The sequence below is a fragment of the Lissotriton helveticus genome, chromosome 3_1 (assembly GCF_964261635.1).
Source record: "Lissotriton helveticus chromosome 3_1, aLisHel1.1, whole genome shotgun sequence".
Lineage (NCBI taxonomy): Eukaryota > Metazoa > Chordata > Amphibia > Caudata > Salamandridae > Lissotriton > Lissotriton helveticus.
The window spans coordinates 525,556,220-525,700,398 of NC_136061.1; positions in this window are offsets into that span (position 1 = coordinate 525,556,220).

Below are 144,179 nucleotides of genomic sequence, written 5' to 3' on the forward strand. Positions count from 1 at the left end.
AAAAATATGCAAAAAATATGCCTTGGGAGGTTGGGGAAGCTCTTTCCCACCTCCCAGGGCAAAGAAAAATATAATAGGAAATCCCTCTGCTGTTTACAGCAGAGAGATGTTTTGCAAGTGTGATCATGACAGAATGGTTCCGTCATGAGCACACTTGCACTTGTGCTCAAGATGGAACCATTCCATCATCAGCACAGAAGAGATTAAGCAATGTAAAACGTGAATTTCTTTCTTCTGCCTTATATTATAAAAAATAAAACAACTAAGTTGTATTGAACTTTTTCTAATATCTGTTTGCAACAAATAACCAACTTTTGAGGTGTTAAATAAAGTGAACTTGAGGTTTTATTTTTATAATTCATATTCATAAACAAGTTCACACTTTTATTTGAAAGAGCTATGCACCAAGGTTTTAAGTGGTTTGTGGGAAAGGTAATGGTGTACATATGGGATAACATACCTCCTCATGTGTATAAAACGATATTGCAAGTCACCTTGGAGTTCCATAACCTTATAATGGAAATCAGCCTTCGCCCTTGTTCCTCTATATGGTTATGGAACTCCTTAGTGACTTGCAATATCCTTATAACGTATGGCAAGTGGAACTTCACCCCTTATATTTTAAGCTCTCTACCTCCTAGAGACTCATTTAAGCTACCCTTCAATATGGCTTTTGTGTTTACCAAAGAGCCCATGCCTACTGATGTGAACGTGCATATCATGCATTACAATACAACCACTTCTGAGGCAGTGAAATAATACAAAAAACAGCTGACAGCACAATGTTAAGAGAGAAATAATCCTCTTGACTGTTCCAGTATGTGATTGACGCCTTCTCAGAGGAATGGTTGTTGAAGGTTGACGTGAATAATGCTCTAAGTATATTGCAAGCAATAAGTATGGTTTAATGAGGATAGTTCTGATGCAGACTTGGTAGCAGAGTGCCAGTCAGCAGGAGGGGCAGACTAGTTGTTCACTAAGCCCCGCCCTCGCCGCTACTTAAGCCTCGCTTTCCACTCGCGCTGGTTAGAAAGTAGTAGCGTTATTGTGTTTCCTGAGGCGGAAGCCGGGAAATAGCACTGTTGGTCGTTTTTAAAATTTTTAACCTGCCTATTTGCACAATATTGGAACTGTAACTTGTAACCTGCCCCCACCTGCCTCCTTACCGCGTTAGAACCCCGGTCCCCGCAGTCGATTAGGCACTGCCGGAGGATGTACTCTGGGGAAGCGGACATTTTGGGAAGGAACTGGAGGGGCGGACTAGTTGTTCGCTAAGCCCCGCCCTCGCCGCTACTTAAGCCTCGCTTTCCACTCGCGCTGGTTAGAAAGTAGTAGCTTTATTGTGTTTCCTGAGGCGGAAGCCGGGAAATAGCACTGTTGGTCGTTTTTAAAAATTTTAACCTGCCTATTTGCACAATATTGGAACTGTAACTTGTAACCTGCCCCCACCTGCCTCCTTACCGAGTTAGAACCCCGGTCCCCGCAGTCGATTAGGCACTGCCGGAGGACGTACTCTGGGGAAGCGGACATTTTGGGAAGGAACTGGAGGGGCGGACTAGTTGTTCGCTAAGCCCTGCCCTCGCCGCTACTTAAGCCTCGCTTTCCACTCGCGCTGGTTAGAAAGTAGTAGCTTTATTGTGTTTCCTGAGGCGGAAGCCGGGAAATAGCACTGTTGGTCGTTTTTAAAAATTTTAACCTGCCTATTTGCACAATATTGAAACTGTAACTTGTAACCTGCCCCCACCTGCCTCCTTACCGTGTTAGAACCCCAGTCCCCACAGTCGATTAGGCACTGCCGGAGGATGTACTCTGGGGAAGCGGACATTTTGGGAAGGAACTGGAGGGGCGGACTAGTTGTTCGCTAAACCCCGCCCTCACCTATGTATAAATGACTACACCAACTCGGCTGCGCAGCGGCCGAGCGCAGCGGGCGTGCCGGCAGCGCGCCGAAGGCACGCCAAAGGCAAGCCCATCTGCGCCCGTCCGCGCCAGACCGCTGCCAAACGTCAGTCCTTATGCCAATTGTGCCCAAGGTAAGGACCCTACCTCTGAGGCTGCTATGAGGATTAGCTATTCTAAGCAGGAGCTATTAAATATAGCTATCACGCATGTTAACCAGATCCACCCAAACACCGCTACCTATCTATGCAAACAAAAGTCATCACCCTGGCCCTTTCTCATGTAGGGATTGTACATTTCAAAGTTTTCAAGAGAACATGAGCATTCCTCTCCAAAATGACCCAACAATGAAACACTGCTCAGCAGATCACAACTGGAAAGCTTTTTTTGCTAATGTACGCTCACTCCCCAAACATGCCCCCCATATATGGGATTTTCTCTCTTCGTCAAACCCTGACCTGGGGTTTCTCACAGAAACCTGGTTAAAGATAACCTCGGCCCCAGCCATTGCAACAGCCTTACCTGAGGGATATCGGATCCTAAAACTAGATAGACCGAGGAAGACTGGAGGCGGGACCGCCATAGTCTATAAGGATCCCATAAAAGTTACAGTACTAGAGGAACACATGGACAATAACCTGGAGATGATCATATTCAGAATAGAACTCCACGCGCAGCTTAGCTGGAAAGGTGCCCTAGTCTATCGCCCACCTGGCCCCTGTACCAACTCAATTTTACATCTCTCAGAGCTTATTGCTCCGCATGTCATCTCCACCGATAAATTCATTCTCTTAGGAGATTTTAATATACATAGTGAGGATCTACAAGACCTTGAGACCTTACATTTTCTAAGAGATATCTCCCCTCTCGGACTGACCAAGATAAATAATGGACCCACCCACTGCGCAGGTCATACTCTCAACCAGGTGCTCTCCAATTCTACGGATATAATATATAGACAAACACTACCCTTAACCTGGTCTGATCACCACATGGTCACTTTTGATCTAGTGGGACCTACTGTGAATGCCCATAACAAAAACCCAAGCACTCGCCGCTTCCGACAATGGAATAAACTTTCGCCTAAATCTTTCTTTGAAGCATTTCACGCCCCCCCACTGGCCCCCAACAGCACTGTTGAGGAAGACCTCAACCTACTCCAAAATGCTATCAACTTCACTTTAAATGCCATAATACCTATAAAAAAAGTATCCACACTGGCACGCCACCCCCAAGCCCCTTGGTATTCTGAAGAATAAAAAATAGAGAAAAGCAAATGCAAGGTTGCGGAGCGAAGTTGGCGCCGCTCCAAAACACAATCAGATAAGGACATCTTTAAAGAGATGCTGAGGAAATATCATAAAAACCTAAGAAACACCAGGAAAAAGCACATAGCGTCACAACTAGAGCAGGCTGACAATACGCCCAAAACACTCTTTTAGATCCTCAATTCTCTAGGTAACCCCAAAGCCTGCAGTCCCAAAGACGAGCCCTCCCAATCTCTCTGTGATAACATCGCCAATCATCTAACTCAGAAGATTGAAGATATCTACTCTAAATTCCTTTCCCACAGTTCACGTGAGCCAGACACAGTGATCCCACACACCAGGTCTTGCCCTCCTATCCAGCCACTCCTAAAAACATTTCCCCTTCTCACTTTTGGAGAAACAGAAGCTCTTCTTAAATCAGCCAAGTCAGGATCCCCCAAAGACCTAGTTCCGGCGAAAATGGTAAATACTCTTGCCACAGAACTGGTAAGACCCCTTGAAGTCATCTTCAATAAATCAATTGCAGAGGGTACACTCCCCAAAGAATGGAAAGACGCACAGGTCATGCCCATCAGGAAAAAACCCAAACTCCTACCGGATGTGATCACAAATTACTGGCCTATATCCTTACTTCCAGCATACAGCAAATTGCTGGAAAAACACATAAACAAACATCTTTCATCCTATGTTGGGACCTAGAATTGCCTAGATTACTCCCAGTCGGGCTTCCGGCCCCGTCATAGCACGGAATCCACCCTGGTCAATGTCATTGACGATATCAGAATGCAGGCGGACAGAGGTCGAGCGGTAATTCTGATACTGCTCGACCTATCCGCCGCTTTTGATACCATCTCTCACCATATTTTACTTGAACGACTGTACAACATAGGCATTCGGGACAAGGCCTTGGAGTGGCTAACAGACTTCCTCAAGGATCGGACGCAAACAGTAAACTTGGGCACGTTTAAAGCCAAGACCACAGCTGTTACCAAGGGAGTCCCACAGGGTTCCTGTCTCAGCCCTACCCTTTTCAATATTTATATTGCCCCCCTGGCATCTCTGCTTAGGAAGATCGGGTTTGTCCCGGTCTCCTACGCAGACAATACACAACTCCTCCTGGCCTATGATATTGATGCGCCCAACACCCAAGAAATCTTCTCCGAGGGCATGCTCAAGATCAAGGCCTGGATGACTCAGAATTTTCTCCAGCTTAACACAAGCAAAACGGAGATCATGCTATTTACTGAGACAAGTACCAACTGGTCCCTGAGCTGGTGGCCGCAGGAACTGGGAATAGCGCCAACCCCCAAAGCAGTGGTAAAGAACTTAGGGATATTAGTAGATAACAAGCTAAACATGGATGAGCACATAACATCAACTAAACACACTTGCTTCCACGCCCTAAGTCTTCTGCGGAAAGTCTTCCATTTTCGTCCCCTTTCCAATCGTAAAACTTTGATACAGGCTTTAGTACTCAGTCGACTAGACTTTAGCAATGCCCTCCTCATTTCTGCCAAAGATTCCGCGTTACAGTCCCTGCAGGTGGTCCAAAATACAGCAGCCCGCCTGGTAACCAACTCCCCTCGCCGTTCCCCTTCCACTCCCCTCCTGCATAAACTTCATTGGCTCCCCATTCACAAGCGAATTATTTTTAAAATATGATGCATTGTTTTCAAAGGCCTCCACCAACTTGGCCCAACATACTTAGCCAACAAACTGATCACCTATGCCCCTGCACGAAGGCTATGGTCGGAAGGTAAAGGCCTGCTGGTAATCCCCCGCTTTAAGAAAACAAAGTGGGGTGGGAAAGCCTTCTCCCACATAAAGCCAAAAATCTGGAATCAGCTCCCTGAGACACTTCGACTCAATCACAACTACCTTAGCTTTAGAAAGAATCTGAAGACCTTCCTGTTCTAAAAAACACAAATTTACTCTTCCACTTTCACCAGCGCGGAGATACCCCAGTGGGGTGATTCATGTGCTTTACAAGATATCAAAAATAAAAAAAGGAGCGTCCCGTGCAGGTAAGTGAGAGCGGGATGGGGGGTCGACAAATGACAACGAGGGAAAATTAAATTTAAAAAAAGGAAAACCCCTTCCCTTACCCTTGCCGCATAGCCGACTCACGGATGCGGTGATGGCAAGTTAAATGGTTTGCTTTTTTAAAATTTTTTATTTTCCCTCATCGTCTCCTGACTCCCTCCCACCCTGCTCCCCTGCCCCACCACACTTACCTGAACCGGCCGCTCAAGATACGCAGGCTGATTTTGTGGTAAGATAAATATGAGAGTTCAAGCAGTGTCAGTTTGAGAAGGAAGGTATTTCACATCTTGTTTCAGTTTGGGGGTGAAACATTTAGAACTGACTTCAGATTAGCATTAGCTGTCAATTTTAGATGGTCAGTCTGATTAATATATATTTGTCAAGGTCCAATTTTTACTGTTGTTAGATAAGTTTTGGGAATTATGACATTGTTGATTTCTGTGATTTCTATGTATAATTTGCATATGGGTGGGTAAACCATCAGAATTTTTTCATCATAACCCTATATGGTGCCACATACAGGTTGAATAGTGTGGGGGCCAGAATGGATCCTTGTGGTACTCATTAGGAGACTGAAAGTATTTCTGAGTAATAGTGTCCTATTTTCTGTTTCTTAGATATGAAGCAAACATTCAAAGCACAGTTCCAAGAAACCCAGGCAACATTTGACAGTATTGATCAGTCTCAGAGGCTCAATGTTTTTTAAGGTGTATGTCAGGTCTAGCAGGATTACCAGGCATGTTTCTCCATTTTCAAACGGGCAGTGAAGGTTGTTTAAGATTTTTATTATGGACGTTTCAGTGCTACAGCCTTTGCAAACTCCTGAACGTCTTGTTGCAGGTTTGCTTTTTGTATGAATAAGAGTTAGTTTGCTACACAATTACCAATTACTTTGAGAGTTTGGGTCTGCTCCCATTTCGTTATAAGAGAGATATTTCCCAATTACAGAGATCTAGGAAATGTCTTTCTATTAGTGAGGAATCAATAATGGGACACCATATTTTTCATAAAACATAAGGAATCATGTTGGTGAGTATTGACATTATGGGGTCGATGTCATTTGGAAAGGCTCCGAAAGGCATTTGATTCGTCCAAATCCGATTCGGAACCCGCCTCTCCGACCAACTCAGACACTTTTCCCAACAACCGACTATGATGGTTGGAAAGTGTTCGAACTGTCGGACTCGGTTCCGAAAGGCTTTGGATATAACCAAGTTGGTCGGGAACAAATCCTAGCGGTCTACGGACCGCGTTTCCAGCAGAGCAATTAGGATGTCAGATTCGGATAGACTTTCTGATTCGGTCGTGCTGACACAGATTAGCTTTTGGAATCTGACTTTGGGGACCCATAGCAGGCCCCTCTTCACCCGGGGCCCTCCTAATCGGGCCCATGGGTCCCCCCTTTCCATACATGCACCGTGTGGCAGGCATCAGGGGTGCCTCCTACGGGGTGGAAGGTTTTCTCCAACCTCCCCTTTTTTCATTGGGAGTCTGTGTTCTTGTTTGCAACACAAGCTCCCATTGAAATCAATGCCAGTCCGACGGAACAATGTCCAGAAGACTCTTAATCGTTTGATCGCACTCGCGGAACCCGATTTGGTTGGAAACGATTCCAAAACTGATTTGGTCAGAAGAGTTTCCAGACAACATCGTTATCAGCCCTTATATGGTGAATGTCATAGAATGTGGGTTTTAGTGCTATGAATTTGTTTTGTAATTGAGTTTTTGTTTTTTAAGAAAATGTAGCCTGAGTGGTCTAATCAAGTATTTTGGTTCAGCGTCTCCGGGATCTAATTTTAGATTTTCCAAGATGAGTGTTCACTATAATTTCCTAAGTGGAATGTAAAATGGAGGATTTGGTATTTTTTTAACAACTTTGTAAAGATATCTCACTTTATTCAGAGAGATGTGGATTTTCTATAATTGGACTGAAGCATTTTATCCTGTCTGTAGTTTTCCTAGATTTTTTTATTTTTATGACAATTCTTAGTTTTTACGTTTTCCTCCAGCTTTTTCATCAGTTCAACATTTTCATTGTTTGCTTGGTGCCTGATGACTCCCGAATTAAGCGTTTGATTAGGGAAATGCTGCAGGAGATGGGTGGTGGTCCCCGGCCAAAGAGCTCTCTTTCTCATTCCTCTGACTCTGAGGAGGACTGGTTGGGGAGTTATGAACATAAGTGCAAATACATCGATAAGGATCTGTTGCTGGACTGGCTGAAGCATGTCAAGTCAAATATGGGGTTTTCTTGCGACAATACTACTTGTACTTCTGGGGGTTCCTTGCTTTGCCAGTTTTCAGAGCACTGCAGCGGTTGATATCCCTGCTCATCTCGACAATCATGAGGTACTTAAATGGGAGTGGATGGACCCAGATCGCATCATTCTTCCCAGGATCAAGGTAAAGCTATACCGTCTACAAGTATGGCCAAGGATTTGCATGACTCAATTCCTGTTGATTCTTTTGTGGTGACTCTGGTGGGTCATACTCCCCTGGCGGAGGATGCAGTGGTCAGGGATCCCATGGACAAGAAGGTGGATTCTTCCCTTCAGAAGCTTTATTCTGGTTCCCACCTGGCTCTGCGGGGCGCCATCTAAGGGACATATGTGGCTCAGTCACCTATTCCTGATATTAAAGCTTTTTATGGTTCTATGGATGACTATTCTGACTGTTCCGGACTTTTGGAACATATTAACATAACATAACATAACAGGTGTATATGTAAAGCGAATGATTACCCGTATGTGTCCTGGCGCTGAATAATAAATGTTTATTGTTACCCAACTCAATGGTACTCATTTTATCGACCTCAGATGGATGAAAGGCTGGTTCTCAAAGACTGGAAAACTGATTCTGCCCAGAAGTCCTTGGCCCTTAGGTTGCCCTTTCAGGGTACCATGATGTTAGGTGAAGAGCTGGAAGGCAAACTGCATAGGCTTTTTAAGGAACAGAAGCATTCGTCTTCCTTTAAGCATTCCTCTTCTGTGGTGACACCTGATAAGCCCTGGTCCTTCTTCAATCCCCCCTTGAGACATCAGTTTTCTCATGGTCATGGGACGTTGTCTTATGGTCGGGGCCGGGACAAGAAAGCTAAGTCTTCACCTGCGAAGCGTCGTTCCTGACTATCTGGAGGCCGACGCCGGATTGCTGGTAGGAGGTCATCTTCGGCATTTTCTCCTAGCCTAAATGCATTCCTTTTCAGATTTGTGGGTCCTGGACATTGTGAGACTGGGGTATCTCATTGAATTCTTGGAGACTACTCTGGATTCTGGTGTCCAGCGACTCCCTGACCTTCTTGTCTGACCAACAGGTTGGACCATTTTCTGGGGATCCAGGCTCTGTTGGACATGGGGCTATTGAGGAGGTTCCTCTTCTGGAGGGTGGATTTACTCTCTGATTTTCCTGGTGCTCAAGGTGATAGGGGGGTTCTGTCTGATCCTGGATTTGTAGGCGCTCAACAAGTTTGTGTTGCGTCTGCCTTTCAAAATGGAGATCCTCCAACGAGTGATTCCACTGGTTCTTTCGGGTCGTTTCATGTGCTCCCTGGATCTCCAGGACGCATATTATAATGTCCCTGTTTGCCCTTTTAATCGCAGGTTCCAGCGGTTTTGTCTGCTGGGGAGTCATTATAAGTTTCAGGTCCTACCCTTCGGCTTGAGTTCGGCCCAAGGGTATTCACCAAGGTTGTGGCACCCTTGGTGGCTTGGTTCCATCTTAACCGCATGCGCGCTGGCGGGTTTTCCCGCTGCGCGCTGAGATTTTGAAAATCGCGCGTTACGTGACAAAGTCAGCTCGTCATGCGCGTAGCGCAGGTAACGCCCATGACAAGCTGGCTTTGTCATGTGCGTCGAAGGGGTTAAGGGGGTCCTGATTTATCCGTACCTGAACGATTGGCTGCTCCATGCTCCCTCCTGGGATCTGTTGTTGAGGGATCAGCAGTTGGTGTGTTTGGAGTTGAGGGCCTATGTGTTCCTGCTAAATCTCCCCAAGTGTCAGTTGGTCCTGTCTCAGGACTTGCAATTCATAGGGGCTCATTCTGAATTGGTTTTTTCTCCCTGTGTCTCGGTCAGTGAAGTTGTGTTCCCTGGCTCGTCTATTTCTGGAGGGGTGTCCTTCCCAGTTCGTCTCCGGTTGTGGCTTCTGGGTCTTATGGCTGCCACGATGTTCACAGTGCCTTGGGCTTGGTTTCATCTGCTGCCTCTTTGGTCACACCTGTTGTCTCATTGGGATCCTTTGTCCCGTAATTTGTCCCCCCAGGTTCCGATCCCTCTGTTTGTCCTCCCTGCCTTGCGCTGGTGGACGGTGTCGGACAATCTTGCCAGGGGTTTGCCTCTGCAGCCCTCTGCCCCGGTTGTCCTTACGATGGTTGTCATGGGTTCTCATTATCAGTTGTTGGATCGCAATATGGTGGTTCATTCGGACAACATGGTGACGGTGGACTACCTCAATCATCAAGTGGTCTGTGGTCCCCGTCCCTAGATGTCGTGATGGTCCTGTTGTTTTGTTGGGCAGATGGGCATCTCTTGTCTCTATCAGCTGTTCATATCCGGGCGTAGACAATGGGGTGGCGGATGCCCTCAGTCGGTATTTCCATGTCTCACAGGAATTGTCTCTGACTCCAGTGGCCTTTTTTCTGGTGTGCTTGAGGTTAGTCTTCCTTTGCTCGACCTCTTTGCTTCCCGGCGCAATGCTCTGCTTCCCCGCTTCTGTTCCCGGGTCCATCAGGTGGGGACTTGGGTGTGGAGGCATTAACTCTTCCGGGGCCTTCTCGCCTGCTGTATGCCTTTCCTCTACTTGCCTTGATCCCCAAATTTCTGTCTCGTCTGTTGTTGAAGGATCAGGAGGTGGATGTGGTGGTGCCGTTTTGACCCCGATGATCGTGGTTTCCCACTCTTCGGTTGTTGGCTGTTCAGGGTCCTTGGTTCTTCCCGTTTCCACTGTCTCCCCTGCTGTCCTCTCCGATGTTGTCCCTTCAGCGGCTTTGTGTGTCGGTCTGGAAGTTGAGAGGCAATGTTAGCAGAGTAGGGTCTCCGCGAGCATTTAGCGGTAGCCATTCAGCAGTCCAGGAAGCCTTCTACGCTGAAGTCCTACGATCATCTTTAGGATAATTTTCAGCATTAGTGTCTGTCTCTGGAGTTGTCTCCTCTGGTTTGTCCCCTGCATGAGGTCATTCAATTTCTCTGGGAAGGATTTGAGAAGGGTTTGGCTCTCTCCATTTTGCGTGCTCAGTGGGCTGCTGTCCAAGCTTTCCGTTCTCCTTGGAGGAATTTGTCTAATGTGCATGATTTGGTTGCTCGGTTTCTTCCCAGTTTTTCCTTATCCCATCCGGGGGTGAGGCCTTCTTTTCCTCTTGGTGACCTCCTCTTGGTGTTGCGCGCTTTTGGAGCTTCCCCCTTTGAGCCTTGTTGGACGTGGATCTGAATTTTGTGGCCTTCAACGTTGTCTTTATGGAGGCCATTACTACAGCCAGACGCCTTGGGGAGCTGGAGGCCTTGATGGCTCGGGGGCCTTTTTGTCCTTTTCTGAAGATGGGGTGGTCCTACGGTTGGATTCTTCCTTTATTCCAAAGGTTCCTTTACAGTTCCACTGCTCATAGGAGCTGGTACTACCTGCTCTGGGCTCAGGGCAGTTGGCAGTGGATGATCTTCCTTGGGATTTGCTTTGCGTTTGCAGAGTGTTGCAGATCTATTTGAACCGCACCAGTCCTTTTCGGAAATCTGACTCTTGCTTTGTGTCTTTTGGTGTTTCCTCTCATGGGTGCCGGGCTTCTTCTCTGTCCATTGGCCACTGGTTGAAGCAGGTTATCATGTTGACCTACTCCCTTTCAGGCTCTCCTCCTCCGGCTGGGGTCAGGTGTGTTCTACTAGGGGAGGGCAGCCTCTTGGGCTGAGGTCTGAGGTGTGTCCCTGACTGAGATCTGTCGAGCTGCTACCGGGCTACGAAATATACCTTTGTGAGGCATTATCATATTCATAAAGTTCTGGGTGATGATGCCAATTTTGGTTTGGGGGTTCTTCAGGTGGTATGTTCCTGAATTCCTCCTTTCTCTACTATTTTCAATGCATTTACTGTGTTTGCTAAAGTTTCTGGGTCCTGGTGGTTTGTTGTGTGATGATGGACGGTTGCTGCTTGGGTATTCTTACTTGTTATTAATGAAGGGGACAAGGACATGAGGGACTTGGGTGTAATGTCCTATTACTTACCGGTAATCTTCATTACTCCTGGTCCCGTTGTTCTCGTCCCCTTCATTACATCCCTCCCTCCCTCCTGGACTTGCCGGCTCTCATCTGTGGTGGATTGGTGGTTCAGGAGGAATGCTGGGATAGGGTACGTTTATGTACTTCCAGTGGGAGGGGAGGGGTAGCACCAGCATTCCTTCATTCTTTTTTTCTGTCAGTGAGATAGGATTATCTCACTGAATATTAATCAATGGGATGAGGAGAACGGGAGCAGTAGTAATTAAGATTACGGGTAAGTAATAGGACATACTTCATTGTTTTCATAAAGGAGTGCTGCCCTACTATCACTCTAAATGTCATTACGCTTCCCTTTGCATCTTGTGCTAGTAAAATATTTACATTTTCATTTTGAAAATGTTAACAGGAGAGGGCTTCATGACTCAAAGGAGGACATGGTAGGACTATTGGAGGGGAAGTGAGAGTTCGTTGAAGAGGGTCACAAAGACGCATAAAGAGACTTGCCAGAGAGTAGAGATGAGTAAACCATTGAACGCTCAAGCCAGACTCAAGCCAGATGCCTGGTTTTGACTCAGCTCAGCATCGTCTTTGACAAGCATTACATTTAAAGCAATAACCACTGATTTAAAATAAGAAATACCCATCTTTATGCACAATGTGAGAAAAGCCCGGGATCAATTCCGGTTTCCCCCATGCCCTATTTGTGTGATCCAGAGCCAACGTTTCATTTCATCTTGCCTCCATTTTTTTATTCAGTGACTTTACGATGAGTACAGTACAAAAATCTCTTCTGTATTGACTTAATAGACTATTATTTTGCTACACATATAATAGGAATAGGAATCTAGGCTACATATAGAGTGTACATGACAACTGGCTTGTTGTTCTAAGGATTGGGGCAATTGGTTGGGGGTGACAACCTTTTTCAGGGTCATGTTTAAAAACTCAGTTAAATGCTCCTTAATGCAGTGATATAGTCATGTAGTAAGGCGAAATGTGTCTACCCAATGTTAACAATACACTTATTTAAAATGTGATTAGCCTTTATTTTAGTTTTATATGATGTGTATTCCATGATTTACGTGCACCACATATTTATTGCATGGTTTGTGCACTGGTTTTTATAGTTAAGCCATACTACTGGCTTGGGTCTCCCTTTTAATTAGTTGGGTCACATACCTGTACCAGAGAGAGGAGGTTAGAAAGACAATGGGATGGAGAACACAAAGTGACACACATCGAGAAGCTGAGACCCAGAGAGGGACAGAGTCAGAAAGACGGGTGTGTGATCTTTGAAAGAGTGAGAGAACGTCTTGGAGTAAGGGGTGGGTAGAGAAGCAAGGAATGGAGAAGCTGTAATGGCCACTCATATTGTGAAGTTGGGTTGGGGAGCGGGGGAACACAAACTAAAAGAAACAATTATAAATATAGAAAATTTCACTTACCTTGCTCTGACGGCCGCCATCTTGCACACTGTGCAGGCTCCCAGATCCCAATCCCAGTGCTGCTCACATGCAGGGAATACTATTTCCATCATGTGAACAGTGATGGGATTGGTCTGAGCACCTTGGATCGGTGCTCAGGCTTAGATTGGGAGCCTCTGTTGGTTTCTCCACCAAGATGTACTACACAGCTAGGTGGAGAAAGGGTAAGTGTGTATCACGGCTTGGCCCGCCCCAGAGTGCTGGCCAAACTGTCATGTGCACTTGGCAGTGCCCATGACTCCCCCCCCTCCCTGGTGCTGCAACTGCAGCATTAGTGTGGGTGGCCACGCCCCTCCCTCTGCAGAAGTTGCAGCCAGCACGACTGCTGTCTTTCAGCAGGGGGTTGATGCTCCTCCGCCATAACAGACGAACCGGCCCTGCGGGGAGGTGGCATCTCACTTTCAAAAATCCATTTACATGCACCCTCAACCATCCTAATTATTGCTGGTCTGCTTACTCTGCATCTGCTCCAGCGCAGATATTCTGTGAAGAAGGAAATCGTCTGAGTTCTGTGCCTCTGCAGCATACTATGGCGTACTAATAGAATTTCAAACGGCTGAAGCACAGATTTAACAGCACACATTTGTATGCGCCAGGCGCAATACATTCCATAATGCAGCCCCAGCGTGGTAGCCAATGGAAGGATCATTAACATTTTTTAGTTGGTTCTTAGTGCAAGCATCTTTCTCTACTGTTTCCAGATTGCATTTGTGGTGATAATAGTATGTGACAAGAATATTTGTGCACAATTAGATTGAGATAAAACAACAGCACACAAGCACATTACAATAACACAGCACCAAATTAGCACAACAGCAATACAACATAATAACACATCAACAGAACAAAGCAATGCACACAAAACACAAACAAAACACAAAGATTCAACAGAATAGAACACAAGATGAGCACAGAACACAATTCATCCTGACAAATCCCCAGAATACCTACAACATACCACATTACAACAGTACAACAATGCAATGGCAAATAAACACAATACAGTAATAAAATAAGAACACTATACCTTAACACTTTACCAACACAGCCATGTATATATACATATGAATTGTGATATAATATGCAGCTTCACAAGTTTGTTTTAAATTGCAGCAATTTTGATAACCACAAGGACGATGAAGTTTATAAGAAGTAAAATATTGTGGATTAAAAAGTGCCTTGTGCTTCAGCAGGAATGCTCCTTAAGCTGTGCAGGGAGGAACATAAAGAACACATGTATCAACCAATTTAGCGTTCACGAATCGACCCGTTTGTGAACACAAAAAAGACATTTTACATATATCAAACCATATTTTCTAATTTAATAACCTGTAAACCGAATCGCAAATTGGTTAACTATTCTCTATTTGGAAGGGGTGTGTTAAGGCATCCCTCCCAAACAGCGAATTGCAGAAGTATGTATGAATGTTTTGTGACCGTGAATACTGTTGCAAAACATTTGCAATTTACCACTAACTTCAAGTTGGTGGTAAACCATTCGTAAATAGGAAGGGGTCCCCAAGGGACAAATTCCCATTAAGGAAAACAGTCTGTATTTAAACAAAAAGATTTTTTTATTGAAAAGCAATCACAGATATGGTGGTCTGCTGACCCCAGCAGGCCACCATGCTCATGGTTTTACCGATTCATAGGGGGTCGCAAATTGCGAACTACCTCATTAATATTAATGAGGAACGTCGATTGGCAAGCCCCCATTGATCCCTTAACTAAAACTCTTGGAGTTTCATACATTTGGAATCGCAATTACCTAATTGTGATTTGCTGAAAATTGCAATTAGGTAATCGCTCTTCCAAATGTTGATACATGTAGCCTTTAATCACTTACCATTTTTGTGAGCGCTACTGCAATCTATCTGCTTTCCACACTGTTGGAGATCCTACAACAGCACTTCTGACACCAGGCTGACCAGGGGCTATTTTTTTTTTACCATAGTGCCACTAAGATGACCGTCTGGAAACATAGATTACTGTAACCTGATATCCTCCCCATGTTTGATTGAATATATAGTTGCAGGGATGAGTGAAATTAATCTTTGCCATACTGAAGAAAATGTGGTAAACTTCTCACTTCATAACATGCCAAAATAATTTTGCACAGCAGATCTAATTGAAAAAATGCGCCCAATTCCAATGTGATGATCTGGAATGTTAAGATCTCAGTTTCGCAATCCAGTCTTTAAGAGGTGAAGAGTAGGTTTCAATGAGAAATCCTAGGATTATCTCTGGAAGCTATGGCTGAATCAACAGGATTCTGTCTGAGAAAAATGAAAGTAAGGAATGCAAGCAACACTGAATTAACATTAAATTCAAGACAACAAAAGTAAAATGTTCCTACCAATTTGGATAACATACCGCCAAGAAAGTAAGTAAAATGACACCACAATGCTAGGAATTGCCGAAGGGACAATGATCTTGGAATTTTTAAGTAAAGTTAGAAAGTTGAAATAAACAATGGGTCGGTTACACATAATGATTGCCTTTCGGGGGCAGCTGACTGTCTTAGGCACCTTTTCAGACCAACACAAATGGGACCCTGATTAGTTTAGATAAGGTCTAGGGTTTCACCACTAGTATGGGGCCTGATTATGAGCACCCTGGGTGAATAGGTGGTATTCAATACAGCTAATAAAATTCTAAATCCATGTTTTTGAAATTTGAGGTGTAAAACGTAGCACCTATTACAAGTAATTTACATTCAAATGGAAAATAACATATCGTGCTAAATACTGTGATTTTACTCCCCGAAAAAAATCTGGCAGTTTTGACTTGCTGACATTTGACATAGGGTGTGAATTGTATTGCGCCCCATAATCATGCAGTTAAATAAACATCACACCACTTATAATTGCGATACCTGTACACACAGGTGTTTTCACCAAGAACTCAATTTACCATACCCCTAGTCTCTTAGAAAGAAGGCAGAATTCTCTTGAAGGGGAGGCAGGAAGCTACACCAATGAAGTGTCTGGATATTCTGATTCAGGTACCTAATGCCACCCTGATAAATTGTAGTGCCAAAAATTCTGAAAAGAACCAAGTTCAACACTGTAGCACTGAGGGTCAATTTACCATCGGGCCCACATGGCAAGCTTCTCATGCTGACACTTTGTGCATCCTGGTATTTTTTTCTGAAACTCAATATCCTCCAAAATGATTATACAGGAAATGGCAGCTACCGAGTGTTTCTTAAGAACATGTGCCTGATTCACAGAGGTAAACACTTTTGTGTAATTTTGCTATATTTTGGTTATTCACAATACAAATACATATCCACACAAAAAAGGCCTATTTATATTGTGCAGAATCTCCACTGCAGTAAAATTACTATTAGTAAAATTAAACTTGCAATTTGTGAATACCATAAAAATAGTACACTTGCACAAAAGTGTCTCTTTGTTTAGACATAGTCACTTTATTTAGCTTGAAATCATCTAGCAGGGAAAAATGTGTTATATTTCATTTAGGTACCCTAATATAGGCTCAGGTAACATCATAACCCATCACCTATATTTTCCCTAAATTATGCACATAATGAATGTATGACGTTACAATGCATACATTTACAACCCATTCCTATACACCGCAGTTTTTACATCACAACATCCTTTACATCGCATACATTTACATCACATAACACAACACATGTGTTCAAACTACATTTACAACGCATTCCATTACATCACATTATACCTTTACAACGCATACCATTACAATGCATACCATTACATTGCATTTAAGGTAAGTGTTGGATCATTTAGGGGTAACAATTACTATTCTAACTCCAGGTGGTGCAACAGTAGGGTAAGTGTTGGATAGTGTAGGGGAAAAAATCACTATTCTAACTCCAGGTGGTGCAATAGTAGGGTAAGTGTTGGATAGTGTAGGGGTACTATGCATTGTAATGTTATGCGTTGTAATGACATGCAGTGTAGTGCCTGTGTTGTAGTGACATGCATTGTAGTGACATGCAATGTAATGGATGCGTTGTAGTGACATGTGTTGTAAAGGACATTGCAATGTAAAGACTGCGTTGTAAATGTAGTGCGATGTAATGACTGTGTTGTAGAGGTTGTTTCCCCACATAACACTGCACACAGAACATACGATTTTCTCTGTTAAAAGCCTCATACACTATGCATGAGGGTTCTTGGAAGCACAGCAGTACTACCGTCTCCTGTATAATATATATGTGCAAAGTTCATTCCCGTCGTCATCCGAACTCCGTCAAAGTTATACAGCGATGTAGAACTCCCGGGAAGACCTTTGGGTATGTGTACATAACAACTTGCTAAGACAGGCAGAGGAGACCAGGACTTCCCAGCCGACACACCGACCGAAGGAGCTGAGGTTCCTGCATGCAGATACTCCAGCTCGCAGTGGTCTAACATCCCTTGTGAGATTCTTGGCTTAACACCGACACACATGCTAGGTACACTTAGGTACATCTAGTTAGGGAGGCATCGTAGGAGTACGCACCTTTTATCATAATGTATTTTACATACTTGTATGTATTCATGATTATTGCAAGATGGTAGAACTCTATAATCCTTTTACTTGCATAGTGCTTCTAATCATTTACATCTGTCACTGTCTAGTAGTTGTTGCAGCTCATCTACTTTACACTAGAATTACGACTGTTCAATAAATACTCATTGAAAAACATCTAGACCATTTATTCTGTGTATCTCTCTGAGGCTAAGTGAGCACGAGTGACTGAGCGAAAAGTAGTGCACTGCTTTCACTGTCCTGAGGGATCAGGGTTGTCATGTTCGAAGGTTGCCAAGAACTAATCTCTCCTTGGTAAGAGGAGATTCTAGTGGGGCTGTGAGCTAGCTCATAAAAAAAGGCCAACATACCCGGTGGGGGTGTTTAGAATCAGTCTGACACCAATCCTACAGTGTACGTCTTCCGAACGTGCAGATACTGTATATGTTTTATATGACCTACACAACAGCTCGGGAGATGCATCTGGACAGGTCACGACAATGCCAGGTACCTTCTTGATAAAGTCAGTCGGAAGATTTGTTTTTTGCAGGAAAAAACTCGAAGTGGATCATGTCAGGGAATCTATACCCTGGTCACTTCTAAAGCTTTCAGACTGCTTACAGTGCATCAGGGCAAAGATAACAGTGGGAGACAGGCTCAAGCATTCTCAATTGCCAGTTATAATTGGTCAGCTGGTTCTTTCTCAAAGATGTCCTTCTTTGTCCTTTCTCTCTATAGGTTGCCAGCTGCTCTGACACTTGAAAGCACTTCCAAAGCTTGGGTAAAGTGAAACCAGGGTTCAAGGACCTATGAGCTGTATGCTTCACAGTCTCTCTTTTTCTTTGCTTTGGGGCCCCAGAAGGCACCCAGATAGCATTGATATTTTTTTCGATGTTGTTGTCTACATTTTCCACTACTATGTTTGAGGTGTGTTTATATAGTCTGTAGACCATGAATATTGTTTTTAATTTTAATTATTTTTGCCAGTATTCCTGCTGCCGTGCTAGGCGTCCAAAGGGCTCTTGCTGACACCCAGAGGAAAATATTGATTTTTCACAATGTTCTCAAAAAGGACTGCATAATGATCTGGAGTGTTTGAGTTTTGTGATGTGTGCAGGTCATAGACATTTTTCCCAGAATGTTCGGTCATTTATCAATTGTCTTTGTTGTTCCCCTTTGGGCTCCCGTTGTCCCCAGATATTATGGCTGTTTTTCTCATGTATTTGTTTAAAGTTTCTATTTTGTGGGTCAAGTAGTAGTTAGAAGGTCCTGGATATTATTTAAATTGTATTTGATTTTTGCTGGTATCACTGCTTTGACAACAGGTTTGGACATAGATGATTGTGTGGACACTAATTTCACCACAAAATAAAATTTAAGGCAGAAATGACAGCTGATCGAATTAATGGTTTTAATTTATTGTTGGTTAACATTGTCAATTAGCTACCAAAGAAATTGCAGCCAGGTAAACAAAATAAACGTTACTACAGAATTATTAACAAGTTGAACAAATAATGTAATATTGGGGTCATTACGATGGTGAATAGAAAAGCCCTCTGACCGCCGTGCTTCTGGAAAAACCTGCCTGCATGTTCTGCGGCAATTCTGGCAGTCACATTATGATGAAATGGCAGTAAAGTCCAATTGCAGCAGGGGATTTGACAAAACATGGTCCGCCACGGTCGGGAATCCAGAAAATCCGACCGTGGCGGATAGAATAGCTATTTCCTGGATCAAAAAGGGTGATTCACCAGCAGTATGATCGCACTGCAAATTATGATGATTTCACTGAACTGTTGTAATGAGTGTGACAATAACATCCCCAGAGCTACCTCCCTGGTGCTGCGCACGTCCAAAAGCAGACGCGGCCGCACCCATTTCTTCGAACGTTCAGCACTGGCGCTGAACGTTCGAAGCAGGAAACGGGTTAATGCTTCTGCCCTAACAGCAAAGCAAACTGACACGGTCATAGTTGATCAATGCAAACTTACACTCAAGGGAAGTATTTGTTGATGATCTGTTGATGCAGGTCAAGACCTTCCTCCTCGCCACTATCATTGTCACTGGGCATGTTTGGATTTGCAGCAGGAGCCTCCTGATGCTCATCATCATCCTGAATGAGGGGGATCTCTTTGCAAAATGCCAGGTTGTGGAGCATGCAGCAGGCGGCTATGATCTGACACACCTTCTGGGGAGAGTAGAGTAGTGCACCACCACTCTTGTCCAGACATCTAAATCTTGCCTTCAGAAGTCCAAAAGCTCGCTCCACTACACAACATGTCCTTCCATGGGCATCATTGAAGCAGAATTCCCCTGGCGTCCTTGAATTCCTCAGTGGGCTCAGCAGCCAAGGCCATTTGGGATACGCTGAGTCACCTAGTTGTAAGAAACACACACCAACAATGTTATTGAACTATTTGAGGAGGAAGAGGTCATCAGCATGTCACACATACACCACAATTATTGACACAGCTCACTCACCAAAAAGCCGGGTCCTCTCTGGGTGAAGATTTGCCATCAATTGTGGGATGATGCTGTTGCGCATTTTGTAGGAGTCATGTGCAGACCCTGGAAATTTGGCACACGCGTGGAATATTATCAGATCGGCTTGGCATACCACTTGCACATTTACTGAATGGTAATGTTTCCTATTACGGTAGATGTGCTTCCGTGCCTGTGGTGGAACAAGGTGAATCTGTGTGCCGTCAATGGCTCCACCAACATTTGGGATGTGACCAAGGTCATAAAAGTCCTCCTTTACAACTGCCAATTCATGTTTTCTTGGAAAGTAGAAGTAACTGTCCTTTTATGTTAACAATGCAGACAGGACATCAAGCAACACCATGCTGAACATGGGTTGAGACATCCCTCCTTCAATGGCCACCGTGTACTGAAACAAACCTGTGGCAAAGTAATGCAGGGCGGCCATCACCTTCATTGTTGTTGTCAAAGATGTTGGATAGGTTCTGTGAGGCCTCAAATGGGGCTCCAACTGAGTTCATACCTCTTGAAAGGTAAGGAGATTGAGACGGAATTTCTTTATGATGTCTGTTTCACCTATTTTCAACAGGTTTGGTATAGGCCAATACACTGGTGGTCTTCTCCTTCGTAATCTGGCAAGGGACACATGTGTGAAAAGAGTCAAAGATGAAATGTGGGTAACAGCATACAGAATGACTCACACAACCACAACATTGACAGAACTGTTGAATCTGTTTAATGAACAAGTGATATGCAGAGACACTTTAATCCCCTGTAGTCAATTAGGTACCCAGGGTGTACATACTAACTACTGTCAAATAAAAATTGGCCTACATATCAGGCATATGGGACACTGCTAAATCATGTATACCTAGCCCTGTGGGTAGATGATGCTGCACATGTGACAAACATTATAAATGCAGAGTTATATGTAGCTGCTGTCACTGCACAAAGTCCACCTTGAGTACCACAAAACACAACATAATACCAAAATGCTGGCAGTGAGTGTAAGCTGGACAAGATTTGTTAATACACAGCTCTGTCTACAGACATATGAGCAAATTACGTGAGCAGACCATCAATACTGTGGGAGGAGTTTGAATTACACACATTTGGATATGTCCAACAATGAAACACAAATCCACAGAAAAGGTGTACACATGCCCACATGGATGAAAATGAACTGTGATGATGGACCGACGAAAGCCTTTTGCCCCATGTGTACTTCCATTACATGTATGGGAATACTAAAGTAAAATGTCACACTCTCCAATCCCTTTACAAGGTGCACTTCATTTGTTAAAATTGTGTTGGGATTAGTGATGCACTTTTAAATTCAAGAATGCAAATGCACAATGTGTTTTCATGCACGGTGGCTGTCTGCCACTGCGGGCACAGTCATTGGCCCCAATTGAATAATGCAGGGTAGCTGTAGTGACATTCTGACCCCCGCTGTGTGACACCGCCTATGCAAATAACATGTCAGTCAATGGGAACTGCCTTTGCGGTAGTGACTTACAGTTTTTGAACAGTATGTGTGCTCTGCCAGTGGGGCCACAGACATTGGCCTCAATTGAATAATGCAGGGTAGAAGTAGTGACATTCTGCCCCCGTGGTGTGACACCACCTATGCGAATAAAATGTCAGTCACTGGGAACTGCCTTTACGGTAGTGCCCTCCAGATTTTTTAGGTCACGGTAGCCGTGCTCCGACAGTGCGGACACAGTCATTGGCCACAATTGAATGATGCGGGCGGACCAATTGCATTAGCTGAATAACCTTGAAACAACTCTAGGGGCCTATATATGTGTGTGAATTGGCCATACTTCTCATTTGCCTACAGATACTGCTGCCTGTCTTTCCTCCCCACCAACTGCCGCTGTGTTTCATCTCTGGAACCAGTCATGGCTCGTACTGAGAACATCAAGGCCTGCCCTTTCAACACATAGGTGCTGGAGGGCCTGGTAGACAAGGTCCTTGGCCTGTGCTGGCGGCTGTATGGTGCTCTAGAGGTACTGGTAAGTGAATGGGTAACTTCTTTCTTCAGTGATTAGAATGCTCATCCTATGTAACTGGACACTAGTATGTTTCCTCAGAGTGCAAGTCAATGTTAATGACTTTAGATTTTGACATCTGCATGGCCCATACATGGTGTTCAAGATGTTGCACTTGAGTATGTGGGGAGGATGACAGCATAGTCACTAATGCAGCACCCTTGGACACTTGCATCACACATATTGGTCTCTGAATGGGTAATATAAATGTGTCAGACTCTGCCTAGAAGAATGACATCACGGTGGGTGGGAGCAGAGGACGGCCGGGGGCAATCTGAACCCCACCCACTCATTAAAATACCCGCACAGCGTGAATATTCGTGCAGCGCGGAAGGGGTTAAAACACCTAAGGCATGTCCTGTGAATGCACAATGTATCAAGGCCACATTAAGCATGGGCGTAAAATCCGCTCCGCTCGCGGATTTTTCGGATTTTCGGCAAATCCGCAATCCGCGAACGCTCGCGAATTTGTCGAAAATCCGTGAATCCGCTCGCGGCGGATTTTTTGCTTGGTTGCGGCGCGCGGCGTGGTGCACGGCGTTCACTTTCCGTCATATTAGCGTTTGCCGAGTTGTTTTTCTTTGCGAGTGACGCGCCATTTTAGATCTTGCTGCGTGTTCCCGCGGGAGTTTGTCGCCCGCGAATACGTACTCGCGGCTTGCCACCTTGCACAGCACACCTCGCGAGAGTTCGCAATTGCGAACACGTAGTTGCGGCGGAAAGGAACAATCTCGCACTTGCGAAATAGAGATTTTGCAATTTCGCACAAGAAAATCACCAGCAAACAGGATAAACCTTCAGAAAATTATGATTTTTATCAGAATCACTCCTCAGGTTGACATTTGCATGGCCTTTTTTTTTTGCAAGGAGTCCATTTTGGGGGGGGGGAGGAAGGAAGTGCCCCACAGTCTCCAACTTCCTGTTCCTGTCCAGCAGGCTCCTCCCAGTGCTTTGTCCATCTCCTGGTCACTTTCATTTGGATCTGGAGCTGGAAGGATTACTTTTTGTGGGTGCTGCTGGATATTTGGATTTGAGGCCTTTTTGACTGTCTTTGGATCACTTTTGGATTAGAAATCAACTTTCACAAGTAAGTTTGTTTGGGGCATTACAGTTGCTGCAAGTAAAATTTTGGAACTTTTTCAGAACATTAAATAAATTATATTGTGGGTAGCCACAGTATCCAGTAGGACCAGGGTTGGTTAGGGGTGCATGATACAACTGTTTTGTTGAATTTAAACACCATTTAGGCCATGGATGGGCTGGGATTGTGCTGATTTTTGTCTTTTTTTTGGGACTGCTGGTGGGGCCCTTTGCCCAGGGGTGGTGAGTGTTGCATGGGCCTAGTCTTTCTGTGGGGTGTCTTCTTAAATGTAAACATAATTGAGGCCATGGATGGGCTGGGATTGTGCTTATTTTATTGTTTTTTGTCTTTTTTGGGGGGCTGCTGGTGTGGCCTTTTGCCCAGGGGTGGTGGTGCATGGACTGAGTGTGCCTGTGGTGTGGTCTCACTCTCTTTAATGTAAACATCATGGATGGCATTGGATTGTGGTGATTTCTGGCTGTTTTTCTGTTTTTTGGGGGTGTACTGTTGATGTGGACTGGTCATGTGGGTGGTGGTGGTGGCCATCTTGAGTGCTGGCTGGTACAGGCAACATGTGCCTGGGGTGTAAGGGGCCATTTTGAGGAGAGGCAGTGTCTGAGGCCTGCACTTATTTTGCCTACTTTTCATCCATTATGCCCAGGGGTAGTGAGTGTTGCATGGGCCTAGTGTTTCTGAGGGGTGTCTTCTTGAATTTAAACACCATTGAGGCCATGGATGGGCTGGGATTGTGCTGATTTTATTGTTTTTTGTCGTTATTTTGGGCCTGCTGGTGGGGCCCTTTGCCCAGGGGTGGTGAGTGTTGCATGGGCCTAGTCTTTCTGTGGGGTGTCTTCTTGAATTTAAACATAATTGAGGCCATGGATGGGCTGGGATTGTGCTTATTTTATTGTTTTTTGTCGTTTTTGGGGGGCTGCTGGTGTGGCCTTTTGCCCAGGGGTGGTGGGTGGTGCATGGACTGAGTGTGCCTGTGGTGTGGTCTCACTCTCTTTAATGTAAACATCATGGATGGCGTTGGATTGTGGTGATTTCTGGCTGTTTTTCTGTTTTTTGGGGGTGTACTGTTGATGTGGACTGGCCATGTGGGTGGTGGTGGTGGCCATCTTGAGTGCTGGCTGGTACAGGCAACATGTGCCTGGGGTGTAAGGGGCCATTTTGAGGAGAGGCAGTGTCTGAGGCCTGCACTTATTTTGCCTACTTTTCATCCATTATGCCCAGGGGTAGTGAGTGTTGCATACTTGCATGTCCGTAGTCTTTCTGTGGGGTGTCTTCAATGTAAACATCAAGGATGGCATGGGATTGTGCTCATTTTTCTGTGTTTTGTCGAATTTTTGGGGTGTATAACTGAACTGATGTTCCTCTGTCTTCCATTGCTTTTAGGTGCACAAGAAGACTCAAGAGAACCACCAGTGCCAGGAAGAAGTCCTGCAGCGGTGTGTGCAGCATAACGTCACGCGACGTCACGTCTGGACACAGAACCCTCTGCAACTCGTGCAACTGCTGCCTGCTGACCTGCTCTGAAGAGGATGGCCCCAAAAAAAGTAACCCGTAGCTCCTCTAGCAAGAAAGGTGCCAGTAAGGAGCAGAAGAAGCAAGTTACCAAGGAGACTGGTGTGCCGCCCGCCCCTTTTTTTGGGAGTAAAAAAAAAAGTATGCCTGCAGCAGCAGCAGCGGGATCTGCTGGGGACCAAGCTGGCAGCAGCACTCCCGCTCCATTGGGCTCAGTGCCACCACCACCACCACGCCAACTTAAGTCCAAGCCCTTGAGTGCTGCAGAGGCAGCCAGTATAGTTGTTAAATCACCATCGACCAGTGATGTTGGCTCATCGCAAGAAAGCAGCAGCAATGTCCCTCAATCAACACAGGTTGTTGTAGCTCATCTGACGAGTGTTGAACAACCACAGCCGCAACAACAATCACATGTGCAAGTACAAGCCCAAGTACATGTGGAAGGAGAGGCAGCGCAAGGAGATGCGCAAGCAGAGGTGCATGGAGGGTCACAAGTGCCCACAATAGTTGTTCCTCCCGAAGTAGGGGCACATCAGGAAATCGACAATCAAGGCGAGGTATCATTTGAGGAAGCCACTCCTCCTGCTGATCCTTCATTGTCTTCCACAACCCTAGCAAGGAAGAGATCAAGGGTGGTGTCTACATCCTCTTCAAGCACACCTCCTTCTGATGATACGGATCAAACTTGGGAACCAGCACCACAGCCGTCTGAGAGTGAGGCACACCATGATCCAACAAAGGTACTTAAGCGTAAAAGGAAGCTCGTCCAAAGTCTCAGACTTATGGAGTGTGATGAGGCTCAACAAGAAGTGGCGGATACTGCTGCTGATGAAGACTCTGCCAACGACGACCCAGTCATCATAAAGGTCACTGCAGCCCCAGCGGGCATGCAGCAAACAGACATTTTGACCCTAGCCCGAAGAGCTGCTGCGCGTGATGATGATGATGATGATGTTGTCGATGAGGAGGCAGTGGAAACACCACAATCATTGGAGTTAAGTAGTACACCAACTCGTCCCGCTTCCATATTTCTTTCTGGCAAGAAGAGACCTGCGTCAACCTCGACCTTAATTAGTGGCGGTGAAAGTGGAAAACGTACAAAAGTTGGGCAATCCAGATCCTCCACTTCATCTGGCATTAGCTTCATGACCACCACCACCAGTATCGCCGCCTCCTCCAGGTCCCACAGACACTTCAAGTCCCCAGTTTGGGACTTCTTTACTGTTTGTCCCAAAAATCCAAAGTTTGCCATTTGTACCCTTTGTAAGCTTGCAGTTAGTCGTGGTAAGTCAGGTACCAACTATGGTACCGGCGGCCAGAGTGGTCATCTTGAGAGAAAGCACGCTGTCCAATGGTTTGCGCACCTAGCTGCGATCAAGAAAGGCCAAAATCAAGGAAACGTTGATGTTTCATCTGATGTTGACGAGCAGGAAGAAGACGTGTCAAACACTTCCCTTACACCCAGTACCCCTGTCAGCAGCACACCCAATGTGAGGCACACTAAGAGTGTTGGAGCGAGTGAGACACCAACGCACAAAAGTTCACCAGCGAGCAAAATTGGGTCAACGAAGTCATTATCAGCCCGTAAATGCTTGGTCCAGGCCAACATTAGAACAATGCTTACTTCAGACGTGCCATATGAACGCAACCACCCACTGACGCGTCTGAATAACACTAAGCTGGCTAAAATGCTAGCTGTGGACCTTCTACCTTTTTCTTTTGTAGAAGCGGTAGGTTTTCTTGAATTAGTTGCAACGCTCTGCCCTAAATGGAAGGTTCCGAGCCGGTTCTATTTTGCCCGAGTTGCGGTTCCAGCACTACATGAAGATGTGCTGCAGGCGATTGGGGCAGCTTTGCAGAAGAGTGCTGTTCACACAATACATCTGACAACAGACATGTGGACCAGTGGCCCAGGCGATGATTACATGTGCATCACTGCACACTGGGTCTCTTTTTCAGGTGTTATAGCAAAGCTAAACGCAGGTGTTGACCCGGACCAAGTTTTCAAAGCTGCTCGGAAACATGCAACACTAGCCATGTTTGGCTTGGAGAAAAGTCACACAGCAGAAAACCTTTTGGAAGAGTTTAACAAAAAGGTCTTGACAATGCTATCCCCCCTAAAACGCAAGATTGGTTATGTTTCCACGGATAATGGCGCCAATGTAGTTAAGGCCATGTCGAAGGGTGACCATGTTAGAGTGCCGTGTTTGGCGCACTGTATCAACCTGGTAGTTCAAAAATTCTTGAGTGATAAAGAGAGTCCAGCGTTCGAGGTAATGGCCACCTGCCGCAAAATGTGCAACCATTTCAGCCATTCTTTTAAGGCCCGGAAGCATCTGCGGAGACTGCTACTTGAACGTGGAATGCCAGTGAAAGCACTCATCCAGGAGGTGGCAACACGTTGGAACTCAACCTTCTACATGCTTGAGCGTCTGTATGAGCAGTATACGGTACTCGATTACTATTTCTTGACAGAGGCTACATCTCAGAAGGAGGACCTGCGGATGAGTAAGGTGCAATGGGCCATAGTTAAAAGCCTGACAGACATGCTTCGTCCTTTTGAGTTCTTCACGCGTGCAGTCAGCCAGGAGGACTGTAATTTGGGAAAAGCTATCCCATTGTTGTGCATACTGGAGCACCAACTGATGGCGGTTTCTTCTGAGTTTCAAAAAGATGAAAAAAAAAAAACCCATTTCATTTTGTCTGAGAAATTATTACATCGCCTACGTGGTGATGAACGTCTTAAAAACATCAACTCAGATCAGCATTACATTTGTGCTACTATTCTGGATCCACGCTACAAAAAGGCGCTGGCAGACAACGCATTCTTTCCTTTCGCTGATGCAGATGTTCAAAAGTACAAACATTGGTTAGCCTGGTCAGCCAAGAGGTTTGAAAAAGAACGGCAGGTTATTGAAGGAGAAGCCAGTACATCAGCATCAGCATCAGCAGGCCATCCGCAGTCACAAGAATCCACTTCTGCACCTGTGGCTGGGGCACAAGTGACCTCTCAGCCGTTAAAGACACCGGCAACTGGATCATCTGCACCACACACAATGACAACACTAACAGTGGCTGGGGAGGAGGATTGGCTAAGTTTGATGGGGTATGGTTCTCGAAAAAATGTCACAGCCAGCACAGCAAAAAGTAAGCAAAGTGGAGGAACAGTTGATGACCTTGAGTCGATGGTGCAGGACTATCTGAATGACTCAACAGTGGTCTTTCTTAATGAGGAGCCATTGCAGTATTGGCATGGCAAAAAACAATTGTGGCCACAGCTCTACAACCTGGCTATAAACTATTTGTCTTGCCCACTCGCAAGTGTGTCTTCTGAACGTGTTTTCAGTGCTGCTGGTGGCATTGTAACTCCCAAACGGAGCCGCCTCTCGCCCAAAAATGTGGAGCGGCTGACAATGATCAAGATGAATCAGCACCTCATACCACCAGATTACAAAGTACGAGAAAGCACGCCGCATGAAGACGAGGAGGACAGCAACGTAGATGAGGGGATTTTTTCTCTGTTCGGTGCCACTGACCTCATCCAGCCTGAATTCGCAGAGTATGATGACGAAATCTTGTTCTTATTCCCTGACACCGAGCCCTGAAAATGAGACAATCAATCAAGAACTTTCTTTTTCGTCCTTATTCACTTTTACTCCGGTGTGCTTTGTGTCTCTCTTTCTTTGTTTTGCACAGTTAATTTAATTCAAACTTTAATCACCTAATCCCAAAAACAAGACCATCATCAGAACTGTCTTCACTTGTTTGCTTATTGATTTGAAGGTGCCGCAGTCTACATTCCTCAGGTTCACAAGTTCTGAAGAACATGCTCCTCTATCCTCCTCCTCCAGACTGCGATTTCCCTCCAAGCAGAGTGCTGGATTACGCACAATGAAGAAAGACTCAGCACTTGTGGGGGTGTTGTACTTCTTTGCGGGTGAGTTGACGGTTTTGGGCCCATTGCTGTGAAGCTCTAATAATGGACAAAAGTGTTTTGGACCAAATATGAGGTGGAAATTTCTTGCCGTTTTTGCTGACTTGCTTGCCTTTGAGGTGCTCTTTGGCGGGGTTCCGGGGGTTTGTGTGTAATTTTTGGTGTCTGTCGAAGCACTGCTGCGACAGTCTAATCTTGATTGCATTTGCTTTTCAGGAAATCCGTGGTGGAAAACAGGAGTTATGATGATTGATGATGATGACGACCTAGCTGCACAGCGCCGCGTTTGGACCGAAGGCCGAGAGACATTGTAAGTATGAGATTTAGCTTTTCCGCTGTTTGGGGGTGTTGTGTCGGGGGTTTTTTTGCGGGTGGGTTGGCGGGTCTTGCCTGGGGCATTCCTGGGAAGGTCTAATGCCGGATAGAAGTGTTTTGGACAAAATCCTTAAGGAAAAGCCTTTTTTTTGCCATTTCCTCAGACATCTTGCTCAATGTAGCGTTTTGGGGGGCTTCCTGCTGTTCGTGGGTGGGTTGCGGCCGGGGTCTCTGTCGAAGCACTGCTGCGACAGTCTAATCTTGATTGCATTTGCTTTTCAGGAAATCCGTGGTGGAAAACAGGAGTTATGATGATTGATGATGACCTAGCTGCACAGCGCGTTACTTTGGACCGAAGGCCGAGAGATATTGTAAGTATGAGATTTAGCTTTTTCGCTGTTTGGGGGTGTTGCCGCGTGTTTTTTTGCGGGTGGGTTGGCGGGTCTTGGCTGGGGCATTCCTGGGAAGGTCTAATACCGGCTAGAAGTTTGTTGGACAAAATCCATAAGGAAACACCAGTTTTGGCACTTTTTGTAAGTTAGGGTTCGTTAGGGTTAGCCCTAGCAGCAGGATTGCATGTGTTTAGGGGGGTTCTATTGCAACGCGGTTCTGTTGTTGTAGAGCACTGTTGGAGCGATGCTGGCTATGGATACTTTTGCTTGCAGGCAAGTGGTTTGAATACAATCCACGGTCTGTATTTGGGTCTACTGTTACTTTCAAAGTACGTTTTGTAACCATTTTTCTGCTAGGCATCGTTTTTGGAGATATGATTGGGTTCTTCTACATTTTTGCGACTGGCTTTAGTAAGGGTCTTGGTGGGAGCATTGCTGGGAAGGTCAAATTTTGTTCTAAAACACAGTAGTACACCCACCTTGAGGGGAAAGATCCGCTATAATATTTTGGCCATACTTATTGATCCTTAAAAAGGTGACTCAGACAGAGCACGCAATTTCAAAAATATTGTACTGTCTATTAGGGAAATCAAAGTGTCACTTTTTGAACCACACAGCGTACATACCTTTTATTTATTTATCAGTGGTATTGTAATAGCACTTCCTGTTTTCCGTTCAATAATTACAGGCCGGGTTTCAGTCAACATCCGCCAGGCAGGCAGTGGACAGGGTGTCTCTTCTGTCAGTGGTCACCACCACATTGATGGACGAAGCGTCAGCTGGAATGGAGGAGTGCCGCCAATAAGAGGAATTGTTTGCTGCATGCAACTTACTTACCAATTTCAACAGGACAACTCCAACAACATACGCAATACAGATACAGTATCCATTGTTGTCTTTTATTCTATGAGTGTGACTGCATGTGCTTACCTTTAGTTTGTAACCAAAGATTGTCTGTAAACTCTGTATCTTCAATTATTGTTTGTCCATGCTCTGCTTTTTTTTTCTTCTCTCAACAAAACCTACCCAAAAAGAAACCCCCATTCCCATCCATTTTACAAACCCTAACCCTCTTCCCCCGGGCTGTGTTGTTTTGCTTGATGTCTGACTAAAATGACATCAATAATTCCACACACTTGCTGGGGAGGATAAGGTGATAGCAGCAACAGGCTGGTGAAGGAATACGAGGATATCTTCTAGACTTACTCAGCTTCAGTACTATATCTTCTAGTAGTAGTAGCCAATGTCAAATAAATTCAACGCAAGTACTAGTTATACTTGCAATACTTTACCATTTGTTAGGCTACATTATGGCACTGTTCTAGTGTACTGTCACCTGCTATTTTCTCGATCGTACCGTAACCGTTGTAATGCTACAGTAAGGAGTACAAACAAGGTTTCGTTTTCTTTTTTTCCATAGGCATGCAACTGCCACTGTGTCACACCACTAGTAACACCGCAATGAGGAAATGTCACCCGCCCAGGAATGACAACGTTAATCCCCATTTCACCTGGAGCCAGCCCTGGGCCTAGCCCTAATTTCTAACACAAATTACAGGTAAGATAAGCGTTTGGTGGGAGGTAGTATAATGGAGTATTATTTCGGAGTAGACAAGAGATTGACGGTTGTACTACTAAAGTCCTACGACTGTTCAGGAAAACAAAGTTACTGTTACACCCCCGCCCCCCACCCACCAGACTGAAAAGCAGTAAAAAACAGGTATGGTCAGATAAAGTTGAAAAATATATTTATTTATCCCTAACAAAATAATCTCCCTCACCCACCCTAACCCCAACGATTGTCTCTGAAACGTCCCAAAACGATCCCAACTCCCAAATCCCACCCCCCAAAAGTCTATAAAAAAAGGGCAAGGGACACTCCACTACTGGAGGGTGCTGGTGCTGGTGCATGATGCGGCATGGGCATCATACTCCTTGCGGAGGGTGGCAAGCTCGGAGCGGAGGCCCTTAACCAAGGTCTTATACCTCAGGACCTCCTGCTCCAGGTTGGACATGCGGACTCGTAGGCGGCGTTGGCGTTCCTTGCAGCTCCTGTGGGGGGCAGCTGGTATTTCGGTTGCTTGGCGGTGGCGGTCGGCTTTCTTAGCCCGGCTCGGTCCCGCTGGCTTAGTCACGGAGGAGGATGCAGTGGTCACAGTCGAAGATGTTGCCCCGCTCGACTGCGTGTCCTCCTCCTCCTCCAGGGCCACCAGCCGCCGATACTCGGCGACTGTGGCCTCCAGCCTCCGTTGCCGGGCCAATCTAGCCTGCTCCCTCCTTGTTGTTGATTTGGAAGGAGCAACTATATGAAGAAAGAAAGACATAGTCTGTAACCAATGCTCCTTATTAATAACACAAAGTGATTGAGCCGAAAGTTGGGTCACAGAGTACAAGTAGCAAATTGAAAGCACAGTACATAACTATTGAGGACAGTATCTATGTAACCTCCCACTTCTGCATCCTTGCTCTAACAGTAGTGGTAGTTTAATGAACTAATCCTACGACCACTATGGACTTCCATTACAGTCGACTATGACAGTACACCAGTCTTATTCTTCTTCTTCTCTCTTGTTTAGGGAAATGGGTACGTTATCTTATGCAAGCCGGCAGAATGACATGGACACAGCACAGTGAAGTTGCACCCGAGAAAAAAAGTTGCACACCATGATGATGGAGACAGACTTGCGTTACTGTACCGGTCCAGTACATGCAGGTGGTGAAGCTATTACTTTTCTATTACGGGTGGCACTGAGAATACTCTGTTACAAGGGCTACTGCTTAATTAATTTACCTTTCACCCTACAGTGCAAATGAGTACTAGAAAAGGAAACTGAAGAAGCTAACTAATTTGATTATCTATCACTTCACATGGGACGTATTTAATGACAGATGAGATGACTTTAGGTGCTTTGCTTAATATTGAGTGAACAGTGATACACCCACACATGAATGACGTACTACAAGTAAACTAAAGTTATTAAGAGAGGTACGGAGTGTCCACCGTAATAACCAGATATATGCTGTGAATGCAAACGCAATACAAAGTACTGCTACTATTCATGGTAGTATTGGACACATTTACAATTTCTTTTCCTTGCCTTCCCTGCACTGGGACGGACGTGCGGGTGCGGTGGTACATGCTCTTCAAGGTAACACTTACTTCACCTGGCGACCATCTACTCTCTCTAGATACACATGTGCTATGTAAGAGTCAGAGAATACCATGCTCCAGGCATCCATTCAGTCAAAGTATACGCACACATACAGTTTCTGTTTCACCCACCCAGGCTGCTGTCCTTCCACCCATCCTTGCTTCATCATTGACCCAGCCATGCACCATACCATATTCTTTCCTTCCCAGCCACCTCTGGGTCCAAGCAAACACATATCGTTCTTCTTTGCCAGCCATCATACAAGTTCGCGTCCCACTTACTTACACCCTTCTTTCGCTTTTCGTTCATCCCATCCATCACGTTCGTCTAAGAACTTATTGGGATTCTTCTCACCAAAAACTTCACAGCTAAGTCGAAGTACATTTCGAGGAGGCTACTACCTGGTTGATTTGTAATTGTAATACACCCGAGCAGAAAGCACACTATGCAGTCTTCAATCTCAATAAGTAAGGAATATATAGCTTACCTGTTTCCGCCACCACCGTTTGATCCCCCACAGGAACGGCCACCAGCTCTTCTAACGCCGCCTCCTCCCCAGAGGCCTCCGAGTCCAAGTCCAACACAGCCACCTCCGCGCTGGCCCCGTCACCAGATGTTACACCTACAAAGTACATTTAAGAAAGTTAGAATACACCACTCACTACTATATAATATTTGGTCTAGGAGAAATGTTAAAAAAACAGAATACAATGTAATAATTTGTGACTGTCTACTCCATAGTAAAAATGTCCCATTTTCCAGGGAAGGCTGTTGTCTTGCTGCACTTTTATGCACAACTGATGAATGCTTGCTTTTGATTTTTAACACGCACCACTTTTTCTCCTAACAGACAGAAGCTTGACTCCTGAGTCCTAAGAACACGACCAGGATCAAGTTCAAACTAGGTGAGAGTTCGGCTCGACCACAAGAAATGTGTCCAATTAATCGTCAGCACTAACCACTTTTCCGTTTACAGTTAAATAGTTTTATGACAAAGTAGATTTTAATAAATGTGTTTACTTTTAATAAAGCTTTTACACTTAAATAGACTCTGTGGTTTTTGTTCCTCTAGACTAGAGTGGATGAGCTAAAGGTTTTGGAATTTTTGCAAGCATGAGTGCCTCTGACACTTCTTGACTGTGCTGTGACTCCGTACTACTCTCTTGTCCTGCGTACGATAATCTAGAGATCATTGGGGATCTATAATCGGTGACTTCGGGAGCTGAATGACTCTGCCACACTATCTAGTCAGTAAGGAGACAGTGCATAGAGGTATTGCTGAATATAATGGGAGTCCAATGGAATTGCCAAATGTCCAATCTTAGTTAGCTACACAGACAGACTAATAAGAATAGTCTAGTAATACCACAGGGAGTCATATTCGAGGCAGGATAAGAATTTATATCCAGTCTACAAGAAGATCAAAGACGATTTAGAAAAAATCGAATGAGGAACGCTAGGAAAAAATAGGTACTGTTTATTAAAATGTAAACTTACTGGGGCCAGCAAAGGAGCCCTCGCCTGCCCGATCCTGGCCTGCATCCTCAGCACCCTCCTCCTGTGTCCTCTTGCCCTTGGGGGGAGCTGATGTACAACATGAAAGAAAGAAAAACCATAAAACATGGATGAGATTTTTCAACCAAATCAAACATTTCAAAAGAACAATAACAACATATTTTGGAAAAATAGCAAATAGATAGACAACTATTCCACGGGATCTATCTCATGTGGTATACTACGTTATTCGTATTGCCTGATTTGCGGAACGTTGACTTAGAAAGTTCCTATGTAACTCAATAAACAGACTACTAAAGAGGTTTGCCTAGGCCTGGCACTGCAGGCAGCAGTGCGCAACACGTGACAGACAAAGTCCATCCTGCTTGCAGATCAGTGAATACTCAAACTATCAATCCACCCGCCACCACCGCCACTATTTCTTCTGATAGCCATGTGACTGTCTAAAGGAAGGACTGGACTTCAGTCTGTTGGGGCTGATTTATAAGTCCCTTGCGGAAGTTGCGGCTGATTTTCCTCCATTGTTGCGTGCCTTTTCTGACGCAGCGGCAGAACAAAAGACTCGCCATGGTGTTGGTGCGGCGTATATATTAAAAAAAAAAACACATATGGGCATATGGGCGATGCATCACGTTGTAAAGCCCTGCGCCATCAGGGGGCGTTCCGGCGCAAGGGAGGGCGTACCTGCGCAGGAACGAATCCTAAAAGTGGCTGAGGGAAATCTACAAGATGTCAATCAGTCATTTTTAGGACAATGATGCATGACTCAAACCCTGCGCGCTTGAAGCCGACGTACGGCTTGATGCAGCATTGGGGAGATAGGGTACCCCAGAGCATTGCTGGAGCTGCGCCATCGTTGGCACGCAACTCCAGCAATGCGCTGCCTTTACGGCACAGATGCGTAAGGCTTCTGTGACGTTTTGGGCCAATGGGTGGTGGTGGCATGGCACACAATTACTGCCGCATCCCTGCTACTTTGCAGGGATGCGCCGGTAATTGAAAATATGACCCTTACTGTCTAGCATTACGCAGTTCTTTTCTTTACAGTACACTCATACATAATTTCTCAGGCCAATGAAATGCTTCTGAACACAACATACAAAACAAAGAAGCATAGTAGCAAGCAAGGCTACTGAGAAGGAGAGCAGTGCACCTGAAAATGAAATGCATAGAAGATTTTGAAATATAATTTACCTCAATGTAATCGGCAGCATTATTGCTCTTGGTAAAGAACAAAGATTTGCAAATAACAGAGCAGGATAAAACAGAGTAGTAAATGTACTACTACTACTACTCACCAAGCCCGGGGACCTCTACGCCGAGCGCGTCCAGCAAGTCCCGCTCCCGGTCCATGACATCGGTCCAGCGGTGGGTGGCCTGGTTATATGTGCGCCGGACCCCAGAGATCTTGTACATGGCCCGGCACACCTTCTCCCACCGCTGGCGGCGCTCCCGGATGCCATAGCCGGTCGCGATCTTGCCGCCTCCCAGGATCGTCTTGGGGAGGCGGCGCTGGACATGGAAGATCAGTGCCGCCACTTCCTCCGCGCTGAAGATCTCCCTCGGGACCACTTGCTCCCCCCTTAAACGCCCGCACGGGAGCCGGGCACGGGGTGCGGGACCCTTCCCCTTCTCAGGGTGCTTCCCGACTCCCTTTACCATGGTCTGGGCAGAAATAAACTTAAATGATAAAGAAGAAATAGAATAGTGAAGAAGAAAAGAAAAGAGTTTAAAAAAGTAGTTTAAAAGTAAATAAAAGCTGCAGAAAACACAAAAATATAGAGCTAGAAAAATAGAGGGTTAGATAATAAGTAAAATTAGATCAAAAAAACTTCAAACAAGCAAAGGATGGCAGAGATTGAGAGAGGATACAGAAAGCATGCCCAGAACCATAGCAATGAATGAGAAACAAGATGGCCGCGCCCGTTCACGACCGCGTGGGTAAGTTCGCGCGAGATTTTCCTTGCGAGTACGCGCGAAATTGTACTAGCGAGCAGCACACTTTGCGAGATTACACATAGCGGGCGGAAACGGAATTACGTCACGCCAACAAGATGGCCGCGCCCGTGTACGACCGATAGGGTAACTTGGCAAACGAATAGCTAGAAGCGCCTCGCGAACACGCGCAAGATCACGCGAACATACACGTCGCAACAAAAACAATTTTGTATTCGCACGTATTCGCGGCTTCCGAAATCGATCTCGCACGGATTCGCGCCCCAAATAACGCGCGAAATTGCAAAAAAAACGATTTTAGCTAAAATGAAAGCAATGAGCAGGTGCAAAAGTTCAAACTTAACATTAGTAACATTCAAGGTAGTGCTTCCTGATGGGCCCCTCCAGAGTTTGCAACAATTCTATGACCCTGCTATGACCCAAACAGCAGGCTCATAGAATAGCACCATAAAGGTCCTGTAAAAAAAAAATTTCACTGCAACAAAAAGCAAATTACAGATAAGGAAGGAAGCAGGTGCCAGCCAGACTGGAACTTTCAAAATTACTGACACATTAATGAAACACAAATTAATTGATGGCAGTTGAAGAAGGGCAGGTGTGCTAGCTTTTTTCAACCACCATAATCTACAGTAATAAATAAACCTAATAGGTGCCTGTGAGGATGTACTAGAGGGTGGCATGGGTGTCCCAGAGGGTGGCAGTGGTGAAACAGAGGGTGCTGTGAACCTGTGATGATAAACCAGACGTAGAAACAACATAGTCGCGGCCGTTGCAAGCCGAAAAGTAAGTTCGCAATTGCGAACTTGTCCCAAAATCGGCGCGAACACGCGCCAACACAAAAAACGGAAAAATCCGCAAATCCGCTAGAGTTCGCGGATCTTCGCGGATTGCGAATCCGTAAATACGCAAGTTCGCGGATTGCCAATCCGCAAAATCCGCCCATGCTTAGGCCACATCACACAAAGGACTTGGCAAAAGATATGAGTAGTGCACCTTCCTATTTATGAAGCAGCATATAGAGGCATGAGAGTACACAAGACTTTCCTTCATCTTGAGAATGTAGTGTCAGGTACCTTATTGTGACATCCATGACATATATAGCTATGCAATGGTCCAGGACATTAAGGAGTGTGTAGTGTTAGACACATTGAGTATTACCACTAGGTATCATTTACAGTGTATTGTCTATCAGGCTCACTCACATCATACATCACAGATGAGGCCCTGTTTCACCCTGATTTAAGTGCACGCCCTCTGCATGTGTGTGAGAAGCCCAGGTGACAAGTGTGTGACATGATCTATAGACTCTGCCGTCCATCGATCTGTGTGGGGTAAAGCTTACATGCTTCTGGACTGGCACACAATGGTCCACAACATACGGTTTACAAAGTTTTCATCTTGTCTCCCATGACTACAGCTCAAGGTCCATAAGCATAAGGCAATATGGAGGGCCATCGTCTGCAAGATGCGGGACCTGAAAGTCTACAACCGGTGCCATACTCACTGCCTTAAGAGATGGGATGACATCTGCCGCCTCAGCAAAAACTTTTCAGAAATGACCCTGGAGCTGGTCCCTTGGATTGGAAGGTTGGCGCGCTAGACCATGACCCCACTATTGGCCCGCATCCTGGCAGTGGCACTAACCGGAACTAGATGGACGCTTGAGGGACCAACGGCAGCACGTTGGGGGTGAATATTGGGCTAAATGTGAATTAGTGCATGACTGACTGCCTTAATCCCAGCCATGAGCAGCCCAGGAACCTTTGAGATGTCTAATATGATGCAATTGGTTTGAAGTTGCCTCAGTGGCAATGACATGAGGTTCTGCATGTGTACAACAGTTGGATTCTCCTGTAGGAAAACAAATCATCTTGACATTTTTGCATGTTCCATCTGGAAAATAGTGTCTGAACTGAGCCATTCCTACACAGGAGAAGAGGTTGTGTGAAGTGTCTAGCACAGTACACTTGTGAGCCTTGTGTGTGCTGTGTGGCTCCCACAGTATTGTAACTGATGTGATGATGTGCAAGTGGATTGAGACATGGACTAATGTGGGCACAGGATGCAGTGAGTAAGCAGAGGTTACACCTGTCCCATGGATGGTGTACAGTAAAATGACACAGATGAGAGCACCACAGTGACACATTAATACACATATCAGCAGCATGGCAGCACATACTGTCATTCCCTGTCACAATGACAGCAGCTGCACACAGGTGATGATGGTGTAGATGGTTATGACTGCAGTGATGCATTGGATGATCTGCTTTTGCTCATTGTGCACATGGCAACATGTCTTTGGGATGGTTAGACAGTGGAAGTTTGAAACTATGGAGCTCAACGTGGCTATAGGAAGATTGTGTTTGCATTAGGGCTTACCATGGTTGTATGTGATCAGTGTATATGTTGCATGGTGATGTATTTGAAGTGTTTTACTGTAACATTTGATAAAAAAAGCCAATGTAATTCTGAGTGGCAGTACTTACTATGTGTGCATTGAGGAGGGGTGTACATATACATCATTGCATGGTCAACTTGTGGCGACTGGTTTACCTCAGTGAATGATCTCTTGTGACATTGATGTGTCCTGGGTGTCAGCAGTCAGCAAAACGTAGGGATGTCAGTTGCCAGACACTACCTTTTGGCAAACGCGTACAAGCTACAGACACTCCAATACCATATACTCACCTGGGCCCATAAACTACCACAATTTGTGTAAACCGCTGGAGTCAAAGTTTATTATTTTCATACCTCAAGATTGATTATTCCTTATTTCTAACCAACTTTTCACTGATCAAAAAGTTCTTTCCTCTGGTCGATGGACCATTAGTTGAACTAGTTGGTGGTGAAAATTAACTAAATTCTAACATTGTACCTTGAAGTAAATAACCACAGACTCGGAAAGTTTTAAGCCTTTTTCTAAATTATTTGCATGTGAACCACTTCAAAGTACTGCACATTCACCAGTACTCATAGGAGAGAAGATCATATCAACAGCACATACTTCAAACTTGCAATGACTCTTGTTAAAAAAAGAACAGGACAGAGAGAAAAGAACATCTGCAATCTCACAAAATTGATAATTACCTAAGATGGTGTGAAGACCAACCCCCTGGCCAAAGGGATGGTAGGGGTCCCCGGGGATAGTTCAGGAGACAAAGACTTCAGGAAAGAATTCAGGACAGGACAGATGACCCCTCTCTGACACTCTCTTCCTCCTTGAAATTCTTCTGCAATCTTATTTCTAATACTAATAATTTAGGATACTATGGGCTCGATGTAGGTAATTCCCGAAAACAGATTCCTTAATAGCGATTTTCCGATGTAGAAAAAAAATCGGTAAAAAATATTGTTTCGTTAAAAATCGCTAAAAAATAGCGATTTCGTACACATCAGTAAAAAATTACTGAAACCCCATTACCGAATCAGTATTACTGATTCTGTAATACCGATTCGGTAAATACCGATTCGGTAATTCAAAAAATCTGTATTTGTGAAATCAGCCAATCCTGAGCATTCACATGACCTCCCAACCAGGAAGTGGCCACACCCATGCATGTGCACTGAATCTGTAGCTGTTGGAGAGACAGGGAGCAGGAGCAACAGCAGAGGAGTTGCACAGCCAACACCCAGCTAAGACAGAGGAATTGCACCATGGCCACACCTGAGAAAGGGAAAGATGCTGCCGGGAGGAAAAGGCAGCACAAGTTTAGTGACAGGGAGTTGGAGGTCCTCATAGAGGAAGTTGTGAAAAACCATGACTAGCTCTTTGGAAAGAGATCACTGAATGTCCCTGAGTCCCACAAAAGGAGCATTTGGATGGCAATCCAGGGGAAGATAAACGCGATTGGCGTTACACATCGCACAACTGAGGACTTAAAAAACCGATCGTAAGACCTGAGGGCACGTGCGAATGAGAGGATGGCTGAGCGGCAAAAGCAAGCGAGGGAGACTGGTGGGGGAAGCTCCATAGCGCCTGCTCCTACTGCCCTAGAGCAACTGGCAGAGTCCACCTTCCAGCCAGAGAGCGTCAGTGGCATCGGGGATGTGGATAGCTCTGCAACACCATCCAAGAGACAAGGTAAGATGCATGCACAGCATGCGGTCTCCCCTCCCTAACCCCAATCCCCCTGCAACAATCCAACTCCAGACCATGTTTAATGTAAGGTAGCAATGCATCCTGGGAAATGTAGTCCCTATGAATTGGTAGCGAATCAGCCAGTCCCCAATAAGCATAGGCAAGTCACACACATCAATAGATGAGATAGCGGAGGACAGACAGCTGGAATGTCAGTTGTGAAATGTATTTGCACACAGTTGCTGCCAGAAAAGTGAGCAATAGTACATTCTGTATTCACAGGCGGAACAGCGCCACAGGCTGCAGAGGGGGAGATTGGCGATGCCTCCAGGGAGGAAAACAGTAGTGAGGAGGAAGTCATGTCACCTCCAGACATTACACCAACATACTCACCACAACCACGGTCAAACAGGTACACAGTGGCTCCACTCCAGGAGATAGATGCCACAGAGGAGGACAGGCAGGAAGCCCAACAAACCACACCTGGCGAAGACACACAGCCATCAGAGCCACAGTCCCCTGTGGTGGAAAGCATCACAGGTGCCCGTAGACGGTGACAGAGGTCACAGAGTCCTGATACTGAAGGATCCAGTGTCTTCTCTGGACTGGAGGGGCAAATGCTCAAAGTCCAGCTCCTGCAGGGGAAGACAATGAGGGCCATTCAAAGAGAGATGGTGGCTAACAACAGGAAGGTGGATGACATGAAGGAGGCCATCTACAATACTGTGGCAGAGGGAATGAAGGAGATAACGGAGGCAGTGAGGCAGTTATGTGTCAGAATGGATGGGGAGCGCGCTGCAAGGCGGCGAGACAGGCAGGTACTTGCAGGCTTCACCAAATCCGTGAACAGGCTGTGCAATGCAACCCATGTGTTGAGTAGGAGATCTGTGGCCATGCAACTTGAAATGGCAAAGTGCAGCCGTGAGGTTACTCAGGGCCTGGTCAAAGTCACCAGTGCCGTAGAGGTGATGCAGACTAACCATATTGCTGCCACTGGTACAGGGGATGTGGACGAGAGTGAGGAGGCAAGCAGTCGCAGCACTGAAACCCCCCTTGCCAGAGAACAGGAGGCGCATTGTGAGGCATGGTTCTGCTGCAGGACACAGCGCTGCTGAGGACAGTGTGCATGCAGAACGCAGCACTGGTTTGCAGGGGCGCAGGAGATAGGCATGGCCCTCAAATCCCATTCTGTTGTGGGTGACGTAGCCCTTTGGACACATAGCTGGTGTTACGGTGTGCTGGACAATTGCCTATTGTAAGGTATATTAAACACCCTGACACAAATGTATTACCTGGCTTTGTCTCAATACTTACTCAGAAATAATTTTGTGTGATCTGTGACCGTCTCTGCCTCCCATCTGCTGCAGCTGCGCCACCTGCTGCACTGTGCTGTGGCTGTGTACCTTCCTCATCCTCGTCCCCCTCTTCAGAATCACATATTTCCACAGGTGTACTCTTCTTAGTGGCAAGGTTATGCAGCATGGCACACACAGCTAGGATTTTGCAACACACCAGGGGCTGGTACTGCCGTGCGCCTCCACTTTTGTGCAGGCAGTGGAACCGGCTTTTGAGGAGTCCAAATGTTCGCTCAACTACATTGCTTGTCGATTTATGTGCAACATTGCTTAGCCTTTCCCTTGGGGTGGATGGGTGCAGGCACGGAGTCAGGACAAAAGAGCGCACCGCATAGGTACTGTCACCTTTGTGTGAGAAGTAAGTAAGCATTTCACAGTCTACAATCGCAGCAACAGGGGTATACTTCAGGGGGTGTCACATGTACTTACCTAGCAGGTAGCCCTCTCCAAATTCACCTGCAAGGAGACGGGTATAGATCCCACTGTTCCTGAATATGTATGAATCATGGGTGCTCCCTGCGAATTTTGCAACTATGTCGGTGATGATGTAAGATGCATCACATATGACCTGTACATTGATGGAATGTGTGGACTTGTGATTGCGGTAGATGTACTCAGTCGCAGCAGGGGGGCAGATTGGTACATGTGTCCCGTCAATGCAACCAATGACGTGTGGGAACTGGGCCTTCTGATAAAAGTCCAACTTGGTCTTCAGCAGTTCTGCCTGTGTGCTGGGGAATTTGGAGTAGTGTGCCATCCTTTGCAACATGGCATGTAGGAATTTATTGAAATAACACGACAGGCAACTCTGTGAGACTCCCCCTGCCACAGCTATTACCCCTTGGTAACTGCCAGATGTCAGGAGGTGCAGGCAACAGAGTACCTGTACATGAGTGGGTATTGCGTGCGCCCTTTGAGTCTGGTGCTCCAGAAATGGGTGCAGGTCCCGTATCAGGTACAGGATGGTGTTTGGGTGTAGCCTATACCTCTCATGGATTTCAGCCTCAGTCATTTGGAACAGTGTTACACGCAGTCTGTACACGCGCTCCTGCCGTCTCCAGATCCTCAGTCCTGCTTCTGGCAAACGTAGACGCCTTGCTATAACGTAGAGGGCCACCATTGTGTTCACACTGTTGCATTTTGGGGTTGCTTTTATGCCATGCACCTAATTACCACCTGCTTAGAGTCAGTGTTAATTACAGATTCTTAAAAACCCGATTTTTAGCAAATTCGGTATTACCAATTTTTGCTATATCGCATTTGCGACTTTTTACTGATTCAGTATTTTTGTCTGCCAATAGGTAAATAAAGAATCAGTAAAAAAAACTGGTCTCCCATATTTTTATCGATTCCTTATTACCAATGCCGTTCAGTAATACCTACATCGCACATGGCTAAATACCGGTCGGTAACGCTGAAATGTGCCCAATTTCGATGTTACTGGTTGGTAGCGCCAAAATTCGGTGAATTTCAGCGTTACCGATCCCTTCTTTACCGATTGGCAATGCCCTGTGTGATGGCCGTAATTTGAACAAGACGTTTACCCTCCCAGAAGGATGGCCTTCTGGGAGATGTAGTTCCTCTGATCTATGCCCAGTTCCCTACAAGTAGCAGGCGCAATCGGTCACAGCCTGATAGTAACTGGTGGAGATTCTATGTCAGTGTTGGCAGATTTGTCAGGATGTACAAACTTTGGGGTTATATGTGTCATTTGTTTATAACAAAATTGCTTTTGATGGATTATGCAGTCTGTGCAGTTGCCCACAGGAGAAATCATATTTGTTCCAAGGAGGACTGGGACCAGAGTAGGCTATCCACACTTTTGCGGCACATGGCCATTCGTGTTGGACTTCTTTTGGTGTGGTCTGTGATACATGTATTTAGCAATTGCGTTGAGCTCTGCATTATATCAGACATCCTTGACCTGAGCTCAGAAATTTGAAGATACACACCAGGGTGTAGCACTGTGTGCCCGAAAACCCATAGAAGTACATTAGCACCTTTATCAGAGGTGATCCCAGGTGTAGAGCAGGGAAGGTTGTAGATGTATAGTGAGTGGTAAGTGTGAAGGTTATTAGCAAGTTTGACTGTCAGGGAAGGTTACCATGAGCATGAGTGTTGTGCCTGTGGCATACACATAACAAATGAGGTAAGACAAATGAAGTGCTGGTCACTGTATGCGTAATGACAGGTCATCTTATTCTGATTCAATGCCTTACTTGCAATGCTGAATTACAGTGATAGTGCACTGATGATATATTTCATACAATTAGAATATCTGTGCCACACATGGATTAATTGATGTTCTAAGTCTAAGTGTAGTGTCATATGTGAGACCTCTTACTTTCAATGAACATATGCTACTACTCATCTCTCCAAACATTACCTTTACTGGTCCCTCTACTTTGAATAGTTTACTTATTTTCATACAGTGTTGGTGAGTTATAGTGTGTGGAGGAGGCAAAGTAAGAGTTTGTGAGCTGTATCAAGAGGTTGACATGCAGACAGACCAGTTCCAAGGTTTGTGATCTGCACAATGACTCTTTATTTATTCAATTACTCACATTTATTCACATGAGTGGAAGGCAGATGTGAGGTAGAAGACTTTTGACATGTATTTTAGGTCAGTGTTTACTGATATCAAGATGGCCTCTTCATGAGACTTTGGCATTCATTCAATATTTTGGTGCTACATTTGGAGAGGTGGAGTGATGATTTTTATGAGTTCAGTGGAGTGGCAGGCTACTCAGTGTCATTGATGTACAGGACATTCTCACATTGGGGTCATTTAGTGCAGCAGTACACAAATGAGACACATGAACTTTGGTGTTTCCTAAAAGTTTGCAGTTTAAGTCAAAAATCTTATACAGTGTTGCATGGTATGGCCTGTCATTATGTGGTATGGTCTGCCATTGTATGTGAGGAGCCTGGCAATGTTTGCTTAGGGTGTGGGCTGAACTGTAAATATATGGCAGTGGTAGCTCTCTCAGGGCCAGATGGAGGTAATTTCAATTTACCGATTCTTAAATACCGACTCATACCGAATCGGTATTTCAGAATCAGAAAATGGTATGTAAATAAAAAATTGGTAAAACTTACCGATTCGGAATGACTCAGTATTTGAGTTCTGTATTTACCGAATCGGTTAAATCCGAATCGGTAAATTCCGAATCGGTAAAACCCTCCCGGCCCATAGGAATGAATGGGTTTTACCGAATCGGAATTTACCGATTCGGATTTTACTGATTCAGTAAATACCGATTCGGTAAATTCTGAATTGGAAGATATGCACTCGGTAAATACCGACTCTGACTTTTACCGATTCATATTTGCCGATTCGGTACATTTTTGACACTTACACCTCCTTTTCAAAATACCTGTTGGAAACGGACGATTTTACCGAATTTCGGCCGTTACCGACCTGTATTTGCCTACCTACATCGGGCCCTCAATATGCCATCTGCCTTTGCGCTCTGACTCATCCAATACCTTATTGTACCTCTGTGAATTCTACAAACATATCCTGTTTGCTCATGCCTTTTTATTTGGCCTAACCCTGATTTGACTGCAATGATCGCCTTATCCGTCACTGCTGTTGCTATCCATTTTATAATGAGCCTACTGAGATGTCACTATAGACACTTTGCCTGCACATCATTCCTTGCAGCAGCTATGTTGTGCTAATTGGAGGAGATTAATTTTGATTGGGTGTTGGCAGGAGGATGATATAAAGACATTGGTAGCCTGCGATCATGTGCTGAACTTCTACATTCATTTGGTCAAGTTTGGCCACTGCTTCACTGCTGCTGTGACATGTCTGACACGGCCATTGTAATTATTATCGAGGTGGGTTTCACCGATGCTGAGGTGACAATGTACCTTCGTGTGTGGAATGACTACTTTAACTGTGGTATTTCTACCTGTGTCCATCAGGGTATCCGATGTTGACAGGTGAATGATACCCGAGCGATCGCTGTGTGTTATTGTTGTCAAGGGATTGCATGCAGGGAGATGTTTTGGACCTACCTCTGCTGTTGTCTGTAATGGCGTCGTATTTGCTGGTAGTGGATCAGGTGATCAGTGGTAGGGCTTGTAGAGCAGGATCCATGATGTGCATGATCGTGGAGAGATGTCTCTGACTCAAATTTCTGGCTCCGTAGTTGTGCTTCGGCCATCTCTGATGAGCTTGTTTTACTGCCTCGTTCCGATGGCCTGATTGATGCATTGTGAGCTGGTTGGCGGTCGGGACATGCTTCCACATGGCTGACTTTCTCTATTGGCTCCCGCTGGCACTGTTGTATAGCGAAATTTCTGGCGGAACCGGAAACACTATGACAGACGGAAAATGGGCTATCTTTGCCCATTTTAATATGGCTGTTGCAATGACCGCTTTCGGAGTAACTAAATTAATGTTTTCTGCCAGCACCGCGGAGGTGCCTACGACCACCATCGTAATCAGCCTCATAGTGATTAAATCCTCTCACAAAATGGGCAAGGTTGTCTTATGGCCTGAAACAATGTTTACTGAAGAGATAATGAGACATTTGAATGATGTTGCATGTTTTGTGAAGATAAACAGTACAGAGCGAGTAAAACTGGCACACAAACATTTGTATGAATGGTATGAAGAGGACTTATTGACACACAAATAATATGGTTTCCTAAGGGATGATCACCACTTAATACCAGTGGTATATTTCTTACTTCAGACACAAAAATAAATCAAACCCACCTAGTAGACTAATTATATGGGCTAATGGGTATTTACACAGAATATCAAATAAAAAAGATTCCCTTATCAAAATATAGAGTTTTAAATATTGTAAGATGGAAATATCATCAGCAAGAATATCGATGTCAAGAATATCATATTTAAGGTAAATAATATCGACTCTTAAAATATAAAGCTATAAATATCAATTGTAAAAATAGAGGCGTCGATTAGGATGGCGGTCGGAAGGCCATTCTGACCACCGTGAATGCGGAAATGAACAATCCGCATGTACTGCGGCAAAACCGGCAGTCTGATTAGGATCAACCACGAGAAAAATCTGACCACGGCAGAACGATGCCTCCACAGACCACCAGTAGCATGCGGAGCAGGTTAAAATCCATCCCCAATGGTCAGATTCGAGGCAAAAAAAAAAACGCCATACGGCCAGCGGATTGACCACACGTGAAATTAGGATACCATTGAGGTGACAGCGGAACGATCTGCTGATTCCGACTACCGCAATCGTAACCAGTGATGAATGGGAGAGCTGCGGAAGGGCAGTAGCATACCCACCGCCGCTCCGGAACAATTATGGCGGTGAACCAAAAAAACACACAAGTGTACTCATTAAACTGGCTCAGCCTAAAACAATACCTAACACACCCCAATGACACATCCCCATGGCAACTAAAAAAATACAAATCCCAGGTCAACCCACACAACACACCTTACAGCAATTCTCCATTTTGACACACCCACATAGCTGAGTATAACACCAGCCCCTTCCCTGACCAGAATCCTTTACAATACTCCACCACTGAAGGAACCAACCCTCCAGCACAAAGGGGTGGCAAACCACCACACATCTCACCATCACTACAACACACACACCACTTACATCACCACCATCACTCTCACACCTGCACCTTTAACCCATTTGCACATAACACACCATGGCACAGAAGAAAATGCCCAAATTCACTGACAATGATTTTTCAGTCAGGGTAGATGAGGTAATCAGAGTAAAACCACAATTGTTTGGTAGCCTGGTCCAACAGGCAACATTAACCACCAGAACACAAATGTTGGGGAGGATAGTCAGCAAAGTCAGTGCAGTATGGACCTGGCTGCACACCAAGAAGGAGATTATGAAGACGAGGCATGACCTCAAGTGCAAGGTGAAAGAGTAGAACAACAAGAACCATCAGCGGGCTCAGAGGACTGGAGGTGACCCTCCCATCCCACTAAGAACATTCACGGCATGGGAGGAGAAGGTGCTTGGCATACTGCATCCAGAGAGTCTCACAGGAATACCCGGGGAAGTGGAGGCTGGTAAGTAGAAACAAATGTCTACCATCACATTGCTATGTACTGTCTTGCACAACTACAAAGCTACACCTCCTAGGCACAAATGCATTCATGTGCACCACACACTCCACAACACATGTCTCACAGATCCAATATTCATTCCTTCTGATTCACCCCAAAGGTAGCTAGCAACATTACCATGGAGGCATGTGTATAGGCAGCTAGCACTACAACTCCCACCAGGCCCCCTTGTCCCACAGCTCAGATGGATGGAACACTTCCCCACACCCAGAAGCATGTGGAAGCCATTGATTCTTACTCATCAAACTTACAGGTATGTAGCCATCTTCACAGGAAGGAAGGTTTGTGGGTGGCAAGCCAGCACTACAGCTCCCACCAGGCACCCTTGTCCCACAACTCAGCTGGATGGAGCACCCCCCAACCCAGAAGCATGTGGCAGACATGGTATTTCACTAACCAATCTTACAGGCAGGTAGCCATCTTCACAAGGAGGGATGTTTGGGGGCTGGGAAGCCAGCACTACAGCTCCCACCAGGCCCCTTTTCTCACAGCTCAGCAGGATGGAGCACTCCACACACCCGCAACCATGTGGCAGCCATTGAATCTCACTCATCAAACTTACAGGTAGGTAGCCAACTTCACAGGGACGTGGGTTTGTGGGTGGCAAACTAGCACTACAACTCCCACCATGCTCTCTTGTTCCACAGCTCAGCAGGATGGAGCACTCTCTGCACCCAGAAGAATGTGTCAGCAATTCCCCGCAACTGTACAACAGAACAGGTAGGTAGACAGTGCATTCACCCTGCCATTTCTCTCAAAAAGCATGGAGCCATATGACCACACCAACACTCACATCCCACCCACCTTGGCATAGATCCCATAGCCACTTCCAGTGTGCAGACACCTAAGTGTATGTAACTGTCACAGAAACCAAAGTGTGACTCACCAAATCACATGTTGAAAAAATTCAGGGCATAATCATGCACATTAGTGAATGCTATCTGTAACTGTAATGGGGCAGAGCATCAAGGCCCATATGAAAACAAAACAAGCGTGGTCAGTTGCAAAAAGAAAGCAAAGCACATGATATGGCAATGGTATTCATGAGATTACAATGGCTAATTCATGCTTAGATGTAACGTCTTCCGTGCAGAGTAAACAACAAAGACACTTCACATAAAGTTGTTGTGCTGCTAGTCGTTAGATGATGATATATCCTTGTAATCACACAATCTGTACATGGAGCATAGTATCTATTGACATGTCACACCATGGACAAGTAATGTGTATACCTCCACCTCATGTCATGATGCTCAGTGTGCAGGCATACAAAGTGATCTCAATGTAAACTGTGTTGCGTATAACATGTAACATCCAAACATCTAACACCAAGCTTGTTGGGTGCACTACAATGACCATTTCTTATCTGTTCTACAGGTGACTAAGAACTGACTGCTGCAGATGGCAACACCAGCATGCAGAGCCAGTCTCTCCACCCCGGAACATGAACTCTCGGATGCAGACTCCCTAGATTCCTCGCATGCGGACTAAGCGTGGGCGCAAAATCCGTATCGTTCACGGAATATGCGGATTTTTGGCAAATTCGCGATCCACGAATTGTGCAAATTTGCCCCAAAATCCGCAAATTCGCAAGCTGCGGATTTTTTTGCTTGGTCGAGCTTGGAAAATACAATATCGCGCGCGCGGCGTTGACTTACCATGATTCTAAGTCCGCCGAGTTTTTCGAACGCAATTACGTCATCGTGGCTCGCCATCTTACACAGCGAGAGTTTGACAATGCGAGTACGTCATAAGGGCCCGCGATCACGCATTGCGAGAGTAAACAATTCGAAATCGTAGATGCGGCGCGCAGTTGACTTTCGGCGGGAGATTTGAACAGCTCGCTTTCCCGAAATTGCAAAAATTGTAATTCTGCACAAGAAATCCACCGCAGGCAACATAAACCTTCTGAAAATAATGATTTTGATCAGAATAACTCCTCATATTGACATTTGGCTGCACTTTTTGGTGCAAGGAGTCCATTTTGGGGGGGGGGAGGAAGGAAGTGCCCCAGAGTCTCCAACTTCCTGTTCCTGTCCAGCAGGCTCCTCCCAGTGCTTTGTCCATGTCCTGGTCACTTTTGATTTGGATCTGGAGTTGGAAGGATTACTTTTCGTGATTGCTGCTGGATATTTGTATTTGAGGACTTTTTGGACTTTGGAGTTTGGATCACTTTTGGACTTGAGATTTTACAAGTAAGTTGGTGTTGTTTGTTTGGGGCATTGCAGTTGCTGCAACTACAATTTTAAAACTTTTTTCACAACTTAAAAAAAATATATATTGTGGGTAGCCACAGTATCCATTAGGCCCAGGGTTAGTCATGGGTGCATGATACAACTGTTTCTGTGTTTTTTTTAAACTTAATTCTCATTTATGTCATGGAATTTTAGCTCACTGTTATATGTTGATTTTTTTTAAATTTATGGGTGCCTGTAAAGCCTCACTAGCCATTAGGCCCATGGGTAGTGAGTGGTGCATGGACCAAGTCTTTCTGTGGGGTGTCTTTAATTTAACAAGAATGTATGGAAATTTATAGAACAAAGATTGATAGCTATAAATCCACAATTTTTAAAGTTCGTGAGGTTTGCTGTCAGGGAGACGTCTCTTGTCAAAGACGTCCAGTAAATAATAAGATCGTGCTGCCAATAGAAATTAGAAGCATCCCCTGGCGCTCCACTCTCAAATAGATTCAAATTGATTTAAAGAAAAGGTTATTCAACGTTTGTTTTGGACGAAATCATATTTTATATTCATAAGTTCAATTTTAGAAATGTTTCTCATTCAATTGTATAGTTCATTAGGTAGCATTCCATGATCAAAAACAACACATTTTTTAAGTCCGATGCATTTTGGGCTATTTGCCCTTCTTCTGGGACAACAACTAGAAGCAAGACAAAAAATACTATTCAAATCACGGTAGATATCGTATCATATTCAAAACAAATACATTACATGTCATGCGTATCGTTAAAACATCGTGCCCGTAAACGTAGTGCTCTCCCTCTGTGTGCGTGCATGCAGAAACTTAAACGGAATCATTATGAACTCACGTGTTGTTCGTGTACTAACTAACTCGAGGTCAATGAATAGTGCTAGGGTTTAAACAGGAAAAAGTGTAAATATAGTGTATAGACCAAACGTCTATACCAGAAGTTTAGGAAACGCTATTTGGTTTTCACTTACTTGTGGTACGCATTAGCGTCTCTTGTGTGTATCAAATGGGTTCTCAAACGCGTCTAGCGCGAAGCTTTTTGAAAGGACTTGGCCATTCGTATCGGGTATTAGAAATCTGTGAACTTTCTGTTTGAAGTGAAACGCAACGTGATTGGGCCAAGTTCCGATCATGTGATCGGAAGTTCACCAATGGGTGATAAACATTATGAAAACAACCAGATACGTAATTTCTGTGGCAAAAGTAAAAATACATTACAGTGCACGTTGTACTGAAATTTAGAACGAACACATCATTTGCAAAAAGAAATGGGATATGCAGATCGATCCCCCTTAAGTTCCAACAAAAAAGAGAAATTCATAAAATTAAAAAAATACTGAAAATTCATAAGTCAATGTCATAGATAGCATGCAAATTCAATGCGGTCATTAAGACCATTCGGCTTGCTGGAATCAAGTAAATAAATCCAATGATTTTCTCTTTGAAGAAAAAAACGGTTATTGTCTCTGCCCTCTATCTTCTCAATGGTTTCAAGGACCATGTATTGAAGTTGAGAAATGTTGTGGTTAGCTTCAGAAAAGTGACTCGCTACTGTTTATTTGAAATTTTTTGTTCTTATGTTTGACTTGTGCTCGTTTAGTCTGGTTTTTATTTTACATTCGGTCTTGCCGACGTATACTTTGCCACGGGGACATTTCAACATGTATATTAGGTTAGACGTGTCACAGGTCGCATTAACACTCAATTTTATTTTATGACTCTTCATAGGATGTACTATTTGGTTTCCTCTTATGATGTTGTTACAGTTGCCGCATTGCAGGCATGGACGGGTTCCATGATATAGTTTGGAATCTGTAGTAGTGGATTTCAACATTTCTCCAAAATTTCTATTTCTGGTAAAAGAGAAGATCGGTGAATTATCAAAAGCCTGTTTGAAATCGGGATCTGCTTTGAGAATATTCCAGTGATTCTTGATGATCTTCTTGAAGTTGAAACTCGCAGTGGAGTATTTAGACACTACTGTCATTCTGTCCAACTGGGGTTTGTGTCTTGTTGCCAATAGATCCGTTCTGTTTAGGCTTACTGTTTTCTGTTCAGCTTCATTAATCATAGACTCTGGATATCCTCTGGCGTGGAATCTTTCACCCATCTCTCTGATGGTCATCTTTGCTTTTTCTGGGTTTGATGTGATCCGTTTTGCCCGCATCATCTGTGATAGAGGTAGGTGTCTTTTTAGAGATTCTTGGTGGAAACTATGGTAATGAAGGGTGTTATTTCTGTCAGTGTCTTTACGAAACATCTCAGTTTCGATTTTCCCTTCGACTAGATTCACTCGAACATCTAACAAGGTAATAGACTCTGTAGAGATTTCCCACGTAAACTGTATCCGTTCTTCTTTCTTGTTAAGTTCCATCAGGGCCTGTTGTAACGAGTCAGTCGAGTGTTTCCACAAGACGAAAACGTCGTCAATATAACGTACAAACATCTTTAAGTTTTCTGTCCAACGTGGATCACTGAGGATGTGTTGTGTTTCGTATGATTTCATGAATAGGTTCACATATACCGGTGCTGCGCTATTGCCCATGCTTGTCCCTATCAATTGTTGGTACCAAGTATTGTCATACTTAAAGTAACTATGGTATAGCGTAAAGATAATCAATTCCATGAGGAAGGCTTGTAGTTTTGAATCATAGTTGGTGGTAAGTATGGCCTCTTCCATAGCTTCTATGCCCAATCCATGCGGGATCGACGTATATAAAGACTTTACATCTGCTGTGCAGAGTATCAATTGTTCTTGGTTGTTCAATTCCAGAGCGTTCAACTTTGACAAGAAGTCCGTGGTGTCCCGGATATATGTAGCCATATTTTGTACCGTAGGTTGCATTAGCCGGTCGATGAACTGGCCAATTGGTTCGTGTAAGCTGTTTCTTGTTGATACAATTGGACGTAATGGAGGGTCAAGTAAATTCTTATGGACTTTTGGCATCATGTAGAATGAAGGACTCTTTGGGTTTGTGGATTTTAAAAATGTGCTTGTTCTCTCATTGATTGTGCCATCACTTTTGGCTTTGTTGATGAGGTCTGTAAGTATCATTAGATATTCGTTGGTGGGGTTGCGCTTGAGAAGTGCATAAGTATGGTTATCGCTGATGTGTTCTAGTACTTTCTGTTTGTACGTGGTAGAATTCATAATGACCAATCCACCCCATTGTTTTAACGTTTTTATTTGACAGTTGATTTTTAACAGGTCCTGTCTGACCAATGTTTCAAAAAGATCGAGTGTCTTATGGCTCGTGGGCGCAATGAAAGTACTTCTTGGTTTCAAGCCTCTAAGTTGGTCTGGTTCTTGTGTCATAGGATTGGTAGGCATGTTGTTGAAGAAGTGTCGAAGTCTTCGTTTCCGCATAAGTTTGAAAAAACAAATCTCCAATTCTAAAAGGTTCGTTCTGGTCGTAGGAACATGGGACTGGGGGTCAAGGGCCCGTTTTGAAGCCAGGCAATGTGCTCAGGCCTGCACCCAGTTTGCCTTGCTTTCTTCCATTAGGCCCAGGGTTAGTGAGTGGTGCATGGACCAAGTCTTTCTGTGGGGTGTCTTGAATTTAAACATCATTGAGGGCATGGATGCCATTGGATTGTGTTGATTGTTGTGTGTTTTCGACTTTTTGGGTTGTTGTTGGGGCCTGGCCATGTGGCTGGGGGTCAAGGGCCCATTTTGATGCCAGGCAGTGTGCTAAGGCCTGCACCCAGTTTGCCTTGCTTTCTTCCCTTAGGCCCAGGGGTAGTGAGTGGTGCATGGACCAAGTCTTTCTGTGGGGTGTCTTGAATTTAAACATCATTGAGGGCATGGATGGCATTGGATTGTGGTGATTTTTGTGTGTTTTTCGACTTTTTGGGGTGTTTAACTGATGTTCCTCTAGCTTCCATTGCTTTTAGGTGCACAAGAGAACCACCAGTGCCAGGAAGAAGTCCTGCAGCGGTGTGTGCAGCACAACGTCACGTGAAGTCACGTGTGGCCACAGACAAGACAACTCTGCAACTCATGCAACTGCGGCCTGCTGTTCTGACATCTGAAGAAAATTGGCCCAAAAAAAGGTGGCCCTAGCGCCTCAGCGAAAAAAGTTGCCAGTGCCACTGCTAGTAAGAAGGAGCAGAAGAAGCAAGTGGCACCACCTACCAAGGAGACTGGTGTGCCCACCGATACCTTTTTTGGGAGAAAAAAAACTACGCCTGCAGCAGCAGCGGTGTCCGCCGAGGACCAAGCTGGAAGTAGCACCTCCACTTCATTGGGCTCAGTGCCACCACACCAAGTTAGGTCCAAGACCATGAGTGCTGCAGAGGCAGCCACTTTACTTACTCAATCACCATCGACCAGTGATATTGGCTCATCACAAGAAAGTACCATCCAATCAACGCCGGGTGTAACTCAGCTGATGAGTGTTCAACAACCACAGCCGCAATGACAACCACAGGTGCAACTAGTACAAGCGCAAGTACATGGGCAAGGAGAGGCGCAAGGAGAGGCGCAAGGAGAGGCGCATGGAGAGGCTCATGGAGAGTTGCAACTAGAGGTTCATGGAGCGGCACAACGGCCTACAACGCTTGTTCCTGCAGAAGTAGGGGCACATCAGGAAATTGATATTCAAGCGGAGGTATCATCCGAGGAAGCCACTCCTCCTGATGATGATCCATTGTCTTCCAGATCCCCAGCAAGAAAAAGGTCAAGGAGGGCGACTACTACTACTACAAGTTCTTCTTCAAGCCCGCTTCATTCTGATGACCATGATCCTGATTGGAACCCACAAATGCAGTCTGAGAGTGAGGCACGCCATGAGCCGACAAAGGTAGCTAAGCCTAAAAGGAAGGTTCCCGCAAGGCTTCGACTTATGGGTGATGACGACGAACAAGAAGTGGTGTCTTCTGCTGCTGCTGAACAGTTTGATGATGACCTAGTCATCACAGTCATCACTCAAGCCCCAGCGGGCATGCAGCAGACAGACATTTTCACCCTATCCCGAATGCCTGCTGAGCGGGATGTGGGTGGCGTGGCACTGGTACCACCACCAACGCAGATAACTACAACACCAACACGACCTACAGCTTCCATATTTTTTAGTCAGAAGGGCCTGCAGGGACCTCCATCCAGCTCGACCTCCATTTCCTCAAGTAGTGGTGCTATAAGTGAACAACAGAAACGAATTCAGCCACTCTCATCCTCCACTTCATCTGGCATTGAAAGTCAAAGTAGCACCTCCACCACCAGCAGACATCTCCATTCCCCAGTTTGGGACTTCTTTACTGTTAGCGAAAAGGCGGAAAACATTGTCGTTTGTTCGATTTGTAAAGTATTAGTTAGTCGGGGTAAGCTTGGTACCAACTATGGTACCGGAGGCCAGAGAGGTCATCTAAAAAAATACCACACTATCAAGTGGGATGCGCACCTAAGGAACATCCGGGAAGCCCAAAGTAGAACTGATCCAAATGTATCCATTCACATTGCATCTGATGCTGACGAGGGGCTGATTGTGCAGGGGGGAATTCAACAACCGACCAACATTTTTTCTGGTACACCCAGCACCCCTGGCAGCAGCACTGCAGTGGTAGCGTCCACACCCTCTACCCCTGCAACAAGTATGAGGCACACTAAGAGTCTCGGAGAGACACCAATGCAAAAAACTACATCAATGAGCCTAACTGGTTTGAAGAAGTCTGCATCATTATCATCACGTAAAATGGTCCAGCCCACCATCAGAAGCATGTTTTGGTCGGATGCGCCATTTGAAAGCAACCACCCAACGGTACGTCTGTATAACGCAAAGCTGGCTAAAATGCTAGCTCTGGACCTTCTCCCTTTTTATTTCGTGGAAGGGGTCGGTTTTCTAGAATTTGTGGCAACTGTCTGCCCTAAATGGAAGGTTCCTAGCCGGTCCTATTTTGCCAGAGTTGCGGTTCCAGCACTGCATCAAGATGTGCTGGAGGTAATTGGGGCAGCTTTGCAGAAGAGTGCTGTTCACACAATTCACTTGACAACAGACATGTGGACCAGTTGCCAAGCCCTTGATGACATGTGCATCACTGCACACTGGGTCTCTTTTGCAGGGGTTAGAGACAAGACAAATCCAGGTGTTGACCCGGACACAGTTTTTCAAGCTACTCGGAAACATGCAACAATAGCCATGTGTGCCATGGAGAAAACTCATACTGCACCTAACCTTTTGGATGAGTTTGATAGGAAGGTATCTGAATGGCTGCATCCATGAAATCGCATAGTTGGTTATATTTCCACAGATAATGGCAGTAATATAGTTAAGGCGATGGAGCAAGGTGGCTATTTCAGAGTGCCGTGTTTGGCGCACAGTATTAACATCGTGTTGCAAGATTTCTTGAAAAAAGAGAACACAGTCAGCAAGTTACTGACCACCTGCCGAAGAATCTGCACACATCTCAGCCATTCTTTTATGGCCCGGAAAGAGCTGAGGAGCATTCAACATGAACGTAGACTGCCAGTCAAAGGACTCATCCAGGAGGTGGCAACACATTGGAACTCAACCTTTTACATGCTTGAGCGTCTGTCTGAGCAGCGGGGGGTAATAAATGATTATGTCTATAAACTGGGTTCTACTGTGAAAGACATGAGGCTAGAGTTGGAGGAATGGAAGCTAGTTGCAAGCCTGACAGACATGCTTCGTCCTTTTGCGGTCTTCACACGTGAAGTCAGCAGGGAGGACTGTTCTTCGGGCAAAGCTATCCCATTGTTGGTCATGCTAGAGCACCAACTGAAGGCGGTGTCTTCAACGTTCCGAGATGATGCTGAAAAGCAAGACGCATATCAGTTGGTGGAGAGGTTATTAAGCCGCCTAGTTGCCAATGAAAGGCTTAAAACCATACATACAGAACAACATTACATTTGTGCCACTATTCTGGATCCACGGTACAAAAAGGAAGTAGCCAGCAAAGCATTCATTCCTTTTGATGAAGCAGATGTTTCAAAGTACAAACATTGGCTAGCTGTGTCAGCCACTCGGTTCGAAAAAGAGCTGCAGAAAATTCAAGGAGCCGGCAGAAGTACAACTGAATCAGCAGGCCATCCGGGGTCAAGTTCCACTTCTGAATCTGTGGCCGAAGGGAGTCAATTTCCCTCACAGCCGTTAACGACACCAGCAGCAACCGTATCATCATCCTCACCTGCAACAGGCCCAGCCATAATATTGTCGGAAGCGGATTGGCTAACTCATCAAGGGTTTACTCGTTCCAGTGCTGCAAAGGCCACAGATGGTACGCAAAGTGGAGCAACCGTGGAGAACCTTGAGTCAAGGGTGCAGGCCTATCTGAATGACCCAACAGAGGTCTTTGTTAATCAGTACCCATTGCTGTATTGGTATAGGAAAAGGCCACTATGGCCACTGATCACCAACCTGGCTCTAAATTATTTGTCTTGCTCACTCGCAAGCGTGTCTTCTGAATGTGTTTTCAGTGCTGCTGATGCCATTGTAACTTCAAACAGGACCCGCATCTCGCCCAAAAATGTGGAGAGGTTAACACTGATCAAGATGAATCAGCACTTCATACCACCAGATTACAAAATACGTGAATGCACGCAGGAAGAAGAGGACACCGACTTAGGTGACGGAAGTTCTTCTCTGTCAGCTGACCTACTCCCGTCTCAATTCATAGAGTTTGAGGACGAGCTCTACTTCCTTGACACCGAGGCTTGAAAATGACTTCCTTTTTTTCGTCCTTATTCACTTCTATTCCTGTGTGTCTTTCTTTGTTTTGCAACTTTTACCACAACAAAACTCTCACAAGTCCATCAGCAGCACTGTCTTCATCTCATTTTCCTTATTGATTTGAAGGTGCCGCAGTCTGCATTCCTGAGGTTCACAAGTTCACAACTCAATCATGCTCCTCTATCCGTCTCCTCCAGACTCCACCTATCCATTTCCCTCAAGGCAGATGGATTACCAAGAATAAAGAAACTTTGTTTTCATAGACGAGTCCCCTCTAGTGGGACTGAAATTACTGACTGACTACATGCTTGCTGATTGCTGAGAGAGTTACTTCTGAAATTTATAGGAGAGGCTGCCCTGTGGGCCCTCACTTCCCGAAGAAGATGTGGACAAAAGTAGAACAGATAATGAATAATTGAGAAGATGGCATGCAGCAATTGCTGTCTGGCTCTGATGAAACCAATTGCTGTTTGTTTTTTGTGCATGAAATGAATCATATGTCTTGTTTTAGTTATTATTTAATCTTTTACACAGTAATTGTAACTCATGTCAACTACTCTGTTTTTTTTTTACCTTGTTTAATTCGAATTGTACTTCAAATTCAGGGGCCACTATGTTGCATTTTACAATATTCAAAATGTCCTTGGAGTGGACTCACTTGCCAATATACCATGATGATTGATTAAATAATATATCTTTTTTCTTTACAGTCACTCACTGGGATGGATGGATCATCAGCGTTGGTTTATGGAAGAACTATGGACAATTTGTGAGTGGCAAACAGGTAAACCAGTCTACAACAACTACTACAGCAGAACTACATGTCTGTCTATTCGTGGTATGTAGTGGTCGAGGGCGAGGCAGTGTACTGTTGTTGTTATTCCAGGCAGAGTCCATTCCAGACAGCAGTTCATGTAAAATTGGGGCTATGTGGCTTGCTGCATACAATTAGATATGCTTTGTCTGTCTGACAAAGAGTCTAGGTATGCTACATCAGGTTGCTTTACTCAGTGGTGCCTGCCTTGACCGTCTGCATGGCACTGCCTCAAGCTTGGGCCAAACATCCGTTATGTTTGCGAAATTTGCTGTTTTCGGTTTTTCGAGAATCTCGCGAAATTACCGAAAAATTGCAAATTCTTGAGCAGGACGGATTTTTGGCCCATGCTTGCAGCAGGGCCATGCAGACGGTCAAGGCAGGCACCACTGAGTGAAGCGTCCAAATATAGCATACCTAGGCTCTTTGACACAGACAGACAAAGCATGTCTAGGGTTTAGGGTTCAGTGCGATCTACTAGGGTTTTGGGTTTAAGTTGGTAGGGTTCCCGCTGCTTCTAGGATCAGGGCCTGATACAGGCTCGGTCATAATGATGTTGGCAAGGTTTTAGGGGGGTTTGGCGTTCTTTGGTCCTGAATTGGCAGAATTCTGGCCTTTTTTGGTGTTTTGCAGGCACGTGTGTTTGGGTGAAAACTAAGTGAAAACTAGTCGTAGACCTGTCATATTGATACGCATTACCTATATACTGTGTTAAGTTAGCATGAGCTTATTAAATGCTTTCAACACCACTTTACCTTTTGCTGTTTCTACACACGACACATAATTGTTGTTTTAGCTTTCAGCCAGTAGAGCGGTGTGATTTACTCGAGAATAATATGTTATTGCTCTGATATCAGCTTTGCTTGGTAAACTGTGTCTGTACAGTGAGTGCTGAAGCCTTCAAGGATAACTTGACACAGTGTTGTTGTGAGGTCTGATCTTCGCACCTTCCTAGACATAACATACATGCAAGCGGCAGCCAAATTCTTGTTTAGGCACGTTTTATATTGCTGCACACAGGGCACACGTTACACTTGATGGTGCTTCGCATGCAGAGAGCTGGTGGAAGATGATGTGATCCCTTCACACTAAGATCTTGAGGTATGGGGCCTCCCTGCTAAAACCCAATGAGACCTTCTTATATATAATATATTATGCTAGTTAGGGAGGATGAGAATTAGGTGTTGTTAACTCCTATTCATTTCAGCATTTTTAGTATGTTGTCACTTTTTGTATTCTATGGACTAGTAACTATGCTGATAACTTTGCTTCTAATAATATGTTTGCTTGTATTATCTAAGATACTGCGTTTGAGAACACTGCATTAGTAAATAAATATTCCAAATATGCACACGTCCTCATTTACTCCACGTTCTGGTTTGAAATGATTGTATAACGAAAGAGTGCTCATGTATTCCACGTGACCTGAGGTATTCTAAGTTCATGTTCTGGGCTGTCTAAACATTGGGAGTGTGTAATGACCAATGAGACACTGTAGCTAGCTTGGTAAGGGGATTTTGGGTACTAAGGTGAGTTTTGGCCCACCCTAATTCACTGAGGTTCCAAGTCTGTATGCACAGTTCTGTAGGAGAACGGAATCCCTGCTACCTGGCGCTCATACGTTGGTGGTCTTATTTCATGGCACTTGAGTAGTACATTGTTCAATCCTTAACCCCTTCACTGTCGTTTCCGGAAAATGGTGGTGTCGGAAAAAACCTACCTATTTGTGAAATAGGTCTTTTCAAGCTTGAATCTTTTTAAACGGTTTCCTTGAATTAAATACCCAGTTGTGTTACAAAGTTAACTTTGTCTCTTTTTTCTTCTGTGTTATCATGGCCACTGCAGTGGACATTCCGCAACATAGTCATATTGCGGTGTGCAATCATTTGCAGAATTATAATGTCCCTGTGAATGGCATGGCCGTGATAATGGTGGTGAGTGCGGAGATAGCTTACCCTTACGAAATCTTTTATTCGTGGGTGACGTTCCTGGCGGTGGATGGAAATTCAGGTGTGTTCCACACACACACTCCCACCCCTGTGCCGAATGAGTACACACCGTACCGGGCACAGGAAGTACCTATTGATACTTGGCAGCATCGCGTTTGGTTTGGTGGCGCCCTTCCCTATTCTTTGACAGCTCCGAGGTTAGGTCCTTTGTCCATTCCAGGCACAAATTGGACTGTTTTGGCTGGATTTACTCCTCATCCTCAACACGGCAATTGTACTGAAGTTGCACTTCGTAGACTACATGTAGTCTCCATTAGCGTTATTCGAGCGTTGGTGCATTACATAACCCGTAATCTTCCGAGTGGGGCCCCGGGAGGTGCGGCGCTTCCGGCGGGACAGGGTGGTCTGAAGCGTAGTCCCGTGATGGTCAATGCTGTAGTGGGCAAGCGTCCCCAAGATAAGGATGAATTTCCTTTCTGGCTTGCCGAGAAATTTGACCAGCTGGAAGCAGTATTTCCTAACACGACTCCTGGTGAAAAACACAGGATTCTGACAATTAGTTTACCCAAAGACTTGGCCCCTGAAATCGGTGACTGTGAGACCTGGGGTAGAACATTTGCGGCGGTCTATGCGAGGTGCTATGGCACTCCGTCTATGACTGTCCTGCCTGCGGTCCTTAAGCGTGTTCAAGACGAGCACGGACCTGAGGCTGCGGTTGAATTGGGCATGCGCCTGTGTGGCACCTTTGATGTGGTTTGCTACCTCATTCTTGCTAATGTCAAGGGAGATGCAGTGAACTTTCAGGTGGGCAAATGCTTTGCAGGCGCTCCCCGATGCCGAAAAACCCCGTCAGTTAGCAAGGATTATTGTGGCAGCTTATAAAACTGTAGGTCGCAATAATAGGGGTCTCAAGCCTTTTTCTACTAAAGAGAAAACGCAACCCCAAGGGCAGAAGTCTGACACGGACGTTCAGCCCAAGTCCAAGAAACAAAATTGGCCTAAAAAACAAAAACTGGGAAAGCAACAGCAACAGAAACAGGAGTCTCATCCTGTGTCTCCATTGCCTGCGCCCCCAGAACGTATTTATGACTTGCGCAATCGCGCGATGATTAAATCACCTGATCGTTTTCAGGTTTCTGATCAACGCTCTCCTCGTTCTTTTCAGGATTCATCGGCCTCGGCGACCGGTGGTGGAGGAGGCCGCAGGGGTCGGGGTGGCCAGCAAGGACGCGACCAGCCCCGCCCAAAATACAGTACAGGTAAGCAGGACGGCTCTACGCCAAAGAGACCCCAGTTTCAAAAGAAGAAGGTCGCCGCTTTAACAGCGAGATATGCCACAGATAGTGAGAACGCGGATTCGGAATCTGACATGGGCTCTGACCTTGCTGGACAGCGCGGCGGAGATTACCATAGTGCGAGAGGCCCTGCGTCCACTACTGAAGGTGACAGCGACTGACCGTTATGTTGTAGTTGAAACAGCTGACACTAGAGTTGCTCCCCCTGACAGACTTCATGAAATTGTCCTGTTAATCGAAGGTGACATACAGCGTACCATAAAAGGGATATTTTGGGAAAATCTTTCGTCTACGTACGACATTTTGTTATCGGAGGCTGACTGGCCCCCACCTTTTGTGCTCGCAGCTCCGCGAGAGTAGGAGGTAATCCTCCCTAGTTTCGCGCACACAGTCTCGAAAGAGCATGCGCTGAATTTTGCAGAAGAGTGAGCTAAGTCTCTAGTGCCAGCTCTGTACCGTACACACTGTGGTTGGGATACATTTTCCCGCAACCACGAGATTCCTTTGCGGTCTCAGCCACAGCCTCAACCTCAATATCCCATTCGACGTGAAGCTAAAGCTTCCGTTGCGGAAATCCTTGAACAATTGGAATATCAGGGAGTGATTGAAGCATGTGTGTCACCAATGAATAACCCTCTGTTTACTGTGACCAAGCAAGACGGTTCTTATTGTTTGGTATTGGATTACCGGCATTTAAACTCGCATTGCCGTTCCTGGGCAGTACAGAATACTCACGTCTCTGCCTTGGTGGATAGTCTAGTGCGTAAGCATTTTAATACCACGCTTGACATATCCAACGGTTTTTATGCCCACCACTTGGATGGTCTAAGTTCCCAATGGACCTCCTTTATTTGAGGCGGTGTCTAAAAACAATTTTGGCGTTTGCCTATGGGCTATAAGAAAAGTCCTGGGATTTTTACTGCCCGCATAGTCTCTCTTTTAGAGAGAGTCGACCCTGAACCTTGCTCGTATGTGGATGACATTTATCTCACAGACGACGAACTTTGGGAGCATCTGTGTTGCGTTGACCGCTTAATTTGTAGATTTGCAGACATGGGTTACAAATTCAATTTTGCAAAATCCAACATTGCAGAATATACAGTGTTGTTCCTGGGCTACGAGCTCAACAATGAAGGTAGAGGATTGGCTCCTCACTTCCTGGAGAAATGTGCACAACTGCGTGCTCCTACAACTCTGAAAAAATTACAGTCTTTGCTGGGTTTTTTGAATTTCGGGAGAACATACATTCCAGAATATGCCCAGCGTATCAAGCCTTTGTATGCTTTGATAAACCAACTTTTTCCAAATCATGCTGGCTGCCGGAGCACTCAGCTATTCTGCAATCTTTGCAGGCTGATCTGCTCGCTTCAAAATTTTTGCTGACTCGTGACAACCACACCAACCTGGTGATAAGAATCATCCCTAGGACGGTGGGTTTCACGTACCTGACTTTTAATGAAGGTGACACAGTACCTATTGCTTACAAGTCACACTTATACACTTTGGCTGAAATGCGTTTTACAACTGTGGAGAAAGTTTTGACGGCTGTACAGATGGTGATTCTTAAGGAACGTGCTCTGTCACAGGGAAAACGCATGTTGGTTGTTACCCCGTGTCCTGCCTGGGAGGCAGTTACGAAAGCCAGTGTACCTAATTCAAAAGCTTTGCACCCTCGGTGGATACAATGGGCTGCTTCCTTGACGTCCCTGGATGTCACGTTTATTTTTGACGCCTCATTGCGGTCGCAGGAGTACTTACAGTATGAATTCGTTCATCCAGCTCCTCTAGCTATGCGACCTTTGGAGGATTTCCATTGCATCATTTACATTGATGGTTCGGCGCAGGTTGCTCATGGCTCTAAACATGCCTACGTTTCCGCATGCGCCATTGTGGTCGGTGCCATGGTGAACGATGAGTTTAAGTCCAGAGTCGTGCACACGCGGACTCTAGGGGACTGCACCGCACAATTGGCAGAGCTTCGGGCTCTGATGCTTGCATTGAAGTACGCAGATCCTAGTGTGACGACTCTTATTGTAAGTGACTCCTATTACTGTGTCCAGTCTTACAATGAAAACTTGTTCTTTTGGATTCAAAATGACTTTCGTAATTCCAAGCGTAGCACAATAAAACATAAAATGATCTGGGTTCGAGTGGCTGAGCTTAAAGAGCAGTTGCCACTTGTGTTTGTGATTCATACTCTCGGCCATCAGCGTGTTGGAGTTCACGCTGTGGGTAACTCGCTTGCTGATGAAGCGGTGAAATCAGTGGTATCTACATATTTAGTTGCAGCGCTTACACGGTCCAAAAGTAATATTGATGATGATATCTTGGCGGCTGTTGCTGCCACTGAGAAGGGAGGTAAATATCCTGCGGGGTTCCCTTCGAAGTACTCATACCACTTAAGTCCCCGATAAGGTTCCTTATGTGAAAATTCCCGAAGTTGGGGAGAGGTTGATGCCCAACTCGGAATGCAGAAATACATTGATCACAGCGGCACATGAAGGTGTTGCGTCTGCGCATGCGGGCGTCTCGTCCATTGTATCACAGTTGTAACAGCGTTTCTGGTGGCGGGGACTGTACAAACAGACGCACGATTATGTCCTTCAATGTGACATTTGCCAGCAGATTAAGCCTTTGACTGCTGCGTGTCCGCCAAAGACACAGTTGTACATTTCTAATAAACCACTAGGATGCGTTTATTTAGATCAGTCGCAGTTGATTCATGCACATGCTTTGTCTGGGTCTGGCCCCACCGTAGCGCTGATTCACGGACTGTCATAAGAGATTTGCGCGTCTTTGTAGGGATTTTTGCCTGTGGTACCTTCCATTCGGATCAGGGTCCTGCTTTCGCCTCTAAGGCGTATAAGGATGCCATGATTTCGATGGGAGTCCAAGTCAAGTTTTCGACTCCATACAGACCTGAGGGTAATAGTGTAGTGGAACGAATGAACCGTGACTGCAAAGCAATCATTGACAGCTCGAGTTATAGGCACTGGCAGGAACTGGCTGGCCCATCTCAATGGCGTGCAGCGTACTCTTAATAATCTCCCTAGAAGGTCTCTGGGTGGGCGGACCCCATACGAAATGCTCTTTGGTATCAAGATGTTTGTCCAGGACCTTGACGGTCTATACTGCGTGGCCCAAGCCACAACCTTTGACGTAGATGAACATTGCAATGTTTTACAGGATCTACAAAAGATCAGAGACAGTCTTGCAAGGGAACATTTGCCCTCCACATCGGATGATGCGTTGCTGATCCAGGTAGTTGGCTGGCTACCCCAAGTTGGGGAACTGGTTCGAGAGAAGATCGATAACAAGAAAGAATTTGGTCCTCCTTATCGAGCTCCGGGTCCTGTCCTTGGCGTGAAGGGCACAAGAACAGTAATTTTACCACCACTTCCAGGTCATAAGGAAAACAGGTTTATCTCAATTGACAATGTCAAAATACACAGTGTGGCCGATTCTTCTTAGTATGACACCAGCAGTCTCCTGTCATTCGATTGTGAGAAATTCTGTTTTGGCCACTGCTTCTAATCCTGAGCCAGAGGTGGCCGTCGAGATGCCTACAATTTCCAATCCTTTATTAAGTACTTTGCCTGGTACTGACGTTGATGAAATTGATTACACTTACCCTATTGACTTATCTATGCCTGATCTGCAAACACGTTTGGCCACAGAATCCAGATTTTCTTTTGACACTGTTTCCAATAACTCGAAAAAGCCCTCACGTTTTGCAGTTTATACCAGTTTATTTAAAAAACATTTTTTGATACCCCCTTGGACATATATTTGGCTGATACTTTTTTCAATTTACCTTTTTATGTCCGTTGGTTTTGTGTTTTATTTTTTTCGAACTGTCAATGGACACTATGTCGAAGAGAGAACATACATTCGACATCTAAATGGTACTTTGGCGCCCCTTTCCTCATCACATTCGGTACAAAGACTAAAGAGAGACTTGCCCTTTGTTAATATCACTGCTTGGCCTGTCCTTGATGGGATTGTATGGGATGCTGTTAAATTTCAAATCCATGGCCCAACTGAGGTTGTTAATGTCCCTAATGTGCTCAGAGTAAACATGGGGGATGTGGTAAAACAAAACATACGTTCTGATGATTGGGATATTGAGGCCGTAGAGGCATTGTTTTCTGATTTGAAATATTATGCTGCCTTTGATGCTGAGGATTTGTACTTAGAATCTGCTAGTTATGTTGATTTCTTTTGCTTCCAACATTTTGGCAACCATTATCTGCATAAGACTAATTCCAGAAGGAGTGCTGTAAATTATACACAATGGGAGCATTGCCTGGCTCCTTTACAAGGCAGTTCGAGTATTTTTTTGAAAAAGTACACTTATTTTACTGACTTTAATCAGTCCAATCCCGCATCTTTTTATTTTAAAATGACACAGAAGTCCGTGTCCAAGGTTAGACTTACCGATACTAAGTTATTGTATTCAAAGTCCTTTCTGTACAAGCTAGCTATAGAAGGCTACGAGTTATGGAAGGAAATTGTTGACCTTAAATCTGTTTGGGGTTCTAAAGATTGGCAGTTGCCAGGCACTGAGGCTTTGCACCGTGCATGTCTCATCCCAAATCATATGTTGTTTTTGAATTCTACCATTTCTGAAACTACATGCTTTGGATTGGCTACTTCTAAAAGATTAAATTATCCTTCCATACCTGATTTAGAAGAATATTCCGGTTGGGGTAATACAACTGAATATTCGATTAGAGAGTTGCAAACTCTTTTACATAATTCATCCTTTAACATATCCAGTTTGAACCCAAGAGGTTGGCTGATGTGGCACAGAAGTGCTGATTCGTGCCAACGTCATTTTCCGGGTTTGGCCGATGGATTTACACAAGTCAGGACTGATCCCCGTTTTGAAACTGACCATTCGGTCACCATTTATTCTGTAGGCGAGTTGTGTCAGAATTGGCTCAAACATTCTACCTTGGCATCTGTCAAACTGCATTTATCCAAGCTAACGGATGATGTGGATTTAAATGATTTCATTAAAGGCCCGGCTAGTGGTAGATCAAAAAGATGAATTTATGTGATTTACAATGAAATCTGGAAAACATCACAAATTGAGGCGGCTACACACCTTAGGGCCATTGATCGAGCTAATTTAGAAAAAGTGCTTGCAGTTGTAGATAATAGCATTAACATGCTTTCTTCCCGCATTTACACGTTAGATAATATTGTGTCTTCTGTTGTTGATATTGTGCAAGATGAAGTGTCTGTGTTATACCATGGTCAAAGTCAACTGCGTTCCATTATGCAATTTGCGTGGACCCTGCAGACGCTTAAGTCTGGCAAGGTGCCTTGGAATTACATGAACGTCACCTCCCTTTTTGCCCCTTTTAATTTTACTGACAAGCAGTGCTTACTTTCAATAAGAGATGCCTCTTTTTCTATGTTACACATTGAGAAATTAGAGTCTTTACTGTTTTCTGTGGCAGAAGCCACTGCTGCAACGTGGCTTATCCATGGGTTAATCACGTTACCATTTGCTTTGTTTAAATTTACAAAGTGTATGTGATATATTGTGATAGGCAGATACGAACCATTAGGTAGTTCATTTCTACATGAAGCCTGGTCGCTTCTGTTTACTTACAGATGCCTAAAAGATGGGAAAGAAGTTTATCTTAAAGGTGAAGAGTGCACAGAGACACCAGATCACTCATTAATGTGTAGACACATTCAATTGCATGGTTCTTGCAACCAAGAACGGCCAAATTTAGCCTGTGTTTTGAAAGGTACTCCGGTTCCCGCAATCGTCCCCACTATCACATTACTGGCAAGCGGCAGTTATTTACTTTTAAATAATGTAGATTGTTGTGGGTTAATTAGAGGTATTGCTTATGTGGCTACAGTAACTGAACGTGTAGTTTGTTGCAAAAACGTTCTGTATCCTCCTCCACATGGGAACTCGGATGTTTCCAACTGGCCGCGGATTCCAACCTTGACGGCAGAGTTCAATGGAATGAGTAGAATAAGAGCCCTTTTGTCTGAGAAAGAAGTGGCCCTGAGTTCAGCTCGCGAAACATTTGTCCTTCACGTTGCCACCACCCGCACAGAGGTGCAGGCACTATTAAATATTGACTTGCCATTGCATTTCAGCGAGCTGATTCATTCAATCTTTAACGCATCCTCCACTTCCGGCCTCGCACACTTTTTTAAGATAGTTAGCAGTGGTCTTTTAACTTTTAACTTAACAGGATGCTTGAATACTATGGCACGCTACCACTTGCCACATTAAGCGCAGCATATGGATTATCTTTTCGATTTTCCTATTTTACATGCGCCCAGGCTGTGTTTCATTGCCTGAGCTGCGATTTCGAGTGGGCCCTTGATTTGTGTCTCTGAAAACGGTGTCTTCTAACATGGATTTTAATCGACTAATGAGTCCCTTAGTTGCTCATGAGTTGGTTTGTTCTGACGAAAGGATTATGGCCTTGGCAGCGATGCATGGACTAATGGGTCGTTGGAATATACTCGCAGCAGCGCAAGATTTCTTGGCACAAGGCTTCATTGAGAACCCACCGAGTTGTCCTCTGATGGTGCTAGAGGCTCCGGTACTTGAAGAGCATGAATGTTCTTTTTCCCTATTGAATTGGATGGCTGATTTGTTTTCTGATGATAACAGTGACTTCCTTTTGGAAGCGGTTGCTGCTTATTTTGCAAATTCCGTCCTTGGCTGAATGGAATTGAAGTTTTTATTAACATTGAACTTTTTCAATTTTTTTTTGCAGAATTATGACTAAATTTACATGTCCTGGAACTATCGACTTTGACAAGTTGATTTTTTTCAAATTTTAATTTTTTAGGATTATGTCCGATTTGTTCTTTTCCCAGAACTATTGACTATGCTCAAATTGTCCAGAGGATACGATTTTGGATTTCTTTGTTAAGTGACAAAATTATTTTTCTCACTTGCTCAAAATTTGAACTGCCTATTGTTCTTGAACTCTGCACTTCAACGTTGAGCCCCTTATATTATTATGTCTGGTCCGGGCTTGGATCATGGGGGGATGTCATATTGATACGCATTACCTATATACTGTGTTAAGTTAGCATGAGCTTATTAAATGCTTTAAATGCCATTTTACCTTTTGTTGTTTCTACACACGACACATAATTGTTGTTTTATCTTTCAGCCCAGTAGAGCGGTGTGATTTACTCGAGAATACTATGTTATTGCTCTAATATCAGCTTTGCTTGGTAAACTGTGTCTGTACAGTGAGTGCAGAAGCCTTCAAGGATAACTCAACACAGTGTTTTTGTGAGGTCTGGTCTTCGCACCTTCCTAGACATAACATACATGCGAGCGGCAGCCAAATTCTTGCTTTAGGCACGTTTTATATTGCTGCACACAGGGCACACGTTACACTTGATGGTGCTTCGCATGCAGAGAGCTGGTGGATGATGATGTGATCCCTTCACACTAAGATCTTGAGGTATGGGGCCGCCCTGCTAAAACCCAATGAGACCTTCTTAGATATAATATATTATGCTAGTTAGGGAGGGTGAGAATTAGGTGTTGTTAACTCCTATTCATTTCAGCATTTTTAGTATGTTGTCACCTTTTGTATTCTATGGACTAGTAACTATGCTGATAACTTTGCTTCTAATAATATGTTTGCTTGTATTATCTAAGATGCTGCATTTGAGAACACTGCATTAGGAAATAAATATTTCAAATATGCACGCGTCCTCATTTACTCCACGTTCTGGTTTGAAATGATTGTATAACGAAAGAGTGCTCATGTATTCCTCGTGACCTGGGGTATTCTAAGTACATGTTCTGGTTTGTCTAAACATTGGGAGTGTGTAATGACCAATGAGACACTGTAGTTAACTCGGTAAGGGGATTTTGGGTACTAAGGTGAGTTTTGGCACACCCTAATTCACTGAGGTTCCAAGTCTCTATGCACAGTTCTGTAGGAGAACGGAATCCCTGCTACAGACCTTCTTCTTCTTCTTCTTCTTCTTCTTCTTCAAAGAGCGCAGTGGTTCGATTTTGTTCTGCCTTGCTGAGATTCTTGGGAATCGCTGGAACAAGTGTCCAGGTAAGTTTCAAGAGGATCGAAGTAGTGGAAGTGCTGAAAACAGCAATTTTTTGTGAACAGCGCAATTTGCCATGTTTTGAATATACCAGTATTGCATGTTTTTTGGGGGGCTGGTTGGGGTTGTTCTAGATTTGTGGGGGTGGGTCGGGGGGTCATGGAGCACTGCTGGGAAGGTCTAATTTTGATTGCAAGTGGTTTCAAGAAAATCCATGGTGGAAAAGGGGGGTTTGTGCCTAGTTGCAGACAGCGTTTTGGCACAATTTAAACTGGAGCCTACCAGTATTGCATGTTTTTGGGTGGCTGTTTGGGGGGGTTCTAGGTTTTTGGGAGGGATCTGGGGGTCTGGGAGCATTGCTGGGAAGGTCTAATATCGGATGCAAGTGTTTTGGATAAAATCCATGGTGAAAATGTTTTCCCGTTTTTGCTTACTTGCTTGTTTTTGGGGGGGGGTTGGGGGGTTCTAGGTTTTTGGGGGGATCTGGGGGCCTGGGAGCACTGCTGGGATAGTCTAATGTTGATTGCAAGTGGTTTGAAGAAAATCCATGGTTGAAAAGGGGGGATTGGGCATAGTTCCAGAGTGGGTTTTGGCACAATTTGAAGTTAGGGTTCAACCTGGTAGCAGTATCGCATGTTTTTAGGGGGCTACTTGGGGGTGTTCTAGATTTCTGAAAATGGGTTCACGGGTCTGGGAGCACTACTGGTAATGTCTAATTTTGAATGCAAGTGTTTTGAAGAAAATCCATTGTGGAAAAGGGGGGTTTGGGCCTTGTTGCAGAATGCGTTTTGGCACGATTTGGAGTTAGGGTTAGCACTTTCACATTTTTTCTGGGGGCTACTTGGAGGTGTCTACATTTTGCAACTGGGTTCAGTGGTCTGGGAGCACTCCTGGAAATGTGCAATTGTGATTGCAAGTGGTTTGAAGAAAATAAATCCGAGGTGAGATTTTTTTTTTCTCCAATATTGCATTTCTGCGGAGGGCTACTTGGGGGTTCTAGATTTTTGCGACTGGGTTTAGGGGTCTGGGAGCACTCCTGGGAATGTCTAGTAATCATTGCAAGTGTTTTGAAGAAATTTCATGCTGGAAAAGGTGTCTTTTGGGCCTAATTTCAAAGTGCGCTTTCTGCTTGAATTTCAAATAGGCCTCATCCCCGTCGCAGTATTGCATGTTTTTGGGGGGCTACTTGGGTATGTTCTACATTTTGCTGACTGGGTTCAGGGGTCTGGGAGCACTCCTGGGAATGTCTAATTTAGTTTGCAATTTTTTTTAAGAAAATGTATGGTGGATCCGCAGAATTCAACCATAGTTACTATTACTACCCTTGTAAAGGAGGACCAGGTTACACACTTTTGAAGTGATGATTGTATATAATAATAATGTCAGCTCTGAAAACTGTACAAAACAGCGTACCTTAGATTTTTTAACTGCTTCACTTCCTGTTTTTTTCCATCAAAAATTACAGGATGGCTTTTACTATGTGCCTTGGAACAAATGATGAACTCCGACTTACCTAGCAATCTGCAATTACTCATCAGGCAGCCAGTGGACAGTGTGTCTGGTCACCAATATTGATCGACGGAGCGTAATAATAATAATAATAATAATAATATTAATATCCACATTTGTAAAGGGCACAATCACCCGTTAGAGTCTCTAGGCGCTGGGGGCCGTCGGGAAGATTAAGCAAGCTATTGCCCAGAGTCACATGGTGCTGACCTAATCTACCGCCGGTGCCGGGGATCGAACCGTGATCCCCAGATTCCGGAGTCAGTCGCCCTGGCCGCGGCGCCACACCTCTTCCGTAAGATGGAATGGAGGAGTATATCACGAATAAAAGGAATGGCTGGATGCATGCAACTTCACCAATTTAACAGGACAACTACAACATAAAGTTACAGTATTCTCTCTTAACTTCTCCTTATCTTTTAAATATTATTGTTGTTAACTTGAACTTCTACGAATGTGACTAGGTGCATTTCTTTGTTCTCTGCTTCAAAGTCATCTCTGCAGCTATTTCATATGTTTCTTTGCTATTTTTATAACTAACTTAATGTACTAATAATAAGTGTTTCTTCTCTATGAGGGCAGAAAGGAAAGTGAAATTGCGTAATTAATGCAGCCCTGTACTAGTGTCAATGTCAAATTGTTTGCTCATACTTACTCATAAGATGTAGTATGTACAACTTTTCAGTAACCTAACCATCCATTTAGCAAAGAACTTCATGCATGCAGTAGTGCACTACCTTTATGTCCCTTAAATGATTTATGGATATCTTTGAATCCAAACATTTGTTTCTCTTCATTTGTTGTTTGTCCATGCAGTGTTTTTTTTTTCTTCTCTCCACAACACTTTTCCCCAAAAACCCCATTCCCATCCAATCTTCAAAAACCCTAACCCTCTTCCCCCGGGCTGTGTGGTTTTTCATTGAGGTATGACTAAATGACAACAAGAAATTCCACACACTTGCAGGGGAGGATAAGGTCTAAGCAACAGAAAAATGTTGGAAAATGGAATTTCATGTGCGACATCGTGGATTGAGCATCAAACATCATGCTCGTACACATGACAAATCAAATGGTTAATTCTTATGTTTAAGTATCCTTTGCCTTCGTAATATTTCTTATAGTAGCCATAGTCCATGAAACTAGTACTTATATTTAGAATACTTTAGCACTGCTTAGGCTACAATTGATGGCACTGTTCTGTAGCGTACTATCTATCGTACTGTTTCTAATGCTACGCTCAGGCCACTCAATGTTTCATTTCCATTTCTTTCATATGCTGCTACTGCCAGTGTGTACCACTACTACTACCAGCACAACAATGATATTTCATCCGTCGAGGATTCAAGTCAACAACCAACCTTAATCACCATTTGCCATGCAGGCAGCCCTGTGGCTACCCCTATTCTCATATAAACAAAAGAAGAGAGGTTGAAGTATCAAAAAAGCCACATAGATGGAGCGAAACAACTAGTGGAACTCACACCCTATTTGGGTGGAGAAGAAAGACCTCACACACCGACCTAGTCAGTGTCATGCTTCATCATTGGGCCCCACCAAAGAGGCCGAGTGCCTCTTTGATGTGCTGCGACGCCAGAAGACTGCGGAGCTGGTTGTGTCAAGTGGGCGTGGAAGGGTATACTCAGACATGAGTCCCTTGCTCATTGCACCATCAGGATTCAAGCAAGCCGGGCCGAAGACGGCTGTAATGCCAGAAACCGGTCCCTGGAAGCTTGTTTCCTTCCCAGTGTAAGAATTGGCTTTTGTAGTTTGGTTTGCCCTGTTCCCATCATGCACTGGGACAGGAACAGACTAATTTGCATACAGCCAGGTTCTGAAACTGGGATGGTGCAATGAGCTAAAAAACGGTGTTGGATCTAGCCCTGATCTTTTGACTGGGTGAGAGTATTCTGCTTAATTCAGAGACTCTGTCCCTCACCACCCCTTGTTGTAAATATTTTTGTCCACCCTAAGCGTGGAAGGGTATACTCAGACATGAGTCCCTTGCTCATTGCACCATCAGGATTCAAGCAAGCCGGGCCGAAGACGGCTGTAATGCCAGAAACCGGTCCCCGGAAGCTTGTTTCCTTCCCAGTGTAAGAATTGGCTTTTGTAGTTTGGTTTGCCCTGTTCCCATCATGCACTGGGACAGGAACAGACTAATTTGCATACAGCCAGGTTCTGAAACTGGGATGGTGCAATGAGCTAAAAACGGTGTTGGATCTAGCCCTGATCTTTTGACTGGGTGAGAGTATTCTGCTTAATTCAGAGACTCTGTCCCTCACCACCCCTTGTTGTAAATATTTTTGTCCACCCTAAGCGTGGAAGGGTATACTCAGACATGAGTCCCTTGCTCATTGCACCATCCGGATTCAAGCAAGCCGGGCCGAAGACGGCTGTAATGCAAGAAACCGGTCCCCGGAAGCTTGTTTCCTTCCCAGTGTAAGAATTGGCTTTTGTAGTTTGGTTTGCCCTGTTCCCATCATGCACTGGGACAGGAACAGACTAATTTGCATACAGCCAGGTTCTGAAACTGGAATGGTGCAGTGAGCTAAAAAACGGTGTTGGATCTAGCCCTGATCTTTTGACTGGGTGAGAGTATTCTGCTTAATTCAGAGACTCTGTCCCTCACCACCCCTTGTTGTAAATATTTTTGTCCACCCTAAGCGTGGAAGGGTATACTCAGACATGAGTCCCTTGCTCATTGCACCATCAGGATTCAAGCAAGCCGGGCCGAAGACGGCTGTAATGCCAGAAACCGGTCCCCGGAAGCTTGTTTCCTTCCCAGTGTAAGAATTGGCTTTTGTAGTTTGGTTTGCCCTGTTCCCATCATGCACTGGGACAGGAACAGACTAATTTGCATACAGCCAGGTTCTGAAACTGGGATGGTGCAATGAGCTAAAAAACGGTGTTGGATCTAGCCCTGATCTTTTGACTGGGTGAGAGTATTCTGCTTAATTCAGAGACTCTGTCCCTCACCACCCCTTGTTGTAAATATTTTTGTCCACCCTAAGCGTGGAAGGGTATACTCAGACATGAGTCCCTTGCTCATTGCACCATCAGGATTCAAGCAAGCCGGGCCGAAGACGGCTGTAATGCCAGAAACCGGTCCCCGGAAGTTTGTTTCCTTCCCAGTGTAAGAATTGGCTTTTGTAGTTTGGTTTGCCCTGTTCCCATCATGCACTGGGACAGGAACAGACTAATTTGCATACAGCCAGGTTCTGAAACTGGGATGGTGCAATGAGCTAAAAAACGGTGTTGGATCTAGCCCTGATCTTTTGACTGGGTGAGAGTATTCTGCTTAATTCAGAGACTCTGTCCCTCACCACCCCTTGTTGTAAATATTTTTGTCCACCCTAAGCGTGGAAGGGTATACTCAGACATGAGTCCCTTGCTCATTGCACCATCAGGATTCAAGCAAGCCGGGCCGAAGACGGCTGTAATGCCAGAAACCGGTCCCCGGAAGCTTGTTTCCTTCCCAGTGTAAGAATTGGCTTTTGTAGTTTGGTTTGCCCTGTTCCCATCATGCACTGGGACAGGAACAGACTAATTTGCATACAGCCAGGTTCTGAAACTGGGATGGTGCAATGAGCTAAAAAACGGTGTTGGATCTAGCCCTGATCTTTTGACTGGGTGAGAGTATTCTGCTTAATTCAGAGACTCTGTCCCTCACCACCCCTTGTTGTAAATATTTTTGTCCACCCTAAGCGTGGAAGGGTATACTCAGACATGAGTCCCTTGCTCATTGCACCATCAGGATTCAAGCAAGCCGGGCCGAAGACGGCTGTAATGCCAGAAACCGGTCCCCGGAAGCTTGTTTCCTTCCCAGTGTAAGAATTGGCTTTTGTAGTTTGGTTTGCCCTGTTCCCATCATGCACTGGGACAGGAACAGACTAATTTGCATACAGCCAGGTTCTGAAACTGGGATGGTGCAATGAGCTAAAAAACGGTGTTGGATCTAGCCCTGATCTTTTGACTGGGTGAGAGTATTCTGCTTAATTCAGAGACTCTGTCCCTCACCACCCCTTGTTGTAAATATTTTTGTCCACCCTAAGCGTGGAAGGGTATACTCAGACATGAGTCCCTTGCTCATTGCACCATCAGGATTCAAGCAAGCCGGGCCGAAGACGGCTATAATGCCAGAAAACGGTCCCCGGAAGCTTGTTTCCTTCCCAGTGTAAGAATTGGCTTTTGTAGTTTGGTTTGCCCTGTTCCCATCATGCACTGGGACAGGAACAGACTAATTTGCATACAGCCAGGTTCTGAAACTGGGATGGTGCAATGAGCTAAAAAACGGTGTTGGATCTAGCCCTGATCTTTTGACTGGGTGAGAGTATTCTGCTTAATTCAGAGACTCTGTCCCTCACCACCCCTTGTTGTAAATAGATTTGTCCACCCTAAGCGTGGAAGGGTATACTCAGACATGAGTCCCTTGCTCATTGCACCATCAGGATTCAAGCAAGCCGGGCCGAAGACGGCTGTAATGCCAGAAACCGGTCCCCGGAAGCTTGTTTCATTCCCAGTGTAAGAATTGGCTTTTGTAGTTTGGTTTGCCCTGTTCCCATCATGCACTGGGACAGGAACAGACTAATTTGCATACAGCCAGGTTCTGAAACTGGGATGGTGCAATGAGCTAAAAAACGGTGTTGGATCTAGCCCTGATCTTTTGACTGGGTGAGAGTATTCTGCTTAATTCAGAGACTCTGTCCCTCACCACCCCTTGTTGTAAATATTTTTGTCCACCCTAAGCGTGGAAGGGTATACTCAGACATGAGTCCCTTGCTCATTGCACCATCAGGATTCAAGCAAGCCGGGCCGAAGACGGCTGTAATGCCAGAAACCGGTCCCCGGAAGCTTGTTTCCTTCCCAGTGTAAGAATTGGCTTTTGTAGTTTGGTTTGCCCTGTTCCCATCATGCACTGGGACAGGAACAGACTAATTTGCATACAGCCAGGTTCTGAAACTGGGATGGTGCAATGAGCTAAAAAACGGTGTTGGATCTAGCCCTGATCTTTTGACTGGGTGAGAGTATTCTGCTTAATTCAGAGACTCTGTCCCTCACCACCCCTTGTTGTAAATGTAAAACATCAGGGTCATGGAGGATTTGGTTAAAAAGAGATAAATGCGGTTTTTTGAAGTAATTGCAATATCTGTGTTATATACTGCATACCTGAATGATGACATTAAGTGAGACATTTCTTGGTATAAGGATTGAATGTTATATATATTTTTTAATTCACAGTGACCCCCGACGAAGGGCAGTCCGTGCCCGAAATGCATTGGGTGATTTGAAATAAACACTGTCTTTTTACGAACTGCGCATCAGTCATGTTCTTTCCAGAGGCCCCGAGTGGCACAGTTTGAACATTAGAAACATGGAAAATAGGCGGTATGCCAAGTCAAGTGGGGACTATAAAATTGAGAAAGCTAACAGAAAAGAGAAGAGAATAAACATGAATAAACAAGTTTAAGTGGTATGAAAACGAAAACAAAGGAGTGCCTGTTCGGCAAAATTTGCAGTGCATTTGGTTTGAGACGCATATTCGTCCCATTTATCCTGTTCTGAGGGACAGGCATGCGGCCCAAAGAACAGCTCAAACTCCCTCCAGTGGCCCGCAGGATGACAGTCCCACCACCTCACCTGCGGCCACAGAGAGGGGTGAGCTGGAACAGCATGTGTCCTCAGACACCGCTGAGCCCGCAGCGGAGGCCCCCCTGCCAAACGTTCAAGGGGCCGTCCGAGTGAAAGCACGGGAGGATCACGAAGCAAAGCACCAGCCAAACGCTGGTCAAAGAGCCAGTCATGATGGCACATCTCTTCACCATGCCATTGACTTTGTTGACTATCCTTACTCACACAGCCATGTTGATGGCAGGCGTCTGTTGGACTGTGTCACCACATCAATGTGGTGCCTACTCTATTGTCTCGTCTAACATCACTGACAACTCATTGATTCACTTTGCACCTTTTTGTAAATAATCACTTACCTGTCACATATACGTATAGTAAGTAAACACTCTTTACACACCTATGTTTCCGTATCAGCTCCATGTTTATCACAGGATGTACAATGTTGACTCTGATTAAGATGTACCAGGAGACAACAACATTCACTTGCCTGGTGATAGCATCACAGCCATTACACAACACTAGTTATAAAGGTACTCAAATCTGGACACATTACAAAGAAACACAATACCGACATAGGAGTCATGTAGCTGTGCATAGCTACCCTGTACCAGAAACATTAGCCTACAGCACAGAGCCAACAATAGGCAGTAGTCACAAAGCTCCACCAGGCCTTTTCAACAACAACAAAAACAGTAGACAATGGAACCGTTGTACAATGTCACTCACCTTCAAGGGAAGTAGTGGTTGATGAGCTGTTGACGCAGGTCGACACCTTCCTCCTCTCCACTATCCTTATCACTGGACATCTGTGGGTTTGCAGGCGGGGGCCTCGACTGCTCATCATCGTCCAGGATAAGGGGGATCTCTTTGCACAAGGCCAGGTTGTGGAGCATGCAGCATGCAACTACGATCTGACAGTTTTTGGGGAGAGTACATCAGTGCACCTCCCATCCTGTACAGGCACCGAAATCGAGACTTAAGTTGACCAAAAGTATGCTCCACCACATGATATGTCCTCACATGGACATCATTGTAGCAGACTTCACCCGGGGTCCTTTGATTCCTCAGTGGGCTCAGGAACCAACTCCGATTGGGATATGCAACGTCACCTAGGTGTGAGATACACAGAAAAGTTTTATACCATAACTGTGGCAGAGGACAGAATGTCACACATACACCATGATACTTGACTCTGCATATTCCGTTTCCGTTTACAATCTTTATTTCGACCAATGTAGATCATGAAAGATTACAACAATTTTGGATAATTAAAAAGATCAAGTTGCGAAAAATTAAAGGAAGAATAAAAAACAATACAGGTAAACAGTGGTTAAAACAATCCAAGAGCATGGTAGAAAGGAGAATTACAGTGTATAACATTTTGAAGGGAAAGAATCTTTAAGCAAAGCTGTTGTCAGTATTTAGCTTGATACAACGGTTATGAATGTGCCACATAGCTGTTAGAAATTAAGCCACTGCAAACACAATAGGGGGAGATAGATCTTTCTTTAATATTCTGTAGGCTGGGCGATAGTGCCTGAACCCAAGGTTTTTTTAAAGTGGAACAAGCCAGTATTTCCTTGGTCTGTTGTAAGCTTTGCAAAAAAAAATGCAATATGCAGATCATTTTCATGGGAATGACGACAGGCTGGGCACTGTGTGTAGGGCTGGGACCTACCCCAATGACCCGTGAAGGCCCCAAGGGGAAGAGTGCCGTAACGCCACTGCATGAATAGTTTCCTTGTCAGGACAGGGCTGATTCCATCAAGGACAGGCTCAGGGAGGTATGAGTCCTTGGACTTGGTGAACAGATTGGTTAGTGCTCTCAATCGAGACAAGCAACTTTAGCTCGTAAAACTCTCTCGACAGAAGTTTGCGTGGGGTTCTGCCGCAGGAGTTAGGATTATGATTATTATTTGATTATTATTACCCGGGTCCAGCCATAAATCCGGCCTTCCAAGAAACTCACATGTTTGTCTGATATAGCTCAGCCAAGGAATCAGGGTAGCATTTGGTAGGCGTAAGATCTCCATGAGCTCAGCCCTATAGCTCAATAATTCAGGGGAGCTCCAAATTCTACGCCAGAAGGTTAAAGGTTTCAATCCCAATTCTTCAGTAATAGGTCTAAGACCCAAATCCAATCTCAGTGGGAGGAGGGGGGTGCCAGATGGTAGGGCTGCCAGCTGCCTTATGAAGTTGTTCTCACCAGTCTGCAGTTTCTTGGCGGTTACATGGCCCCATAGCTCTCCGCCGTAGGTAACTGCCGCTCTTGCCTGCATTTTAAAGATATGGATAAGGGGACCAAATGGCTTGGAAGTCGACCTGCTTGCCATCCTACAGATGCCACCCGATAGCTGGGCCAGTTTCATAATAGCCTTAGTACAATGTGAGTCCCAAGTCATAGTCAGGTTGATGGTTAGCCCCAGATATTCGAAGGTAAAAACCCTCTCTAATCTCAGCTGCCCTATGGTAGGATTGGGGCGAGTTGAGGAGGGAGGGTTGAAGATCATACATTTTGTTTTCATAGCATTGATCACCAACCCTTGCTCCACACAAAAAGTTGAAAACCCGTCCAGGACCCATTGTATACCCATGGGAGATTTAGATAGCAGCAGGGTGTCGTCCGCAAACATGATAGCGGGCACCCTGCTGCCATTAAGCTTGGGAGCATCAATATCAACTAACCTATTCAAATGGTCAATCACCCCGTTGACAAAGAGGCAGAACAGGGTCGGTGCCAGCACACAGCCCTGTCTTACTCCTCTGCCAATTGGGAAACTGCCCGAGAGTGCTCCACTTCTGCCACACCTAACCCGGGCAAAATTCCCCTGGTGTAGTCTCATCAAAATTGACAGAATATCCGCCGGGATCCCCAACTCCGCCAGGACAATCCACAGTCTATCTCTCGGCACTAAATCGAAGGCTGCTCGCAAGTCCACGAATACCGTGTACAAGCTGCCGCCCTCGATTGTCACAGTCTTCCAAAACAAAAGCTTTAGACGGAAGATCTGGTCAGTTGTTGAAACCCCTCTTCAAAACCCGGCCTGGTAGGGACTTAGAATATCAAGGACCTCAATCCAATTTTGGAGGCGGTCAAGTATCAGCCTGCCAAAAAATGTCTGGGTTACATCAATGAGGCTGATAGGCCTGTAGTTGGCTGGGAGCAGAGGCAACCCCTTCTTGTAAATAGGGACAATCTCTGCGCCCAGCCAAGTACCCGGTATATCCATGCCCCTTAGAACAGCATTAAATAACGTTGTTAAGTATGGTGCACATACATCGGGCTCCTATTTAAATAGGTCACCCGGTAAGCCATCCAAACCAGGCGCTTTACCAGGTATCAGCCCTGGCTATTCGCACTTCCTTTACGGTAAAGAGGTCCCCCTCTAATACCGTGCTGGTAATCGGTATGGGTATATTAAAGACGTCATCATCAACCCCGTAGAGAGACTGAAAATGATCTTGCCAGGCCTTGGCCGAGATGTTGGGTTCAATAGCCGAGGCTAACTTCTCAGACCCCATATTTACTATGCGCCAAAATGTACGTGAGTCCCTAGATGATAACGAAATTGTGAGATTTTCCCATTTCTCTTGCTCCCATTCGCTTTTAGCATGGGAGATCAGGGACTTATAAGCCCTTCTCCCAGCCCTGATCACGGATCTGTCTCTGCCTTCCTTGATCGAGGTCAGCAGATCAGTTTTAGCCTTACGGCATGCAGCATTGTACCAAGTGGAACGAGTATGGTGGCCACCACCACTCTTTCCTGTCATAAAGAAAACATCTGCCACAGACTTAACCATGTCTTCGTGCAACAGCCACAGCTGCTCGTTGATGCCCGGCATGCTGGGTTGCTCCATTAGTGTGCAAACCTTTTCAAGTGTGGGAATAACCCGGGCGTAAAGCCCTGATACCTTCTCTGATTTAGAAGCAAGCTTCTCCCACCTGACTCTCCGTCTGTTATTCGTCAGTGCTAGCCCATTTCCGGGGACGTCCATCACATGTCCTCTGTCACCAATGCCTGGATGGGAATATTCCAGTTCCAATGCGTTGTGGTCACTATCCTCCCTAGGTATAACCCGGAAGTCGTTGATATGAGGCCACGACGAAATTGGGACTAGAATATAATCCAATCTCGACTCCCTACCTAATCTATTGTAAGTGCATTTGGGAGGGATATCAGAATTGGTACGTCCGTTGCAGGCCCGCACACCATGTTTAAGGGTCAGACCAGTAATTTGGACCGCCAACGGAGTCCAAGCTCTGGGTGCAGGTGCTGCCGTTGGAGGTACGGACCATAGTGCAACCTCCTCCTGAGAAAATCCATCCACTAAACCCAGAAGGGGTTCAAAGTGGCAGTTTAGGACCCCTCCAATCAGGAGGGGAGTGCCCTGGGAAATATCACTTAGGGCGACCGAGAGGTCATCGATGGTACGTGACTCCTGTGTGATATCAACCGGTCTAGAATAGACGTTTATCACCACAAGACTACTCAAATTCGGCCACTCTAGCAAGAGACCAAGAATGTCCTCTTTGCCTAGTGGAAGCACGGCTACCGTGCATCCCAGATCAGCCGCCACCCAGGTCACAAGACCGCCCGAAGGCGCCTCTTACCCCCCCACTTTGCGGGGACAGAATAAGATGCAAAGCCTGAGCGAGAGACTTCCTCTCTCGCCCAGGTTTCTTGGAACATGCACATATCCCTACCCTCAATGAATGAGCTCCAATCCGGAGAATTTATTTTATTCCCCAGCCCAGCCACATTCCAAGATAGGATGTTTAGGATGGGTGGTCTGGGGTTCGAGATCAAAAGGGGAGGAGTGCCCATGTCTGAGGGGTTTGTTGGAGGCATATTGCTAGCAAGGCAATCCCCTTGTTCATGTATAATTTCACTCAGACTGGGGATGATCCCGGCTATGTTTGTGTGGACCTCTCTGGTAGGATGTTGCGCCTCACAACGGGTTGGCCCACAGGAATTATTCAAGCTGAATTTGGGGGTAGTGACTCCCCTTTCCTTAATGCCCCCGGATCGCTCAGCTGCCTCCCCCTCATAATCTCGCTGTGTCAGTCGACCAAATCCAAAGTACTACACCTATTAAAGGTTGGAATATGGGCCGGGTAGTGGGCATCAGGACGAAATGTAGGTTCTCTCCCTCTGTCACCCCAACTTCCCTCCCTCCTATGGATGGTCTCCCAATGCTCCTCAACTCTCACATTTATCGCCGGTGGGTAAAAGAAAGATAAAGTAAGGACTGGATAGGTGTCCCAGAGTCAGGGTAAGACCATCTACAGATATGTGCAACGGTCACGGGTCCCTAAAATTAATTGGGACACAATCCCCATTGATCAATTTTCGTGTATTACCTAACCATGGGATTCTCCTCACCATAAGAACTTCACTCGTTATTCCCTGGGGGAGGGGCCTGTTGATGGAAAGCCAACTGACTACCTTATTTTTAAGAGCCATGACATGTTCTCTTGAAGATGGTTTTAACTCTGGAACCCCCGCTAGGATCACTATGTATGGACTTGCTTCCGGCGGTAGGTTTACTACCCTATGTTTTTTGTTATTACCCTGGTCTCCCTGTGTAGCTACGACTAGCCTTTCAGGGCGACGTGAAGATGTAGCACAGTCAGTCAACTGGGGGGGCACTATGTGACGTGCAGGTTGTTGGAATTGTGTGGGCGTGGCGGCCTGTGCCACCTCCTTCACCGCCTCCTTTGCTAGCGACGTGGGTGCAGGCTTCTTATTCCTGAACCCCCCCCACCTTTGGCAGCAATACTATCCTTTTTAGGGGAGTCTGCCATTTGGACTGTAGCTTTTTCAATTGACATTAGTCTGGCTTCGATCTTGGTTAGGCGAGCTTCCAAGGGGCTTAGAAGTGACTTCAGAAGAGCGCCGATGTCAGCGAGAGTAATATCTTCGTCACATACGGTTAGATTATGACTAGGTGTCTGAAGTGATGTTTGAGGGACGGAATTTGGTGGGGGTATTATCGTCTATCTCCTCAGGGGTGTATGTACCTTGCTACTAGATACCAGGTTAGTTCCCTCCACTGAAGGGTTGAGCTTTGCTACCTTAGCCTTGCGTCCCCCAGGGTTTTGTGGCCCTCTTTTCCTTTTTGGAATGGCTCCTTGTCTTTCCCCCTGCGTAGGGCAGCTAACTGTATCGGTAGTATCATCTGTGTTCGCCAAGCTGACAATGACATTAATGGGGGGAGGATGGGGGGGGCTGGGGTAGGGGTAGTAGGCTCAACTCTACAGGGATACTAGTGTCAATATCGTTAATAAGTAGAGTAGAAATGGTTAGGTCAGATGTATCTAGCACACCACTAGCTCCGTTCTCCCCGGTGTCAGACTCAAAACGATCCAGTCTCTTTTCCGGAGTCCTAGCCTGCGCTATTGTGCCCATAGATGATCGCCTTACCCAATCTATTTCTTGCGATATTCGCCTTTTCAAGGTAGTAATTTCATCAATGAGGATAGACCCCGCCTTAGCAAAATAAGTGTCCAGACTACCTTTTGAAATCCCAGCAGCTAGCGTGCTCTTGCTCCTAGTCTCTCTAATGGCCATATTGTCAAGGTTTAGTTAATAGAAAGAGTGGCTAGGAGTAATGCAAAGGGGATGGCCCAGTCCCGGTCTCGACCGTTCTTGAACGGCCTCAAACGGCCCGCCCTTAGCCCCGGGCTAAGTCCCGCGCGCGCTGGGGTAGGAGTGCTCATATGAGGGAGTTGGGGGCGGGAAGAGACACCAGGTGCGCTATGATGATGGAGCGCTGTGCACCCTGGGTCTCGCAGTCCCGGCCCCGGCAGCAGCTGTGAAAGCCCGGTGAGTGGAAGGTCCTCGTTGGTCAGGCTCCGTTAGCACAGCAGTCCGGGGAAAGGGCAAAAACAAAAGCCCAGCAGCAGCTTTCCAAGTTCAAGGCTGCGAGCGGCTCCCGCGGAGCGGGGTCCGCGAGCCTTATCTAGCCGTGCGGGAGCTGGGGGCGGGAAGAGACACCAGGTGCGCTATGATGATGGAGCGCTGTGCAACCTTGGTCTCGCAGTCCCGGCCCCGGCAGCAGCGGTGAAAGCCTGGAGAGTGAAAGGTCCTCGTTGGTCAGGCTCCGTTAGCACAGCAGTCCGGGGAAAGGGCAAAAACAAAAGCCCAGCAGCAGCTTTCCAAGTTCAAGGCTGCGAGCGGCATATTCACCCACAATCCACACACACTCTGGATGCAGATTTGCCATCAGCTGTGGTACGATGTTGTTATGCAGGATGTAGGAGTCATAGGCTGATCCTGGATATTTGGCAGAGACATGGGAGATTATCATATCTGCCTGGCATACCACTTGCACATTGATGAAATAGAAATGCTTCTTGTTCCTGTAGATGTGCTCACGTGCCAGTGGTGGAACCAGGCCAACATGTGTGCAGTCAATGGCATGTGGCTAAAGTCATAAAAATCACCCTTCACAGCCGCCAATTCATGCCTCCTGGGAACATGGATGTAGCTGTCCTTGTTGGTTGTCATAGTGGACAGGACATCACGTAGCACCTAGCTGAACATTGGTTGAGACATCCCACCTGTGCTGGAAACCATGTACTAGAATGAACCAGTTGCAAAGAAATGCAGGGCCGCCAGCACCTTACACGTTGGTGTCAAAGCAGTTGGATAGGTTCTGCGAGGCCTCAGATGTGTCTCCAACTGACCACATAGGTCTTGAAGGGTAAGTCGATCCAAACAGAATTTACGTATGATGTCCTCATCTTCGATGTCCACAAGCAATGTGAATGGATGATGCACATTTGGTCGCCTTACTAGGTGAGATGAAAGGGGACACATGTCAATTTAATTCCCCTATAAGATGTGTCCAACATCTTACATTTTGACTGACACAGCGCCAACAATGACTCTAGGAAACTACAGCTTACAGCACAAGTTACATTTAGGGACTAGTCTTACACTTGTCCTTTATTCACACAGTGAGTACCCCCAAAACAGATTCAGACTATGTGAATGCCAAAAGATACATTTTAGCATCTTGTGTAATCAGCCCTGAGAGTAGTTGACACTGCACATGTGTGAAACAGTAACACTGCTGGCTTCTACGTAGCTTCTGTACCTGCCACACCTTGTAGCGAAGGTCGGACAGGGCACACATTAAATGAGCACAGTGTGTCCATAAAGATCAAGGATGTACATGAGCAAAGCATTGTACACAGTGAAATAGGCAAATTATGTAGTTGTTTTGAACTATTTGGTGGCATGATTCATAGCAAGTGTCTACTGTTCAAGGTTGAGAACTGGCCATTGCCATTGCTACAGCATGATGTGTCCATAGGTGACGTAAGCGTGCACCACCACCACAATCACAGCCATAGGCACCGATGTCAAGCGGCAAAATCACGGTAGCGACCGCCTGGGCCCCGCGGTGTGTCACCGCCAATGCCCATGTCCATTCAACCAATGGGAACCGCAGAAAAATGCACTTTGGAAATTGTGGTAGGTGTGCATCGCTACTGCTGGGCCGGTCATTGGATGCAATTGAAAGATGCACGCTCGCGGTAGTGAGCGCCCGGCCCCTGCAATGTGCACCGCCAATGCCCATGCCCATTCAACCAATATGAACCACAGACAAATGCACCTTTGAAAATTGCGGTAGGCGTGCTTCGCTACTGCTGGGCCGGTCATTGGATGCAATTGAAAGATGCACGATCGCGGTAGTGACCTCCTGGCCCCTGCAATGTGTCACCGCCAATGCCCATGCCCATTCAACCAATCGGAACCACAATCGCGGTAGACAAATGCACTTTTGAAAATCACGGTAGGCGTGCTCTGCTACCGCGGCTCCGGCCATTGGATGCAATTGAAAGATGCACAATCACGTTAGAGACTGCCTGGCCCTTGCGGTGTGTCACCGCCAATCCCCATGCCCTTACAGCCAATGGGGAACCGCAATCACAGTAGACAAATGTACTTTTGAAAATCGCGAAAGGCGTGCTCGGCTACCATGGGGCTGGTCATTGGATGCAATTGAAAGATCCACGATCGTGGTAGCAACCGCCTGGCCCCTGCGGTGTGTCACCGCCAATTCCCATGCCCTTACAGCCAATGGGAACCGCAATTATGTTAGTCAAATGCACTTTTGAAAATCGCGGTAGGCATGCTCCGCTACTGCGGGACGGTCATGGATGCAATTGAAAGATGCGCAATCATGTTAGCGACCACCTGGCCCCTGCGTCACCGCCAATGCCCATGCCCTTTACAGCCAATGGGAACCGAAGTCAAGGTAAACAAATGCACTTTTGAAAATCGTGGTAGGCGTGCTCTGCTATAACGGGACGTTCATTGGATGCAATTGACAGATGTAAGATTGTGGTAGCGACTGCCTGGCCCCTGCGGTGTGTCACATCCAATGCCCATGACCTTACATCCAATAGGAACCGCAATCGCGGTAGACAAATGCACTTTGAAAATCGTGGTAGGAGTGCTCTGCTATAGCGGGTTTCGTCTTTGGATGCAATTGACAGATAAACAATCGCGGTAACGACCGCCAGGCCCCTTTGGTGTGTCACCGCCAATGGCCATGCCCTTACAGCCAATGGGAACCGCAATTGTGTTAAACAAATGCACTTTTGAAAATCGCGGTAGGCGTGCTCCGCTACTGCGGGACGGTCATTGGATGCAATTGAAAGATGCGCAATCATGTTAGCGACCACCTGGCCCCTGCGTCACCGCCAATGCCCATGCCCTTAACAGCCAATGGGAACCGCAGTCAAGGTAAACAAATGCACTTTTGAAAATCGTGGTAGGCGTGCTCTGCTATAACGGGACGGTCATTGGATGCAATTGACAGATGTACGATCGTGGTAGCGACTGCCTGGCCCCTGCGGTGTGTCACCTCCAATGCCCATGACCTTACAGCCAATAGGAACCGCAATCGCGGTAGATAAATGCACTTTGAAAATCGTGGTAGGAGTGCTCTGCTATAGCGGGTTTCGTCTTTGGATGCAATTGACAGATAAACAATCGCGGTAACGACTGCCAGGCCCCTGCGGTGTGTCACCGCCAATGGCCATGCCCCTACAGCCAATGGGAACTGCAAGCGCGGTCGACAAATGCATTTTTTAAAATCGCGGCAGGTGTGCTCTGCTACCGCAGGGCATGTCTTTGGATACATTTAAAAAATCTGACCTGGAACACCAATTGCAGCAGCTGAGCACCACTGAAACAACCCTAGGGGGCTATATATGTTTGGGAGAGAGCCACACATTTCCACTGCTTCCAGACACTGCTGACTGACACTCTTCACCACAAACTGCTGCTGTTCCTGTCTCATGGCCCCAGGGATGGCAAGAGCTGAGAACATTAGGGCCCATCCCTTCACCACAGAGGAGCTGGGGGTCGTGGTGGACGAGGTGCTCTCACAGTTTGGGAGGCTATATGGTGCTCCTGATGTCATGGTAAGTGTTTCAGAGTAAAAGTAGGAGAGTGCAGGGAGTGCACACATGACGTTGATCTGCTGCAGTATGAGCCTGAGAGTGTGGGTTTGTGTAATACACTGCCTAACATGCTGAATTCAGGAAAATGAGGTTTGTTGCCTATTTTACACATATCCCGGGCTGCATGTCAGGATGGGAGGGACATGCAGTGTTTTTGCAGTCATACAGTGACACTGCTAGCTTGGAAAGTGGAAGTCAGAACAGTCATTGCCTGTGCTAATGGATGTTTGGATTTATGAGGTTTTCACATGCTCATTTGTGACATTACAAACACTTTTTGTTCAGGGGGTACTGATGGAAGAGTGTTTTACTTTGTATTGCCACCATGGATCTGTGAGCAGTATGCACAATAGTGAAATGACTGAGGGAGACACTCTTGGTGGAAATTCCCATATGACATAGCAGATTGTTGTACTTCAGAACCATCCCTCTTCCATCCCTTTCATTATGTGTACTGAATCACATGTATAGGCACTGGTTACCCTCTTATATTGTACATGCATGTGACTGTTCTGATGGCCCACGTTTAACCTCAGTGTTAGACCCCCTGGCCTGCACAGTTACTGCCCAATTTAACAGAGACCCATCACTAAATGGACAATTAGCTAGCTTAGGCCTGTGGATTGCACAAGACAGACCTCATGAGAAGGGTGTGAGAATGTAAGATCATGTCCCTAAATGTGACCTCCATGACACAGGTAGCCGTTCACAGCCCAAGGACATTGAGCATTGTTGAACACAGTGATTCTGCCCCGAAACATAATTTACAATATAATGTATGACTGCAAACTGCATTGCAGATTAGGGCCTTCTTCACATTGCTTTCTGTGCTTGCATTCTGCATGTGCATGAGATGACCAGATACTGTGTCCATCCTCATACTTGCATGCATTTAGGTACGATCGTCTTATGCTTATGTACTACATGTCATGCTGTATGGCCTCTGCTAAACATATCTGAATAACTGTGCTAAGATTGTGCATGCTCCTGTACTGAGCACAGTGGTACATAACCCAGTGTTACTGATATTTCCACCCAGTGTTACTGATATTATCCTTCTCTTGTCTCCCATGCCTGCAGCTTAAAGTCCACCAGCGTAAGGCCTTATGGAGGGCCATTGCACGCAAAGTGCAGGCTCTAGGCGTCTCCAACCGACGGCACACACACTGTCACAAGTGGTGGGATGATATCTGCCAGCTGAGCAACAACCTGGCCGAGGTTACTCTGGGGCTGCTCCCTCGGACTGGCAGGTTGGCGCACAGGAGCATGACACCACTAATGGCTCGCATCTAGGCAGTGACACAGCCAGAGCTGGAAGGACGTTTGAGGGCCCATCAGCAGAAGGTTGGGGGTGAGTATTCTGGGAAGTGTGTCTCTGGGTGTGAGTGACTGCATGTATCCCAACCCTGAGCCAGTGCGGTGCTCTGTGATGTTTCCAGTGTGATGCTATGGCTTTGAAGTGCCCTCTTTGTTGAGTGCAGCTGCCATGCATTTACGCTACATGTACTTTCTCATGTGTATAATGTAATGGCCCTTGACATTGCATGCTGAGATGTGGCCTTATGGTCAAGGGCCATTACATTATACACATGAGAAAATACATGTAGCGTAAATGCATGACAGCTGCACTCAACAAAGAGGCCACTTCAAAGCCATACCATCACACTAGAAACATGGTGGATAGCAGGAGCGTATGGCCATTGCAAAAGGACAATTCTGGAGTCTGTATCTGTGTTGTCCCCTTAAGTGTGACTCCATATGTGACTGTGACAACATGTTGAGATGTACATCTTTTTCACCTACAGGCACCTTGGTATGCTTACAGGAATCTGTATGTCAGGTGTCATGGAGGTACGGGCAAGCTATTTGGCTGTGTGAACATCACATGGGTCATTAATGCCAAGTATGCATGTTATCATGCATCTTTTGATTTTTGCATTAAGGTTCCACATGCAGACTGTACAGGGGTGTGTGCAACATGGGGGTATCATCAGCTTGTTTTGTTCTTTGTTTGCATATGATGTTTTTGAGTATGGCACTAAACTGAACCTACGTCTCTGTCTCTTGCAGCATCTACTGAGGGCACAGAAGGACAAGGGTGGTGAAGCTTCTGGCATGAGTGCTACACATGATCTCACTGAGACTGATGTGACCAGCGCCCCGGAGGGGGGCAGAAGTGCCCTTGAAGAATCACACCCAGAAACACCAACCTCAATGTCAGCTGATGCCAGCGGTGACTCCTCGATGTTGGCGAACACAGGGAGTGGGGAATCTGCCTCTTCTTCCACCATTCATCATCTCGTGCCCACCTTCCCAGCTACTTCCACTAGTTTTGCACGTGCCCGCAGCAGTACAAAGGAAAGAGTGTCCTCCCCCTAGGGCACCGCTGCCCCTGCCCCTGTCTCCCCTGCTGCACTCAGTGTTGAGGCTGTGAGCCTCTTGTGCCAGCTGTGTGTGGGTCAGACTTCTCTCCTGAATGCCTTCCAGGGCCATGACAAGAAGTTGGCACAGGCAGTTGCCTTCATGGAGGGCATTCATTCAGACATGGGTGGGCTACACAGAACTGTCCAGTCTTTGTCCTCTACAGTGACGGCAGCCATTCAGATGTCACAGGCTTAGAGTCCAGCTCCAGTCCCTTCGGTAACCCTCCTGCCAGTGGCAACATCTGACGAGAGTGACCACACACTACAGCCCTCAGGTTCCAAGTACTCCAAATGCAGCACACAACAGCAGCACTCCAAGCAGCCCAGAGCGCAGACACCATCCCAAAAACAAAAAAAGTAACAGAGGAGTACAAAGGCAAAAGCCCTTCAAGTGACACTCAGGGGCATCAAGCCAAGAAGCAGGCTTCAGGCTCACATGCCTCAAAATCAGCCAAGTACATTTCCGTCCCAAAAGCGGATCACAAGGACAAACAAACAGTTGACCTGCCTACTGTGAAGCTGGGGCCTGCAAAGAGTCTGCAGAAAAAGCCATGTAAGGCACATTCACCCACAACCTCAACTCTCACCCACACCCCTGTGAAGCTGGGACAGGAGGGCACTGTGGTGGTTCACCTGGTCAACAGGGGATAGAGGGGAAAATGCAAGGTCAGGCCAAGCGTACTGCCAGATCCAGCAGATCCGCCGAGGGCGGGCCACCACCTGCACCTGATGCACCTTTGGTGGAGAGTGTGCCTGTTGTGCCTGTCCCACTACCTATTCTGACCAAGACGGTTCTGGCCAATCAAAACCCCAAGAAGTGGAGAGGCAGCCTTCCACATTTACCCTCACACACTGTGTCTCACAGCAGCATGTCTCTGCCTCCATGTGCCACCAAGCCACCAGGTCCAAGCAGCCCTCTGGCTCCCAAAGCCACTGATGCCTCTACCTCAGGTGGTCCTCTCTCTCCCAGGTCCAGTACTCCAACTGACCCCTAGAATAAGCCACCTCCCAGTTTGACTGACAAACACGTCTGAGACAAAGTCTCCCTCCTAAACCTATCTCTCCCACAGTGATGCCTGGACTGCCCATTGTTATCCCCCTAGCTGTGTTGCTTACCATGGCAGTGTACGGTGTCACCCATTCCCTGTGCAGGTTCTCATGCACACATGTCCCTCCTTTGAACCATGGAATGGCCACTGGCCTTCCTGTTTGTAACTTTGGATGTCCATTACCTGGGCAGGTTTTCTTGCACACATGTCCCTCCTTTAAACTATGAACTGGCCACTGGCCATGCTGTTTGTAACTTTGGATGCCGATTCCCTGTGCAGGTTCTTATGCACACATGTCCCTCCTATGAACCATGGACTGGCCACTGGCCTTGCTCTTTGCAACTTTGGATGCCCATTCCCTGTGCAGGTTCTCATGCACACATGTACCACCTTTGAACTATGGACTGGCCACTGGCCTTGCTGTGGTCTACTTTTGAGGCCTATCTTGGTGATATGTAATAAAGACAGTTACTCCTGTTGTCTGTTTTGTAATAATAATAATAATATTAATACATTTATAGAGTGCCTGGTTACCCCAAAAGGTGTGTCCCCGCACTAGAAGCACATCAGCAGGTGAGGGTTAATAGCTGGACTAGAGATTGAAATGGCAAGTTTTTAGTCCTCTACGAAAGACTGGTTCTGATTTCTCTACTAGTAGCTGAAGATGGAGTGTATTCCAATGCTTGGCCGCTAGATAGTCAAAGGATCGAGCACCCATCCTTGCTTTCCTTATCCTGGGAATCTTGAGTAACTGTACTCCTCTAGATCTTAGCTGTCAACCAGGATTGTAAGAGGTGAGGAAGTTCTACAGGTAGGTAGGGCCTGCCCACTGTAGGCTGTTGTGAAAGAAACACATGGCTTTAAAAATATTTCTCTTCTCCATTGGCTGCCAATGAATGGTGTCCACAGCTTGTTTTGATGATGCTCGCCTCAGTAGATTATGAACAAGGCGTGCTGCTGCATTTTAAATACGCTGGAGTCGTTTCATGCAAACGTTAGATGCACCCAGAACAGGACATTCCCAAAATCAAGTTGCGGGGTCAATATGGTGTGGGCTATGGTTTTCCTAGCTGATATAGGGAGAATGTCTAGGGTTTTGTTTAGCATCTTCAGAGTGCCAAACATCTCCCTGCCAACTTTCTAGTTTAGGACTCAAACAATAGTTTAGGATCTAGCCACACACCCAGGTTTTATACTTCAGTTTTGAGCTCTGGGATAGGCCGCAGTACCTGGGGCCACCAGGCTGTGTCCCTGATAGAGGGGGATTTCCCAACAATTATGACCTCTATCTTGCTCCCATTCAGTTTAAGGCAATGGATCAACATCCATGTGGCTAGATCTTTGAGACAGGATGAGAACTGTAAAGCTGACTCACCGGAGTCTTGTGCAAGGGTCACCACAAGCTGTGTGTCATTCACATACAACACCGTGAAAATATTGTAATTGTCCATAATATTTGCCAAGGGTCCAATATACAAATTAAAAAGGGTGGGACTCAAAGTAGATCCCTGTGGGACCCCTTGATGGACTGGCAGGATTTTTGATTGGTGGGGGTGTCGTACAACCTGGAAACTATGATCTTCCAAGAAAGACCGCACCCATTACAATGCTATCCCATCCAGTCCGCACTCCTGTGAAAGCCGAAGGAGTTACGTATACCACTCTGGGTATGGCTCCGCACTCTGGTGATCTGTTTTTTGCTTATTTTATCACAATTTCATCTGTGTGGTTGGTGCACCTGTGATACTCCCACTGAGCATGGGAGGTGCTATGAACTCATACATGCGTTACTTGATCCCAAGCTTCACAGTCACAAGGCACTCTCAATATTCTTCATACAATGTAATAAAGATTCATCACATCTTATTCATGTTTGTTTTTCTTTACTATTCAGTGTTCCGTTAATTATTTCATCATTAACTTTTCAGTAATTCATTCGCTGATTTCTTGATATTAGTTATGCCCAATGCATTTCAAGCAAAAATGCCCTTCCTCAGGGGACTTAGTTCTGCAAAATTGAAATAATAATATGTCGGTACATTTTCTTACAAACGACTCGATCATGCGGAAGTGAGGAGGAACCGCTAGAAGTGTTCCCGTTTGAATTACTCGGTTGTAGCGTGATAAACACGGTGGGTACTAACAGGAGTATGTGGATAGAGAGAGTAACTTCAGTGCTTTATTATTAACAGCGAGGAACAAGCATTGAAACATCACGAGTGAAGACCAGTGATAGAAAACATGTAAGTGGACACGCATAGGTTCAATGTGTAGGCACCATGGTAAAAATGTATCAGACAGTGCGTTATTCACACAAGGGTTATAAGGTGGAAGGCAATATGCACAGTTATATATAATGTTTGAAGGTCAATACTGTATGAAGAATATGAGTTTGCACGTTTGTAAGAAAATGTACCGACATATTATTATTTCACTTTTGCAGAACTAAGTCCCCTGAGGAAGGGCATTTTTGCTTGAAATGCATTGGGCATAACTAATATCAAGAAATCAGCGAATGAATTACTGAAAAGTTAATGATGAAATAATTAACGGAACACTGAATAGTAAAGAAAAACAAACATGAATAAGATGTGATGAATCTTTATTACATTGTATGAAGAATATTGAGAGTGCCTTGTGACTGTGAAGCTTGGGATCAAGTAACGCATGTATGAGTTCAAAGCCGAAGGAGTAGCATGTGGAATACTGTGTCGAAGGGGGCACTTAGGTCTAGCAAGACCAAGGCCACCGTCTGACCTGCATCCGCCTGTCTTTGTATGGTTTCTGTTGGAAAGAGGAGGGTGGATTTACTAGAAAATGATGCTCTAAAACCAGATTGGGTTGGATGTAGAAGGTTGTGTGAGTTTATATGTTCCACCAATTGTTTATTCACAATCTTTTCAGCGATTTTGGATATGTAAGGGAGCAAAGAGATGGGTTGCCTGATGGCTTTTTTCTTCAGGGGTATGACGCCCTATTAACATCTCCTCCCTTAAACAATGTGTTTATTAGTCACTGGATTTTAGGTTTTATCACTACAATGCCCTCTTTTATCCTGTTTGGTGCTGCTAGATCGACCAGCTAGACAGATTTAATTTTTAAAGCAATTTGATTGAGCTCCAATTTAGGGGGAGCAATAAACATGCTCAGGGATGGTGCACGTGGTTCATTAGATACCTCTTTAGGTTCACTAAGTCAATTTCGAGCTTCCTCAGGGAAAGAGTTGATTATCGTAGCTACTTTTTGGAGGAAGAAGTCAACAATAGCATTACACCTCTCTTCAGAGCTGACAGGAGTCACAAGTGTTCTCTCGAGAGACAAGATCTCTTTCAGAGTGGCATACAATTCTTTAGAGTAGTCTTCTGCCCTATCAATCCTCTCTTTGTAGTATATAGAGCGTCTCTTTCTGAGAAGAGCGTGGTATTTGGTCTGTGCTGGGTTATAAGCTTCTTTTGCTTCTATGAGAAAGCTATTCTCCATTTGCATTCTAAACTCTTACATCCCTGTTCGGCTGCTCTGAGCTCTTCGTTGAACAATGGGGCTGATTTAGACCCTCACTTTGTGGTCTTAGAGGTCCAAGGGGCCACTTCATCTAATGCTTTCATTATCCACTCATTAATCAAGGTGTTAGCCAGACTAACGTCATTATTGAGTATTGGGGGATTTTATGAAGTGCCCTCAACATTTTTGCACAGTTGAACTTGGACCAATTCCTGCGGGAACCATTAAAATTTGTATTTTTTGTAGGGCAAGGTTTAGGTAGAGGTATACGAAATTCTATGAGGTGGTGGTCGGACCAAGGAACAGGAGTCGGTTGTTCCACCACCAGGCCCATGTAGTTTGAAAAAATGGGGTCTTATAGGCAGCCTGCACAATGTGTGGGAGCTACAGATTTAAATTTTAATTGTATGCTTGCAAGTTCCCTGTGTATGCTTTGCGCCTCCGTTTTGAGTTGATCCTCTAGGTGTAGATTAAGATCACCCAAGACCAGAAAGTTAGTGTGTTTAAGGGTTAGTTGGGTGGCCAGGTCCAAAAGATTAGCCGTAAAATTGTTTAGCGGCTCTGGTGGGCGATAGATTAAGGGACCATTCATCATAGTCTTGTTTGCTCTCCTTAAACTAAATAGAGCTGCCTCTGAGCTTCCTGCTAGGACTTTATCTAGCATACAATTCAACGATAAGTGGAACATTTTGGCTATTCCTCCACGACGTTTTAAGATGCGGTCTTGTATAACCATGCCATAGTTATTTAGAAGTGCTTCTAGAATGTCAGGGCGGAGTCCTCACTGAGCCATGTTTCAGTGAAGAACAAAGAACTGGGCTGGTAGTCAGTGAGGTAGCCATAAATTTCCGTTTTGTGTTTGGCGAGGGATCTACAATTTATCACGGCAAACTTCAGGTGGTCCTGCTGGGATGTAGTAATGCAGGGTGTGAGCCTAAACGGACAGTTTGAACAATGTGTAAATTCTTCTACTGTCTGTATGGAGTGATAAGAGGCTTTGGCCAGAGACCTCTCAATAGTCCGGAGGACACTGCTAGAGTACCGCAAAGTCTGTGCAGGTTTTAACCCCTCCCATGCTGGTGACGGAACTGCTCCGTCACCAGCCACGGACGCGCTGTGCTGATGACCGAGCGGTTCCGTCACGGCCCGCTCGGCGCGCCTGTGCTAGATGTTCTATTGAGCGGGCGGGGCCGTGACGTAACCGCTCTGTCATAAGCACAGCGCACCAGAGGCTCATGACGGAGCGGTTCCGTCACGAGCATGGGAGCGCCGCGTGGCCCCCCACACCCCTAGCACTGCGGCGGAATTGCCGCCACAGCGAAGGGGTTAAATGGGCATAGTGGGTAGCCCCTGTCACGAAATGGCCACGGACGGGCGCAGACGGGCTTGCCATTGGTGCGCCGGCGGCGCGTCTGCTCACACATGCTGCAAAAGTATAGTGGCGGTGTCAGCTGACCACACAAGCCGGGTGTGGGATGATCAGGATCGGAGTGACGTCCCTTCACTCAATCGGTAATTAATTACTGCGCCAAACCGGGGATTGTGCCGGAGGCCTATGCCTTCAAAGAACCGGTGAGGTGATTAGGCCAATTGCACCAGCAGCAGTAAAATATGTGTGGAGCAGTAGCGCAGAAATACATCTCAGCGTTGTTAGCAACGAACTAATAACACAGCAGTACACGCTTTGAAGTAAGTATGTGTCAGCGCAGTTAAAAGCAAAACTAAAAACACAACCAATACACGTTTTAAAAACTGTTTAAACTTGGCTATGACAATGCTTCAGCTCGAGAAAGGGTTTATCCTTGCTACTTAAGGGTTCTGCGCGTCTGTTAACACATGCCACTAAAGTAGAGCGGCTGTGTCAGCTGACCACGCAAGCCAGGTATGGGAGGATCAGGGGCAGAGTCACGTCCCTCCACTCAATCAGTAATTAATTACAGTGGCGGACCGAGGATCGTGCCAGAGGCGAATACTTTTAACGCAGCGGTGAGGTGATTAGGCCAATTGCACCAGCAGCAGTAAAATATGTGTGAAGCAGCATGCAAAAATACGTCTCAGCGTTGTTAGCAGCGAACTAGAAAACAACAGTACACGCTTTGAAGTACGTACGTGTCAGCGCAGTTAAAATCAAAAATAAAAACACAACCAATACACATTTTAAAAACAGTTTAAACAAGGCTAAAACAATGCTTCAGCACAAGAAAGGGTTCACCCTTGCTACTTACGGCTTCGTAGTGTCCTTGCTAAATAAAATAATTTTCTGTATGGGTATGGTTGCATGTGACAAATGCTCTGCATGCCAATTGCTTCTTTTACTTTTTCTGGGTTTGCCAGTGGTGAGAAGCACTTTAGTTCTTCTTCATTTTGAGGCTTGAGGGTGTAATGATAGTTGTTTGTGATGATCTACTATTATCCTACTCATCATATGGTCATGTTTGCTAAATTGTACACATGTCATGTTATGATGCAATACCACAACAGAGGTGACTTCTATCCACAGGATTCCTTGCGTGGTGGTCAGGGTCCATCATATCTGTGTGATCTTTCTTGATATGTGAACAGCAGTGTTGATGTAAGGTCATCTTGTGATGGCCTGTCTTCCTAGTCACATGGGTAAATTTGAACGTGTGCACTTAAGCGGTCATAAAATGTGAAGGGGTGACTTTGTCAGTAGTGTTGATGTGTGTGTGCCCCTGCAATGCCAACTGCACACATGCACAATCCAGGTAATGAGTGCCTGTTTGTTTCAATTGTCTGCCATGTGCTCCAGATTGTGGGAGTTGTAGGTTGAGCACTGTGCAGTGTGTTGGTGTGTCCTTGCACTCCTGAGGAACACCTACTTGTTGTTGCTGCCAGTTGTAAGTATGCAGAGTGCGTGACAGTCAAGTCGGTGTTGTGTTTTGTTGATAAGCCATGTGTCTTGTTACTGTTTGTGCACACTGTGCAGACCTTCCCAGCCACACTGACATTATTTGTGAGTTTTCTCATGCATTGCTGTCACTTGACCCATTTTTGGCTCCAGTATGGTATGTGGTATGTGGAGTTAGGCCATCCCCCATATGTGCTTCAGATGCCTACACATTTTGAGTAACTCCTCTATGTGTTTGTGTACTGTAGACTCCTCACCTGTCCACTACTGAAGTACACACCACTTCAATCTCATGTCTTCCATCCCATGGCTTGCCAGTGTGTGAGCCTCCCCACCACTTCATAGTGTGACACAATGCTGTGTGAGGCTGATCTGTGTACATGACCAATGTGTTACTCAGGGCAGTAACCCAATTAGTTATGTGCTATTTTGTTGTACTGGTTTGCAGTCATAGTTGCTCATGTGTAGTCCAAATGTTCTGGCAGCACAGTCCTCTGGTCATGTTGTTTGCACCTGGGTGTCTGTGAGTTCTGCATCTGTGGGTGATGGGTAAGCTGTGTTTGCTGAGGTACTGCTACCCTTCCGGAGTGTGATGTTCTCTGAGTGCTATGCTGATTTGTGTTGTGGGAGTACATGGTGTGGCACTCATATCTGTGTGCTACTGATTTGGTTAGTGTGCACACAATGCTTGTTGTTTATGCAGTGTTGTCAGTGTATGTTGCCTTGTACTTGCTTGTTGTGCATCCCTCGGATGTCCAGCTGAGTTTGCTATGAGATGGATTGGTATGTGCCTCTGTTGCATTTTTTTTGTGGATGTATACAGTGTTTGGCCTGGGTTGGCTCTTTCTACTGACAGATGCTATGTGTGTGTGATGTTCTATTTGCATGACATTGTGAGTGAGTAGTTGTTGCTGTGTTCAGATGTGTGTCACAAGTGTAGTGTGCATTTCTTGTGTGTCTGTCACATGCAGAAAGCTGGATTATTGTTCCTGATCTTGTTTTGAGTGCACATTGGTGGTTTGTCCTCCTATTTCTGACCTGTCACTTGGCAGGATTGTGCAAGTGCATGCTTGTGGTACACTATGACACCATGTTCACTTGATGAGTGGTGTGGTGTCTCTGTGTTATCTGATTGTCCCATTGATCCCAGTTAGTGTTCAAGATTGATTTTTGATGATGCAATTCTTGTTTGTGTTGGGGTATGGTGTCTGTGCATTGGCCCTGAGTGACAATGTTGTGTACTCCTATTCTGTTTAGGTTCACATTGCCTTTCCACTGTTTGGCTGCCCATGTGTGGGCGTGTTGGACTTCTGTGTATGTTGCTTGTGAGCTTTGTAATTGGCTAGTGTTTTTGTATCTGCAATGGTTCAGGCATCCCTGGGTGTGAGTGTGATGTTTGTGGGTGCACCCCAGGGAGTTTGATTGGCTGTCAGTGAACTCACAGGACATCTGTATGTTTGGCACGGGTGTTGAGAGTTACCGGTGTGAGGGGGGTGTGAATGTCCTCCTTGTGTTTGACAGTCAGAGAGTGTGACATTGAGCCATGTGTGTTGTGCTGATGACATACAAATGTCAAGTAAGTTGACACAGATGTGTGGCTGATCACTTTTGGACTTCAGACTCTTTCTATCATCCATGTGCCTATGCATGGGTTGCTTAGATGTATCTATGAGTTGTTCTACAGAGGTCACTTTGGTTTAATTTCACTCACTGTGCCACCCATGTCTGATTTGATGGCCTAAGGCTGGTGTGATATGGTCCTTCCTTTGCATGTGATGCACATGTGCTATGTGGCTTGCTCCATGGATTTCCAGCACTGTCCACTTCACTTTTGGCTGGCCCATTACTATCCTCCATTGCGGCTGACCTGTGGTATGAGTATGTGGCAGACTGTCAGTGTGGGATATTTGTGAGTGACTTGACAGGCAGTGTGAACAGTTCAGTGGATTTTCATGTGCAGTGTGAGTCTTCATTTTGTAATTATACTCAGTTTGCTTTACATGAGTGGAAGGTAGGTGTGAGAAAGAGGGTTGTCCAGCCCCTGAGCTTCTGTGCAGGGTGTTCCTCTTCACCCCCACCGTCCAAGACAGGCTCCCTTATCCTCTGGTGTGTGATGCTCAGGGTATGGGGACACCTGGCAGATGAATTTTGCAAGGGGGGCACAGGAGAAGCACACAGCATGTTTCCAAATGGGTCTGGGAAGTATAGTGCGTGCACGGTGGAGGTAGAGCCCTGTAAATCTTTGTGGACTGTCCATGCCTGGTGCTGGCCCTGCCTCCTACATTGTTTGCAGGTTTTCCTGTGTCTACACCGCTGCGGTGACGTGAATGAGACATTGCAGTAATTTCATGGTTGATGGGTGACCCAGATGCAGAGGTGGGGGTTTCTAACAGGTCGGACATGTTTAGGTACACTGGGGGATATGTTCCTGTCCCAACCAGAGTGTCTGATGTGGACAGGAACCGCATATCAGCACAGGAGTTATGTGTTGGGGTTCTGTGCGGAGTATTGTATTTGTGTACCTGCGGCATTGTCCGCAATGGTGCATTATTTGCTGGTAGTAGATGAGGTACAGCAGCGGAAAGGCTTGAAGAGCTGGGTCTATTGCAGTCCGGACCAGGTGGAGGGAACCGGGAGTCTGGTTTTGAGCTCCGCTGTCGTGCTTCTGCAGTCTCCAGGTGGGTGGTTTCTCCGCTGCAGCCTGATAGGCTGTTTGGGGCATTGTGATTTGTACAGTGGATGGGACGTCATCCCACATGGCTGTGGGTCTCTATTGGCTCCCTCCACCGCAGAGTCGGGCGCAAATTTCTGGCGGTTCACGTCGCTCTGTGGGGCAGATAGAATATTGGCTATGTTTGCCCATTGTAATATGGCGGGCGCAAATACCGCTGCTGGAGTGCCGAAAACGTCATTTTCCGCCAGCACCGCGATTGTGCCTACTCCCGCCATCATAATTACCCCAGGGTTAGAATATCGTTTTTTAATTATTGTTTTGTATTTTAATATATATTTTAAATGTATGTGATGTAATTTTTTGGTATAAGTATGGTATATAAGCAATTGTATTTTAAATAATTAATAATTAGTTGTCAAGTAAGAATAATTAATTAATTGATAATTAATTGTGTTTATTGTGTCATTATTTATTTTTTAGGTGCAGGTTGTGGGGTTTATAGGGGTAAAAGGTGGGAGGTAATTTATTTGTAATTAATTAATAATTATTTGATAATAAATATTAATTTATTAATTGATAATTAATCATGTTAATTGTTTATTTAATAGTTTTTAGGTGTCAGCTTTGGGTTTATAGGTGATAATGTAATTTATAATTAGTTGCTAAATACTATTAGTTATTTAATTGAAAATTAACTTTAATTGCGTAATTGTTTTTTAAGTTTAATTTTAGGTGCGAGTTATGGGGATCATACGGGTAAAGGGGGTAAGTGAATTAATTTTAATACATTATAATTCGTTTTTTATTTAATAACGTTTACTTAATTTATAATTAACTATGTAATTGTGCAATGATTTTTTATTTTAAGATTTTAAATGTGCTTTGTGGGTTCTGTAGGGGTACAGGGTGAGTAGTAAATGAATTGTAAGCAATTGATAATCATTTTTTAAATTAATCTTAATTATTAATTTAATAAATGTTATCAGTATGTTGTCCGTGTTGTGGGGGATATATTGTGGGAATCACATTATTATAATGAATTAATAATTAATATTTAATTAATGTAAATTAGTTTGTTGACATATATATATATATTAATAGTGTAAATAATTTTATTGGTGCAGGTTATGAGTTTGGTGGTGTTATAGGGTGGGAAGTAACTAAACTAAATGTATGTAATAAATAATGTTTTTGTTAATAAATCATTATTAAATAAAAAAAATATTTGCATTAAAATTATTGTTGTATTTCATTCATATTATTATTTGTATGTATTTGTGATATGTATTTAACATCTTTTTTTACATTTGTAATATCAAATATATATATATACATATATATATATTTTCAACATTTTCATAATTGTATTTTGTTTAAAATTAAATTTAATTGTGTGATATATTTTTTTAAGTTTCATTTTAGGTGCAAGTTGTGGGGATCATAGGGGTAAAGTGGGCAAGTTAATTAATTTAAATAAATTATAACTTGTTTTTTATTTAACATTTACTTAATTTATAATTAACTATGTAATTGTGCAATGATCTTTTATTTTTAGATATTAGATGTGCTTTGTGGGTTGTGTAGGGGTATGGGGTGAGTAGTAAATTCATTTGAAGCAATTGATATTCATTTTTTTAATAATATTAGTTAATAATTTAATAATTAACTATGTTAATTGTGTTATAATTAACTGTTAAATGTTATGAGTGTTGTGCATTTTGTAGGGATATATTGTGGGAAGTACATTAATAATGATGAATTAATAATTAATATTTAATTAATGAAAATTAGTTTGTTGATGAATAATTATATTAATAGTGTTGGTGCAGTTATGAGTTTGGTGATGTTATAGGGTGGGAAGTAACTAAACTAAATGTATGTATTAAATAATGTTTTTGTTAATATATTATTTCTAAATAAAAAAATATTTGTATTAGAATTGTTGTATTTCATTTATATTATTACTTGTAGGTATTTGTGATATGTAGTTACCATTGTTTTTTTAAAAATGTGTAATATTAAATATATATATATATATTTTTCAACATATTTATTATTTTATTTCATTGAAAATACTTTGTTTGTTTTTAATATTGAACTGACTGTAGTAGGAATAATACATTTTACCCCTCTGCTTCCTTACCTTTGCATTTATTAGAGTGGGAATAGCACATTTTACCCCTACGCATTTCAACACTTTTCCCTACCTTTGTACTGACTGGAGTGGGAATTTAACCTCTCCGCTATCCTACACTTTCCCTACTGCTGCACTTATTGGTGTGGGAATAGTCAATTTTATTCCTCCGCTATCCAACTATTTCCCTACTGTTACACTCATTGGAGTGGGAATAGTACATTTTACCCCTCTGCAATCTAACACTTTCCCTACTGTTGTAGTGATTGGAGTGGGAATAGTACATTTTACCCCTATGCATTCCAACACTTTCCCTACTGTTGTACTGACTAGAGTGGGAATAGTAAATTTAACCTCTCCGCTATCCAACACTTTCCTACTGTTGCACTTATTGGAGTGGGAATAGTAAGTTTTACTCCTCTACTATCCAACACTTACCCTACTGTTACACTCATTGGGGTGGGAATAGTACATTTTACCCCTCTGTAATCTAACACTTTCACCACTGTTATAGTGATTGGAATTAGAATATTAAGTTTTACCCCTTCACACTCCAACAGTTTTCCTACTGTTGTACTGGTTGGAATGGGTACAGTAAATATTAACTATCCACAATCCAACACTTTTACTACTGTCTTATTTATTGGAAGGAGATTTGTAAATTGTAACCAGTTTTATTTTTTATGTTGTGTGATTTGGGAGTAGTTCATTTATTATGTATTTAATTTAATAGTTTGCGTAGTATGATATAAATTGTAGTGGGAATAGTATATTTATTACATGTTATATTTTGGAGTTTATTTTATGCTCTTATAATTTATATTATTATGTTTTTGTTTATTGCAAATTATACTTTTAAATACTAACATTTGTTATGTGTAAAATAATTTTTACAACATTTAAAGAATTTTAAGTTGTTTAATTTTTTTTAACTTAATTATAACGGTTTGTTTTTTAAACCTGTTGGGGCTTATTATAATGTCGGTAGGGCAGAATTACTTGCCGGTCCTGAACAGTGTTCATATATATTTCCCTAAGGTAGAATGCATTATGGCCGTAAGCCAGCCGTAATGTATGCACATATAGTAAAATGGGAGGTGTGGTTCATCCCTGCACCCTGAGCAGGCACTTCAAGGTGCCTGACATAAGGTGCATCAATCAACACAGGGGCACCATAGGTGACACCTCAGCCTCCAACCTAAAGGGGTCCCTGCTGAGGGCCCCCCAAACATGCTTTCTGACATGGCTTCCATGATTATGTTTAATGGCTAGCCTAGCTGTGAAGGAGCTCCGCTATGGCAGTAGACCTGGATAATGCCAAAACGGTGTTCGTCAGTTACAGGATGGGAGCTGGTAATCAGGCCATGAAGGTGCGTGTGCTAGTACTGAAAGCTGACAGAGCGACCCACTGGGGTGTGATTTTAAATTAATTTACTGGACTGCTTGATGGCTCACATGAGTAAAACAAGGCTGCACTACGAGGACCAGAAGTCCGTGCGAATGGCAGTGCCCACTTGGACAGGGAACTCCTTTTAATTGAAATGCACCATCGACCTTGCACATCAGTGTAAATGAGCCTTAGACAAAGGGCAGGGGGCCCGAAATGCGTCAGCTGGACTGATATGCTGTGCACCTCCATTTTACTTGCACTGCAGCCCTGATTAAACCTGAAGAGCTTAATTTACCCGTGTGTGGGCTCCTTCATTTGAAGCAACTCTTGCGGGTTATGTTTAATGGCTAGCCTAGCCATGAAGGAGCTCTACTATGTCAGTAGACCAGGATGACGCAAAGCGGTGTTCGTCAGTTACAGGATGGGAGCTGGTAATCAGGGCATGAAGGTGCGTGTGCTAGTACTGAAAGCTGACAGAGCAACCAACTGGGGACTGCTTTACGGCTCACATGAGCAAAACAAGGCTGCACTACGAGAACCAGGAGGCCATGCGAGCGGCCACGCCCAATTGGGCAGGGAACTCATTTAAATTGAAATGCACCATCGATCTTGCAAACCAGTGTTAATGAGCCTATGGCAAAGGGCAGGGGGCCCGAAACGCGTTGGCTGGACTGATATGCTCTGTGCTTCCATTTTATTTGCACTGCAGCCCTGATCAAATCTAAAGAGCTTTATTACCTGTGTGTGGGCTCCTTCATTTGAGGCAACTCTTGCGGATTCTGTTTAACGGCTAGCCTACTCGTGAATGAGCTCCGCGATTTCAGTAGACCTGGATGATGCCTATAGTGCAAAACATTACAGAGGCACATGGAAACAGTGTTATCAGAGAAAAAGGGAGAGAGGTATTTCAAAACTTTATGTATTAGTGAAAGTTGTGAACTGTATACTGTAAATTTAATTAGTGGAATGCGAAAAGAATGCAACTCCAACATCCAGCTTTTAGACCATTTCTAGTCAGATTTTCACCTGAACATGTTTCCAGCTTTTATAATTGAAATGTGCGAGTAAGAACACTCTCGACCCCTGACCCGCGGTGTTCCAAGATTATTGTAATCACGAGTGGGTAGCACTCTCAAAATACAAGCATCATCGGTATTAGATGGGCATTTAAATTTGAGTTCGGTAGTCAGTGCGAAACGTGCGTGTTTAACTCACACTTTAAGGAGAATATTTCTCATTTGTTTGGATGCTTTACAAATATTGCATTTGCTCCATGTCAGTATTCTTTTGCATTTTAGCATTTGTATAGCGCTTGCTACTTCTACGAGGAGTGTTTAAGCGCTTACCCATTTTGATTACAAGCTGCACCTAGAAGGGTGTGTCGCTGATGGTACAGTTCAGAATCTATGTGGGAGCTGCTTTTATGTCAAGCGTGAGGACTACCGACTAGCTCATGTTTCTTATTGTCTTAGAATTTGAACGAACTGCTTGCAGTTGTATAAACTGTGCAATTTAACGGTCTGTATGAACCATAATCAGCCTTAACATGTTTTATTGTTATAATTAATCACAATGACATCTACTTCCCCATCTACAACGAGAAGGCAAAATGGGTTCGTACATTTGCATACGACTCCCATTTTATTTAACAATGTGTTATTCATGATGGAATGACCCTATTGTCTGGAAATGTAACCCTTGAATAATTTTTTTCAAATAAGTGAAATATAACTCCTCTAAAGCCATTTCTTGTGGCGTCCTATTCATATCAAGCCGGCATGATCCAATGGATGAACTGCAGAGCAAGAACAATCTAGTTGCATCCAGGCATGCTTGCTGGTGCAGTGATGTGCATCAATGGCTGATGACTAGAAACAGAAGCTTAATGGGAGGATAGAGAATAAAGAATTAAAATAAATGCAGCATTTTGGAATTGAAGGCAAACGCCTGTGCAGATTTAGTGAAGCAGAAAAGCAGAGCTGAGCTTGGAAAGGCTATTATCCACAGTGCTCAAATATAGCTAGTTTTAAACAAAATTCATCCATTTAAGTAAATGCAGTTAACAGCTCTGCCATGATTGCTCTTTATGCGTTCCAACAGTACAAAACAAAAATACGAGTTTATTATTTACCTTACTAATGTGGATTTCCATGCAGTGCCCCATGCTTTATTTTTTATGAGACCTGCTAAGTTAACTGGATGTCACACAACTATGGATTGCTTGGTAATCTCAGGGAACATGTAATGATATTTATCTTTTTTATGCAAACAAAAAAACACTGTTGAAGGGAGGCAAAGCAAAGGGAAGTTGCACAATCTGGAGAGGGAATGGAGACAATGTCTTGCTTGTCTGATGGATAGATCAGATGGTGGACAGATCAAGGCTTGAAACAGTGCAAAGCACTCACTGCTCCATAATTTCATTTTTGGAAAAACATGCATTCATTGGAGATATAAAGCACTTATCAACTTTATGAAGCCCTTTAACCTTTGGACTTAGGATACTTTATGGGGGATATTCTCAAGAACGTGGGATAATCATCGCCAAAATAGGTTAACACAATTTTTCATATCGCTGTGTTAACGTCCTATTCATAACACGGCGGTAACATGCGATAGTCTCCCGATAACGCTGCAAATGTCCACGATAAAATCACCAGGACGGCGATAAAAATCCAAACCCGAACGTGAAAAAAGTTGTGATGGGCACAACTGCGATAGAGATAAACAGCGCCACGCCTGCAAGTTTCACAAGTCAGGCAGGAAAATTCACTATAAAAGCGGCAACAAAAAACACAAACAAAACACATACAACTGCAAAGCACCATGGAGGTAGTCAGAGCAAGTACAGAGGACAACCAGAACGCCACAACCCCCACTGATGACCAGCCTGGGACCATCATTGGGGAGACTGTGGCAGGAGTTGGGAGACTGGACACTGCACAACAGGACCTGAGCCTACAGCAACAGGGTGAGTAATGAGCAGGAACTGGTGGGACGGGGGAGATGGGCACAATGGCACACAAGCACAATTAAGTATAGCACATTTGCGGACAGACCATGCCCAAGAGTCACAACTCCGACCAAGAGCCCAATTTACCCAAGTCTGCAACATCTCAGCACTGTACAAGCACAGAAGTGAAAGCCACACAGCCTAAAAGGGATAAGTGCCCGCAAAGCCAGAGCCGAAGGGGCAACTCACCCACAATGCAGCACACACACATAAGAATCCGAGACCCTCAACATTGTCAACAATGTGGTACAAACTGCAACACTTTCACAACAGAACAGAGGACACAACTGCTACCGCTTGTGTGTAGAAAATGGCCATTTGCATTTGGCATAGCAGGAAACTGTGATATGACAATGTACAAGTACAACCTCACATCCTTGATAAAATACCTTTAAGCAAGGACTTCTGTCTGCGGGGTGTCTTTTTGTTGTTCTTTCGTCGGGTGTGGGAGTTGTCATCAGCTGCTATGGTATCTGTCAGGGGGTGCCGGGCACATGCAATTCCGAGGTTGGAGGTGCAGATGTACTCCCGCCTGATAGTTCAAACAAAGGAGCTTTCAACGATAATGTTAGTTTGTCATCTGCTTGCATTCAGGAAATGTAATATGGCTTGTTGGGGTGGGGTACAGGATGTGTGCGACTTTGGGATTCATGTTTTATATGCCTTGCATGTGGCAAATGTGCCGCATCACTGTGTTACGTTGCTTCACAGCTGCTTCTCACTCTGAGCCTATTTACTTGTGTGCACTGCCCTGTTGCATCACTTGCACTCCTACAGCACACCATTGCCATGTCTTTCTGTGCATTTCCACAAGCCTGACAATGACACACTGATGTTGGCCGTTGAAGGTGGGCGGCCACGTGAATGTAGGCCTGTGGTAAGAATAGGGCGGACACAGATGTAGTTCATGCCTGTCTGAACTCGCGCTGTGAGTAGGGCTAGGCATTTGGCTCATGCCTCGGCAATACAGATACACACAACACTTGGCATGTATGAGCCAAGACCCTGAGCAGTTTTGCGCTCCTTAATTTGTCTGTTTGTGCGAGCTCACCCTCCAGGTGCATGCTACCTTGCAACATTGTATAATGTGGGCCAGGGAGACACTAAAACAGACACACGCATTAGTTACTTCCTTGTCCAGTCTAGAACTGAACTACGCCCAGAGCCGCGGGCACATTCTGCACACTCCTACACTGTACTGGCATCTGCTGGCCCTGCCCACTTCGATTACACTTACAGGGGGAGGGGACAAAGCTACATAACCGAGGTCTTCCCCACTGCCAGAGGTAACTTGGTTGCATTCGCTGTCCACAGCACAATTTAATGTGGTAGGGCTCAGGGCCATCATGTATACATAATGAACACAGGGACAAACTTAGATAGTGGAACTGGAAACGGGCACGTGCACCTGGCCCCTTTTTATTACCTTGTCCACATGTCCAGTGACGCCTGCGCTAGATGGGTGTAGGGTGAGTGTAACCCAGCCTTCAAGGAGTGGTTGGTGCTGGCAACAACTACAACAGTGATCATTGGATCACACACACAGATTCAATCATAAAGGGTCCATGACTTGTGTTGCACTAAGGTAGCGGCACCAGATCTGAAAACACACACAAAAGATTCTATCATAAAGGGCCAATGACTTGTGTTGCACTGAGGTAGGGGCACCAGGTCTGAAATCACACACAAAAGATTCTATCATAAAGGGCCATTGACTGCACTGAGGTAGGGGCACCAGAGATGAGCATGCTCCAGTGAAGAAATTGTTAATGTCACTTCTGGATATTCCTGCTGCTTCAGTTGACATTATTGCGTCTGCTGTCCACAGTACGAAGCTCAATCATAAAAGGTCCATACGTTGTGGTGCACAGAGTTAGTGGCACATGGAGAGCTCAGCGTGTGCACAGCCAGCGATAATGGTGTGTCCTTGCAGGTCAGGATTGGATTGGATATTTGTGAGCCCTGCTGACCGCAGTGTAGGCCGGAGGCAGTGGACTGCAAAGGCCCACAGCCACATAGTGTTGACTTGAGCTGCACAGAGTTAGTTGCACCTGAATCACTCAGCGGTAAGCGCAGCCAGTAATGATGTGTTGTCCGGGCGGCCGCACCAGATGCAATGTCTGTTGCCTACTGGACTCTGCAATTAATAAATCAAGAATGAATTTGAATTGTGAGCCCTGCTGACTGCAGCCTAGGCTGGAGGCAGCGGTCAGAAAGGGCACAGCCACTTGGCGTGGGGGAACATCGTTTACGACGCGGTTTTACACCGCAGTGCCTTTACCACGCAGCTATTACAACGCAAGTCGTTACTACGACTTGTGCTGGATGGCACTGTGGGATAAGGAATCTTGCAATTTTATATTCTAACACCTTCCCTACTGTTATGGGGACTGGTGTTGGATTATAAAATTATAAGATTCCTAAATCCACACCCTCCAAAGCAAGTCGTTGTAACGACTTGCGTTGTAAGACTTGCGTGGTAAAGGCATGCGTTGTTACAACATGCGTTGTAACAACGTACATCCACTTGGCGTTGACTTGAGCTTGAGCTGCATGGAGTTTGTGACACCTGAACTACTCAGCGGTATGTGCAGCCAGTGATGATGCGTTGTCCGGGCGGGCCGCACTGGATGCAATGTCTGTTGCCTACTGGACTCTGCAATTAATAAATCAAGACTGAATTTGGAACCTGCTGACCACAGTGTAGGCCGGAGGCAGTGGTCAGAAAGGGCACAGCCACGTGGCGTAGACTTGAGCTGCATGGAGTTAGTGGCACCTGAAGCACTCAGCGTGTGCGCAGCCAGTGATGATGTGTCATCCGGGCGGGCCGCACTGGATGCAATGTCTGCAATTAATAAATCAAAACTCAATTTGAATTGGGGGACCTGCTGACCCCGGTGTAGGCCAAAAGCATTAGTCAGCACACACATGACTCTGCTGTGCTGGGCTGCTGGGTGCGCTTGGGACTAGTATTGCAAAAGCCAGTGATCGGCAAAGGAGGTTAGCGGTCACGGCGGCGTCCACTTGGCAGGGTGAGGGGCGCCGTCCTGGCAGATGCGTTGGCCATTCCGGAAGTGAACCACGCCAATAAACCCAGCCTATTTATTTACACTCCTATGCATGACTGGCGTACGCCGTACCAGCCCACTCCACTTACGCTGACAGGGGGGGGGCGACAAAGCTACATGCCCACGGTGTTCCCCCCTGCCTAAGGTGACATGGTTGTGTCCATTGTCCATAACACTACAGACACGAGCATTATATCTCCACATGGACATGTCTGTGCTCTGCATACTAAAGTCTGTCCAGCACATCACCACCACACTTGGCATTGTGTACATTCTTATTCATGGGTGAGTTGTCTCCTTCACATAGACTTGGTTACCACCTCTCCTCACATTCTTCAAATGTGCGACTGTTGACCATACCATTTTCGGAAGGTCTGCTGTCTTGTTCTGAGCTGCCTCTATGGTAGTCCAGGAGGGTGGGCCAGGTTGGGCCTGGGGGTGGTGGCAGTGAGTGTTGTGGCCCTCTTGGTTCTCTGAGCTTCATGATCATTGGCTCCATGGCATCTGTTGGTCTTCAGATGTGGCTCTGGGCTGGGCTCCCTTGCATACTGCAGTTTGTCGTCCTGCTTAACACCAGTAAAAGGCAGGCATTAAGTCCCTGCTGCTAACGCGCCTTATCACCTGTTTTTGGATCGCATTGCAGATCTGGCTAGTCGTTGAGAATGTCGAGAAGTTGTCTTTTCGTGTGTTTTTGCACGGGAACACCAACTCTGCATCTCATTAGCGTTAGTTGTTGCTCAAATCCGAGGCGATGTTTTTTGTGGTAGCTATCGCTGGAAAACTGGAGATATCGGCAGTTTGCACCAGCTTGAGAATAGTGCGATAAATCTATCACCACTTTTACAGTGCTAAAGTGACGATAAATTGGCAATAAGTCCTTGGGAATATGCCCCTATGTCTGTATTTTACCCGCGACCACCTAAGTACAGAAGCGCAGCATTGCCCTGACTTTAAAGGCTGATTTAATTATCTGGGCCTTTGCCACGTGTCCATTATTATATATAATTTGACCCTTGCTAATTTATACGTATTTTTCAGCCAGTGTTTCAATGGCATGTCTTCACCCTTAGGGCAGTATTTGAAATAGTGGTGGGCCAGCATACAAGTGCTCATCAATGTTTAGGTGGTTAAGATGAACACCTTTAGCTCTTCACATAGATGTGGATGGCCAGTGATTCATTGTTAAATAAACATCGGCTGTTTAAAACACTTTTTAATCAACAAGCACATTGTGAAGCCTAGTGAATGAAGGTTAAACAGCGAGGTTTTGTTTAGCTCTGAAGCCTGCACGGAATATGAGTAACCATCACCAGATAGCTATTATTAGGGTCACCTGGCAGCTATGATTGAAGCTGCAGGTGAAGCGCGCCTCTCAGGTCCTCATGTCCCAGTGACACTGCACCTTCTTCCTCAGTGATAACCATGGCCCTGCCCTGGAAGTCTTTCACAATAGAGCAGGCAAAGATTGACTTTCAGTGTCTCAGAAGTTCAGGTATATTTTCTGCCCCAAACAGACAGCTTGTATTTGCAAATTTGTTTTGCTGGGAAGTAGTTGTAAAAATAAAACACTAAGCTTAAATTATATGGAAACTATTTGGTATAATAATATTAAAACTCTGGAACAATTAGCTTAATGTTCCTGTCTATAACTTGTTCTCTAACTACGCCTGCGTCATTACGAAAGGTAGGCACTCAGTCCACCTCTGTCAGAGGTGACATGCCAAATACTGGACGCCCAAATTACTCTTCCTCTTTGTGAAAACTCACAAGAGGCGATCTGTACCCCATGGATGTATGACATTACAACGCATGCCTTTACATCGCATGCCTTTACAACGCAAGTATTACAACGCAGTCCATTACAACGCATAGTGCTTTGGGGTGCTGGATAGTGAATAGTTTAATTTACTATTCCAACTCCAGTCCCCGTAGACACAAGGGAAGGTTATTGGATAGTAAATTAACCTATTCCCTATCCTAGAGCGCCCCCCAGAGCAATGCGTTGTAATAGTTTGCGTTGTAATGGTTGCGTTGTAATGGTTGCGTTGTAAAGGCTCTGCGATGTAAAAGTTGCGTTGTTGAGGTTGTTTACCGTACCCCATGATTCAAACAATACAAAAGGCCAAAGAATTTGAGGATGCTACACTTAAAACAAGATTACTGCAGTTTTCCCACCAGAAAACTAGGAAGAGCTTACTTTCCTATTGGGCTTTTACTATGGGGGAACTTGAGCAGTTTCTCCAGTAATTAAAATGGTCTGTACAGGAAATGCGCTGTAGGGCAGTGTCAGGACTGCCACTGAGGTGGAGTGAATGTGAGTGGTAAAGGCAAACAGCTGTAGTACAATGGCGCCCGAACTACACAAGCAGAATTGGCGTATTCATGAATTGGCTATGTAGGACCTGATTACTAAAGTTTTATATACCAATTAGCCTTTGTTCAGTTCAGGAAATAGGCACATTTGTTCGTGCCATAATTCACAATCATAATTTGCACGTATGCAAAACTGGATGTGTGTGCTTGCACATACACAACTCATCCCAGTGTAAAGATTCCCCTTGGAGCATGACAGAAGGTGGGTAAGGTGCATATTCAAGTGAGCGTCTTATTTAGAAATGGGAGCAGTATAATCGGCTCTACGTGTACTTCCGCTTTCATTATGGTAGTCCCTAACAGAGGCTTGACAGCTGCTGAAAAAGTTGCAATGCATCTAGGGAACACAAATACCTCCTTCGTATTGCAGACCACATGCACCACTGCTCATAAAACGAATGATTGGTGGAACACTGATTTATATACCCAACCTGAATGAGAAGTGTAAATATAAGTTAAACATTGACATGCATGGTCATCTATAGGTCCACAGATTAGTGAACTTCCATGGGAGACGTTAATGCGAAGGCGGCAGCCTGCTCACGTCTTCAGGCCCCTGTCTCTGTGAGCACATGGCTAATGAGAGTCAGTTAATAACACAGGAGCATTGGCATCTGTGATGCTTTTCCAAGAATGAATGTCAGGTCTTACACTGTGTTCACAACATCTACACTTACTGCCCTCCCCCAGCTTGCACATCTCAATCTGGAACCAAGCCCTTCTGAGATGAGACTATGTATGAATATTTCTAAGAGATATTTTGCCTGTTTAAATTGGCCCTTATTACTGTCAATTTTTCTGTGCATTGTGTGAAGTAGGGAATACAAGGGCAGCCATCGAAATGCATGATCTGAACTCTTCAATTCAACAACAATATCCTACTTAGCTGCTTATTCAGAGAAATGTTTTCCTCTTGTATCGGTTTCTCATTTGGTAAATAAACACATTACCATTTCACAATTAAGAAAACACTTTTTAGTTATCCAGGTTTGTAGTTACTTAATTTTCTATATATGTAAAATAAATATCTATTGATGAGATTCATATTATGTTTTCTGGATTTGTTAAACACACCTGTCAGCCATGAGTGTATCCAGGTAATTCAGCAGATGTGTAGGTTCAGCCATAGTAGATGTGGGTCATCCGAAGGAGATCCGCGGGGTCAGTTGGAGAGCCAGGTCTTCAGCTTCTTGTGAAAGTCGAAAAGTGATGAAGAGGTCCTCATGTGTTGGGGGGAGGTCATTCCAAGCATTGGTGATGATGTATGAAAAAAGCGTGACCTCCAACTCTGTCTATGTGGCGGCGTGTGATACATGTGAAAGAAAGAAACACGGAATGCAGTTATCTGGGGGTTGGTAGAAGTGTAGGTGGTGGTTGAGGTCGGTAGATGTGGAGGGCCTAGAATGTATGTGTGAGCAGCTTGAATTGGCAGTGCTTCTGGATGAGGAGCCAGTGGAGCCCTCTGAGAAGCGGTAAGATGCAGGTGCAGCAAGAGAAGTCGAGGATAGGTGTGGCAGCGACGTTCTGAATGCTCTGAAGTCTCTGTATGAGGTGGGTTGGGATTCCGGTGTAGAGTGTGTTGCCGTAGTCTAGCCAGCTCATGATGAACGCTTGAGTTATAGTATGTCTGGTGGCTTATGGTCGCCAATTCAAGATCGTACATAGTATTCATAGGATGAGGAAGCAAGAGGTGGTGACTGTGTTTACCTGAGGCCAGTGGTGGATGATGACTTTTGACAGCGGTGGGGTGTAAAAGTGACTGTCGAGGGAGTTAACTGTCTCTCATCAATACAGTAAATAAATAAAAACGCTGTCACTAGAAGACAAGAAAGAAACATTTTCCTTTGTTTTTTAATTCGAGTGACAGCGTTTTTGTTTATTTTACTTTATTGACTACCAGCTGAGAAGGATTTAGAACGAGGCAGACTCTCTAAACGTACATACTGCAGTCCGTCCCCACATGCTGAATTGCTAATTGTGCCTCACAGTGGTCAACAGTCGGCTCTTTCGGCAGCAGTGCTCTAATTTTCACTCCTTCACTGCTAGTACAGTGGCATCAGCTGTGCACGAGAGAGAGAGAGGCTGCCACAGGCAAATGGACAGTCACTGTGTAATTGCAAAAGAAAGCCACATGGTGAATGGTCAGGTTGTGGAATTCTCCTACCCCCACGTTGCCTCTTGTGGCCGGGCGTACGACTATAGGCTACACCTCTAAAACCAATCCTGATTCTGCTTTCAGACTGTTTATAAAAGTAAACAGCATAAAAACAGCACCGAGATTGGTTTGGTCAGGCAAATCATACGATTCATAGAAGACTGGGAATCTGCATCTGTGTTCTCCCGGTCTCCTAATATTACATGGATTTGAGAGGCTTCAAGTGTGCATGTCGGGCTGTACATACCAGAACAACTGTCCAACCAGACGTGCGCACTTCAGATGCATTGAGCATGTTCAATACATTATCTCTTTTGTCAGCTTTGGCCCGTCCTGAAAGACACCACCTGATTCGACACAACAGAAAGAGTGCCATGGTCCTGGCTTTGGAAACAGAAAAAATGAGTGTTGCGTGACTCACAGCTGGGGGCAGAGCAGTGCCCTTTTGCCCTAATGGAGAAACCGCCCATGCCTGGTTCCATTGTGACTTTTTTAGGGATGAGTGCTAAGTTTCTGGCTTGTTATGATGGGATTGGCATGGGTCCTAGTTCCACTGGCCACCAGGGAAGTCTTAGGGTCAACTCTTGTTTCTGAAGAACTGTTCTTCCATTTTGTCTGGGTTAAGCTTTAGACAGTTCGGTTTAATCCAGTCTGCCATGCTGGTCACACAGCTTATGAAGCTGTTTCTGGTGGTGTTGGCGTTGTCTGTCAGGGACAGGATGAGCTTGTATGTCAGGGACAGGATAAGCTGTGTTTCGTCAGTGTAGGATATGATGTCGAATCGGTGGGCTGTGCTGAGTGAGAAACAGTGTTAAAAACTGTGGAGAAATTGAGCAGGATGAGAGCTGCAGTGTCTCCACAGTCGAGGATAGTTTGGATGTCGTTGGTGGCCACAATGAGGGCAGTTTCTGTGCTGTGGTTGTTGCTGAAACAAGATTGCATGTTGTCCAATAGTGGATGACTTTCTAGGTGCCTGGAGAGTTGTTTGTTAATCACCATCTCCATGACTTTGGTGGGGAAAGGTAGTAGTGAGATGGGAAATGTGTATGCATTAAGCATTAAAGGTGACAGGCCGCTTTAGAATGCTTTTTGCAGCTGCAGTGTTGGAATTTTTATTTCAATCTCTATTTCCACTTCATTTGTTAATGTACATTTTATTGAATATCATTAAGGTGGAGTTGAATGCAAACTTAAGTGGAAAGTGACAAATTGTATAATTCAATAGTAATAGCTATCATAGTCTTCTCAAAAAAGTGCACATTATTAAACCAAAGAATAATCTTTTTAACTAGGACATGAGCCAGAGTAAAGGAAAAGCCGGGATTCACCAGTGAGTAGCCAATGTGGTGCACAACTGTCAGATTCATGTCAATTTCATATGTTCTAGTGAGTACTGGGTAACAGCCAGTCCCACCACTGAGGTGCTTCACAGGTGGTACCGCACACCATCCCCTCTATGAAAGTTATAAGAGTCAGTACCAACTCTTGAGAGGAAGAGTTGCTCCTCTTTCAAGTAGGAACCCTTTCTGTTCCTCCCCAGCACACCTATGTTGCTTCATGGAGCTGTAATGAGGGGTGGTTTACTGAGTCGTCATACAAAAACAATTATCTGAATAAAATACGTTGTCTAATCAGAGTTGTTTAAAGGCATGGGTAAAGTGGGCAACTGGTTCAGACCCTCACCTTCCATTGGGCCCCCAGGTACGTGATTTAGAAAGTCAGAAGAACCATAATAATAGCAATGTGCATAAGAATCAGATTCTATTTAATGTAACTTCTGGGAATGCACAGATGTTTGTGCATATCTTAGTGTGTATGCCGATCTGTCATCTTCATGTTATTAGGCATACAATGGCAATTGAATTAAAGATTTTTCTTTTCGGTTTTACGTCTCTATTCTTACTTCATTGCACTTCTTCTACTTCATTCTCCTCTTGTTACCTCTGCTTCTGCTTACCTCTACGTCTCTATATTATACCCTCACTCTCTCTAGTTAATGTCTACTTCATCTTGGTTTACCTCATCTTTCTTTCAGTTCACCACTTTGTCTCACAACCTTCTCTACCTTTCTATGACTTCACTTCACACTCCGCCACTCTCTGTGCCTATCACTACATCTCTACCCCCTCTGTCTTACTCAACTCTTTGTCTCACTCCACTCTGCACTTTCAGCTCTGGTTTAATTTTACATCCATTAATATCAGCTGTCTCTCAAGCTCACCTCTCTCTCCCTTTACCTCACATGCACATATTTCTCTCCTCTTTATGCTCCTGTTCCATCTACCTCACCCCTCTCACATTTCTCGCCACCTTACTATTTACTTTCAACCTTTCTTTCATTGCTTCTCCCTCTCACTGCATTATTTATCTCTGAAGTAGCTTTTTTAGTTCAACTCAATGTCTCAACCTCACCTGCCTGTCTTATAACTTTTTTCTCTTTATACATCTCTCTATCTTACCTCTGTCTCTACCTCTTTCTCTACTTCACAAATCACTGTCTATCTCACAGTTCCTACCTCTCTCACTCTCTGTCAATTTTCCCTCTCTTCATCCACGTTGGCTATGCATCCCTTCTTTACATGTTTTTTCTCAAAACCCCATCACCTAATCTTCCTTTCCGCCCTTCACCACTTTACTTTCTCCTATTGTCTCTACCTTGCTGCTCTCTTTATCTGATCAACCATTCTACTACCATTCTCATATTATAAATCTATTTTTCTCATCTTCATCAACTTTGCAACTCTGTCTGTCAGTCTGGCTCTACCTGTTTTGGCCTTTACTTCCCTCTAATTAATCTATCCCTCTTCATTCTCTTAATATGTCATCCATTGATGTACTCAACACTTCTCCCTCTCTTTTGTTGTATGAGTTTATTAAGAACAGCAAAAAGAACAGCAATACAATAATTGTTATAAGTCCTATTAACAAAAATTAAAGATGAAAACAGTAAGCGTGAAAAACAATACATGTAGAAAAAATTGTCAAATGTTATTGTAAATATGAGAGATATAAATACTACGCTGTACAAATATTAAAAATTAAATTTGGTCTACGGGGAAAGCAGGTGGAAGGAGCACAGTATGTAACTACATTATATAAAATTAGAAAAGTGATAAATGAAAAAAACAATGTAGACAAAAAAGAAGAAACATTAACAAAATACCTATAAGTTTATGACATTATGTCAATCAAATAGTAAAACAAAGGCAATATAGTAAATTCAAGGTGGCTTCTTTACTTCATCTGATACAGTGAAACCTGTGTTAGTAGATGAGGTGGAATGGGATAAATATGTAGTTAATGGAAGCTAGAAGTGATCCTCCTTAATATCTAGACATATAGGAGAGACTAAGGGGGTAATTAGGATGGCGGACGGACTTTGTCCGTCCGCCATCCTGTCGTGGGCATGGACCTTCCGCCATAAGGGCGGAGGTGCCGTGCCTCGAATCAGGATGCACCCGCCACAGTGGCGTGTGCATCCCGCATTTTTAACATTGCGGCGGGCGGTGCTGAAAGCACCGTTCGCCGCAATGCCAAAAATGCATGTTGTGCGTTACAAAGCACAACATGACAGGCACCGCGCAGTGCCTGGCATGTTGTACTTTGAAATGCAGAGGGGTACCATAGGTACCCCCCATGTGCAACCCCACCCCCCTTCACCATGGGGGCCCACAACGGGCCCCCAAATCAAAGACCATATGCATTTCCGTGGCGGCATTGCCGCCACGGAAAGGCATTCCCCGAAGCACATCCTAATATGGCTGGCGGTGTCTGCTAGACACCGCCACCATATTAGCCCTGTTCCGCCATGGTCGCATGGTGACCGCGGTGGAAAAGCGGCGGACGGTCTTCCCGTCTGCCGCGGACCCCCCAGCCATCCTAATGTGGTGGGGGTTCATTTCAGTCAGGATGGCGGACGGATTGCCCCCGCCGGGCCGGCGGTGGCTACCGCCAGCCCGGCGGGGGCAATCCGTCCGCCATCCTAATCGACCCCATAGTTAGTATCTAATCTATGATGAAAGCGAATAGCATTTTATTTGGATCTAAAATAACATTCTGGGCTTGTTTCCAGTTTGATGTTATTAGTTGAAAAGCAACAACCAACAAGAAATCTGGGATTGGGCATCCATAGATCTTTTCTTTTGCGAGATGAAACATATTATAGAAACCCCTTGCCTCTGTCTTAACAGAATACCAAAACATTGTAAAGGAAGAATCAGGTGTAGTGTTGATAGCAAACAATTCAGAAGCAAAGGCTTCAAATTGGTCTGTGAATTTAGAATCCAAAAGTAGAGAGGTATTAAAGTGCCATCTACCTACATGTGGTAAAAATGGTATCATGTCAAGGTCCATATATACTGGTGTTTGATCAGATGTTAAAGTTGATCCTATGTCAGATTGAAGGGCATGTTGGGCCAAAGATTTATTAGGAAAAAGATAATCCATGCAGATTGTGAGTGGTGTGGAATGGAGTAAAAAGTGTATTCCCGTAGATACGGGTGACATAACTGCCAAATATCAACTAATGATTTACACTGTATTTCTGGATTTGAATTGCGAGTGGATTCTAGGATGAACAAATTTGACTATCGAATGTCTATTCAATATGGTATCATGAATTTGATTGCAGTCACCACTATTTTTTTTCTTTATTGCCTTTTTTAAGATACAACAGGTACAATGTACATATCCATAGGATGCAACACTATAACACATCAGCTCCACATACTGTTTCAAGTTACATCAGTATAAATTACTAGTATAGCCATAAAACAGTTTACAGTATGTCTACACTCATTTGTTGGCACTCACAGACTGGAGTAGGAGGTACACCTGGTGCTACTTACCAGAAAAAACCCAAGTTATAACAAGAACAACAGGGCTGGTTTCCAAACTTGGTGTCTGTAATACATGAACTTTTTAAAATGAATTTGCACTTTAATCATGGGCTTTAAAGCTTCTTATAAACTGTAGGAGGCTTCTTAGCATGAATTAGTTGTTAATTGTTGTATATATATTTCACTTTGTATGCTGCTATTACCCAGCCCCGAGAGCCAACAAAGAATTATTCCATTTATAGGGGCTCTCTCACACAAAAGTTTTTGAAGGCTTTGTATTCTAACCATAAGTTTTTACTGTTTGTCACTATTTGCTGGAGGCATTTATATCATGAAATATTAGATCATTGTTTTATTTGCTGTGCTTTGTACATTGTTTTTATTATGTGATTCCCAGCTATCTTTTAATTGTAACTTGTTTTTAATATTCTCTGGTATGTTGTCTCTCTATTCGGTATGCATCAGGCACAACTTGTATGGCTGTGTCTTTTATGGTTTTTAACCGAAATAAAGAGAGTTGATGATGATGAACAAGAACAGAAAAGAAAATAGAAAATGGCAATGGGGAAAGAGTCTCTACTTTTCAATTTTACATGTAGTGTATTGCAAGTGGGTTCCCATATTACAATACCAAACCATTATTAGAAGCTCCAGAGGGGCAGGACTATGGGTACCTAGTGAATCTATAACAGTGATCAAGAGGGTGAGTGCAATATAATCATGGGGGAAGGGGAAACTGCATGTGAGAGGGGTGGCTTACTCCCTGTCTTGAACCCCGGGGATGGAGATTGTGACCCAGGTGTACCGGAGTGGTGGTCAGCTCCACCATCAGAAGCCGCAGGTGGGGTATCCACCAGTTAATCCTCGATGGAGATGAGATATGCCCTCCAATAAGGGGGATTAGATGCAGGGTCTGATCAAATCTTTAAGCCATAATGGGATGGGGGAGCCAAGTGTGATTTCTAGCACCTTCTGCCCCCCTACAGCAAGTCGTTGTAACGACTTGTGTTGTAATAATGTGCAATGTAACAACGCAATTGTTGTAATGACCATGATGTAATGGCATGTGATGTATCACATGAGTTGTAAACAACGTTTTCCGAGAAGGGTACTCCCTGTTACACTGCTCCATTGGTCTTGTTATTCTTTTAAATACGTAAGTGTCCAGGTCTACCACTCGTCCACAGATTTATTAGATGGAAATCTAGGCAAGACACTGAGCACTGCCAGATCCTCCCTACCATTTTGGACAGAGTTACCGCACTCACCCTTGGGTCTCATCGCCATCTCTAAAATGCTAGTACTTCCCAGACTGCTGTACTTCTTCACAGCCCTCCTCCTCCAAGTGCCCCAGAAAATCTTTCAGGACTTAAGGTCACTACTGGTAGTTGTTACACAGGGTAAGAATAGGAAGTGGGTTTTGCTCATCAAACTATAAGCACCACTATCAGAGGGGGGATTGGGAGCCCGAACTATGAGTGGTAATATTCAGCTGCATAGATGCAGCAGCCAATGCAACGAATAGATCACCAAAACACAATAGGACTAGGGCAATTGGCAAATAAAACTCACCTGACCGTGGTCCTAAAGTGGCTATTAGGTACTGAGACTATGATTCCATTAAGACCATGGATCTTTCTGATGTCCACCGCACGATTTTGCTACTATCATTATTTACAAAGGAAATGTTCCCTACCCCCATATGCTCCAGCACTGCCTCTCTGGGGGTTTTTGAGCTATGTAACACAAGGCCTCAGGCCTGAGGCAACCAATTGTACCAACGCTGGAGTCACCTCATGGGGTGACATGTTCACCAATTCTATATTTACACATTTGATGGACTAGAAGATGACTATGGGATACCTCCAGGTTCATTCCTTTTGTATGCCTCCTTGGCGAATCAACTGCGAGTCGCATAGGGAAAGACGCATGCCAAACCCGAAGCATCTAGACTCTTCCAAACACTCCTAACACATGGCATTGCCCGTCGAGCCATTACAATACTTTACACCTCACTACGTCAGGATAGGGCGCCCCCATTGACGTCTCGTCCGGGTTATTGGGATGAAGAAAGTTCAATCACTTTGACCGGCAAGTAATGGGAACAGTGTCATGGAGTCCCAAAAATCATTTCAATAAATGCAGGGCTCAAGAACACCCAGTTCAATTACCTCCACCATACCTCTCTTACGCCTCATAAGATATCCAGGAGGTACCCTGGCTCCTCAGATACATGTCTTCCATGTGCTGCTTCTGTGGCCACATCTACGCAGATGGTGTGGTCCTGCCCAAGAATAGCTACATACTGGATAGAAATAGCCGACATATTGATGGAGGCACATAAACAACAATGCAGGAGCAAAGCCTGCATTTCCTACTAGGGATCACCCAATGCTTATCAAAATGCAAGACTCTGAATACATTTCTGTATTTGGCGCTGTTGGTTGCTCAGCACAGACAATTCAACAGATCTTTATCTCCAGTTGGGCTATTTCATAGCGGAGGATCATTCTAGTACCATAGACTGCTTTGATCTTATGTCCCCTTAGCACAGCCTCAAACGCGTCCCACTCTACCCCTGGCCTGGAGGTGTTACCTCTATTGTCTTGGAAATAATAAACAATATTTTCAGTGAGGGAGGTCTTCAATGGGGCATCTCTGAGCACCATCACAGGTAACACATTTTGGGATTTTTGGTCTGCTCCTTCCCCGGATCAACTGCAGCTGCAGTGGGTGGTAGTCTGTGTGTGTGCACCTGAGGTACTCCTTCTGGCATACCTTGGCAAGGATGATGTGTGAGCCAAATATCAAGTCTATTTGGGTGTGTAAATCATGTAATCCAGAGTAGTGAGAGCACTCCTTGGCATCAGGATGTAAGTCCCTCTATGCCTCCAAATCTGTAGGTAAGTAGACCATATCTGTAGGTTATGTGCATGCGCTATTGATTGCATGCCAGGGAGGGGGGACAGGAATGATCCTTCTCGAGGTTATGGTGCAATTAAAATCTCCACCCCAGTAAAGAGGAGCCAGTGTATCCTGCGATAGTGTAGAGGTTAGTGAGTGTAAATAGGAAGCCTGATTGATGTTGGGAGCATAGAGCGACACCAGGGATATCAGGAGACCACCCAATCGCTTCCCCTAGTACCACATATCGGCCCTCTATATCAATGCGAGTTTGCTGAATCTCCAATGAGGTCCCACGGGCAACCCAACTCAATGACCCCTAGCAAAGCAAGAGCATGTGGTCCCTTTAAGAATTCCTCCCGAGCGCCTGCTAATAGCCTCCAGCGTGTGTGAGGTGAGATGAGTGTCCTGTAGGAGTGCAATGTGAATTGGTATACTCTGTAGTGCTTAGTGTATCCTGCCAAGCCACAGGCATTCCAGGTTAACAACAATATCGTAGGACTCAGATTACATATCAGTGGGCGCATATCGGTATTGTCAATTGCATGCCTGAGACGAAACCTCCTATGACACTGAGAAAATGGACAGGTCCTTCTAAGCACCTATTACCTTCGGTCTCCCACCTCAGACTACATAAAGACACCCTCTGTAAATAAAAAAAAGATAATATTAAGGCTCAACTCCCACTCCCAAGCCAGAACACCAATGGGTGACTGACTATTATCACTTAAATGCAAGATGGTATCTATTAACTCTGGCCAGTGAACTCTGCTCCATTCGCAGAGCTTGCAGAGTTTTCCACCCTCCGCATTGCATGAACCTCCCGGCGGGATTTGTCCTCGTTCGTGAACGTCAGCAACAAGTTGGCGAGCATGAAAAATTAACATCCCAGCGAGATTTCTCTACGCGGGGGGGGGGGCATGTTTCTAACTGCGAGTGGTTGCGTATGCTCGCAACAGCGTGCGTTGAGAAACAGCTCATTAGCATTGAGAAAGCTGCCCCTGGAGTAAAAATGAACTTGAGCGGCAGAAAAGGAAAGCAGGGACTGCTTGCGTTGTGCATAGTGGCATTCACAATGATTTCACAGTGTGGACAAGCATCCGGCACTGTGCAATCAACATGAACAGCATTTTTCTATTGTACTCCACCGCTTGTGGACTCTGCGTCGTGTGGTGGAGTTTTCTTTGGCACTTCGAGGAGTTTTGCATAGTGCAACTCGGCGAACTCCAGCCTGGGTTAGTCTCTATAGATGTGAGGGTGTTTTATCACGTGGTAGCCACAGGCCCATACACCAGACTGTATTTCCCACTGCTCAATCAAAGGAGACATTTTTGTGACAGTGCATTGCCAAGGACAAAACAATTCTACCCGATCTCCCACACAAACTCCGAACCTATTGAGACTATTCACATCAAGTCTTCAGCGGTGTGGGGTATGACCACAGGGTCATCACCCAGCACTGCAGCAACTTGGGTGTCAGACAGTATAAATGCATCACCATGCTGATTCTCGGACTCTGAACCCGAGTCCATGGGGAAAACGGGTTGATACGTGTTTTTTCACATCCTTCACCCCCCTTTTTTTCTGCCTACTCTTTGGTGGGTCCTCCTAGCCGGTGTCTGGAAAGTGCTCTATGCTTTTGTTGGGTCTGCCATGGAGGAGTGGAAATAGATTTGCACCCGTTCAGGTGCCAGTCCCTTTTGCTCAAGACAGGCCCACTCTGCTTCCAGAGCCGTCCAGAATTGTGTGGAGCCATCCTGTTGGACCCGGACTGCGGCTGGAAATTACAATGCATATTTTATGATGGTAATTCTTTAACCTCAAATAAAATGAAATTAAATTAAATTATAATTTGTAACACACACTACTACCCAAGTGTGTCTAGGCATGGCGTATCTGAAAAAGAGGCTAACAGGAAACTGAAAAGGCTGGTTGAGGGCCTCGTTCTAATTGTTAAATATCAAGGGGGCATATTCACAAGGAGCTATCTGGGAATTACTGCACTTTATCGCAGCCAAAGTCATGATAAATTTACCCCACCTTTCACAAGCAGCACACAGCACCACTTTTCACGTGATAGCAGCCGCAAAAAACATAGCCACAGAGGACCTCTATAAATATCGCTAATGAGATGGAGAGTAGGCGTTCCCGTGACAAAAGCTGCGACAGCACCACACTTCAACATTCCCAACGACCAGACAGATCGGCGATAAGAACACAAAACATGCAATAAGGTGCGTTAGCAGCAGGAATTTTACACCAGCTTTGACCTAGTGTAACGTCAGACCACAGCCTGCCCCACACTAGGGAGCCCTGCCCAGTGCATCATCGGAAGGGCAACAGATGCCATAGAGCAACTGACCATGCAGCACGGTAACCCAAGAGGACCACGGCACCCACTCGGCACCCCCCCGGACAACCACCGAGGCAGCACAGACAAATACAGTGGCCCTCCAGGAAACACACCTGCCTCACAGGCACAACCTATGACAATGTCACTGTCCACTAGAGGCTGAAAGGGGCAACCATCCTACGCATCCTGGTAGTCATCGCCTAACAGGCCTATGGCACCAACACAGCGAACAGCAAACATCCCACCCCACACCAGGGTGCTGGCTGTGCACCACCTGTTGGCCCATGGCACACCCCAAACAACACCCGCCAGAGTCAGCGGAGTCTCACAGTCAGCCATATCCAAGACCCCCACGCCTGTCCTGGACATCACCATCATCCTGGCACTGCAGGCCCCGTACGACCAACACAATGCGCAGGAACAGCTGGAGACCAAGCAAGGACCATACACCATAGCCAGATGCACACACATGTACAGTGCAATCCACTGCACACATGTCCCACCTGTGCCCCCAGGTGACACAGCACACAATCAGTACAAAAGGAAGCACACATCACACATCAATTTGCAGGCAACATCCGAACACCGTGGGACCTTCACCAATGTCGCCTCAAAATACTCAGCCAGTGTGCATGATCCCTTCACCCTCCGACAGTGCAACAGCAACCCGCCGTCCCAGGATGGCACCAAGGGAAATGCACAGCCCCTTGGCAACTTCACAAGTAACACCCCACTCACCTCAACTTCACAACCATGCAATCCACAATTCTGGGCATGCACACGTCACAAGTCCACAATCAAGATGTACAATAACATGCCCACTCACCAGACATGATAGAACAACTCACAATGGTAACTGGGGCAAGCCGTGAACATGACCAATCTATGACATTGCACCTCAGCCACACAATAAATGAACGTTGGGAGGGGAGGCAACCAGGCATATGTGAAGGATGCAGTAGAACCATGATTGGGAAAGCACACAATGCCAAGAGTGGCTGTGAAGTGCTGAACAAACCGCAGTATGCAGAACGCACCCATATCTACAGCGATATACACCTCTAGTGATTGGAGTGTAGTGGACAGTGGACACAACCATGTCACAAAAGCCAGTGGGAGTCCTTGCGGGAGTGTTGTCCGTAAGCATGAGCAGAGTGGAATGGGCCGGCGTACGCCAGGCCGTCATAGGGTTGTGAATAAAAAGCACTTAGTCCTGGGCGTTGTCCTCTTCCGGAAAGCCCAACGTCCCTGCCAGGGCCTACCCTGCCATGAGGCCGACACTTTCCTCGGTAGCAGGGTTGCCTAAGATCCTGTGTGCCTGCTGTATACTGGCACGCTAGACCACAAACCCATCAGGGCCAACCCGACGCAGCCAGCCCACACTAATCTGCATCCGACACCGGCGCGTGTCATGGAGGGCCCACCACGTGCCAGTGTAAGCTCCAAGCCTGAGACTCCCTTCGATCAGTGAAGCATAGTGCCATATGCGCATCTTGCAACACATCCTGCCACAAACCCTGTCCAACGCCATCCGGCGATCTGTGCTTCCACACACCCTGAACCTGAACTGCGCAGGCCGGAAGGGCCACCAACCTTTGTTGGCAACACTCAGTCAATGGCCCGTGCTGTCCGTTGCCTCCGGCCTACACTGCTCTTGGCCTAGGCTTGCTTGAATAGGCCACATATTTAGAACTGAACATCGAGTATGCAAAGGCAGATTACACATCATTGCAAGCAAGGAGAGACCTAAGAGGATGTCGCGTTGCAACTTGGCGGAGAGAAAAGGATCATCATTACGGAGGTGTTCGTACTCTATCGACAACTGCCCTGGTGTCACTAGCACTGTGCATAGCAAGCCAAAGACACATGGCTGTGGGCCACTGCTGACTCCTGCCTACGGCTTACACTGTGGTCCAGTAGGTCATAGAGTCATGATTCAGCAATGGCGGAGTCCATATCAGTGTACCGGCATCATCGCAGTCTGCATCCCCACTCAGCCCCGGTGCCACTTAGTCTGTTGCCCGACATTCATGGACACTCTCTGGTCGAACAGTGCTGGTGTGTGAGCCTATGGACTAGGGGGCAGTTTTCACCCCCATGTAACTGATGCCGAATTGGTGGTGACAACGGGCTGTCGCATTCCACTCCTCTATTTGCTGCTTACTGATAAAATCAAACCTTTCGGTGTCTTGCCCTGGAGGCCACCTTCCACTGTCCCACGAAACACTCCAAAACATACACCATAGTCAATGATGGTTACCTGCTCAGGTCGCATGGCCGATCTGACTGCACCACAAGACCCCGTCCGGTGCCTGGGTGCCTGTGCCGGCCGCAGTGCATCCAGGGCCACTAACTCTGTGCTGGTCAAGTTTGGGACCACTTCTCTGAGACAAAGGCTGGCCCCTGAGGTGTGGGCCTTGGGCTCATCAATGCCATGACTCTGTGGCCTTGCCCTATACGCAGCCTCCGGGCACAAATGTGTCCCACCAGGGCTCACACACCAAAGTGAGTCCAGACCAGCTCGGACGACGCATCACCACAGGAGGCACATGCCACCACCACAAGGACCACCTCCAAATGCCATCTGCCAGAGTTGGAGCGGTGGTCCATGCAGACTTCATGGTTGCTCAGGCCTGTTGTGGATGCCATCACCGGCCTGTTACCCTGCTCAGCACTCCAGGTGCCAGTGACTCAGTGCACCGTAGGTCATTGTCCGTAGCTGATTGTGTTTTGTGCTGTGGGGCGGTTGCGCAGGTATGTCACCTTAAACAGTGTTGGGGGCCTGAGACATTGATGGTGATTATGATGCGGTTCTGACACACCCCACTGCATCTGCATCAAATAACGAAGGGACACAATCTGAGATTTTTCCTGCACTTAGCGCGCTCATCTCTAGTGTCCACAGCCCAGTGCACTGCGACTCACGGACACTTCTGTTTGCATGTTGGATGTCCTCTGGACTTTATCCAGATCAACCCATGTTGTTCATCAGTTGACTCTGTATTGCATATGTTTTCTGTTCGCGTTGCACTGGTGTCCAGTATCCAAGTGGTTGCCAACACCAGACATTCCATACGGGTTGACTTACACTCACCCCACACACATACAGCACAGGCGTCACTGTGCATGTGGCCCTGCCAATAAAGGGTCCGGGAGCATTGCCCGTAGCCAGTTCAACATGATCTCTGCATGTGTCCCTGTGGTCTTTTAGTTTGCATGTGGGCCCTGGGCCCTATGACTTTACATTATGCGGTGTACCACGGATGCAGACTTGTCACCAGAGGCAGCGGGTTGGGGCTTGGACATGTAGCTTTGTCGTCACCCACTCCATTCATGAGGGGAGTGGCCAGGGCCATCGTCGCACAGCCAACATGGATGTGTGACTGCTAATTGTGCACACTCGGGAGTGGTTCTGTGCTATGTATGTGCATCTGTATGTGTCTCTATGGCAGCGTGGGTCTCCTTAGTGAGGTGTGGGTGGGCCCTGTAGGATGATAGACCCCTACGTAAGTGTCCTGGTTTGCATTCCATGGGTTCGGCCCCCTCCCACACCTGTGGGACCACCTCCTTTTGGCATGCTGACGTATGCCATCGGAAGCCATGTGTGGGCCGGTGAAGTGTTGTGTACCAGCCGTGCTTGCGGTTGCTTCCTGCTGTGTAGTCTGTTGCAGGCTCAGTGTTCTCCTCTGTGTATCTTGGCTGTACGGGACCTGGTGGGGGGTTGCGTGGGATATCCATGGTCTGTTGTAAGGCGTCGGTGTCGACGGTGTGGTGGTCCTCTCTGGCATCACTGATGTGTTGTATTATGTGCTCTGCTGTAGGTGTTGTGTGGCCCTCTGTGATGTGAAGGGGAGGTGTGTGTGCCTTTGTGTTGGCATATATGTTGGCGCATTGTTCTAGTTTGCATGCAGACTGTATGGCAGTGTACATTGTGACTGTGTGGGGGTGCTGTATTCCTCTGCTAGTGGGTCAGTTGCTGGTAGTGTTCAGTCACCTCTATGACGCTGGTCTTGTTTTCCTGCTGTCTGCACCTTGTCTTCCTCTCCCTCTTCTCCTTGGCCTTCCCCGACTCCATTGTTCCTTGATGGTGGTCTGTGGGGGTTGGGGGGTTTAAGTAGGCCTCTGCAGTGGGTCAGGGTGCATCCATGTTGCTTCGTGCTTAGGCTTGCTTCTGGTGTATTTTCCACAGGGTTTTTTTGGTGCATTGCCCCGTCAGATGTGTGGGATTAGCAGGTGTGTGGCTGGTTTTCGCTACTTTTTGTGCCACGGTTGGCCTCATCGAATGTTTGTTTGTGTTCTCATACTGCGTTTTTGCGGCATGGCATTGATTTTCACGCGGACATTGGCTGCATTGGCTGAGTTATCTACTGCCTTGTTGTGAATTCCACATCGCCACAGGGTTATTTTCCCATGATAGGCTGCGATGTTGAAAGTTGCGTAACGCTACTCTAGCTGTAGTGATCACACGTTCTTGTGAATATACCCCTGGGTTTTTTAAAGTTTGATTCATTGTGAACATCAGCTCCTGCTGTCAGAAATTAAACTAGAAGCCAACCACTTGTTTTCAGAAATCTAGTGTTTGTTTATAACCCGATACAAATCTGATAAACTGGGCAAGTGGCTAAAAGTTCTGATCTAATTAAACTGTAAAAACTTCGAACTGCAGCTCAATTTGACATAATACCTAATGCCACAGAGCCTCCTCCTCTTACCTTAACTAACAATTATAGCGAAGCAATAAATTAGGGAAGATGAATGGAAGCGGATGTTATCACAGCGAGATAAATGTTCTGTAAGAACATTCTGAAATAAACAACTAACTACTGGTGGTACAGTTGTCACCGCACAATTTGAATGTTTGTTACATTTCCTGAACACCAAACACAAACTAACAGAGTCATGCGTTGTTAAGAATTAATGAAACACTAGCAAGGCATATTGACCGCATCTTGACATTTAAATGACCTTGCTATTCTTACTCTTTTATTCAAAAACTTTATGACGATGGATTAATCATAAATGTACTGACCATCAATACATTTCTTTACAGTTTTTTTAAAAATGGCCAGCTACTCCTAAATTAATGCGCATTGTTAACAATACAGATAAACACACATCACTGTACTGTGAAATGCTTTCAAATTATAGCTGGCATACAAAGTGCACTTCACATTCCCTTCCCATCTCCCCCCGCATAGAAACACCTGAGTCAGTATTTGGTCTTCACAGTGTAAACTTTATTAACTTCAGATAATGCCAATTACTCCATTGGCCTCACTTCCATTAATCTCGTGATTTTATAAACCACAACACACAAATAAGATATCAGGGTTATACGTTTTTCCATTGTATTTACAATTGTCTCTCCACAGGTCCTTTTGCTTTGTCTTCGGGCTGTACCAGTAGGCCACAACCAAGATACCCTGCTCTCCTTATGCTGACCGCCCCCGGCCAACAGAGCAGCAGGTAGAAAATTTGCCACTGTTTGTGACAAGCGCCAGCTTCCTGGGTAGAGCCAGAGAGTCCAGAGCCACCAACAGGTCAGACCCCTCTCCCGCCCACCCGGAGCCCCCGATAAAACGCAAGCCTGTTATGGTGCCATGCAGCCACCAACAAACGGAGTCCCTGTCATTTCTCTTGCCCAGGACCCCGCCTAGCCGAGCACTAAACTTAAGGGATGGGTGGGTGGGAAACTTCTTCTGCGACCTCCGACCTTCTGCATGCGAGTGGACAAAGACGGCAATGTTCCCGCCTCCCAGGCTTTTAAACCCCCAGCCAATTTCTGCTTCTGGGAGGATCCCGCGTGGTGCGTTTCTGGGGTGGCATTTCCAGACATCCTTGCTTCTTGGGCCTCATCTCCTTCAGGGTCTCTTGACCCGAAGGATTCCTACCTTGTTTGACCCTCTGCTGCCACTAAAGGCACCACGCCCCCTAGGTGGGGTGGTGCCCGGCATAGCTGGCATACAAAGTGCACTTCACATTCCCTTCCCATCTCCCCCCGCATAGAAACACCTGAGTCAGTATTTGGTCTTCAAAGTGTAAACTTTATTAACTGTAGATACTGCCAATTACTCCATTGGCCTCACTTCCATTAATCTTGTGACCATTCTTTATTCTTGCTTTATTTATAAACCACAACACGTAAATAAGATATCAAGGTTATACGTTTTTCCATTGTATTTACAATTGTCTCTCCACAGGTCCTTTTGCTTTGACTTTGGGCTGTTGAAGCAGGCCACAACCAAGATACCCTGCTCTCCTTATGCTGACCGCCCCCAGGCCAACAGAGCAGCAGGTAGATAATCTGCCACTGTTTGTGACAAGCGTCGGCTTCCTGGGTAGAGCCAGAGAGTCCTGAACCACCAGCAGGTCAGCCCCCTCTTCCGTCAGCCCAGAGCCCCCGATAGACTGAAAGCCCTGTTCTGGGGCCAAGCAGCCACCAACAAACAGAGTCCCTGTCATTTCTATTGCCCAGGACCACCCCACAGGGCGAGACGCTCACTGGCGGACTTGACCTCCCCTCACTGCGCATTCCAGTTCCTCAGCAAGGGCCCCCAAAACAGTCTGAGTAAACAACTCGACACCTACATTGGACAAGTGTACCCCATCCTGCGCATACAGCTCTGCCCATGACACTTATATTAACTTGTGCCTGATGGTAAGGATACTGGACTTCTTTAAAATGTCAGCCACTGATTGGTTCAATCTCCTCACTGATTTATTAACTGCCTTTAACAGCGCTCCCTTTGCCCAAACTTGACGCAGTATCACCTCGTACCATAGTATTTTTGTATTAGGCAACATGTTCTTAACGGCAGACAAAACGGAGAACAGTTCCTCCATTACGCCCCTCCTTCCAGCTGGGATCATATCATTGCCGCCAGAATGAATCACCAGAATATCGGGAACAGGCATGCCCTTGGCCATGGCACCCTGCAGATTGGTTGGCACAGCCGCTAAACACTGTCCATCTACCCCCACCCAATGATGGTTGTCCTTGCGCGAATTCTTAAAGAAGTGCCCTGATCTGCGAATAAACAAATGGCCACACCAGCATATCTGGGCCCTCTGGTGCAGTACATCTAGATAGAATTTAGAAATGGATATGATCAGCGGGAGATGGAGCAAGTGGAGAAGAGATGGCTGAGGAATCATGCTAACTGGGGGTGTACATATCGCTCAAAACATGTTGACTTCCAACGACCCACCCTCTTGATGGTTTTCTCCGGGAGACCTAAGGCTACCGCCGTCGTGGCTGCACCGATGCGGAAGGAATGGGATGTAAAATGAGTCGTTTCCACCCCCAAGCCTTCCAGAGCACGCTTACATATCCTAGTGAACTGAAATCTGGTGAGGGGGCTTCCATCCTAAATAGAAGGGGGACCCCCGATTGATTAACTGGCAGATGTGCAGGGAAAATATATAATAACAAATCAGAAAGAAAACCTGCCTATGAACATTCAATTATGTGCCTAACTATGAGGTCATTCAATAAACATAGCAAAGCCCCACAGGACAGACCAAGAACATTTTATTACCGATATGTAAATATTTTATTAGGTCACATAGATCATTTTCAGTACATGAATGTCAACCACATACTGGATAATTAAAATCAAATACCAAAAAAGATCAATACAGCCCCACACATAAAACATCAACTGTCATACCATCATACGTACCAAAAGTGCATACAAACCATACCACATGCACACTACATATCAAAAGCACATAACAGCCTCAGGCTGATCACAGAATAACAAATGAAGATATATCATTGGGGAGATGGAAAGGAGATCAGTCGCAATATCACCAGTGAGAAAACGCCAACGCTCGTTTCGGTGTGTGGCCCCAGCCGGGGCTACACCTTCATCAGGGTGGAGATGTACAAATCAAGTGGCACACAGAATGTGCAAACAAAGATATATATTTTAAAAGTTGGCTTATCAATTAATTCAGGATGCACAACTGTCAGGGGAGTATAAGGAAAAGTAATTCAAATGATTTCAGGAAAGCACAAACAGCCTAGAATACACTGCACCAAAGGACATGATAGAAAACAACGTGAAACCTAAGAACAGTAGACTATACCTGTGATGGTACTTAACAAGGAAAAGTACACTACAGAAAGACCAAACAGTACCCGTGTAAGATGAACAAAATGATAATAAAATAAAATAAGGCCAAGGAGATATAAATCAATAGAGACACATACGCAGGCAGGAGCTGAGTATAGTTATATGCCATACATAACAGAAATGAATAAGCAGTGTTACAAGATAGAATGCTGTACCATCACCCCCGTGACTATAACAAACTAATAATGTTGTAGGTGGATCTGACGGGCGTGTCTTACCGATTCAAGAAAGTGATAAGTCACTTATCAGGAGGGGATAAGCCCCTAAAAGGATCAACTAACAGGGGGCACATCAATTGCTGCTTCAATGCAGTTCTGTGGGAAACATGGGAGGTATTAGATCAAGCGAAGTTCCCTAAGAACATAAGGGACTATAAATGTCCCATTTCATAAAGCCCACGTTCAGTGGTAGTGATACCTACCGATGTGTAATTAGCCACAGAAAGTGTAAGATCACACTTGAGGTAGAGATATCCAGCAATAGAATATTGAACGATTAAAACTTGATAGCAGAGTGAGGGGGGCTGAGGTAGCTTGCCCGGAGTCTGTTAAGCCCAAGTCGCAATGTCGAATCTCTAAAAAGGAAATACACATATACTCAGAACTGATCTGCATAATAATAACTCAACAAACATTGTCTCTAATCTAAATGAGCAGGGGTAATAAGAACTCTCCTGACTACGCAAAAGGGTTGGTTAAAGACGCGCTGCTCAGGGAGTCACGCATGGTATGGGGGGGCCAAGGTGCCAAAGTGCCTTCTACCAATTAAATAAGAATCGCCTTCTTGGGTACTTGAATACATTCAAGAATGAATATAGGCCCCCGGGATGTAATGGGCTGATTTAGGAATTAAGAAAGTTGGAAGGAAACAGTACTAAATCACCAAATGCCCGATGAAATTTAGCAAAGCAGTTCTCAACATAAGCATTTGCCTGCTAACGATTTATATTCTGGGACTAATGGCATCAAACGCCCGCAAGCAGCCCATTGGGATCGCATAGTTGCAAAATATTCATGCCCCCGCTCAAAGCTCTCTTAGATCGCACGGTACTGACAGGGGATAGAGATAGATACATTAGTGCCCCTGAAATCCATACTATAAAGACGCCCGCACAGACCACTAAGTTGTAGCATGTAAGTTAATACTCATTGAAATAGCAGTCACGTGCCCGGACTCACCTTAATATTAAGCCAGTGAAGTGAAGATAAATGCTCCAGCCAACGGCCGTATTTCACTCGAGGATATCCGCGGCTCAAACGCAAATGGCAGGAACTCTTTCACGCCCAATTTAAATATCGAAGAGATATGCGATGAAGCATCATGTGGCGTGAGCAGGGTTAGAAGTAGAAAAAGGACTGGCGGCAAGTATCAGCAAGTATGTTATGTTATGTTATGTTATGTTATTAGAAATTTATAAAGCGCACGTACGCCCGAGGGCTTCTTGGCGCTGGAAAAATAAAAAAACATAACAAAGGGTGAGTCTACCGGCAGCGTTATTTCAAGTAAGCTTTTGTGAAAAGGTGAGTCTTGAATGCCTTTCTAAAGGCAAGGAGATCTTTACTCTGTCTGAGGGCTAGTGGCAGAGAATTCCATAAGCTAGCTGCTAGGAAATGGAAGCTGCTGCCGCCTTGTCGTTTTTTCTTAAAGCGAGGAACTTCAAGAAGGTCTTTGTGGGCAGATCTTAGGTTCCGTGAGGGAACATATCTTCCGATCAGCTGTCTGATGAATAGAGGTCCCTTGCCTTGCAGAGCCTTAAAAATAATGCACCCGGCTTTGAATTCGGCTCTTTGAGCCACGGGTAGCCAGTGCAGGCTCTCTAGGCCTGGTTTAATTGATTCCCACTTGGGTACTTTGCAGATCAGCCTGGCGGCCTGATTCTGCAAGTACTGCAGTCTTCTGAGTTGTCCTGCGGGTAGGCCTAGGTATAGGCTGTTTGAGAAGTCGATGTGGGAGAGGACTAAGGCCATGACCACCTGAATTAAGGCGGAGGGAGTGAGGAAATGGGCGATTTTCCTGATTTTCCTCAGTTGGAAAAATCCAGAGGAAACCACGGTTCCGATTTGGGATTTTAGCGAGAGGTCCTCGTTGATGGTTATCCCCAGACTTTTTACAGTCAGAGATTTCTTAGGGGGGAGGCCCATATCAGACAGCCAGAAGTTAGGGCTCCAACTGATTTCGCTCTTGCCGGGCAGGATCAGCTCAGTTTTCCCTGGGTTCAATTTAAGGTGATTAGAGGACATCCACCCCTGGATTAGAGTCATAGTGGCTTGGAAGTCCTCCATCGCATTTGGGGAGTTGAGGAGAAAAACGAGCTGTAAGTCATCTGCATAGTTATATACAGTTACTTTATGCTTTCTCAGGGCAAAAAGAAGGGGCCGCATATATAAATTGAATAACAAGGGAGATAGTGAAGAGCCTTGGGGCACCCCACAGAAAGACTTGACTTTGGCGGCAGAGAAGGAGCCTAAGCAGACAGACTGGGTACGTTCGGAGATGAATGATTTCAACCAGGCTAGGGCAGAGTCTCTGAGACCCGCCTGTTCGACACGGTTGACCAGAATAGAATAGTCAACCGTGTCGAATGCCGCGGACAGGTCAAGAAGTTCTAGGGCTTGATGAAGGTTGTTGTCAGCGTTGGACCTCAGGGTGTTCTGGACGGCCAATATCACTGCCTCAGTGGAGTGACCAGGCCGGAAGCCTGCTTGGTTGGGTTGGAGATATTCCGTTTCCTCCACGAAATTAGAAAGGCAGTTTGTGACATGCGCCTCCAGCATTTTCGATAGGAAGGGCAGCATGGATATGGGCCGATAGTTCGTGAGGTCCAGCGGGTCGATACCAGGCTTCTTGGTGAGGGGAATCAATAAGGCCTGTTTGAAGCTGCTAGGCACTGTCCCTGAAGTAAGAGAGTCGTTGAGCAAAGGTATCATGCTGTTGGGCATAGCTCTACCAATTTCTTTCATGATTTGGGGGGGGCAGACATCCATGGGTGAGCCTGATTTGACTCTGGACAATAGTGCCAAGAAAGTTTTCAAATCGATAAGGGGAAAAGAATGTAAAGTTGAGGGGTTGAGATAGATGTCGTCCACTGGGGCGCAGGCTGGAAGTGTGGAGATGTTCTGCTTAATTGTTAAGATTTTATCGCGGAAAAAGTCATTCAGGGAGTTGCATAGCGCTTGTGTGGGAACTACCGGGGGGGAAGTTCTATCGTCATTGCAAAGATCGTTCACTATCCTGAAGATTTCTTTTGACTTGTTGGTGGAGTTTAGGATTTTAGATGAGTAATAGGTTGTTTTATGGTTTTGTAGAGATTTTTGATATGTTTTCCTGGCTGAGCAGTATGTGGCCTTGGCCAGTGGGCAGTACTGGGAGCGCCAGGTTCTTTCCTTTTGCCTTGCTTCCAGTTTCAGTTTTTTTAGTTCAGGTGTGAACCATTTGTGTGCTTCCGGACTCCTAGTGCTGCTGAAATGTGTAGGAGGAGCATAGATGTTAATCGCTGTAGTAAGCCATTCAATGAGCCGGCCATCGGCCTCCTCCCCATTAGTGCTGCCAAGGGGAAGGGAGTTACCCAAAAAGTTGAGAAAGGCTGGCATATCCATAGAGGACCATTTCCTGATGGTTTTGCTGGATTGTAGCTTGAAGTGGGTTATCTTATCTAACTGGAAGGAGAAACTTATGCTGTGGTGATCAGACCAGCAGCAAGGTTTTATGTCTAATGCGGATAGAGACAAGTTCAGGGACCAGATTTGGTCAAGGCTATGGCCCTTCTGGTGAGTCTCAGTGTGGATGTGTTGTATCAAGTTGAGATCGCAGAAAAGTTCGCTCATCTCTGCAGCCCGGGGGTCCAATGATAAGTTGTCAAACCAGAAGTTTAAGTCCCCAACCAGAAGTAGTTTAGAATGGTTAGTGACCAATGGTGCCAATAGCTGAGCTAGAGTGGAAGGGAATGTGGCCATGGTTTGGGGGGGGCGGTATAGTAGGACCAATACAAGTGAGCCATTGGGAGTATCTATTTTGGCGACTATGTTTTCAGTATTAGGTAGAGGCAGAGAGGGGAGCTGTCTAAGTTGGAATTTTTTATTGACGATTATAGCTGCTCCTCCCCCAGTTTTTCCGCCTGGGCGGAGTGCTGATAGAATGTAGTAATCTGCAGGTAGGGCAGCTAGAATGTCCGGTAGTGAGTCCGGAGTGAGCCAGGTCTCTGTCAGTAGCAGCATGTCAGGCTGTTTGTCCATTAGTAGCAGAAAAATATCTGATTGGTGTTTAATCATGGAGCGGGTATTGAGATATATACACCTGAACGTGTAGGGAGAGCAGGGTGTGGTCGTGCGCATAGAGTACTCAGGAGCAGGGGCATTTGTGAGGGTGGCGGGGTTGCCTATGCCTAAGTGAGATATACGTTTCGCCGCGTTGTGGGGGACAGGTGGACATGTCGTGGCGGTTGGGCGCAGCGCTAGTAATTCAGCAGAAGTATAAGTGTAGTAGCCCGCAGGGTACTTGGCCCCTGGTCCCGGACGCTCGCGGACGAGCGCAGACGAGCTTGCCTTAAGCGCGCCTTCGGCGCGCTTTCGTCGCGCCCGCTGCGCTCGTCCGCTGCCCTTCCAGTGTAAACACATGTTATATAGTAGCCGAGAGAGGGAAAAGGGGGCGTGGCCGGCGCGGTGGGCGTGTCCGCAAAGCCCTGAATGGCGGCAAGATTTGTTCGACACTCGCCTGCACCAGCTTGTGATCAGCTGGGCGGTGGTGTCTGAGGATGCAGAAAGTGTTCCCTGTGCAGCAAGTAAGTATTAGAGTTTAAAAACACAATATTACACCAGTAAAATACAAATTAATAAACCTCCCGGCTATTTTGCCTCAGGAGCGGTAGGGTAAACGCCGCGCTCGCAGTCAGCGTGCGTTTAAATGCGAGGATGAGGGGGCGTGGCCGGCGCGGTGGGCGTGTCCGCAAAGCCCTGAATGGCGGCAAGATTTGTTCGACACTCGCCTGCACCAGCTTGTGATCAGCTGGGCGGTGGTGTCTGAGGATGCAGAAAGTGTTCCCTGTGCAGCAAGTAAGTATTAGAGTTTAAAAACACAATATTACACCAGTAAAATACAAATTAATAAACCTCCCGGCTATTTTGCCTCAGGAGCGGTAGGGTAAACGCCGCGCTTGCAGTCAGCGTGCGTTTAAATGCGAGGATGAGGGGGCGTGGCCGGCGCGGTGGGCGTGTCCGCAAAGCCCTGAATGGCGGCAAGATTTGTTCGACACTCGCCTGCACCAGCTTGTGATCAGCTGGGCGGTGGTGTCTGAGGATGCAGAAAGTGTTCCCTGTGCAGCAAGTAAGTATTAGAGTTTAAAAACACAATATTACACCAGTAAAATACAAATTAATAAACCTCCCGGCTATTTTGCCTCAGGAGCGGTAGGGTATGCGAGGCAGAACGGGCGGCCATCTTATGACTTACAACATTTTTATGCATTGAAGCAAAATTAGTGACATTAAAACGAAAATAAAGACATTGAAGAGATTTATACAAAGAAAATCAAAGGGCCAAAGGGAAAATATTACGGCCCGGTGCAGTCAATGAAAAACAACGGCAAGAAGCAGTATACAAAACACACCCCCTAAAGGGTGCTAAGGCCCGTATCCGTATAAAACCAATTAGACAGAGCCCCGGCTGGAACAGGTTCAGGCTCCTAAAGGGTTCCAGGAAAAATAATTTTTTTATTTGAACAAATATACAAACATGTATTTTTTGTAGGAAAACACCATAGAACAACGGTACCATCAGGTAAAAAAGGGGGCATAATAGAATCATCTGCCTATTCAAGGGTGCACAGACACAAAATTATCCAAAAGGGAAAAGGTTAGCCTGCCAAAGTACGACCAACTAATAGCAGGGACCATGTCCCCCCAGCCGGGGGGTCCCATTATAGGATAGCATTGGCTCATGGCACTCTTCATTGAGGCCACTTTGAACTGAGTTGAGGAGAAAAATTCAGATGACCTCTCTTTTCTTGCACATAGAGGTCGGGTTGGTACCTGCATAGACTTGGATTTTCTCCAATATAGACCATTTACGGTCTTTCTCAGAGTGTTTCTTTTCCTGCCAGTGGGCCACTAGTGGGGCACCAGATGCCATCCCCATGCAATAATACCCTGCTGTCCCCTCCCCCTGGCCTAATCTGGAAAAAACTATTGGCCAAGCTTACCGGGCAACAGGTGGCCCCTGGGACCGAACCTAACTGCACCCAAGTCCCCTTACCCATTGGGTCTGTCTTGGATCTCCGCACTCTGACTTGAAGGGATTCCCTGGTCAGGATTACATCCTCACAACATATGCCCCCTTCCTTGCCTGATTTTGACGCTGGTAACAACTCTGAAATCCTAACTGCCCCAAAAAACGCTAATGAGTATGCCAATCTTAGCAACTGCATCTTGTAAGACGTAAAAGAGATTCTGGGCAATATTTCTAAGATACTTGTCAGTCTGCCCGCATTTATGGGTCTCCTATTGTCCTTCACTCTTGGTGCTAAGCGCTCCCAACCCCTCATTGCTCTTTTCACCCTTGGGTCTTTTGTGGGTCTGCCACCCCTCCTAGACCTGCGGCGAATGCTATTGCCGAAAGATGTCTCCTCACCATACCTAGTGACCTGCTGCTCCCTTTCTGGTGGACTTTGAACTCCAGGACACCCCGTGATGAAAACCTCTCTACTGTACCTGACCCCCTTAGGAAGATCAGGTATGATTGCCACAACCTCTCATACATACTCTTGGGGGCCAATGACGCCATTATCAACTCTGGGGCCGTGGGGCACAAAGCTTCCATAGTCCCTCCGGGAAAATCATCATCTGTTTGTCTGCTTGCGGCCATCGGGTACGAAACTCTGCCAACTTAAAACGGGACAAGGCGTCAGCAACTGCGTTGTCCACCCCTGGAACATGTTTGGCAGATAAGTGTACATTGCACTGCAAGCATCGCATGACTAATTTCTTCAGTAAATGCAGAACCCAGGTGCATTTCACCCTCTGATTGTTAATCGCCATCACTACTGACATGCTATCCGACCAAAATACTATATGCCTGTTTTTTAGGATGTCGCCCCACTAATGCAGTGCCACAATAATAGGGAACAGCTCTAAGAAGGTAATATTGCGGGTGAGTCCTGACATCCTCCACTCCTCCGACCAGTGCTGCATACACCACTAGGGACCCATGACCGCCCCAAAGCCCACACTGCCCGCTGCATGTGTACAATTCCAATGCGGCATTAGGGTGACTAGGCTGTTGCCACATCACTGTTCCATTGAATTCTTCCAAAAATTCTTTCCAAATGGCTGTCGTTCCTGACCTCCACCGAGAGCCTGGTGTGATGATGCTTGGCCTGCAAGCCAGACTTGCCCTTGCAAAACTTCTTGAAAAGGCCCTCCCCATAGGAATCACTCATAGCGCAAAATTCAGCTGCCCCACTAGGACCTGTAGTTGGTGCAGCGTCACCTTCCTTGCTGACAAGAAAGCCTCAATGGCCGACCTGAATGCTGATACCTTCTCCTGAGGAAGTCTGCATACCCCCTCTCTGGTGTTTATTTCAATACCTAGGAAGGTTTTTACCGAGTGGTTGGCCCCTCTGTTTTCTCTGAGGCCAAAGGTACGCCCAGTGCTTTTGCTGGATGTTGGATGCCCAGTAGGGCCTTCTTGCACGCAAGGGAGCCCTGTGGTCCCAGAAACAAAAAATCATCCAAATAATGCACCACCTCAGCAGATGTTACTGCCGTTAGAAATTGCTGCACTGTCCACTCCAGAAACCTTCTGAATGTTTCAAACACTGCACACGCAATGGAACACCTCATTGGCATGCAGAGGACAATGAAAAACTCCCCTTCAAAGGTGAACCCCAGGAACCTGGTGTCGTCAGGATGGACTGGCAGGAGGCAGAAGGCTGATTCGATGTCTGATTTAGCCATTAAAGCTCCCTCTCCTAGCCCTTGTAGCTTCCGTATTGCCATATCGAAAGTGGTGTAAAGCACCGTGCACAGCTCCGGATCAAGTTTGTCATTCACTGACAACCCTGGTGGGCTCGACAGGTTGTGGCTCAAACAGAATTTCCCTTCCTCTTTCTTTGGTACCAATCCCAATGGTGAGCATACAAGGTCGGGCCTTGGCAACTGCTGGAACGGGCCCGCCACCCTCCCCAAGGATACTTCTCTCGTGATCTTCTGCCTAGCCACCTCTAAATTTTGGAGGACAGAGTGTTGATTGCGCGGTGGAGCCTTTAACGGGGAAGCCGAGGATGGAATGCGAAAGCCAAAATTAAATCTATTATGCAAAAAATGGGCCTCTTGCAACTTATCATACTTGCTAAGGAGATGCGTCAGGACGTGAAGCTGGATGGGCATGGGTAGGCTTTTAGGGTGCTTGATCGGGACATACCTTGGCCTGGGGTTGGGCGTGGGAAGACTGCTCTTTTGGCCTCCCCAGCTTTTTGAAGCATCTAATCTCTGGGTGTCACTGAACGCCACAGAAGGAGCAGCAGTGTTTGAACTTACATGATGTGCCCCTATTGCACTCATTCTTATTGAACTGCCAGCAGGCCAGTTTTTTATCCCCAGACCCCTGGTCCCCCCGAAAGGGCTGACTCGTCTTATTCACCGGAATTGTTGAGTAAAATACTGCGTGCCATATGTTAATCTCACGCTGGTCCCACGCTACCTCGGAATGAACGCTGTGATCCAATTCTTGATCGACCAATCTACCCATACTCTTTTCTGCTTCAGCTCCCCTTCCTTCCCAGTCCTACTTTTCCCCAGGACCACTCCGGCGCTTATGAGGTCAAAGACATCCACATACTCTCCCTTGAATATTCTCTCCATGGTCTCCATTGGTACATGCCACATAATCCCCACTGAGGGGGCTACGCCATAGATGCCGACCCATAGATCAGTGGGCTGCAAGCTAATGATGCCTGCACTGGGACTATTGGCCCTATGGCTATGGGGGATGCTATTGAGGGGACCATTGACCCTGCTGTGCTATGACTAAGCGCTTGTACTTGCGACGTTGCCGCTACCACAACTGGAGATTGCGCCACACCCCCGTACTGAAGCCACACCTGTGCTATGCCACTGTCTTGATGTCCTACAACTGGTGGAGTGGCTTGCGCAGCGATAGGTGTCGGGGGGCACCGCACCCATTGTGCCTGGTACCCCCTGTCTGAAGAACATTGTTTAAAGCTGTGGCGCCTACCGGAGCAATGGGCCCCCCAGTTGGGTGTATGGGGGGCAAGTTCACTGTTTGCGCCGTGTCAGCCTCCAGGACTGTCTCGTCTAACACCCCTGCCTCACCTGAGGTAGTGGCCTGAGAGTCCGCCGATTTGTTGCGCTTATCTGGTTGCGCTTCTTTAAATCTCTCTGGCGTCCGCCGCACCCGCTTGGCCCTCTGTGCGTCTTCTTGTGAGCCCGTACCGGCCCCTTGCGACAGTGTCCGCAATGCCCAGTTGATGCCTTTTTCTTTAGAAAACTCCAACAGCTCTGCCAACGAGCGACGGTCGTCCTTTGTAGCCAGGGCATCCTTGCCCTTTCGAGCCCTTCTAGGAGGCATTCTGCACTTAATGGAAAACAAGCGCATTAGTCCCTCGTCCCTTCCCCCTCTAGCCTCCTTTGCCATTGGTCCTGAGGGTCCTCCTGCCTCTTGAACCCCCAACCCCATGCCTCAGACCACCTACTCCACCACTGTGGCCCCGCTTACTTTAGCAAGCGATCCATCCCACAACACCTTCACCCATGCGCCTTTATTGTAACACATGTTACTGCATGAGACACTAAACATTAGAAGGGAGAGCAAATGGAAAGGGCGATAGTTGCAAGGTAATCCCTCTTGCAGTTCAACGCAAGCACTTGAGTAGTGGCAGAAGAGCACCCCTAATTAGCCCATAGCATTAGTTAAGCGACGGATACTAAACTGGGTTGATCCAAGACATGATTGATCCAGTCTCCAGGCAATGCTGGAAGAGGATCCTTTTTTGCAAGCCAATGGTTAACAGGGGGGCAGGACTCAAAGCCTGCTCTGCCTGATCGGCCGGGAGCAGAAGTGGTATTCTAAAAGAGTTTCATAAAGGAAGCCCCACAATCCAGACATGTGCTTATCTTTCCGTTTTGATATTCCCTATAATTTCGCTTTATAATATGTATACTAACCAAACTGCAGCAATATTTTAGTAAAACAACTGCCTTCTGGTCCGTTTAATTAAAATTGACCCCTCCATGAGCGCTTACGCATATACCTTCAATTCCGCTCGCACATTGACCTGGTTGCAGCGCGACTTTATACGTGCACGATAGTTCATTAACAATAAGGCATCCATCGGAGCATCCCCTTCATGGTTATGATCCCGCCAGAGCACTCTCTTTGCCGCCCAGCGCTAATGTATCCCCGAGCCCGATGCCACTAAGCATGGGCGTAAAATCCGCTCCGCTCGCGGATTTTTCGGATTTTCGGCAAATCCGCAATCCGCGAACGCTCGCGAATTTGTCGAAAATCCGTGAATCCGCTCGCGGCGGATTTTTTGCTTGGTTGCGGCGCGCGGCGTGGTGCACGGCGTTCACTTTCCGTCATTTTAGCGTTTGCCGAGTTGTTTTTCTTTGCGAGTGACGCGCCATTTTAGATCTTGCTGCGTGTTCCCGCGGGAGTTTGTCGCCCGCGAATACGTACTCGCGGCTTGCCACCTTGCACAGCACACCTCGCGAGAGTTCGCAATTGCGAACACGTAGTTGCGGCGGAAAGGAACAATCTCGCACTTGCGAAATAGAGATTTTGCCATTTCGCACAAGAAAATCACCAGCAAACAGGATAAACCTTCTGAAAATTATGATTTTTATCAGAATCACTCCTCAGGTTGACATTTGCATGGCTTTTTTTTTTTGCAAGGAGTCCATTTTGGGGGGGGGGAGGAAGGAAGTGCCCCACAGTCTCCAACTTCCTGTTCCTGTCCAGCAGGCTCCTCCCAGTGCTTTGTCCATCTCCTGGTCACTTTCATTTGGATCTGGAGCTGGAAGGATTACTTTTTGTGGGTGCTGCTGGATATTTGGATTTGAGGCCTTTTTGACTGTCTTTGGATCACTTTTGGATTAGAAATCAACTTTCACAAGTAAGTTTGTTTGGGGCATTACAGTTGCTGCAAGTAAAATTTTGGAACTTTTTCAGAACATTAAATAAATTATATTGTGGGTAGCCACAGTATCCAGTAGGACCAGGGTTGGTTAGGGGTGCATGATACAACTGTTTTGTTGAATTTAAACACCATTGAGGCCATGGATGGGCTGGGATTGTGCTGATTTTTGTCTTTTTTTTGGGACTGCTGGTGGGGCCCTTTGCCCAGGGGTGGTGAGTGTTGCATGGGCCTAGTCTTTCTGTGGGGTGTCTTCTTAAATTTAAACATAATTGAGGCCATGGATGGGCTGGGATTGTGCTTATTTTATTGTTTTTTGTCGTTTTTGGGGGGCTGCTGGTGTGGCCTTTTGCCCAGGGGTGGTGGGTGGTGCATGGACTGAGTGTGCCTGTGGTGTGGTCTCACTCTCTTTAATGTAAACATCATGGATGGCATTGGATTGTGGTGATTTCTGGCTGTTTTTCTGTTTTTTGGGGGTGTACTGTTGATGTGGACTGGTCATGTGGGTGGTGGTGGTGGCCATCTTGAGTGCTGGCTGGTACAGGCAACATGTGCCTGGGGTGTAAGGGGCCATTTTGAGGAGAGGCAGTGTCTGAGGCCTGCACTTATTTTGCCTACTTTTCATCCATTATGCCCAGGGGTAGTGAGTGTTGCATGGGCCTAGTGTTTCTGAGGGGTGTCTTCTTGAATTTAAACACCATTGAGGCCATGGATGGGCTGGGATTGTGCTGATTTTATTGTTTTTTGTCGTTTTTTTGGGCCTGCTGGTGGGGCCCTTTGCCCAGGGGTGGTGACTGAGTGTTGCATGGGCCTAGTCTTTCTGTGGGGTGTCTTCTTGAATTTAAACATAATAGAGGCCATGGATGGGCTGGGATTGTGCTTATTTTATTGTTTTTTGTCGTTTTTGGGGGGCTGCTGGTGTGGTGTGGCCTTTTGCCCAGGGGTGGTGGGTGGTGCATGGACTGAGTGTGCCTGTGGTGTGGTCTCACTCTCTTTAATGTAAACATCATGGATGGCGTTGGATTGTGGTGATTTCTGGCTGTTTTTCTGTTTTTTGGGGGTGTACTGTTGATGTGGACTGGTCATGTGGGTGGTGGTGGTGGCCATCTTGAGTGCTGGCTGCTACAGGCAATATGTGCTTGGGGTGTAAGGGGCCATTTTGA